This window comes from Ovis aries, chromosome 3, assembly GCF_016772045.2.
Source record: "Ovis aries strain OAR_USU_Benz2616 breed Rambouillet chromosome 3, ARS-UI_Ramb_v3.0, whole genome shotgun sequence".
NCBI lineage: Eukaryota > Metazoa > Chordata > Mammalia > Artiodactyla > Bovidae > Ovis > Ovis aries.
The window spans coordinates 57,406,986-57,545,868 of NC_056056.1; the positions used below are offsets into that span (position 1 = coordinate 57,406,986).

At 47.2% G+C, this 138,883-nt stretch overlaps 8 protein-coding genes, 1 long non-coding RNA gene and 2 other non-coding genes across 23 annotated transcripts in view; 5 read left to right on the forward strand and 6 right to left on the reverse strand.

Moving 5' to 3' along the window:
* Positions 1 to 12,291: 12,291 nt before the first annotated feature.
* Positions 12,292 to 12,363, reverse strand: TRNAC-GCA (transfer RNA cysteine (anticodon GCA)). The gene has a single exon. It is a non-coding gene; the product is annotated as a tRNA-Cys (tRNA).
* Positions 12,364 to 15,502: 3,139 nt separating this feature from the next.
* Positions 15,503 to 16,832, reverse strand: LOC121819037 (uncharacterized). The gene is made up of 2 exons (XR_006059168.2): positions 16,550 to 16,832; positions 15,503 to 15,980 (listed from the first exon to the last, which is right to left on the reverse strand). It is a non-coding gene; the product is annotated as an uncharacterized LOC121819037 (long non-coding RNA).
* VAMP8 (vesicle associated membrane protein 8) lies at positions 16,624 to 19,843 on the forward strand. Its single transcript, XM_004005872.5, has 3 exons — positions 16,624 to 16,711; positions 17,987 to 18,142; positions 19,401 to 19,843. The coding sequence occupies exons 1-3, from the start codon at positions 16,709 to 16,711 to the stop codon at positions 19,542 to 19,544; spliced, it is 303 nt and encodes a 100-aa protein (XP_004005921.1). The 5' UTR covers positions 16,624 to 16,708; the 3' UTR covers positions 19,545 to 19,843.
* A 2,518-nt stretch (positions 19,844 to 22,361) lies between these two features.
* Positions 22,362 to 30,592, forward strand: VAMP5 (vesicle associated membrane protein 5). The gene is made up of 4 exons (XM_012169297.4): positions 22,362 to 22,405; positions 28,544 to 28,620; positions 29,535 to 29,672; positions 30,146 to 30,592. Exons 3-4 carry the CDS (start codon positions 29,589 to 29,591, stop codon positions 30,314 to 30,316), a joined length of 255 nt encoding a protein of 84 aa, XP_012024687.1. The 5' UTR covers positions 22,362 to 22,405; positions 28,544 to 28,620; positions 29,535 to 29,588; the 3' UTR covers positions 30,317 to 30,592.
* A 2,983-nt stretch (positions 30,593 to 33,575) lies between these two features.
* RNF181 (ring finger protein 181) lies at positions 33,576 to 35,446 on the forward strand. 3 transcript variants are annotated; one of them, XM_027966737.3, is made up of 5 exons: positions 33,576 to 33,701; positions 34,332 to 34,462; positions 34,649 to 34,758; positions 34,956 to 35,030; positions 35,264 to 35,446. In XM_027966737.3, exons 1-5 carry the CDS (start codon positions 33,616 to 33,618, stop codon positions 35,429 to 35,431), a joined length of 570 nt encoding a protein of 189 aa, XP_027822538.2. In that variant the 5' UTR covers positions 33,576 to 33,615; the 3' UTR covers positions 35,432 to 35,446. The 3 variants fall into 3 exon arrangements, with proteins under 3 accessions (XP_027822538.2, XP_027822539.2, XP_042101988.1); XM_027966738.3 differs by having other exon boundaries at positions 35,308 to 35,446; XM_042246054.2 differs by lacking the exon at positions 33,576 to 33,701 and adding an exon at positions 34,051 to 34,180.
* An 896-nt stretch (positions 35,447 to 36,342) lies between these two features.
* On the reverse strand, positions 36,343 to 40,598 carry TMEM150A (transmembrane protein 150A). Of its 7 annotated transcripts, XM_004005874.4 has the most exons (8): positions 40,537 to 40,598; positions 39,826 to 40,010; positions 39,354 to 39,401; positions 38,950 to 39,036; positions 38,050 to 38,117; positions 37,622 to 37,749; positions 37,338 to 37,515; positions 36,343 to 37,114 (listed from the first exon to the last, which is right to left on the reverse strand). In XM_004005874.4, exons 2-8 carry the CDS (start codon positions 39,888 to 39,890, stop codon positions 36,873 to 36,875), a joined length of 816 nt encoding a protein of 271 aa, XP_004005923.3. In that variant the 5' UTR covers positions 39,891 to 40,010; positions 40,537 to 40,598; the 3' UTR covers positions 36,343 to 36,872. The 7 variants fall into 7 exon arrangements, with proteins under 7 accessions (XP_004005923.3, XP_060268081.1, XP_060268082.1 ...); XM_060412098.1 differs by having other exon boundaries at positions 37,622 to 38,117; XM_060412099.1 differs by having other exon boundaries at positions 37,622 to 38,117; positions 40,480 to 40,598.
* A 2,391-nt stretch (positions 40,599 to 42,989) lies between these two features.
* On the reverse strand, positions 42,990 to 48,876 carry C3H2orf68 (chromosome 3 C2orf68 homolog). Its single transcript, XM_004005876.6, has 4 exons — positions 48,654 to 48,876; positions 48,452 to 48,570; positions 47,137 to 47,288; positions 42,990 to 46,770 (listed from the first exon to the last, which is right to left on the reverse strand). Exons 1-4 carry the CDS (start codon positions 48,758 to 48,760, stop codon positions 46,648 to 46,650), a joined length of 501 nt encoding a protein of 166 aa, XP_004005925.1. The 5' UTR covers positions 48,761 to 48,876; the 3' UTR covers positions 42,990 to 46,647.
* A 3,204-nt stretch (positions 48,877 to 52,080) lies between these two features.
* On the forward strand, positions 52,081 to 89,028 carry USP39 (ubiquitin specific peptidase 39). The gene is made up of 13 exons (XM_015094346.4): positions 52,081 to 52,355; positions 56,408 to 56,477; positions 59,604 to 59,698; positions 61,135 to 61,271; positions 63,170 to 63,322; positions 67,750 to 67,975; positions 69,318 to 69,395; positions 70,404 to 70,471; positions 71,353 to 71,541; positions 78,714 to 78,856; positions 85,875 to 86,010; positions 87,507 to 87,593; positions 88,544 to 89,028. The coding sequence occupies exons 1-13, from the start codon at positions 52,088 to 52,090 to the stop codon at positions 88,589 to 88,591; spliced, it is 1,698 nt and encodes a 565-aa protein (XP_014949832.1). The 5' UTR covers positions 52,081 to 52,087; the 3' UTR covers positions 88,592 to 89,028.
* Positions 85,242 to 85,314, reverse strand: TRNAG-CCC (transfer RNA glycine (anticodon CCC)). The gene has a single exon. It is a non-coding gene; the product is annotated as a tRNA-Gly (tRNA).
* Positions 89,029 to 101,805: 12,777 nt separating the features above from the next.
* SFTPB (surfactant protein B) lies at positions 101,806 to 115,614 on the reverse strand. 5 transcript variants are annotated; one of them, XM_012169361.5, is made up of 11 exons: positions 115,532 to 115,614; positions 114,824 to 114,951; positions 114,326 to 114,397; positions 113,860 to 113,985; positions 112,117 to 112,269; positions 111,816 to 111,905; positions 107,611 to 107,794; positions 107,308 to 107,468; positions 106,436 to 106,516; positions 105,589 to 105,673; positions 101,806 to 105,469 (listed from the first exon to the last, which is right to left on the reverse strand). In XM_012169361.5, exons 1-10 carry the CDS (start codon positions 115,596 to 115,598, stop codon positions 105,611 to 105,613), a joined length of 1,125 nt encoding a protein of 374 aa, XP_012024751.1. In that variant the 5' UTR covers positions 115,599 to 115,614; the 3' UTR covers positions 101,806 to 105,469; positions 105,589 to 105,610. The 5 variants fall into 5 exon arrangements, with proteins under 5 accessions (XP_012024751.1, XP_027822543.1, XP_027822542.1 ...); XM_027966742.3 differs by having other exon boundaries at positions 107,611 to 107,725; positions 114,824 to 114,954; XM_027966741.2 differs by having other exon boundaries at positions 101,806 to 102,984; positions 114,824 to 114,954.
* Positions 115,615 to 136,463: 20,849 nt separating this feature from the next.
* The window catches only part of LOC101104728 (antimicrobial peptide NK-lysin), a 4,430-nt gene continuing 2,010 nt past the window's right edge, over positions 136,464 to 138,883 (forward strand). The window contains exons 1-3 of the mRNA XM_042246056.1: positions 136,464 to 136,550; positions 137,510 to 137,613; positions 138,086 to 138,187. Coding sequence (XP_042101990.1) covers positions 136,499 to 136,550; positions 137,510 to 137,613; positions 138,086 to 138,187 — 258 coding nt within the window. The 5' untranslated portion in view covers positions 136,464 to 136,498. The remainder of the gene's footprint in view (positions 136,551 to 137,509; positions 137,614 to 138,085; positions 138,188 to 138,883) is intronic.

A 138,883-nucleotide genomic window follows, 5' to 3' on the forward strand; every position in this document is an offset into this window, starting at 1 on the left:
ATAATGAACTTTACTATATAAAATCAAGCTTCCCTGGGTGTCTTAGACATTAAAAGAATCTGCCTGCAATTCAGGAGACCCGGGTTTGATCCCTGGATGGCCAAGGATCCCTGGAGGAGAAAATGGCAACCCACTTTACTATTCTCGCCTGGAAAATCCCATGGACAGAGGAGCCTGGCGGGCTACAGTCCATGGGGTCACAAAGAGTCGGACACGACTGAGCAACTAACACACACATTAAAATCATTGGTTTATCTTGCACAGGGAAAGGATGAGTGGGAGGACAGTTAGGGACTTTAGAATCAACATGTACACACTGCTATATTTAAAATGGATAACCAATAAAGACCTACTGTATAGCATAGGGAACTCTGCTCAATATTATGCAATGACCTAATTGGGGAAAGATTTGAGAGAGAGTAGATGCATGTTTGGACTTTCCTGACAGCTCAGTTGGTAAAGAATCCACCTGCAATGCAGGAGACCTGGGTTGGATCCCTGGGTTGGATCCCTGGTTTGGGAGGATCCCCTGGAGAAGAGAAAGGCTACCCACTCCAGTATTCTGGCCTGGAGAAATCCATGGACTGTAAAGAGTCAGAAACGACTGAGTGACTGTGACTATCACTTTCACTTCACAGGTGCATGTATAACTGAATCACTTTGCTATATACCTGAAACTAATACAACACTTAATCAACTATACTCAAATATAAAATAGAAGGTTTAAGAAAATTGTTGGTATATCTTACACTTGAATGGATCTTTTACTCCTGACAATTTTATAAAATCATACAGATGGTCATTTGGAAAATACTGACCATCTAAAAACTAAGCTGTGCAGCACTTCTAAATGTAAAGTTTCTTAAGTGTTGGGAAGCTGCCAGGCACACAGTGGCAGATACAAGTTTTCTCAAATTTTAGTTTTCACCTCAAAGCTCAAATTTTTCCATTGGCAACAAATACCATCTATTGTTTTCCTTGAATGGACAGGTTCCTTTCATTTTTGATAAAGTATTTGCTAAATGCACCAGTTTGAATAATCATAGTTCTTCTGTCCAATGTCCTTTCAAGTAAAATGGTAGTTCAGTTTAAAAGAAAAAAGACAAAAATAAAGATGCTTGATATCTTATTAGGATATTGCACATTTGGCAATTCCCTGGTGATCCAGTGGGCAATTTCACTTTCATGACCTGGGTTCAGTCCCTGGCCTGGGAACTAAGATCCCACAAGCCCCACAGCATGGCCAAAAAATAAAAACAACAGTGAGATTCTAGAAATCCAAGGCTCTGAAAACAATAAATGCTGGTAAGGAAATGGAGCAACAGAAACTCTGCTTACATTGCTGGTAGGAATACAAAACAGTTGGAAGACAGGCAGTTTCTTACAAAACTCAACATACTCTTACCATATGATCCAGCAATTGTGCTTCTTGGTATTTACTCAAATGAGTTGAAAATTTATGCCCACGCAAAACCTGCACAGGAATGTACCTCAGCTTTATTGATAACTGTCCAAACTTGGAATAAACCAAAATTTCCTTCAGTAAGTAAATGGATAAAGTAAACTAGCACATCCACATGATGGAATATTTAGTAATAAAATGAAATGAGCTATCAATCCACAAAGACATGGAGGAATCTTAAATGCATATTGCTAAGTGAAAGAAACCAATCTGAAATGGCTACATACCATGTGATAACCTGGAAAAGGCAAAACTTTGGAGATAGCAAAAAGATAGGTGTTTGCCAGAGGTTGTGGGGGAGGAAGGGAGAGATGAATAGATGTAGCACAGAGGATTTTTAGAGAAGTGAAACTATTCTGTATGATACTCTAATGGTGTCATGATGAATTCATGTTGCTATATATTTATCAAGACCCGTAGAATGTATAATATAAAGAATGAACCCTAGGGACTTTTCTGGTAGTCCAGTTGCCAAGACTCCCAATGCAGGGGCTCTGGGTTTGATCTCTGGTCAGGGAACTAGAATCCATACACTGCAACTGCAATCCATATACTCAATTCTGTTCAGCATCCATACAACGCATGCCCAACAGAGATCAAAGATCCAGTGTGCTGCAACTGAGACCCGGCAAAGCCAAATGAAAAATAAATTTAAAAGTTTTTTTTAATAAAATTTAAAAAATAGTGACCCCTTGACTGCAAGGAGATCCAACCAGTCCATTCTGAAGGAGATCAGCCCTGGGATTTCTTTGGAGGGAATGATGCTAAAGCTGAAACTCCAGTACTTTGGCCACCTCATGCAAAGAGTTGACTCATTGGAAAGGACTGTGATGCTGGGAGGGATTGGGGGCAGGAGGAGAAGGGGATGACAGAGGATGAGATGGCTGGATGGCATCACTGACTCAATGGATGTAAGTCTGAGTGAACTCCAGGAGTTGGTGATGGACAGGGAGGCCTGGCGTGCTGCAATTCATGGGGTCGCAAAGAGTTGGACATGACTGAGCGACTGAACTGAACTGAACTGAATGTAAACTATGAACTTTGTTATTAATATCATTATTAGTTCATCAGTTGTCACAAATATATCACACTAATACAAAATGTTAGTACAGGAGAAACAGGGAGAGCATGAAGGGTGTATGGAAACTACTGCTCAAAAAAAAATCTATTAGTTTGAAAACAAAGGTGAGTTGAGTTCAGTTTAATTGCACAAGTGTTCTTTCTTAGAACAACTATGAGACTATCATTGTATTTGGGTATACAGAAGTATTGTATTCATATTTTCCAGTTCTTCACAAAAAATAGTAAAATGATCTGTACACCAGTGACAGGAATTTATAAAATTAATAATTTTATACTGCTTCACTAACAGCATTCTTTTTGTAAAACTTTTTTTCCCCTTTTTCTTTAATTTTTTTTTTTTTTTGGCTGCATCTCCTGGCATGAGAAACTTCCCCAGGCAGGGATCAAACCTGCACCCCCTGCAGTGGAAGCACAGAGCCTTAACCACTGGACCGCCAGGGAAGCTCCAAGAGTGTTCTTACTTGACATTGGCATTTTTTAAATGTGGTGAGTGTGTGGCAGAGAGGAATGCAGTGACTACTACTGCAGTTGGGTACCATGGTCTCTCTCCTGCTAAGTTGCCAACAGTTTTGCCCATTTTTCTTTGCATTATCAGTTCAAATGTTAACACAGTTTAAAAGGGAAATAACATCTCAGTATTATTATACTAAGTTTTGCCCCTAAAGATTTCAGGGGTTCACGGACCATGTGCTGAGAACCACCATCCTAAAGCAAAAAAATTGGCAGGGGTAGATGTGGTAGAGATTATTGGGCACAGATGTGTCTGGCAGGTGGATTCACCAAGTGTTCCTGCTGTTGAAGTCTGGCCCACTTCTAGGTCATCCTGATACAACACTTTGGAAGCCATAGATCTATTAATATTTAGGGGATGCATCTCTTAATCCACTGTCAAATCCCAGTCCAGGTGAATACATTGTGGATTGGGAAGTTTAGGCCAGATTTTCTAGGATCACTCAAAATTAGATGGCTCTGGACTTCCTTGGTGGTCCAGTCATTAAGAATCCACTTGCCAATTTAGGGGATATGGGTTCAATCCCTGGCCTGGGACGGTTCCACATGCCTCAGGCAACTGGGCCTCATTGTCACAGCTACTGATCCCGTGGGCTACAGCTACTAGAAACACTACTGGAGAGTAGCCCCTCCTCTCTGCAGCTGGAGGAAGTCAGAGAGCAGCAATGAAGACCCAGAGAAGCCAAAAATAAATATATAAAAATTAAAAAAATACTAGAATGCTCCATTTTTTAAAAACTATTTATTTTTATTTTATTTATCATCTGAGCCAGCTCAGATGGTAAAGAATCCGCCTGCAATGCAGGAGACTCCGGTTCGAGCCCTGGGTTGGGAAGATCTTCTGGAGAGGGGCATGGCAACCCACTCCAGTATTCTCGCCTGGAGAATCTCATGGACAGAGGAGCTTGGTGGGCTAGATAGTACATGGGGTCACAAAGAGTCAGATGTGACCGAGCGACTGACACTTTCACATTTTTATTTTGGCTGTGCTGCGTCTTCCTTGCAATACCTGCGCTTCTCTCCAGTTGCGTGCACAGGCTCTAGAGCACAAGGGTCAGTAGTTGCGTGTGTGGGCTTATTTACCCGAGGTATGTGGGATCTTAGTTCCCTGACCAGGGATTGAACTCATATCCTCTGCATTGGGAGGCAGATTAAAAACCACTGGACCATCTGTTTTGTTTATTTTTTAATTTTTGGTTGCACTGTGTGGCATCCAGGGTCTTAGTTCCCCAACCAGGAAAGTCTCTAGATGGTTCCATTACATTCAATGTTGATTATATGTTATGTGTGAAGAACTGGCTTCAGCAATACATGAACCATGAACTCCCTGACTTTCAAGCTGGTTTTAGAAAAGGCAGACGAACCAGAGATCAAATTGCCAACATCCTCTGGATCATGGAAAAGCAAGAGAGTTCCAGAAAAACATCTATTTCTGCTTGATTGACTATGCCAAAGCCTTTGACTGTGTGGATCACAATCAACTGTGGAAAATTCTGAAAGAGATGGGAATACCAGACCACCTGACCTGCCTCTTAAGAAATCTGTATGCAGGTCAGGAAGCACAGTTAGAACTGGACATGGCACAACAGACTGGTTCCAAATAGGAAAAGGAGTACGTCAAGGCTGTATATTGTCACCCTGCTTCTTTAACTTCTGTGCAGAGTACATCATGAGAAATGCTGGGCTGGAAGAAGCACAAGCTGGAATCAAGATTGCCGGAAGAAATATCAATAACCTCAGATATGCAGATGACACCACCCTTATGGCAGAAAGTGAAGAGGGGCTAAAAAGCCTCTTGATGAAAGTGAAAGAGGAGAGTGAAAAAGTTGGCCTAAAGCTCAACATTCAGAAAACGAAGATCATGGCATCCGGTCCCATCACTTCATGGGAAATAGATGGGAAACAGTGGAAACAGTGTCAGACTTTATCTTTCTGGGCTTCAGAATCACTGCAGATGGTGACTGCAGCCATGAAATTAAAAGACCCTTACTCCTTGGAAGAAAAGTTATGACCAACCTAGATGGCATATTCAAAAGCAGAGACATTACTTTCCTGACTACGGTCTGTCTAGTCAAGGCTATGGTTTTTCCTGTGGTCATGTATGGATGTGAGAGTTGGACTGTGAAGAAGGCTGAGCACCAAAGAATTGATGCTTTTGAACTGTGGTGTTGGAGAAGACTCTTGAGAGTCCATTGGACTGCAAGGAGATCCAACCAGTCCATTCTGAAGGAGATCAACTCTGGGATTTCTTTGGAAGGAATGATGCTAAAGCTGAAACTCCAGTACTTTGGTCACCTCATGAGAAGAGTTGACTCATTGGAAAAGACTCTGATGCTGGGAGGGATTGGGGGCAGGAGGAGAAGGGACAACCGAGGATGAGATGGCTGGATGGCATCACAGACTCGATGGACGTGAGTCTGAGTGAACTCCGGGAGATGGTGATGAACAGGGAGGCCTGGCGTGCTGCGATTCATGGGGTCGCAAAGAGTCGGACACGACTGAGCGACTGAACTGAACTGTGAAGAACTGGAAAAGTTACAGAGGAGGAAACAAATGATTCAGTTGTGGCCTCTGTCATAAAGGAGTGTAATAATAAAAGCATACAGAAATAATAAAATAATAATGAATATAGGAAATAGAATATAGGAAAGTTTTAAATGAGGTTCAAATTGCTATAAGAGCACTGAGGAAGAAATGAATTATGACTGGAGAAATCAGAAAATTTTTTTTTGAAAACTTGGGCCTTAAAGAATGAGTACAATTTTGAGAGGAGAGGGAAGTCAAAAACTCTGAGTAGTCTGGGTGAACTGAAAGCATTCTCTATAGAGAAATGCAGGTAATAAACGAGATGTATTAACTCTTTACCTCTCCATCCCATGATTTTAACTTGTTTTTGTTCAAGCTGTTGATTTCTGGTTTACCCTTTCAGGACCAAACTTTGGAGACTCATGGCATTTAGCATTCACTTATCCAAAAATACTCCAAAATTTGTGGTGGCTCAGTGGTAAAGAATCTGCCTGCAAGGCAGGAGATGCAAGTTTCATCCCTGAGTCGGGAAGACCCCTGGAGGAGAGTATGGCAACCCACACAGTATTCTTGCCTGGAGAATATCAGACAGAGGAGCCTGGTGGGCTCCAATCCCTGGGGTCGCAAAAGAGCCGGACACCACTTAGCAACTAAAGGACAAACAAAAGGAATTTCTTCATGGTTCTTTCCTAATGAAAACTATTTCTGTCTGCACTGTAGAGAAAGAAGCCCCCTTTCAGATTTTTCAACTCAATACCCTACACTTTTAGTGAGTGCCTGCTAAGTACAGATATATGTTATTTTCCACTAGGAGTACCAAGGTAAAGACATAGCTCCTGCCTTCACAGAACTTAAGAGTCTTGGAAAAGTCAAATTGGGAGATTGGGATTGACACATACACACTAGTATATATAAAATAGATAACTAATAACCTACTGTATAGCACAGAAAACTCTACTCAATACTCTGTAATGACCTATATGGGGAAAGAATAAAGAATGGATATATGTATAACAGATTCACTTTGCTGTATGGCAGAAACAAACAACATTGTAAATCAACTATATTCCAATAAAAATAAAATTTTTTAAATGTGTATGCAGGGGACTTCTCTGGTGGTACAGTGGATAAGAATCTGCTTGCTAATACAGGGGACACCGGTTCAATCCCTCGTCTGGGAAAATTCCAGGGTAACTAAAGCCCCTGGGACACAACTATTGAACCCGAGTGCTGCAAACTGCTGAAGCCCTTCTGCCTAGAGCCCCTGCTCCACAACAAGAAGGGCCATCGCAATGAGAAATGTGCACCGCAACAAAGAGTAGCCCCCACTTGCCACAACTAGAAAAAGCCTGTGTGCAGCAACAAAGACCCAGCACAACCATAAATAAATACATAATTGTGTATGTATTTTTTAAAAAAATCTACCTTTCAATGCAGGGGACTTAGGTTCAACCTCTGGTTGAGGAACTAAGATCTCACATGTTGCGGGGCAACAAATCCCTTGCTGCAACTACTGAACCCACAAGCCATAATGAGAGAGAAGCCCTTGATCTTCCAGGAAGATTCCATGAGCCAAAACTAAGACCGACCACAGCCAAATAAATATATTTTTTAATGTGTATGCAGTTTGAGGCTTCCCAGGTGGCGCTAGTGGTAAAGAACTGGCTGCCAGTGCAGGATAAGATACTTGGGTTTGATCCCTGGGTGGGGAAGATCCCCTGGAGGCAAGCATGGCAACCCACTCCAGTACACTTGCCTGGAGAATCCCATGGACAGAGGAGCCTGGCAGGCTCAGTCCATAGGGTCGCAAAGAGTCAGACATGACTAAAGTGACTTAGCACACATACATGCACATGCAGTTAATGGTAAAGCTTATTGTAGATTTTATAAAAGATACGGTGTGATGGTGATCAGAAGAGGAAGAAATTGAATTTCAGTGGGGAAATCTGGAAGACTTCATGGAAGCAATGATGAATGAAGCAGGATATTCACTTGTCTCAATGATGCAAGTCCACTTGAGCAAAGATGTAAAAAGGGATGGTTTGTTTTGGGAAGGACAGGTAATTTAGTATGGCTAGGGGGCTGGAAGGTGAGTCTCTTGAGAGATAATCTTCAAAAAGCAGGTTTAGAACAAGCTTAGCATACCAGACTAAGGAGTTTAGGCTTTACCCTGGGGGTAGGGTGCTGCATTCTCAAATTGGTGTTTTAGGAAGATAAGGAGCAACCATAGAAAGAATGGATGGGAGAAGATAGTCAGTTTGGAGGTGGATCAGAGAAGAGATCATCCTGGCATTACCTAGGAAGCAGAAGCTGGTATGAAAAGGATGATATATTTGAGAGACTAAGACTTAGTGGTGTCTCAGATATGCAGATGACACCACCCTTATGGCAGAAAGTGAAAAGGACCTAAAGAGCCTCTTGATGAAAGTGAAAGAGTGAAAAAGCTGGCTTAAAGTTCAACATTCAAAAAACTAAGATTACGGCCTCTGGTCCCATCACTTCATGGCAAATAGATGGGGAAACAATGGAAACAGTGACAGACTTTATTTTCTTGGGCTCTAAAATCACTGCAGACAGTGACTGCAGCCATGAAATTAAAAGAGTCTTGCTCCTTGGAAGAAAAGTTATGACCATCCTGGACAGCATATTAAAAAGCAGAGACACATTACTTTGTCGACAAAGGTCTGTCTAGTCAAAGCTATGGTTTTTCCAGTAGTCATGTACAGATGTGAGAATTGAACCATAAAGAAAGCTGAGCACCGAAGAATAGATACTTTTGAACAGTCATGCTGAAGAAGACTCTTGAGAGTTGCTTGGACTGCAAAGAGATCACATCAGTCAATCCTAAAGGAAACCAGTCCTTAATATTCATTGGAAGGACTGATGCTGAAGTTGAAGCTCCAATAGTTTGGCCACCTGAGGTGAATAACTGACTCATTAGAAAAGACACTGATGCTGGGAAAGATTGAAGACAGGAGGAGAAGGGGACAACAGAGGATGAGATGGTTGGATGGCATCACCAGCTCTATGGACATGAGTTTGAGTAAACTCCGAGAATTGGTAATGAACAGGGAAACGGGCATGCTGCAGTCTATGGGGTTACAAAGAGTTGGACGTAACTGAGCTACTGAACTGAACTGAACTGATTGATTGTGTGTATAGGATGGCTTAGGGGTTTCTAACTTGGGACAGTGGTAGAATGGGAGTACTATTCAGGAGGAAGAACATGAGAAAAAGATAAAGGGTTTGGTTTGGCTGTCGGGTGTGTCTGTGGACTGTCCAGGACATTGGAGAGGCAGCAGTGGCAATTAGAGAGAGGTATGGCATTTGGAGGGGGATGGTCCTTCTCAAGTAGCTCAGGGCTTCCCAGGTGGGTGCTAGTGGTAAAGAACTTGCCTGCCAATGCATGAGACGAGAAGAGATGAGGGTTCGATTCCTAGGTCGGGAAAATTCCCTGTAGCAGGGCATGGCAACCCACTCCAGTATTTTTGCCTGGAGAATCCCAGGGAGAGAGGAACCTGGTGAGCTACAGTCCATAGGGTTTCAAAGAGTCAGACACAACTGAAGCGACTTAGCATGCACGCACTCACAGATTTGGGGATCGTCCTTAAATGGCTGTTGAAACTGTAAAGGCACTGAGTACACTTCCCTAGGGAGAGCAAGGTTTCTAAACCTTGGCAGTATTGACATTTGGTCTGTATATTCTTTGTCTTTGGGGTGGGGGTCGTGGGCTATCCATGACATTGTAGGAAGTTAAGCATCCTTGGCTTCTATCCACTAGATGCCAGTAGCACCATTACCCCTATCAGTTGTGTCAACCAAAAATGTGTCTAGACATTGTCACATTCGCTGGAGGGCAAGATCAACCCCAGACAGAACTATTGCTCTAGGAGAGAGGAGTCAGAGAATAGCCAAGGGCAGAACCTTCCAGTTCTAAGGGCAAGGTCAGAAAGAAAGAGAGCACCTTGGGAGAGATGGGGGTGACTCGTTGTGTAACAGTCTATAAAGAGGGAGACAAAAGAGGCCTTGGCAGTGGTGAGACGTTTATGATCTTTCAGGAGCAATTCCAGTTGAGCCTCCTGAATGTGCTTCCTCGTTCTCTAGCCTTTCCCCTGAAAGGTACAGGAGTCAACGGCCCACTAGGGCCATAGATGAGACTGGGGTATATGCCAGTGTACAGCAAAGCTTGCCTGATTGCTTTGCAGACTGTTTATATTCCTCTTCCCTTCTGTCATTCCATTTGTTCTACTAGTCTCCTTTTTCATTTGTAATACGCTTTAGCAGAAATAGAGACATATGTACCCATACTATTTAATCCTAACAATAATCCCGCAAAACAGCGTTCATTCTTGTTCCCATTTTGCAGATGAAGAAACCAAAGCTCCCAGAGGGAAGTGATTTGCCTAAGACTCCACAACAATCGGCTTCCTAGGTGGCTCTAGTGGTAAAGAACCTGCCTGCCAGTGCAATAGACATAACAGATTCTGGTTCGATCCCGGGGTCAGGAAGATTCCCTGGAGAAGGAAATGGCAACCCACTCTAGTATTCTTGCCTGGAGAATTCCATGGACAGAGGAGCCTGATGGGCTACAGTTACAAAGTTGGGGTTGCAAAATCAGACACAGCTGAATCGACTGAGCACACAAGGATGCATGCCACAGCCAGGCAGCAGGGGAACTGATGCCCAAATCCGATCACGCAGGGACTGAGAAGACTCTTCAGCATACTCCAATTGCTTCTTTGGCTGCAGCTCCTATCACATAGCGTCTTTTCCTTACAAAGTGACTGACACTCCCCTCCTCCTGGAATAGAGCCTTCCTTGACTAAAGGAATCAGTGACTTCTGTTCTCTTGTTCCCTGCCCACAGCACTATTTCTGCTCATTGAGTACCATTCAGTACCTTCTGAATATCTTACCTTGTGAGGGTGGTAGCCAGATCCTCTTCCTTTATTTTGGCCACACTAGCTTGTGGTATCTCAATTCCCCAATCAGGGATTGAACCCAGACCACAGTAATGAAAACCCAGAATCCTAACTACTAAGCCATTTGGGTCCCCATTACTGTGCAGGCTTTTCTCTAGCTGTGGCGCATGGGGGTGACTCTGTCTCAGTGGGCAGGCTTCTCATTGCTGTGGCTTCTCTTGATGCAGAGCATGGGCTCTAGGACTTAAGAACTTCCATAGTTGTGGCGCCCAGGCTCTAGAGCCCAGGCTCAGTAGTTGTGGCTCACGGGGCTTAGTCGCCCCAAGACGTGTGGAATCATCCCAGGCCAGAGACTGAACCCACATCTCTTGCATTAGCAGGTGGATTCTTTGCCACTGAGCCAGCAGGGAAGCCCCCAGATAGTTTTCTGATAAAGGATCACAATGCAGTGTTTGTACAGGTGAGGCTAAGCCTGCAGCAGTTCTGTAAGGTGAAGACGAGGACACAGTTCTGTAAAGTGAAGATGACGACGAACGGGCTACAGGCCCAACCATAGGCGCTGCTGAATCTCCCTGACAGTTGCTAGATCTAGGCTAAGGGTCAGCTCCCTCAGGGACATCAATGTATGTCCAGGGTTTGGGGTGGCATACCAGACCCGATAGCTCAACTGTTGTAACTCTCCTTACAACAAGGAACATCCAGGGAATTCCCATCCAGGGAATCCTCTTCCATTTCTTCCTGTTCCCCTCAAACATCCTACTCTGGTCTTTGTTTCTTGGCATCTCTCATGTTCCCTTACCCACCAATTCACTTAGCTTCTAGAATTCTGAGTAATCACAAAAGCCACCATTTACTGACAATTTTTTAAGTACCAGGCACAGAATGGAGCTTAGAGATGTTACATAAATCTGTCCAATGTCACAAAAATGTTAAAGTATAGATCAGTGTCTGTAGAAATATAATTTGAGCCACATTGGTAATTAAACATTTTCTATTAGCCAAATTAAAAGAGAAAAGAAACAGGTGAAATTAATTTTACCAATATGTTTTAAGTTAACTCAATATATCCTAAGTGTCTATTAACATATAAATGGATAAAGAAGATGTGGTATGGACGATAGCTCGCCAGGCTCCTCTGTCCCTGGGACTCTCCAGGCAAGAATACTGGAGTGGGTTGTCATTTCCCTCTCCAAGGGATCTTCCCAACCCAGGATCAAACCTGGGTCTCCTGCATTGCAGGCAGACACTTTATGCTCTGAGCCACCAGGGAAGCCATGTGTATATATATATATATATATATATATATATATATATACACACACACACACAATGGAATATTACTCAACCATGAAAGAGAATGTAATTTTTCCTTTTAAAACAACATGAATGGACCTCAAGGGTATTCTGCTTAGTGAAATAAGTCAGACAGAGAAAGACAAATACTGTATGATATCATTTATATGTGGAATCTAAAAAATATTAATACAACAAACTACTGAATTTAACAAAGAAGCAGACTCATAGAGAACAAACTAGTAGTTAGCGGTGGGGAGAGAGAGGGGAGAGGAGATTAAGAGGTACTATGTACAAAATAAGCTAAAAGGATATATCATACAACATAGGGCATACAGCTAACATTTTATAATAACTATGAAAGTGAAAGTGAAGTCGCTCAGTCGTGTCCGACTCTTTGCAACCCCATGGACTGTAGCCTACCAGGCTCCTCCATCTGTGGAATTCTCCAGGCAAGAGTACTGGAGTGGGTTGCCATTTCCTTCTCCAGGAGATCTTCCCAAGCCAGGGATCAAACCTGGGTCTCCTGCATTGCAGGCAGACACTTTACCATCTGAGCCACCAGGGAAGACTCTATAATAACTATAAATAGAGTATAACCTTTAAAAATTGTGAATCATTATATTGTATACCTGTAACAGTGATCAATACAAAGAAATAGAGGAAAACAACAGAATGGGAAAGACTAGAGATCTCTTCAAGAAAATCAGAGATACCAAGGGAATATTTCATGCAACGATGGGCTCGATAAAGGACAGAAATGGTATGGACCTAACAGAAGCAGAAGATATTAAGAATAGGTGGCAAGAATACACAGAAGAACTGTACAAAAAAGATCTTAACGACCCGGATAATCATGATGGTGTGATCACTCACCTAGAGCCAGACATCCTGGAATGTGAAGTCAAGTGGGCCTTAGAAAGCATCACTACGAACAAAGCTAGTGGAGGTGATGGAATTCCAGTTGAGCTGTTTCAAATCCTGAGAGATGATGCTGTGGAAGCACTGCACTCAGTATGCCAGCAAATTTGGAAAACTCAGCAGTGGCCACAGGACTGGAAAAGGTCAGTTTTCACTCCAATCCCAAAGAAAGGCAATGCCAAAGAATGCTCAGACTACCTCACAATCTCACATGCTAGTTGGAGAAGGCAATGATACCCCACTCCAGTACTCTTGCCTGGAAAATCCCATGGATGGAGGAGCCTGGAAGGCTGCAGTCCATGGGGTCGCTGAGGGTCAGACATGACTGAGAGACTTCACTTTCACTTTTCACTTTCATGCATTGGAGAAGGAAATGGCAACCCACTCCAGTGTTCTTGCCTGGAGAATCCCAGGGACGGGGGAGCCTGGTGGGCTACCGTCCATGGGGTCACACAGAGTCGGACACAACTGAAGTGACTTAGCAGCAGTAGCAAACGCTAGTAAAGTAATGCTCAAAATTCTCCAAGCCAGGCTTCAGGAATACGTGAAACGTGAACTTCCAGATGTTCAAGCTGGCTTTAGAAAAGGCAGACGAACCAGAGATTAAATTGCCAACATCTGCTGGATCATCGAAAAAGCAAGAGTTCCAGAAAAACATCTATTTCTTCTTGATTGACGATGCCAAAGCCTTTGACTGTGTGGATCACAATCAACTGTGGAAAATTCTGAAAGAAATAGGAATACCAGACCACTTGACCTGCCTCTTGAGAAACCTATATGCAGGTCAGGAAGCAACAATTAGAACTGGACATGGCACAACAGACTGGTTCCAAATAGGAAAAGGAGTACGTCAAGGCTGTATATTGTCACCCTGCTTATTTAACTTATATGCAGAGTACATCATGAGAAACGCTGGACTGGAAGAAGCACAAGCTGGAATCAAGATTGCCAGAAGAAATATCAATAACCTCAGATATGCAGATGACACCACCCTTATGGCAGAAAGTGAAGAGGAGCTAAAAAGCCTCTTGATGACAGTGAAAGAGGAGAGTGAAAAAGTTGGCTTAAAGCTCAACATTCGGAAAATGAAGATCATGGCATCTGGTCCCATCACGTCATGGGAAATAGATGGGGAAACAGTGGAAACAGTGTCAGACTTTATTTTGGGCTCCAAAATCACTGCAGATGGTGACTGCAGCATGAAATTAAAAGACACTTACTCCTTGGAAGAAAAGTTATGACCAACCTAGATGGCATATTCAAAAGCAGAGACATTACTTTGCCGACTAAGGTCTGTCTAGTCAAGGCTATGGTTTTTCCTGTGGTCCTGTATGGATGTGAGAGTTGGACTGTGAAGAAAGCTGAGCACCAAAGAATTGATGCTTTTGAACTGTGGTGTTGGAGAAGGCTCTTGAGAGTCCCTTGGACTGCAAGGAGATCCAACCAGTCCATTCTGAAGGAGATCAGTCCTGGGTATTCTTTGGAAGGAATGATGCTAAAGCTGAAACTCCAATACTTTGGCTACCTCATGCGAAGAGTTGACTCATTGGCAAAGACTCTGATGCTGGGAGGGATTGGGGGCAGGAGGAGAAGGGGACGACAGAGGATGAGATGGCTGGATGACATCACCCACTCGATGGACGCGTGAGTTTGAGTGAACTCTGGGAGTTGGTGATGGACAGGGAGGCCTGGCGTGCTGCAATTCATGGGGTCACAAAGAGTCAGACACGACTGAGCAACTGAACTGAACAGATAATACTTACATCAACTATAATTCAATAAAAAATAAAGGACTTGGCACTTCCCTGGTCATCCATTGGTTAGGAATCTGAGCTTTCACTTCAGGAGGTATGGGTTTGATCCCTGATTGAGGAACTAAGATCCGGCATGTTGTACAGCATGGCCAAAAGTATAAATAAATAAAGCAAGTTACAAATTTTAGAAAAAAGAAAAAAGGAAAAAGATCCAAAATATTTTTTCAATTTTATATATTGATGAATATATAAAATTACTAAAGTGATATTTACAGTCTCTCTCTCATAATAAGTCTTTTAAATCTGGTGTGTTTTACATCTCACCTCAGTCAGACGAGCCACATTTCACATGTTCAACAGCTACTTGTGGTTAGTGGCTACTGTACTGGACAATGATAGTATATATCAACAGGGACTTCTCTGGTGGTCCATTGGTTAGGACTTCTAGTTTCCAATTCAGGGGATGCAGTTGTGATCCCGGGTTCAAAAACTAAGATCCCACATGCCGAGGGTAACTACTGAGCCCGCACACTCTAGATCTCATGCTCCGCAACAAGAGAAGCCTGAGCACTGCAATGCAGAAGTCCCCGCATCCCACAACGAGAGAAAGCCCACTTGCCCCAAGGAAAATCCAGTGTAGCCCAAAAATTTAATAATAATTTTAAAAAGAGGATAGATCAAAGATACTGACCCGCCTCTGCTTCACTTCACTGTTGCCTTTTTAAGAATGATGAGGAGTGGGGTACCACGTTCTCTGTGAAAGCAGGCTGATACTATCCATCAAAATTCAGGTGTGTGCATGCTAAGTCACTTCAATTGTGTGTGACTCTTTGCAGATCGTGGACTGTAGCCCATCAGGCTCCTCTGACCATGGGATTCTCCAGGCAAGAATACTAGAGTTGCCATGCCCTCCTCCAGGGGATATTCTGACCCAGCGATGGAACCTGCATCTCTTTATGTCTCCTGCACTGGCAGATGGGTCCCTTACCACTAGCACCACCTGGGAAGCTATAATAAAGGGTCTTCAAATGCTACGGAGGTCCGAAATTTATTAAGGTCTTTAAAAAAAAGTTTGTCCAAAAAAAAGAGAAAGCATTTGTCAAGAGAAGCTGCCATTTCCCTCTTGGAACTGTTACTTCTGGGATGGGACAGGAATGTTTGTTTCCTTCTGAACGGGTCTGTTATTGTTTTTCTGTCTTGATAAACACGATCCGGGAAGGGTGGATTTTCTCTGGCCTGCAGCCAGGTCAGTGGAAAAATCCTTTGCCCTGGGCCCCCTCTCTGGTCCATAGGGCAGTCACCTGCTCATTTCTGTTGGGGTTCCGTATCCCTCGAGGTGGCCCCCGAAGGGACGTGCAGGACGGTTGAACTCTAGAATAGGAGAGTTGGTGACCCAGCATCATTTCCTGATTTGAGCAGTGGGCAGCCCTTTGTTCCAGGCTGTGCTAGGTACATGGTGTAAGCTTTTCTTTTACTCCATACCACCACCCTCTGAGGTCAGGATCAGCATCTGCAAAGAACAGAGATGTGAAGAGGTTCACTCAGGGTCTGCAGCTTCTCACACCAGAGCCCAGGATCACAGCATTTCAGACTTTGGGGGTTTCAATGCTTTCTGCACTAAAAAACTTGGGAACAAGGGTTGTCCAGTAAGAAATGTTCATATCTGCATTCTGTTTCCACGTGAATAAGGTCTGACAGAGTGCTTAGGGTTGATTTCATTCTTTAACAATTGGGGATCAGATACTGAGGACATTAAAAAAAGTTGTTTTTTTAAAAGTGAGAGACTTCTCTAGCCCTGCAGTGGTTGACTCTTCGCTTTCACTGCAGGGGAAGCAGTTCCAGCCCTGTTGGGAAACTAAGAGCCTGTATGCTGCGTGTGCGGCCAAAAAAATTATAATAATAATAAAAATGTTTAAAAAGGAGACGGCTGCCCTTTCTACATCCGGAAACCTAGGAAGGCTGCCTGATCTTTTCTTGTTCCTAAGTTAGAAGAAATGTGGTGCCCGGGAACCCTGTCGCTTTAAGCCTAAGCCCCGGCTCCGGAGGAGACTGGGAGGGCAGCGCAGGGTGCCTGCCTACCTGGAAAACCTGAGCGAGGTGTGGCCGGAGCCGCTGGGATGCGAGGTGGACGGGGGCGGGCTGAAAGTTGGACAAGCAGGAAGTGAACCGACGGCCGCCTGGGAGGAAACCGAGTAGTCAACGAGTTCAGCTGCCGGCAGGCCCGAGCCGCTTGGAAACATGGTGAGAAAGCTGGAAACGAAGAAGGGGTCGGGGATTACCCAAAGAAAGTTGGTTGGCAAAGTCGAAGGGCTGGGCCAGCGGCTGCCAGAGAGGTCTCTTCTTTGACAGCTTGGAGGCAAATAGGTCTGAGCTGCCTGCGTGGGTGTTCCTGCTCTTTCTCTGCTCCCTCCCTCTCCTGACCCCTGAGCTGATCTGGAGTGGGCTTCGGTGCTTCGGGTGGCTGGAACCTAATTCATCTCCTCCTCCAGCCGCTGCCGGCCTGCGGCTTTTGTGACATTCCTGGGCTGTGCCTGTGCGGTTCCGAAGGCAGAGCCCAGCCTATCGGCTGGAATCCCCCTCTGCTTCTCACTTTATCCCTGTACCGAAACCCAAAGAATTTGTCTCTCTACTGAGTCCAAGGAATCTGCCACCCCAGGGGAAGAGAGCTGAGGGTTTGTAAAAGACTCAGAAATTGATTCTCTGTGATTATCTATCAATAGTTTCGACCCCCACCCCTGATCTGTTTCTGGAATTCGAGTGGGTCAGGGAGGGAGGAGCTTAACAGTGTTTTCCCCTCCCTGTTCAAAAACCTTATCATGAAGCCTGGGGACGAGGCTATAGCCTGGGAGGACTTGCCCTCCATTTCCCCCAACACCAAGGCTGTCTGTTTTCTTTTTATACTTGCCTGAGCAGGCCATGGCCTGGTGCTTGCGCGTGGTGCTAAGTGGTGGGGAAAGCAGAAGTTTGTGGCCCAACTGTTCTCTCTCCTGGGGCCTTGTGAGGGACTTGGAGCCTGGTTGCCACAGCCAGGCTGCCTGGAAGGCCGGAGCAGCTCTCCAGCCACTGTCTGAGAGGGAGGATGGCCTTGGTGAGGGTGGTCTGCACCCAGCACAGGCATTTTTAATGAGGACCCCTGGGACCTGGGAATTTCGTACATAGTGGTGGAGCTGTGCATTGGGAAGTACTGGCTCAGCTGTCTCCTCTGACCCTCTCTGAGGAACAAGGAAGCAGTGGAGAGGGGTTTGATGTTACTTCTTGTTCTGTCAAGGGCCCTGAGAATCCACAAAGAAGTTGGGTCCTGTCTGTCTTCTACCATGGATGGCTCTCACCATCTGGGGCTTGTAAAGGCATTTGGTTTTGATTACGCGGTTCTACAGAAAAACATTTTCTTTGCAAACAGTTCAAGCATTGCAAAAAGCTAAAGTCCACCTCAGGCCTCCCCCTCCTCTGGCCTCTGAGGCTGGGTCTCAGTCCCTCCAGCTCTTGGCCTAATTAACCCGTTGTGTGGCTGTCCAGGAGGCCAGTGGCGGTGGAGGAGATGACCGTGTGCGGAACCTCAGGGATGAAGTGGAAGGGGTCAAGAATATCATGACCCAGAATGTGGAGCGGATCCTGGCCCGGGGAGAGAACTTGGACCACCTTCGCAACAAGACAGAGGATCTGGAAGCCACAGTGAGATGACAGGGAGCCCCTCACCCTACCCCCTGGGGAGCCCCCCCACCCCCAACTCACTCCCAGGGGATGAGAGGAAGAGGGGGAAGGAAGATTACTGGGGGCGTGGTGATCATGGTGGCAGAGTGAAGGAGGGAAGTCTGTCTTTTCATGTGTGCTGGGAATTGACGTGAGCTGAGTCCCACTTCTGATTCTGCTGTACTCCACTGATTGGAATTGGGTTTAAGGACAGATTTGGGAGTGTGGGAGTGGATCCATGGAGGCATTTTCTGAGACAGACGGCTCAGTCAGCCTGTGCTTTCTCAAGTTTCTCTCCTATGAAACTGACTTTCCCTTTGAAGGCTGCCCTTGACTCTCATTTGGATCTGGCCATCCCAGGGCAAAAATATTGGCCCCAGAACATCCTCTTAGGGCCGCTGGCCTTCCCCAAGGTTTTTAGGCAGGCGGTGAAAAACTGTTAGAGTCTTGCTGAGCCAGCTTTAAAAAGAAGCTGGGAAGAGCAGTAAAAGTCTTTGATCCCAGACTCTTCTGCTAGCTGAAGGCTAGAATAATATCTCCCACACATCTAGCTAGATATTCTCCTGTCTCTCCAGCTAGAGGCCAAAGCCAGCTGCTCAGGAAAGGAGTGACTCTAAAGTTCAGCAGAGGTCTGGAGCCTAAGATTCCATGTCCACAGGGAGAGACTGGCATGGCTTTTGGAGTCCTGCGTGTAATCTTGAGTGTTGCTCGTTTAACTTCTGGAGACGTAGTGTTTCTGTCCTCAGCCCGATCTGGGGAGCAGGGCCCAAGGAGACAATTTTTGCAACTCATGCTGGGAGAAGGAAGGACACTTGCCCTCAACTCCAGCCCCTGTACTGCCCTGACCCTCTCCTCTGGCTTCGGCAGTCCTCATGGGGTCAGAAGCCATAAAACCAGGAAGATATGTGCCCCCTGGAGCCTGCGCCCCCTCAGCCCGATTGTCTGCCCTCCTAAGGGCAGGTTGTGCTGCCCTTGTCACAAGCCTGGGTGGAAGCATGTTTTAAAAGCCCAATGTGGAGGACAGGGCAAGGCAGGGGTGAGAAAAGAAGGGGGAGGGCGGGGGACCAGAGGGAGCCCCACGAATTCTAAATTTGAACTTGGCCCACCAGATGGTTCTGAAGGTACATTTGTCAAGATAGGAGGACATAAGCTGTCTTACTTAGCAATCTGTTACCTCCACTTAGCACTTCAATATTTAGATGGATGGCATGTGGGTCTCTGTCTGCCTTATCCCCAACAGTCAGAGCACTTCAAGACGACGTCACAGAAGGTGGCTCGGAAGTTCTGGTGGAAGAACGTGAAGATGATTGTCCTCATCTGTGTGATTGTTTTTATCATCGTCCTCTTCATCGTGCTTTTTGCCACCGGCGCCATCCCAACTTAGGGAACCCCTCCCTCCCTGCCCTCCTCCTCGGCCACCACCTCCCGTGGTGCATGCCAAGGGGGGCCCTCTCTCCTGTCCTTCTTCATGTGGAATGCTGCTCGGTCCTGCTGCCCTGCACTCTGAAGCCCCCTGTCTACCCCAGGGAACACCTTGGTCTCCAGAAAGAGAGAGCTGGACTGTGGCTGCATTTCAGGGGTCCTCAGAGTTGGTTGGAGAGACCCAGAGGGCCTAGCACATGGCTGGAAAACTGATGGAACTGAGGGTGGCCAGTGGGCAATAAAGACCGTTTGGTATCCCTACGCGTGTGAGGTCCTTTCTCCCTTTCCACTGTGCCTTTGGCCCTTCTATTTCATTTCTTCCCAGGACACTCTCTGGCAGAACTCTCCCATTGGAGGCCCAAGCTGTTGGAGGGGTAGAGAGCATAGGATTGGAGAAGAAGGATGGAAACTGTTTGCTTGTTTTTTATCGCCTCTTGTTCCATCATGGGTCTCAAGAGCAGGAATTTTCTCTTGGAGTATGGAAAATTCAAGGCCTTCCCAGCATTTTAGGGTGGTATGTAAGACTCCTAAGTGTCCTCTCTGGGTCTTGCCATTGTCTTTCATTCTTTTTCTTTTTTTGAAAACTTTTGGCTGTGCTGGGTCTTCATTGCTGAGTGGGCTTTTCTCTAGTTGTGGCAAGCAAGGGCTATGCTATAGTTGCAGTGTGCGAGTTTCTCATTCCAGTGGCTTCTCTTGTTGCGGAGTATGGGCTCTAGGGCCTTTGGGCTTCAGTAGTTGCGGCTCCTGGGCGCTAGAGCACAGACTTGATAGTTGTGACACACAAGCTAAGTTGTTCTGTGGCATGTGGGATCTTCCTGGCTCAGGGATTGAGCCCTTGTCTCCAGCATTGTCAGGTGGATTCTTTACCACCAAGCCACCAGGCAAGCCCCTTGCCATTTTTTAAAATTACTTTTTGCAGGAAATGTTAGCTGAGACATGCAGTGTTCCTATGCAGACTATTTAGAAATCTAAATCCTCCCCTCCTCCCACCCCACCATCATTGGCATTTCTCTTCCATGGCCCTGTTGTAGTCTGGAAGGGAGGGGTGGGGGAGGGTGGAGGAACTAAATTGCTCTTCCTTCTCCTGTGGTTCTGCAAGTTCTATTTGTCTTTTGTCTGCCACTGTCCTTCTGGAACTTAGCAGAGCCTCTGGGTCTTAGCAGTCCTGAGGGGGTGAGCATTTCTCACCGTGTCGCGTGGCTGGACACAGTCAGTGTCACAGGACAGGGCCTGTGGCTTTCCTTCCCCTCCTGGACAATGGACCTCTCTGTCTTTGGGCCTCCCTCCTCCCCACCAGGTCCCACCATCACTGTTACTCTTTCCAGTGTCCAGTGCATCTTAGTTTGGGGGGAGGTTCTTGTCATCTCTCTGCCCTGTCTGGGGGAAGAAGTCTGGAAGGGGCGGGGTTGGGAGACAGGACTGGGGACTAGTACTGGCCAATCCAGTTCTAGAAGCATACTCTGAAAACTAGGAAGGGAGGAAAGCACTGAAGAGCCCTTGGGGGGGGTCACTCTTGGTCACCATCATGTCCATCCTCTCCCTGCTCGGTCCACTCCTAGACTCAAAGTCCAAGCAACTGGGGTGAGTGGGACCTAGACCTTCCAGGGTGAGGGTGGGGTCTGTGCTCACAGGGGCCTCAACCTGGGAGAGGGAAGTCAACACCCTCTTCCTCAAGAGGGGCCACATTTGAGATGTTGGGTTGGTACGAGACCAGGTAGAGAACTGGTTGGTGTTGGCTTCTGTGCAGCAGTGAAAGGAGAGGGTGAAGATGGACAGATTCAGCTCAGGAAGGCTCTGGACAGACAGACACACCAGCCTCCCTCATCTTCCAACTGAGGAAGCTGGTCCTATCAGGGCAGGGCTGCCATGGCCCATGCGGTGAAGAGGAAATAAAGAAAAAGCTAGGGCTAGCACCTTCCCCACTGGAGTCTGTCTTATTGAGGTGAAATTCACAAAACATACAATCAACCCTTTTCAAATGTACAATCTGAGCTTGCCTGGTGGTTCAGATGGTAAAGAGTTTGCCTGCAATGCAGGAAACCTGGGTTTGATCAGTGGTCAGGAAGATCCCCTGGAGAAAGGAATAGCTAACCACTCTGGTATTCTGGCCTGGAGAATCCCACAGACAAAGGAGCTTCGTGAGCTACAGTCCATGGGGTCGCAAAGAATCAGACACAGACTGTGTAACTATCACACACACAAATGTACAATCCAGTGTCAGGCAGTGCATTCATGATATTTATTGTGAATAAACTTTATTCAGTTTCAGAACTTTGGAGGGGTGGGGGTCGGTTTTTGGTTATGGGTGAGTTGCAGCAACACTGGCCAGGCTCTTCACTGCGTCTGCAGTCCCCTAGCGCAGCGCGGGACAATGGCGCTCCGTCGAGCGCCTGCCTGTTGAATGAACAAATGATGCCTGTCCAGATGAACTCCAGGTGAACTCGTCTGCCTGATTTGGATGCAGTTCCAGAGAGGATCCGCTGAGCCCGCGTTCGCGAGCCCACTCCACTGCGACTGTTTCATACACAGGACTCCTGAGGTGTAGATCTGGCACCAAGCTGATTAGGTGGAGACCCCACTTCACGAGGCTGGGGAATCCTCCCGAGCCGGGCGCCGCCAGCACCGCGAGAGGCGCTGTGTCCGGATCCCGGGAGCCATCGCCGGCAGCTTTCGATTTGGCCGGGTTTCGGTTGCTGCTCAGAGGAGACGCGCCCCCCGCCCGCTCCGGGCAGGCCCCGCCCCGCCCTCCGCTTCCTCCCGGGCCCCTGGCACTGCGGCCACTCGGGCAGAAGAGCCGGAGCGGGCGAGGCGGTTGCGGCGATGGTGAGGGCCCGGAGCGGGGCAGGGGGCAGAGGGAGAGCGTGGGGGTGCTGGGCGGCAGTCCGAAGTCCAAGGGCGGGGGCATCCTTCGCGACCCACGCCCGTTCCCCGGCGAGGTGACGACGGCCGGCCCGGAGCCTGGACCCGTCCGGACCCTTCGCTCCCCGCGCGCATCCCGGGAGGGAAAGTACGGAACTTGCCGGTCCTGGCTGCCCCTCGCCCTGTGAGTGAGCGGGACTTGCCGGAGCCGAGCAGTTACGCACCGGCTTTCTTCGGAGTGAGACTCTGTGCTGAGGTCCTGGTGGCGGCCACTTAGACGCTCTGTGACCCCGGGGCAAGTCACTTAGCCTCCCCGAACCTCCTTTTCCGCATGGTGAAGTGGGGTCAGCAGTACCTGCCTGGCTGGGTCCTTAGGAGGTTGAAGGAGATACAATGGCAGAGATCTGTCTGGCGCTCAGAACCTGCTTCTGAGAAGTGGTGGGTAATATGATGACCTCTGCAGCCCTTCCTGGGGCGGTGAGGAGCCAAGTCTGGCCCAGGAGTTGGAAACCTGAGCAGATGGGGTGGTAGAGGCCAGGCCAGCCCTGTGACAGGGTGTTGGAGGGCAAACTCCTTCTCCTGGGGAAAGAGAAAGGAAGATGTTTACAATAAAATTTCCACTGAAGTTATCAGTGGGGCATAGCTTGACTCCCGTCTAAGCCTTACCTAAGGACACATTCTTGAGTTGAGTCATCCCCTACTCCGTGCTGTAGACTCTGGCCTCTGTCCCTGCTTGTCATTTCCAAGGCAAAGGTGTTAGAAGCAGGTGGTGTCAGTCGCTTCTCCCCTTCCCTGGAACTCAGGGGAAGTTGTGTCCAGCAGGAAGCAGGCTCAGCGCTTTAAAATTCTGCCATGCAGGGACTTCCCTGGTGGTCCAGCAGTTACGACTCTGACCTCCCAATGCAGGGGGCATAGATTCGATCCCTGGTCAAGGAACTAAGATCCTTGCATGGTGCAGCCAAAAAAAAAAAAAGATCCTGCCATGGAGAAGCAGCAGAGGTGTGATGGATGTGGTCTGGCTAGGGGTTGAGATGCCAAGATGGCCTCATCTCCAGGGAACTGGAGGCAGGAAGAGGAAGCCGGGCAGGAAGGTAGCGATGAGCTCTAAGGCTGGGCCAGGAAACCGAGGGAGGCCTGGAGAATGGGGTAGAGCCTGGAGCCCATTTTCCAGCATGCAGAGCAAGAAATCAGGCAGGGTTAGGATGGGCTTGCAGCTGGCCCTTAGTACTTGGTGAGAAGAGGAAACTCCTGAAATGAAGGCTGAGGATGGGATCATTTATTGGGGAGTACTGGAAAACTCTGGGACTCTCACAGGTTCATCTCAGGCAAATAGTGGATCTGAGCCTGAGATTTGATCTCTCTCCCAACCATCTCCTGGCCCCTTCCTGTCTGTGTTTTCTCTCACTCCTGCCCCTTTGTCCACCCCTAGCATTTTCCCTTTCTTCTTCCCATCTGGTCCTTCCCTACCTGGTCCTTCTTCTTCTTCTTCTTTTTTTAAAATGTTTATTTATTTATTTTCGCTGCTCTGGGTCTTTGTTGCTGTGCTCAGGCTTTTCTTTAATTGGGGAGAGCAGGGGCTACTCTCTAGTTGTGGTGCACAGGCTTCTCATTGTGGTGGCTTCTTGTTGCGGAGCACAGGCTCTAGGGTGTGTGGGGTTCAGTAGTTGTGGTGCATGGGCTTGGTTGCTCTGAGGCATGAGGAATCCTCCCAGAGCAGGGACTGAATCCGTGTCTCAACCACTGGACCACTAGGGAAGTCCTTTTCTTTGCTGATTCATTCAGTTAACAAGGGTTTGTTGGGCATTTCCTTTGCTAGTCATGGTGATGGGTACAGGGAATAGGGTAGGAACAAAATACTGATGGGAAAGGCAGAAACTGAGTGGGGAATGACTTGATTTATTCATCTTGTAGATGGTCCTCACTTATGCACTGTGCAAACCATTTGGGTTTTTGAGCCACAGGCCTTCCTCATTTGCACATAAATTGAGTTGGCAGCATCAAAAGGTCTGGTGGGTCTTTAGCCAGTCAGCTAAAGCATTTGACCTCCCTTTAGCACCATCCAGTTTAACACAGGGGTTAAGAATGTGATCCTTGAAGACTAAGTCGGTTCAGGTCCCAGATTTTCTGTTCACTGACTCTGTGACCTTGGCTGGGTGATTTAACCCCTCTGAGCCTCGGTTTCTTATAAAACTGAGATAAAGGTACTTTTCTCAGTGTATTGTTGTGAGGCTTTAATGAGATAAATTTGAGCAGTCAGCTAGCAGCTCAGTGCTTAGCTCAGAGTATGTGCCCATTGATTGGGAGCTTTTATTACTGTCAAGATGTAAAACATTCTCAACAGCCTGCAAGGCCTGATGGAAATGCACTAGATGTAAGTTATCAAAGGCCCATGTCAAGTTCTATATATAGGTTAGAGACAATTATGTGCACAAGTTGGCCATAGGGAAGAGCTTGCTTGGCTGTGTATTTTGTAAAAATATTTGAGTTTTATTTAAAAATGTTTTTTAGATTCATTTATTTATTATTTTATTATTTATTAAAAAAACTTTTTTTGAGCATGGTGGGTCTTTGTTGCTTCACGCAGGCTACTTTCTGGTTGCGGCGCGCGGGCTTCTCATTGTGGTGGCTTCTCTAGGCGTGTGGGCTTCAGTAGTTGTGGCTAAGAGGATTTATTAACCACAAGTATTGTGTGGTTCCTGGGATCTGACAGCTTAAAAAAAATACTAGGGAAAATTGGGCTATAGCAATATATGAAGTGTTAGTCCCTCAGCTGTGTCTGACTCCTTGAGACCCTATGGACTATATCCCACCAGGCTCCTCTGTCATGGAATTCTTCAGGTAAGAATACTGGAGTGGGTTGCCATTCCCTTCTCCAGGAGATCTTATAGCAATAATAATGGCTGTTATTTATTGAGCATTCAGGAATTGTGCTAGGCATTTTATTTCTCATACATCACATGCCTTAGCTAATGTGGGAGATGTTACCACTTTATAGATGAGAAAGTGGAGGGTCAGAAAGATCATGTCCCCAGTCTTTAGTCGCTCAGCTGTTGAGCAGCAGAGGCAGGATTTGAAGGTGCTGGGGGCTATAATGCAGGGTGCATCTCTTAAGCTGTGAGCTCAGCTGTGAACTGACCCAGGAAGGAGTTGATACCCCAGGTCACTGCCTGGGTGGGTCTCTCTAAGGATGACAACGGTGACAGCTGGCTAGTGTTTCGTAAGCACTAACCAGGAAAAAAGGGCAGACAGGAGCATTTGAACGGGAGGTTTTTTGAGAGCTTTGTCTTTCCGAGGAACCAGCTGTTCTGGCCAGAAAAACCTGAGGGGAGATTTGAGAAATGAAGGAGGCATGTTCTGCACACAGGAAAACGGTCTGTTGATTTCCTGTGTAACTACCACCTTTTGTCCCTCAACCCCCACCCCTTCCCCCACTCTCGGAGGTGCCTCTCACCCTTCCTTCCTCTCTCACTCACCCTTCCTCTCTCTCCTTCCACCCTCCCCCAGCCTCCGGACATCTCCACATACCCTTGCTGATGGCACTTCTACATGCCTTCTAGTGGCTTCTGGCCTGAGTTATCTCACTTTCATCCATGCCAGTCTACCACCAACACAGAAATTCTCCTCCAGGCTCAGAAACCTACACTAGTTTTAGGTCCATCCGTCTCTCCCTTTTCGAGAGCATCCTTGTTTTATTTGGCTACCTCACACTGCATGTGAAATCCTAGTTCCCAGACCAGGGATCAAACCTGTGTCCCCTGCAGTGGAAGCGTCAAGTCTAAACCACTAAACTACCAGGGAAGTCCCACTTCTTCTTTACTTTTTGCTGCTTTCTCAGGCCCCACCCTGCCCCTCCACCCTTACTACGTCTGTCTGGAGTATGTTTCTGTCTGAGTGGCAGAAGTGTCCAAGCTCTACCTTACCTGGTCCATCTCGGTTCTCAGGAAATCACTTGTCTGTCGGCAACTCCAACACTCCCTATTTGTATCCCATGGTGTGAAGTGATCGCTCTCCTCTGATTGTACCATATACATCTCTTTCCCCCAGCCTATAGCCATCTTTACAAGAACAGCCCCAACTCATTCGGAAAATATTTTCCATGCATCCACTGTGTGCCAAGTGTTATGCTGAGTTCTGTGTGGCAGGAAGCCTGCCCTCTGGTCTCTTATCTCCTTTTAAATCCCACAGTTTTTTATTTTAATCACTGCTGGCAGAGACTCATGCATATAGTGTCCTTTCTGCTCTGCTTGAGAGAGGCCAAGGAGGCCCAGAGACTTGAACCTTGGGCCTGTGTGTTCCCTGGAGTGAATGTGTTCTTTTAGGCCTGGGCCCATCTAGGCTCCAGACAGGCCTGGCTTTGCCATTGGAGGATGGAGAGTGCAGCTTGCAGTGGGAGGCACAGCCAGCTCCCTAGAAGAATGTGACCCAACATCACCCCATGCTGGAGAATAAGATAACAACAGCTGTAGCATTTAGAGTAGGAAAAAAAAAAATGACATGCAGTGTTCCAGTTTCTAGCAGTGGTTCTCATTTTTTTTTAATAGTTTTAATTTATTCATGTCTTTTTTTTTTTTTATTCATTTATTTTTCTTTCGGCTGCACTGGGTCTTCGTTGCTGTGCGTGGGCTTTCTCTAGTTGCCAAGAGTTGGGGCTACTCTTGAGCTGTGGTGCGCGGGCTTGTCAATGCAGTGTCTTGTCTTGTTGCGGAGCACAGGCTCTAGGGCACGTGGGCTTCAGTACTTACGGCTCATGGGCTCTGGAGCGCAGGCTCAGGAGTTGCCCCAGGGCATATGGGATCTTCTTGGACCAGGGATTGAACTCATGTCTGCTGCACTGGCAATCAGATCCTTTACCAGTGAACCACAAGGGAAGCACTGGCTCTCGTTTTTTAATCCTTCCCAGGTTTTTGTCTTGGACTATTTGAATATAGGCATGCCTTGGACTATTTGAATGTGAGAGACTCCAAGTAACAGAGTGTAAGTCACTCAATTGTGTCTGACTCTTTGCGACCCCATGGACTGTACAGTCCATGGAATTCTCTAGGCCAGAATACTGGAGTGGGTAACCATTCCCTTCTCCAGGGGATCTTCCCAACCCAGGGATCGAACCCAGGTCTCCTGCATTGCAGGCAGATTCTTTACCAGCTGAGCCACAAGGGAAGCCCAAGTAACGGAGACTTGCTGATTATTCATATAGTTGTAATAATAGTGGTGATGGTGGTTGACTCAGGAAAAGGTAGAGATGAGTACAACTTCCCAGCTTTCTTCATGATATTTCCTCGTTCCCCAACTATGGCTTCCCCCAGTCCGAATGTACCCTTCTATTGTGGTTTGCTGGCCCCCCTTTTGAAACAGGCTTTTCTAGCTCATGAGTAAATATTAACCTACTTGGGTTACAGATGCCTGCCCCCTCGAAACTCCTGCTGGGTTAGAGAAATACACTGGGGTAACAAACTTGAACATCAGTTGCATTTGGATAAGTTATAATTGGCCCACTCACTGACTCCCTGTGATGGTCAGCATTGTGCGCTGGCCTCCTGGGTCCCCAGGCTGGTGGCAGACAAAGGCAGGGCACTGGCCCCTGCCCTCCCCCTGGGAGCTTGTGGTCCAGTTGGGGAGAGAGGACTCATATACTGGGAATGCTTGGAGGTTATGTGCAAGGCAGCTGCGAGGATCCTGTATGGGGATTCTTGCCTGAGTAGGAGGTGGCCCTCTGTGACCAGCAGATCCCTTTCCTTTTTCTGGTTTTAAGTGGAATTCAGTCAAATGCTGAAACGTCTGCTGCAGACAATGGGCAATATAGTCTGGCAGGAAAGTGAGCTTGGCCCATGCTCTGTGGGGAGGAGATGAGAACAGGGTTGGGCTCTGGGGGACTGGGCTGGGAGAGTTGCTGTGGTTTGTTAATCCGCTGGGATTCATCTCATCCTGGCAGTGTGTCTCTGGACTCCAGCCTCCTGCCATGGGTCTCTCCCGGTGCATGTATCTGAAGCCCAGTTTCTTCCTTGCTTGTGACGCATGCTTTCTTCCGCTTCCTGACCTCTCCTCCAGCCTGGACCCTGAATCTCCCTTCCCAGTCCTCTGAAATGAACCACGTTCTTTTGTCAGATGAGGCTGCTGCCCTGGCTGGGAAATCCAAGAGCTGAATCCCAAAGAAGACCTCGGCTATAGCTGAAAAGCTGGAGGTCAGAAGCCAGGAAGGCCAAGGCTCCCAGGCAGACAGGGAGTCAACTCTGAGCATTGATGCAGGAGCAGGGTCAGGCCAGGAGGCAGAACTGGCCTGACCAGTCAGAGGCTGGGGCAGGGAGGAAGGGAGATCTAATCTGAGTGTGTGTCTATGGGGTTAGGCAGAGGCTATATGAGATGTGGTGGTCCAAAATGACCTCTCTAGCCCTGTGGGCTGGATCTCCTCCCTGTCTGGCTGTGGCCAAGTATCTCAGTTGCTTGTTCTTCGGTGCCTCTTTAGGCCAGTGGAAAACCCCAAGGCAGGTGCACACTGAGTTGAGGCCATCCTGAACAGGTGGGGCTTCCCTGATGGCTCAGACAGTAAAGAATCTGCCAGCAGTACAGGAGACTCAGGTTCAATCCCTAGGTGGGGAAGATCCCCTGGAGAAGGGAATGGCAACCCATTCCAGTATTCTTGCCTGGAGAATTCCATGGACAGAGGAGCCTGGTGGTCTGTAGTCCACGGGGTCACAAAGAGTCAGACATGACTGAGTGACTTTCACTTCACTTCACTTCGAACACGTGAGCCGAGTGTCTGCTTTGTGGGAGGGTGGGCAGGTCCTGGGAAGGTCTCATCCTGGGGCACCTTAGACGAAGCTGAGATGCTGGAAGTCAAGGCTGACCTAGGACCTGCCTTGATGGGCGTGGGGGGGGAGCCAAAGGCGAGCCATACTCCCCAAGAGACCAGCCCTTCATTCAGCACATATCAGACCCTTATGTGAATAATGCCATTATAATGCTGTTCCCCTTACTCATACACTGCACACACACACACACACACACACATTAGGGGCAAGGAGGCCTCTGGGTCTCATGGCCAAATGAGGGCCACGTGGGGGCATCACGTAGCCCTGACCTTGGGCTTGGTGCCCAGGCAGGGAAAGAGTTGGAGCGATGCCAGCGGCAGGCGGATGAGGTGACAGAAATCATGCTCAACAACTTCGACAAGGTCCTGGAGCGTGACGGGAAGCTGGCGGAGCTGGAGCAGCGTTCAGACCAACTCCTGGATATGGTGTGAGGCCTGGGGAAGCAGAGAGGGAGAGGGAGAGGCTAGAAGGGACCCTCAGAGGGAGCACTCAGACTGTGCCCGGGGCTCTCCAAGCCATGGGTGGGGCCTGATGCTTACCCAAAGGCCGGTGTGGGTTTCTTGAGGGCCCCCTAGCCCAGCTGGCAATGGGTGGGGAGGCCTTGTGAAGGATGAAGGCCTTGGTTTGAAGCTGTGGATTGTCCTAAAAAGTTGAAGACTGGCATTGTTAACTGAGAGTGAACCCGCAGGGCTGTGAGTCGAGGGCTACACCAGTGTCTAGACCTGGAGTCAGGCTGGGAGGGTCCCAAGACAGGCTTTGTGGAGAAAGGGAGCTGACAGGTTGGGGAGGTTGAGCAAGGAGATAAGGAGACCCTTTGCGGGGACGGGGTTGGTAGAAGCTGGTCTGGGGCTCTGGGGAAACCCCTAACTCCCACCCTGTGTCTGGGGGGTGTCTGCAGAGCTCAGCCTTCAGCAAGACAACCAAGACTCTGGCCCAGAAGAAGCGCTGGGAGAATGCCCGGTGCCGGATCTACATGGGGCTGGCAGCGGGCGTTGCCCTGCTCATCCTCCTGATTGTGTTGCTGGTCATCCTTCTCCCACAAAGCAGCAAGGGTGGCAGCGCCCCATAGGTCCAGGATGCAGGCCCTGCCTTGGGGCCTGGGGAATGACCCAGCAGGGCCTGGAAAGAGGCTGAAGAGCCACACTGGCCAGTTCTGGTCTTCAGAGAACCCTGGAGTTCGCTCCCCTCTGAGTCACCCCAGTGAACATGGAGGGCAGCCTCAATGTGTGCACCTTGGTTACTTCCTGTCATACCACAGACTGGCCCTTGAGGGCAACCTGCTGCACTGGCCATGCCAAGCCAGCCCCCACCTGGAGCTTAGTAAAAACCACTGTTTGGGTAAAAACTGGTGTATGTGTATGTGTGTTTGAGGGCTTCCCAGGTGGTGCGGTAAAGAGCCCGCCACCCAATGCAGGAGACAGAAGAGATGCGGGTTTGATCCCAGGGTTGGGAAGAATCCCTGGAGGAGGGCACAGAAACCCACTCCAGTATTCTTGCCTGGAGAATCTCATGGACAGAGGAGCCTGGTGGGCTATAGTCCATGGCGTCACAGAGTCGGACATGACTGAAGCGACTTACATGTGTGTGTTTGAAGATCCTCAGATTGGTTCATCCTGCTCTGCCTCCACCCCCATGGCTGCTTATAAAATAGAAAGTTCCAAAGGACTTCAGCCCTGGGAGATGACATCTTCTTCTCCTTTCCCCATTGATCCAGTCTTACAGACAGATCCCTCTAGGGTGCAGGTGTAAAGATACAACAGCCCCCAAACCAGAACCTTCAACGGGTGCCCTTTAAGTCTGTCTTCCTGAGGATGAAATCTGTTATTCTTCTGAGTTTGGGGCTGTTCAGAGGGCCCATAGGATGACAAAGAGGAAGGCACTCCCGTGATCTTTATCTCACAAGGCTCTCACCTTCAGGGAGGCTCTTCCCCCTTGGGTACCTCCTCTAGTTTCTGCCCCCAAGTTCTTCCTCAGGCTCTACACCAGATTACAGATGCGGCATGCCTGTATTTCCAGTTGTTCAGTTGTGTCTGACTCTTTGCTACCTCATGGACTCTAGCTAGGCTCTTCGGTCCATGGGATTTTTTTTCCCCGAAAGAATACTGGAGTGTGTTGCCGTTTCCTATACTAGGGGATCTTTTCCCAACCCAGGGATTGAACCCAAGTCCCCTGCATCTCCTACATTGGCAGGCGGATTCTCTACCACTGGGAAGCCCATACAGATGTAGCAGGTGGCAGGAAAAGGGAAGGGCTTTTTTCTTTGTGATGCCGAAAGGCGCAGAGTCACAAAGGATGGCCTGGAGTTTGCCCTGTGGGAAAGAGCTTTTCAAAGCTCTAGGACTTCACAGGGCTAGGGAGGCAGTGTCTTCAGGACACCAGGAAAGAGCACTGGGTAAAGGCCAAGTAGGAAGGAAAGGTCCTACCAAGAACTGGGAAGCAAGGCAGCCACTGCTTGAGCTACTTAACTGCATCTCAAACTCAAGTGTAGGTGGGAAGAGGAACTCAGGGTCAAGTGTGTAACAGAAGCAGTTCCTTGTTAGGGGGACTGAGGGCTACTGACAAAGAAACAAGAACAGACCCTCCAGTTGTGTGGAGCTGTACCCTCATGGAGCACGTTACTTCCGCTAGGCTCACCACCATCAGCCTTTCCTGGGAAAGATGAGGGAAGCCCCGGGTATTGTGCTTAGGTCTGCAACACTGCTTAGAGGTCCTGTGGAATTGGACTTGGGTTCTTACATATGTAAAAAGCAATAATGATACTTCTTGTTGTTCAGTCACTAAGCTGTAGCCAACTCTTTGCAACCCCATGGACTGCAGCATGCCAGGCCCCACAGTCCTCCACTGTCTCCCAGTGTTTGCCCAAATACATGTTTACTGAGTTGGTGATGCTATCTAACCATCTCATCCTCTGCCACCCTCTTCTCTTCCTCCTGCCTTCAATCTTTCCTAGCATCAGTCTCTTCCAATGAGTCAGCTCTTTGAATCAGGAGGCCAAAGTATTGGAGCTTCAGCAACCAGTCCTTCCAGTGAATATTCAGGGTTGATTTCCTTTAGAACTGACTGGTTTGATCTCCTTGCAGTCCAAGGGACTCTCAAGAGTCTTCTCCAGCACCACAATTCAAAAGCATCAGTTCTTTGGCACTCAGCCTTCTTTAAGGTCCAACTCTCATAGCCATCACAGAAGGCAATGGCAGCCCATTCGTGTTCTTGCCTGGAGAATCCCAGGGACGGGGGAGCCTGGTGGGCTGCTGTCTGTGGGGTCACACAGAGTCGGACACGACTGAAGCGACTTAGCAGCAGCAGCAGCAGCTCATAGCCATACACGACTACTAGAAAAACCATAGCTTTGACTATAATGATACTAGCTCCTGGATAATTGTGAGTATTTATATTTATACCCTGTGTACAACATAAATGGAATGATTCTAGTTGCCAAATAAATGATAGCTAGCAGCCAAATCATTTAGCACACACACACACACACACACACACACACAGAGGCCTAGATCAGTTAAATTTGATCTTTGAGACTAAACAACAGTTGTGTGGAGTTTTTTGTTGTTGTTTTCCCCCTAAAGCTGCAACCTCTCCTTTCTTCCTCCAAGAGGTTCCTGGGTGCCAGAGATGCAAACTACTTATTAAATTCAAGCCACTAATTTTACAGAAGCTAGGGGAAACGCTGAGCAATGGGCTAAAAGATCACACAGACATATAGTTCCCTGAGCTGGTAAGGCCTCTATTCGGGTGGGGGAGTTTACCCCACCTTTTATTATTGTGCCTAACACAGCAGAACTGAATAGGAAAGTTTTATTTGTTTTGCGGGAGTCGAGGCGGCGTCAAGTGTCTAGTCCTGAACTGACTAGAGAGCAGCGGGTGCTGAACCGCCCGGCGAGGATGCGGCAGAGCAGCGAGAAGCCCCGACTCCAGGCTTCCCCAGGCTCGCAGAACCCTGACCCCTGAGTCAGCGCCGCCCTCTTTCTGAGAGGCCTGTAAGATCTGACCTGCCGAGATCCTCTGAGCCGCAGAGCGGATGGAGGACCCCTATAGCTCAAACACTTGGCTTCTCAAGATTATGCGATACGCTCACGTCTCCCAGAAACCTACCCTAGACCGAGGGGTCCAAGAGGACCGTTTTCTGACCCACCTCGGTCCCTGCCATTGGCTTTAGCCCTTGGTCACCTGACTTATTCGAGCCAATGAGAGGTGACAAAATGAATACTTCCTCTTCCTATGTGGCGAAAGAGCCACTGTGCCCGCCTCTTGGGGACTCTGATTGGTTGTCCTCCCTCAACTCGCTAGTTTATTGGCCAGCGCCGCGAGACTGAGGTACGGCCGGGTCTGAGGGCTGTGTCAGACAGCCCGGCTGCCATGGCGTCTTATTTCGATGAACACGACTGCGAGCCGTTGGATCGTGAACGGGATCCCCGAACAAACATGCTGCTGGAGCTTGCAAGGTGGGTGTGTGGGGCTGGGAGGTAGGGCCCACACAGCAGGTGTCTGGGCTGAGGCTGGCTGGAGAACGCGGATTATGTGGGGCAGCAGTTTCTGGGTAAAACGGATAAATAATCTGCAGAGTTAATTCCGCAGTGAGATTCGGGGGGAAGTCGATAATTTCGGTCGTCCTTGGACAGACTAGAGCAAGGGAATTCTGGAAAAAGCGATCTGGAGTGTGGAAGAGGGGGTGTGCGAACTGGAGGGCAGTGGGCTTTAGGAGGTACTGAAGTAGGCGGGTCATGGGAGCAGGGGCCATGTGACTGTGAGTAGGTATATCCGTTAGGCACTTCAAGCACGGAAGCTACACTGCCACTTGGAATTTGGCTTTTTTGGGTCATTCCTGAGTGACCCGAATAATTTCTCTCTCTCGTGTAAAACTGGAATAAATAACCTGCATGCTTGGGGTTGTCTGATGGCCTGGGGTTGTCTGATAGCAGCTGTAAGCCATTTCCCACTGTGCTTTTTTGTCTAGAGCACTACTGAGGGGTAGCTATTAGTATGACTAGTCGGGCAGAGTATTTGTCTGTTAATGTTTAGTGGATTATGGGGGCAAAGATTCTTTGGTTCTGACCTTGCATCCTTCTTCCCAGGTCCCTTTTCAATAGGATGGACTTTGAAGACTTGGGGTTAGTAGTGGATTGGGATCACCACCTGCCTCCACCCGCTGCCAAGACTGCAGTTGAGAACCTTCCCAGGACAGTCATCAGGGGCTCTCAGGCTGGTGAGAACACTAAGTCCTTCCATTGATTCTTTGGGGCAGGTCTGCCAGGCTGACCAACTCTGGAAGCCAGATTACAGTCTGGCCCTTCAGTTTTCCAGGTCAGGCTGGGGCAAGTGTGTCCTTCAGGAGTGGGAGCTAGGAGGTAGGGCCTGTGGCAGCTCTCCTGATTAGCACTCCCTCCTCAAGAGCTCAAGTGCCCCGTGTGTCTTTTGGAATTTGAGGAGGCGGAGACCGCCATTGAGATGCCTTGCCATCACCTCTTCCATTCCAACTGCATTCTGCCCTGGCTGAGCAAGGTACTGTTTCCTTTCTCCCAGCCCTCACCCTGCCTTGGGCCTAGTCCTCAAGCCTCCTCTTTCTGTTGATGGACCTTTGGGGTGGGGTGTGGGATCAGAGATGGGAGAGGGGTAAGGGTAGGGAATTGGGAGCTGGGGATGGTTGTTTTGAGCTTATGAAAACCAGACGGGCTGGTACACTGCACTGCTTTTCTCAGACCAATTCCTGCCCTCTGTGCCGCCATGAGCTGCCCACTGATGATGACACTTATGAGGAGCACAAGCGAGATAAGGTAGGGGGCTGGGCAAGTGGAGGGGGTGGTCACAGGGCTCCCTGAGTCCCTGTTCCTGATGCCATCATTCCCCACCTTAGGAGGCCTGAGTAGGCTCACAGTCCATGAGTCTGGCCACCTTCCCAGTGACTGTGGTGAGGGGCAAGGGCCTTGGCAATGTTCCTGCCCAAATGTTAGGGGCCTGAAAACAGTGAGCCAGCCCCACGATGGCTGCCCTATCCCTTCACCCACAGGCCTTTGGGGATGGCCCCCGACCAGTGTGCACTCTTTGCTTCAGGCTCGCAAGCAGCAGCAGAAGCACCGCCTCGAGAACCTCCACGGAGCCATGTACACATGAGGCGGCTAGGGCTGGACACTGGTCCTCTGCAACATGTTCCTCTTGCATCTCAAGCTCTCATTAAAGGTTTCTTCACTCATCCTGCTGCTGCATTGCTCTCAGGCCTGGGAAGGGGCTCTGTACCCTCCACTGGGTCTCTACTGGGATGGGGTCCTAAGCCGTGGAAGGTCCCAGGCTGGGTATCCCTCCCTACCAAGCCTGCTGGCCCGAGGATAATAGGGCCTAGGTCAAGAACCTGGCTACCAGACCAGCCACAGCCTGGGCCTACATGTCTGTGGTTGGAAGACAAAATGTGTCAGGCAGGGCACCTAGTAGTGACTTAAAAATGGTAACCAAAAACTAGCCAACATTTCTCCCTCCCCACTGCAATCTTTAGTCAGTGTTAGAATCCCCAGGGCTTTCTTTAGCTTCATTGCTGATTGCTTCTAACATTTTCAAGTTATTCTCTGTACCCCGTCCTTCATCATATCCCTTAAGTGTGGAATCAGTCTTCAAGCCAGACAATTGAGCAGGGTGAAAAAAAGTGAAAGTGTTAGTTGCTCAGTCATATCTGACTCTGCGACCCCATGGACTACAGCCCACCAGGTTCCTCTGTCCATGAATTCTCTAGGCAAGAATACTAGAGTGGGTAGCCATTCCCTTCTCCAGGGGATCTTTCCAGTCCGGGGATCGAACTGGGGTCTCCTGCACTGCAGGCAGATTCTTTACCATCTGAGCCACTAGGGAAGCCCCTGAGCAGGGTAGGAAGTGTGAAATAATCAGCTCAGCTCTTCAGACTGTTTAGAGGCCCAGAAAGGGCTTCAGGCCCTTCAGGGGTGCTTGGATAGCACTTGGCATCCTTTGTTCTTGGCAGCTTTGCTCTCAGTTGGGCACTCAGGACCCTCCCTGTGGGCAGGGGCTTTCTCCCATCCTTTGTCCAGGGGAAGCTGTTCTGCATTAAGGCCCTCTTCCTTTCTTCAGAACAGACTACAAACATGCAAATTAGAATTCTTTTAATAGATATATATATTAAAAAAAGTACTAAAATACCCACGTGGTTCTGCTGTGTTATTTGCCCTAAAGAAAGGGGCAGAGTGAAGAATCCCAGTGCAGTTCAGTGGGCCCATAGGGGGCCTTCCCATAGACTAAGGAGTGCTCACCCCCACCCCCGAGACTGGTAGCCCTCTCGCTGTTCCCAGCCCCCAATTCCTGCAGCAGGAAACCCCAGTGGTCCAGCCTTGGCACTGAGGGAGTAGAAGGCACCTGAAGGGGTGGCTGGGTGAATGACATGTGACCTTTAAAACAAAGATAACACTGCAGTGTGGGGAGTGGGCTGTGTGGCTTGGGCAGCCTGCCAAGAGGCCCGCTCCTCTATGGCACAGGTGTGGGACGGCCCCTCCTCCAGGAGCGAGGCAGCCTGTTTCCCAACAGAATACTTTTCGCAAAATTGGGTTTTTTTGGTACAAAAGAAATGCAAAGGAGATGCGGGGAGCTGCGGAGGCAGGGCCAGCCACCCTCCCCAGACCTCAGATCATGGCGACGCTCTCAGGGCTACAGTTGAGGTGGGTGGAGGTGCTGCTGCTCCCGGAGGACTTGCAGGCCCGGCCGGGGGTGGGCTGCAGCGCGGCCACCAGTGTGTCCGAGGAGACCGCCCCGAACTCGTAGCTGAAGGTGCCGTAGAAGATGAGAATGTCAATGACGAACACCCACTCACACAGGGCTGCCCCATGCTGCAGCTGAGAGCTCTCATGGATGAAGAAGACCCCACCTGGGAGAGGGCTAAGGAAACGTCCGGAAGGAGGTATGGGAGCCTGGTGACACCCTTCCTGGATACAGGCTGGGGCAGAGGACCAAGTCTCACCTCCCAGGAGTAGGGGGCAGAAGACCAGACTGGGCAGGGGTGTCTGTTCCCCCCTACCCCCCAGCATCCTGGGTGGTAGAGGGTCTGGGCTACAGGAGGAGTTCTTGGCCACCCCATCCTGGAAGGATACTGAGGATCAGAGTGACAAAGGCGATGGTTGCCAGCACAATCCGCAGGTAGGCCACAGCCAGGTCCTGGGGGGCCGTGGCCCCGTGGTAGGAGAGGGCACAGTGCAGGCAAACGAAGAGCAGGCCGGCAGTGAAGGCCACACCGGTTCCGACATAGTGCAGAGACTTAGCGTGGTCCACCTGGGCCCGGAGAGCAAGCACGTATCAGCCCCTCCTCCACCCCTTCATCCCCCGCCCACCTCGCTGTCCCTCTAGAGGAAGCTGAAAGGCCGGCAGGCGGGCGTACCTGGAAGTTTCCCACCACCACCAGACCCGCAGCATTGGTGCAGCCTGTGATGAGCGTCGTAGTGTTGACCCAGGAATGACGGCTCTGCTCCAGGAGCTGCCCATAGCGCAGGAGGCAGATCAGGGCCACTGGGGGAGGAGAGCACAGCAGGGGCCGGCTCTGGCGCCTTCTCTGGCCCCGATCCAGCCCAGCTAGCTTTCCCCAGATGCTCTGAGGGCCGGAAGAGAATGGACAGGCAGGGGGTGTTCTATACCAGGGTGGCGGTGTGGGAGTCAGCCTTGGGCCTTCATGGAATGCAAGTGAAGTGGCCCCGCTGGCCTTAGCCCTTGGTGCAGTGGGCTGCACAAAGTCAGGGCTTTCTGGGGAGTGGAGGTGAGGGTAGGCTGGACTGGGTGGGGTGGTGGTGGGGCACCGAGGGCACAACTCACCCATGAAAGCACCCAGGTTGCCAATGAGGCTGAAGAGGCAGCTCTCAGGGGGGTATGAGCCACACTTGCTGAGAGGAGGGGGTGGGGACAGAGTGAGAGGGGCAGAAGCCCTGGAAAGCCCCCCTCCTGGCCCACTTGCTCTCTCTAGTCTTATCTGCACCTGTTCCTTTGCAGGCCAGACCCTGATGGATAAAGGCCAGTGTCCCTTACAAACAAGTGGCCCCAGGCTGACCACACCTCCCCCCAAGGCAGAGTGCTGGGTGTTTGCTGGAGTTGGGAGAGCCCAGGATTGCCTAGTGGACCCCAAGGCTCCCTGGGATCCCTGAGACTGTTAAGGTCCACAGTGGGTCTGACTTCCCTTATGCCAGGGCTTAGGCTGGGCAGAGAAGTAAAGTAAGTAAGTAAAGTCACTCAGTCGTGTCCGACTCTTTGTGACCCCGTGGACTGCAGCCCACCAGGCTCCTCAGTCCATGGGATTCTCCAGGCAAGAATACTGGAGTGGGTTGCCATTTCCTTCTCCAGGGGAATCTTCCCGACCCAGGGATCGAACCCAGGTCTCCCACATTGGAGGCAGACGCTTTAACCTCTGAGCCACATCTAGGTGCCTCCACTCACTAGCTGAGGGAGCTGGATGGATGACATATTGCAGTCTCAGTTTCCTTGCCTATAAAGTCGTGAAAACAATAGCTGCCTCAATGCTGGGAAGGTGAAATGACCTTAGGCGGGTAAAGGATTCAGTGCAGGGCCTGGCTCATCCTAATTGGTAAGCAGTGTTGGCATATGTGCTCTTAACGGAATTATTATTTCTGGGACCCAGGGATATGCCTTGGCTTGAGACACTTGGTTGGAAGTCTAGCTGGGCCTTGGGTCTCTGTGACCTGCCAGGTTTCTAGGCCTCACCTGATGAGGGGGATGTCATCCAGGGTGCAGCAGGTCTTGGTGCCCCCTTGCTTCGTGGGGTCAGGAGAGCAGGATTCGTTGTAAGACCTGGCAGGTAGGACAGAGCATAGCCTGGGGGGAAGGGGTTCCCTCAGGTCTCTGGGAGATACCCTCCCAGACCTCCCTTGGCAGGGGCAGAAGAGCCCACTTCCCAGGACCCCCGAGACAGAAGCCAAAGGGGCAAATGAGGGTGGGAAGCAGGTAGGTGGGCACGAAGCCATGCCTGGGGAGGGGGCAGGCGCTGCCAATGTCAGAGAAGAGCAGTGAGGCCCAGTGTCTCCATCTGGCTCGAGGCAGCCCCGGCCCAAGAGGGAACAGAGATGAAGGGAGCTTTAGAGTGAGGCTGTCTGCAGAGTGCGCCATACCAGTTCTCCACGGGGCACACGTGGTGGTTCATCACGGCCATGGCATACCTGCGGGAGCACAACTGTCACCCCGCCCCAGGGCGCGCCCAGCCTTCCCCCTCCGACTCTTCCTTCATTCAGTCTCACTCTCTTTTCTGGGGACTTGAGTTGGGGTGGCCCTGTGGCCCGACGCTACTCTAGAGAACCCACAGCCTGGTCCCAATTCTGGAAGTTGCCCTGGCTAGAAGTGTGTCTGTCTGCACCACGCTGCTGGACAGCAGTGGTGCCAGCGTGTCCCAAGGGGCTGTGGGCCCAGGCGCCAGGCCAGGCTCTGGAGACAGCCAGAGTGACCCTGGGTACCACCCTGGAGCCTGCCACAGGACAAGGGGGCTTTCTGTGTGCCATCAGGCTCCTGTTGGGTCCTGGCTGGGCCCTGTCCCTCCTCACATTTTGTCCCCTTGTTGCCTTCCCCCCATCCCCCCTCCGTACTCACACAGTCCATAGGCCAGTGATGGAGAATGCTGACAGGCTGACAGGAAGGAGGATCCAGGCGGTCATGAGGGAGGGGAGCCAGGGTGGTGGTGATGGGGAGGGGCGGGGAGGACAAGAGGTAGCAGGAGAAGAGGGAGTGGGCCGGCAACCTTAAGATACTTCGTCAAAACCATCAGCTGCCCGGGCCTGGTGAAGAGAGACAGGTCAAAGTCCAGGGTCTAGTGACTGGCCAAAGCCGGTGCGGGGAGAAAGGTGGTCAGCACCAGACGCAGGGCTCTCTCTGCGGCTCTGAGCGCTCACGCTTGGGGCTGAGCCCCCACCACAACGTGGACACCCTCCGGCATTCACCGGGGGTCCTCCGCGTTCCAGCCAGATGTTCAGACGCCGCAGGGCCCTAAGCTCTGGAAAGGAAGCCACCCTCCCTGGCCTGAGGGTCCCGGGCTGGGAGAGGGTCTGGAGTCAGGACAGTCCGGAGCGGGTCACGCCAAGAAAAGCCTGCGAGGGGGTCCGGGGCTGGGCGGAGAGGCAGCGGGGCGCAGGCAGTTACCTGAGCGCCGGCGCCGCGGGGAAGGGGCGGGTTCACGCGGTAAGCCCAGCCTGGTCCCCTGCCCGCCCGCCTGGGCACCAGCAGCCCATGGTCCGCAGCCCTCAGCACCTGTGCCTTCGCAGGTGATCTCTGGAGGTCTGGGGGAGGAAGGGGCCCCGAACGCACCTCCCCGGAGCGTCCCGCCGCCGCGTCCTGCTCGGCCCCCGCGTGGCGCCGTCCCCGGCTGCGGCCCTCGGAGCGACCCTGAATGGTTTAAAGGGCCGGGCGGCCCCGCCCCCAGCGCCCGGGGCCGAGTCGCGCCGCCCGCCGGGACTTGGAGTCCGCACCACCCCCGCCCCGGCGCCGCAGATCGAGCCGGGAACTACAGTTCCCGAGTCCCCGCACCTGCGTCATGCCGGAACGGTGGGCGGTGCCCCGAAGTGGGGGGAACCTGGGATCTGTGGGCGGTGGCGTGGGACCCCAGCCGAGGAGCATCTGATGCGGAGATACCAAAAGGATAACCCCGTCTTCCCTGCTCTTGTGGTGGAAGCTTCCGGAGGCGGGAAGCTCCGGGGTCTGCACCTCCTTCCAGCTGCACCTGTGATTGTCACTGCACACGTGGCTAAAGGATGCCTTCCTTTGCTGCCGCCGGGCACATTTTGCAACCTGGACTGGCCGACGGGGACTTCGGACAGCCTCCCTCAGTGTGACGCCCCTTGCCTGCCTCTGTCCAAGGCGAGGCCGGTCTGCAGAGCAGAGAGCACAAAGACCTGGCTGTTCCTTAAGAAATTCTAGCGCCCTACATTTGGCTTCTGCTTTCCTCGGACTCAGCAAAGTCTGGAGGAGAGCTACTTTCATCAGATACATTTTATTTTCAAGGATACAAGTACACAGAGTACCGTCCAGAAGTCAGCGTCCAAAACATGTTTCCTGACTGCTGAGCACTGGCTTGAAACATCCATTCTAAGCACACCCCCATGGCCAGGGGTTAGGAGGGAAAAGAGGAGAGGACGGCTGGAGACCCAGAGCAATCTGGGAAAAAGCAAACAGGATAGTGTGAGGATAAATTACCCAACAGCTTCACCAAACTTTATGTTGACTGGAAAAAAAAAGCACAACCCAAAAGCTGAGAATTGTGTTTTATTTGGCAAACTTTCTAAGGATTCCAACCCGGGAGGCAGCCTCTCATAGCTCTGTGGGACTGCTCCAAAGAGACAAGGAAGAAGTGAGGATATAAAGATTACAAAAAGCTGGTAGTTGGAATATCAAAAGCTTTACTGTTAATTAAAGACTAGTAACCAGACATAATGAATGTAGTGTTTTTCTTTGTATGGGAAGATACAAGAGTCTGGGCACACTGAAAGCATTCCTTTGATATGCACCTCAATTATCTGGGGCCAATAGCCAGCTTTTCTCCACCTTGAATCCCCTCAGGGTGCAGCTGGGGGTGGCTACAGTGGCTACCGCCTTGATGGCCACATCCTTTGTTTACTGATAGGGCAGCTGACACTCCATACACACTTTAAGGCCAAGGGTGCCCTCTTGGACATTGTTTTCATGATTAAAAGGGCAGGAAAGTACTCAAACTGGCAGTCCAGCATCTGTTGGAGTCCCTACGAAGCAACACCGGGGCCCACAGACCTTTACTGAAGGGAGCATTGTGCCCACGCTGCCAGGAACCAGGGAGCTTAAATTCAGCAGGACTGGTGAGGAAAAGGTAATAGGCAGAAATGGCCTTGGACTGTGGGGGAAATGGAGTAGATACACTAACCAGACAATGGGGGTGTGCTTCCTCGAGGAAGGAGAAACCTTTCTGAACCTAGTGGAAGGTAAAAATGGAACCAGGAAACCTGTTGGAGGACCCTCTTCCAAACTGCTTTAGGGTAAGTAGTTAAAACCGGGTCAAGAAGTATGGCGGTACTGAACGACCCTGTACAAGAACACCTGGCTGAAGAACCAGGGAGGTATAAAACCAGTCCGCCTTCTGCTGGTCAGGCTTTGTGCCCCAGGACAAAGGAGTGCCTCTGTCTAATTTATCGAGATCACCATCTTCTTGCCCAGGGGTGTTCCCCTGGGAGCAGGCACTTTTTCTCATCTGCCCAATAGTGCTGTGAGCCCTCAGCATTTCCTACCTCTTTGGAAGCTTGGCGATTCTTAATTTACACTTACTATCTCCTGTTGAGTTGGGTTTGCATTCCTTTTTAGCCTTGATTGTGGGGAAGGCCTGGGAGGACTACTCAGGTTCTAAACTGGCTGTTCTATCCTAAAGTGGGGGTAAGGCAAGCACTCCAGAGCCTTGACAAGGAGGCAGATGTGGCTTAATTGCTGGCTTAATACAACAATCTGAGTAGTCCCTAGAACAGAGAATTAGCCCGAGACAGAAGGGCTCTTCAAGGGATGCTGAGAGGGATGAGTTGCATATCAGTAGAAAGTAGGACCAGATGTCTTTAAAAGGCCCTTCCAGCTCCAATGCCATGTGAATCTACTTGTTATGCTCCAACCAGGACAGTTCTTAAAATAGTCAGGCAGAACAAGAGATGAGATTTTCAGTGCTGATTCTGTGCTGAATGACTTTAGGGCAACACGTAGTCTTCACTTCCTATGTACACAAGTGATTTCACAACTCTTGGCAAAAACAGTGCTTATAAAAATAGTACGTTTATTGGTTAAAAAGAATACTGTATTTGCAAAGTACCTTCCTTCCAGGATTTTCAAATAAATTTGCAACATGTCATTTTATTCATCCACACAGCAGGAACATTGGAAATGAGAAAACAGAACAAAGTATGGCTTCTGATACGTTATACAACCAGTGCAACCGGTTCCTCATTCTGGTGGCTCTGGGAAGGCAGAGGGGCCATTCACTCTCTTCCCTTCTGGCATCACTCCACCTCCTGGGGAAATTTGGGGTGGGTGCCTGTTTCTTGGTCATATGATTCCTCAGGGACAGGATAGGAATTCAATGAGGGAACTTAAAAGGTTTCAGATAACTGTCAACATTCCATGATGCTCCTCCCCAAAGAAGGCTCATAGGTAGGAAAGCCACCTGTCCTTACGCTTCTGTCTGCAAAAGGCTGCATTTACATTTGTGAACCAGTTGGGGGCCCTACCTTACCACCAACAGATGGTGCCACATGCACAGTAAGCTGGATACCCACCACTCCACAGGGTTTCTTCCAGTTTCATGGGCTAATCTGCATGGCAGCACCCCTGGGAGTACAGCAGTGGAGATGGAATGTCCCTTTAAGGCTTGTCCAGAGAGAGAAGCATTTCTTATTGCCCACACTGGTCCCGCTGGCCGGTTTCCTACTCTCATTCAGGACAGAAAGCTTTACGTTCTCCTTTTCCCATCTTGTATTACATTCTTCAAAGACTTTCATCCTTGCCAGCTGGCTGGAACTCAAGTGTTAGTGTTTACTCTCGCACAGCCCCAAACCCCTGCAAACCCAGCTTCCTTCTGTTAGTAACATCACCCACTGTGGTCCGGGACACACAATGCCTTAACGTCCAAGGCTTAGCCTCAGTAAATGAAGAACGCTTCATTTTGGATGAACGTGAAATATGCTTATTAGGCTCCCAGACTTTTTTTTTCTCCTAGGCGGCTGAGACTATATCTAATCAATAAGTGCTGATCCTGAAGCAATCTGCCAGAAAGCTAGTCTAATGCTGTAGCCAATGCACGAAACAGCAGGGACAGTCCTCTTTTGAGACAGCTCTAGGGCCTCTGGGAAATGCCCTGGAAACTGCTCCTTGAGGGCAAGGCACCAACAACTGAAAATAGCTGAAAAGACACCAGGAGGCAAGTCCAGTAAATATACTGGAGAGTATGACACCATCTTGGACTGCAGTGAGGGGTGAGAAGCAATGAGCGGGGCTGTCAATGGGCTGAGAGCTGTCAGTAGAGAAGCATTTCGGACACACCTGGAGCCATGGCAGCATCAACACCACTAGGCCTGCCCTGAAGGACAACCTCTCACTTAAGTACCAGGCTTAGTGCTTCCTATAGTTATGCAGCATAAACTAGCTAAGAATTAGAATGCTTTCTTGGGTGGAAGATATTTTATATGCACTCAATTAGCAAAGCGCCTCAACAACAAGTTTACACATGAGATGTTCCCATCAGTCTCCTACCTGAGAGTGTGAGGATTACACAGTCAACACACAGAAGGACAGAATTGGTACGATTCTCACAAAACAGGGTTGGAGGCTAAACTCTAGAGGTCATGCCCCCATGGACTTGTTTCTAAATTCTATAATAAATCCAGGAAGACAGACCATCCAGCTATGAGAAGACAAACCCAAAAAGTATTTCCAGTCTAGGAAGCCTAAGAGGTTCGGTGAAATCCTATGTCCAAGTGAGAAAATCAGCTGAAGAGATGCAAGACGAAAATGTCTGGTGCTCTGAGGTACAGGAAGACGGGACAGAGTATGGCACAGTCTCCTCGACCTGGGCGGCTCTGGAGGGTAGTTAACCTTAAGAGTCAAAAGGCACTTCCAGCCGGGCCGGATGGGGGCAGACTTGCTCCCCTGAAAGAGAACTGAGCCCAGGACCGGCCAGTTTAAGGCACTGGCTTTGGGCCGGCTCTGGGAGTCAGGATCATGCTGGTCCTTGTCTGCCTTCACAACCAGGCCCTTCTAATTTATCCACCTCACTCACCTTCCCAGCGAGCTGTGACTTGCTGCATTTTAATAATGTAGTTGAAGTAGCTGCCTTGCCCCATTTCTGAGCTGGTAGATTTTCAGGGCTGTAGGGCACAAAGCAAAAATGCCCTTAGATGTCCTTTATGAGAAAAGTTGCTGAGAGGGACCAGCCAGACTTAATCTTGAGACCCTGAGGTGAAACCTCTGGGGCAGGAGGAGTGTTGGTCTGAAGTCCCAGTGCTCATGGGCTCACTTAAATCCCACATTTGCTTGGAACCGTCATGTACGGGACAGCTGGTGGATTTCTCAGACCTTAGTCCAACCCTTGTTAAGAAGAATGTTCACTTCAGTGAAAGCAGTGATTTCCCAGGATCTTTAGTATTAGGATCTCTAAAGAGTTTTATATACTCTTGGGAGGTAGCACAGGAGAAAGAGAGCAGAGGAAGGGAAGATGAAAGAGGCTTGCTTAGTTCCCTCCAGGACACTTTTCAGGCTCCCCTCCTTTTCCCAACTAGGGCTCCAAGTGAAAGAGAAACTGTTAGTTGCTAAGTTGTGTCTGACTCTTTTATGACCCCATGGACTGTAACCCGCCAGGCTCCTCTGTCCGCGGAATTCTCCAGGCAAGAATACTGGAGTGGGTTGCCATTCCCTTCTTCAGGGGATCTTCCTGACCCAGGGAATTGAATCTGGGCCTCCTGCATTGCAGGCGGATTCTTTACCGTCTAAGCCCTAGGGCTCCAAACAGGCAATAATTGCTCATGTTGAATTTGCCTTTGTACGTACATTCAAGACTGTTAAATCATATCTGGAAACACAGTTTCTGGCTTGTTTTGATAGTTCTCCTTTAGCCTGAGCACAGATGGCCTGTTCACAGCTAGGGATCAGGTGGGAAGCTGGAATTATGTAGTCCTAGCCCAGGCAGGTTTTGCGGCAAAAAAACCTCACAGTTGAGTTCTGGCATCATCTTTCGAGACTGGGCGAAGTGTGGAGCATGGGAGAAACCTGCAAAAGCCATGTAAGGGGAGGGAGACATGCTTGCAAGTAGGCATCAAAGGAGGTCTCCCTTGACTGGTATTAGAATTACAGGCAGAGCTTGCCAGAAAGGCAGAAGCCAGAACCCCCACATCCAAAATCCTTAGTAGCTAAAGGTGGGAGGTGGGGGGGAATGTGACTGATGCATTGGGAGACAAAAAGATGAATGAAAGAAGAGAACAAAGAAACGCCAGAAAAGATGTAGGAAACGCATAGAAGTGAACAGAAGGTACAGAAGTAAGGAGCCATAAATAGCAAACAGGGCTCACGGAGCTGGGTGGAGCAGCAGCGGCCAAGTGCCCTGGGGGATATGACCTTGGTGAGAAAGCAGCACTTTGGCACAGGGTTTCATAAACCTCAACTCTCCCCAGAGTCTTTGCTTCCACAAAACCAAGCTAACCAAACAAAATTCTCAAAAATTTTCAGAATATTAGGGTGGTCAAATGGGCCAACATGTAAGAAAAAATGGCTACAAGGGAGATGGCCAGGTCCAGTCCCTGTGACACCCTTTTCCTGTGGATGTGGCAGCTTTGGTGGGGGTACAGGGGTGTCTTAAGATCAGCTCAGACTGGTCCCAGCACCCCCAAACTAGGGATGGCTCCCTGGGCAGCGACTCCAGTCTGTTCAGTGTCGGCTCTGGCGCTTTGCAATCTCCTCCTGGATGCGCAACTTGAGGGCTTCTCGCATGAGTGGCTCCAGAGGCGTGTGGGCTGACACCTCCTCGCTCACCCTTCCTGGATCATCATCCTACGTGAAGGAAGAGTCAGGAAGCTCAGGGCCCAGTCTCTTCTGGAAAGGTGGCCTGCCCTGTCCCTAGACAACACTCTCACAGATCTCCGCGGGACTCACAACTTCTTGCCAGTGCCTGTCATTGCCCAGGTGTCCCCTTAATAGTGATTCTTGACTGTGGGCCACGTGCCCTTCCCATTGCCCGCTGAGAATCACTGTGTGATGGGAGTGGCTTGTGCTCAAAAGCATCGCCCAGCAGTCTGTGCTCCCATGTGAGACAGATACTTCCCACCAGTCCCTGAGGAAAACAGTGGCTCCGGGTGTCACAGTGATTTCTACCACGGCCCAGGACCCTCAGGCTGCAGCTGTTTCCACCAGGCGTACCTGATACACGATAACTGAGGTGATGTCTCCGCTGTCCGCCTCATACTCTAAGCAGAAAAGCTGATGGCCAGGAGGCTCTGGCTCAGAGCTGCCACTACTGCTGCTTTCACCGGACTCCTCACAGTCTGGGTTGCTTGGATGGGTAGAACCATCTGGAGGGATGAACCAGAATGAGAGGGAAGAAAGGAAGGCTGCTGGAACCCTTGCCCAGAGATGATACAGGAAAACAGACTGTAAAGAAAACCTGGTAATCCCAATGGTTGGGAATCTGTCTGCCAAAGCCGGGGCAACAGGTTCGATCCCTGGTCCGAGAAGATCCCACATGCCTCAGGCCAACTAAGCCTGCGCACTCTAGAACACAACTACTGGGCCTGTGTTCTCGAGTCCGAGCCCCAAAACAAGAGAAGTTACCGTAATAAAAAGCCAAAGCACTGCACGTGGAGAGGAGCCCCTGCTCACTGGAACTAGAGAAAGTCCGTGGGCAGCAACGAAGACCCAGCACAGCCAAAAATAAAAAAAGAAAAAAGCTGAATTTAGGGGAAAAGAAAGCACCAGTCTTCTCATGGACCCAGAATGTGTGTGTGAAATGTGCCGCCTATCAGGGATCTTATTCACCTTTGCACAGTCACATCACACAGGAGGTACACAACGCACATCTGTCTACAGTGTTGGAAGGTGGTAGAGAGGTGGACTGCACTCTCCCCGGGTTCAAATCCAGGCTCTGCCATTTACTTCCCTGAGATTTCAGGCAAGTTGCTGAACCTCTCTGTATCCGTTTTGCAGACTGTGAAACACAAATGATAATGGGTTCCCATCTTATGGGGTCCTCTGAAAGCTAAATGAATGAAATGTATACAACCTCTAAAGGCACTCTTAGGGAAGATCAACAAATTTAGCATCATATGTTATCTACTGTAATTGCTGGGTCGAAGGGGAAAAAAGGCCATTAAGTTGGTTTGGGCTTCATTCCACAAGTATGTCCTTGTCGCCTAGAGCAGTGCCAAATTTTTTTTCTGTTAGGTGACGAGAATACGAAAATAGTGTGGCGGAGAGGAAGCGAAAGACAACTTGCAGACTCCCAGCTTTGTCCGGTAATAGTGATGCTTAATTTGAGCCCTCTGTGTTCTACGGGGAGAACCACTAGCGGCGATTGGGGACCACCGAGGTAGATGTTCCGAGAAGGGACGAGACGAACTGAGCCTTGGGGGCTAAGAAGTAGCTTTTTCCCATATAGGAAAGAAGAGTGCACTGAGGCTGAGCCGGCGCCAAAAGAGCGCGCGCGGGCTCGAGGAAGCAGGCGGGTGGGCGGCCTCACCTCGGTGTCGCGGCAGGTACACTTGCAGGTCGGGCTTTCGGGGCCGAGTGGGCGCAGGCGTGTGCCGCCTCCTTGCCTTCTCCTTGGCCGCCTGCTTCACCTTCTTGTCGTAGTCGTCCCTGCGGGGAGCCGAGCGGGAGTCAGCGACGGCCGGGCCAGGCCAGGCCGGGGCCGGCGGCGGTGGCGCGGGGCGGGGCGGTACCGGGCGAGCTGGTTCCGTCGGATGTGGTGCACGAAGCCGTGGCTCATGTCCAGTCGCCCTCCAGGCTTGTAGCAGAGTCCCGACCCGGGACTCGGCGCCGCTTCCATCTTAACCCCTGTGCGCGGAGCCGCCGCCGTCCCTGCCTAAAGGCCCCCAACGGCCTCCCTCGCGCCCCGAGAGCTCAGCACCGCCCCTCGCTCGACTTTCGGCCTCTACCCCTGACGTCGGGAAAAGGAGGGCAGGGCCGAGCTTCTCTGCGCGCAGAGTTCCAGGCGCCGGCGGGGCGGGGCGGAGGGACGGGACGGGGCGGGGCAGGGCGGACGAAAATACTACAAGCTCAATTTCCTCTTCCTGGCCGGGGTTTTCCTTTTGTGACACTATCAAAAGGAAAAGAGGATTTAGGTTTAGTGCTGATATATCAGAAAATCCAGAAAAACACAAAGCACCCATCACACCACTCAGAATTCGCTGTGGAGCTTTCCCTTCCTTTTTCTTCTGCTGGGATGTGTGACACTATCACCAGCCGTGGCATAGGCCGACTGTTGAACCCAGCCGTGCCTGAGTTTACTCATTTGTAAGTGGGGGCACTGACAGCAGAGGCCTTCAAAGAGATCCTGAGGAGGCGAGTGCCCGGGCTGGGCACACAGCGGCGCCCTGGCCGCGCAGCCCAGCCTCCGGCTCTCCAGGGACCACCAGCGGCTGACACTCCTCCCATCCCGCCCAACGCCCGATTTCTGCGTACTTTCCCGCCCCCCGGTTCATCTCGGCGCCCACCGGATCGGTGTCTAAACTCTCCCCGTGGGTGGCCCTGGGGCTTTTCAGATATCTGAGCCTGTGTCATTTTTGGATCCTCTTTAAAAAGAGACAAAACTGGGAGTTCATGAGTAGAACAGGGACAGACTGGTACATCCACACAGTGGAATGCCGCTGAGCAACCAAAAGAAGTGAGTTGTTATATACCCAACAAGGTGGATGAATCGCAAAACAAATAGGCGGAGAAAAACAGGCCAGGGATTAAAAAGAGGACTTGCTGTGTGCTTCCGTTTGTATAAACCTCTAGAAAGTGGCACTGATCTGTAGCAACAGAAAGCAGATCAATGGTCAGCGCAGGAAAACACTTTTGGTGAATGGTGACTAAATTCTAAATATATATATTTGGCTGCACCGAATCTTAATTGCAGCATGTGTGATCTAGTTCCCTGATCAGGGGGTCAAACCCAGGCCCCCTGCTTTGAAAGCTGAATCTTAGCCACTGGATCACCAGAGAAATCCTAGGTTCATTATCTTGATCGTGGTGGTGGTTTCAGAGTGTATACATATCTCTATCAATATTCAGCAAAATGTACAACAAAGCTAGTGGAGGTGATGGAATTCCACTTGCGCTATTTCAAATCCTGAAGATGATGCTGTGAAAGTGCTACACTCAATATGCCAGCAAATTTGGAAAACTCAGCAGTGGCCACAGGACTGGAAAAGAATAGTTTTCATTCCAATCCCAAAGAAAGGCAATGCCAAAGAACGCTCAAACTACTGCACAATTGCACTCATCTCACATGCTAGTAAAGCAATGCTCAAAATTCTCCAAGCCAGGCTTCAGCAATATGTGAACTGTGAACTTCCAGATGTTCAAGCTGATTTTAGGAAAGGCAGAGGAACCAGAGATCAAATTGCCAACATCCACTGGATCATGGAAAAGCAAGAGAGTTCCAGAAAACATCTATTTCTGCTTGATTGACTATACCAAAGCCTTTGACTGTGTGGATCACAATCAACTGTGGGAAATTCTGAAAGAGATGGGAATACCAGACCACCTGACCTGCCTCTTGAGAAACCTGTGTGCAGGTCAGGAAGCAACAGTTAGAACTGGACATGGAACAACACACTGGTTCCAAATAGGAAAAGGAGTACATCAAGGCTGTATATTGTCACCTTGCTTATTTAACTTGTATGCAGAGTACATCATGAGAAATGCTGGGCTGGAAGAAGCACAAGCCGGAATCAAGATTGCCGGGAGAAATATCAATAACCTCAGATATGCAGATGACACCACCCTTATGGCAGAAAGTGAAGAGGAACTAAAAGCCTCTTGATGAAAGTGAAAGAGGGGAGTGAAAAAGTTGGCCTAAGGCTCAACATTCAGAAAACTAAGATTATGGCATCCGGTCCCATCACTTCATGGCAAATAGACAGGGAAACAGCGGAAACAGTGGCTGACTTTATTTTTCTGGGCTCCAAAATCACTGCAGATTGTGATTGCAACCATGAAATTAAAAGACGCTTACTCCTTGGAAGGAAAGTTATGACCAACTTAGGCAGCATAATAAAAAGCAGAGATATTATTTTGCCAACAAAGGTCCATCTAGTCAAGGGTATGGTTTTTCCAGTGGTCATGCATGGATGTGAGAGTTAGACTATAAAGAAAGCTGAGCGCTGAAGAACTGATGCTTTTGAACTGTGGTGTTGGAGAAGATTCTTGAGAGTCCGTTGGACTGCAAGGAGATCCAACCAGTCCATCCTAAACAAGATCAGTCCTGGGTGTTCACTGGTAGGACTGATATTGAAGCTGAAACTCCAATACTTGGGCCACCTGATGCAAAGAGCTGACTCATGGGAAAAGACCCTGATCCTGGGAAAGACTGAGGGCAGGAGGAGAAGGGGACGACAGAGGATGAGATGGCTGGATGGCATCACTGACTCGATGCACATGAATTTGAGTGAATTCGGGTAGCTGGTGATGGACAGGGAGGCCTGGTATGCTGTGGTTCATGGGGTCGCAGAGTCGGACACGACTGAGCGACTGAACTGAACTGGACACTTTAAATGCGCTTTTTATTGTATATCAATCACACCTTAGTAGAACTGTAAAGTAATTCAGGGTGTGGAAGGGGTCATGAAAGTCAGGTCCTGAAGCTTCAGCTTTATTGGCTCCACTCTCTAGTTTCTCTCTGCTCGTCATTCTCATTTTTCTGTGATTCCTCTAAATGTGGAATTAAGAGTCGCCAGGTTGCTCCAATAAGGGTATGACTTGGGAATGTCTCCTGGTTCTGTGCAGGGGTGTTGATCTTTGAGGCGCGGAGACTGTGGAGACGACTTCCCTATTCTCGTTTCGGGATACAAAGTGTCTTGAAGACACCGGGCGTCCAACGACAGCTTCTGTTATCCAGAAATCCCCAGTCAGTAAAAGGTTCTTGCCTCTTTAAACCGGAAAAGGGTAACTTGCAGAAGATCCGCCTACCGGTCTCCGGTGCGCACGCAGCAGCAAAGGAGCCACAAAAGGCACAGTACTTCCCCGAAGTTCTCTGCGGCGTGATTTGTCCCCGTCGGCGACTCGTAGAGAACCTTGGCCTCCATAACAGCGCCGCTTCTGATTGGCTGCTTGCCGCGCGCTCGGTCTTGTCTGGGGGCTGCGCCGGGCGACTCGGCCGGTAGTGGCGATGTCCAGCCGGTCCAAGCGGGAGTCTCGCGGTTCGACCCGCGGGAAGCGCGAGTCCGAGTCGCGGAGCAGCTCGGCTCGCGTCAAACGGGAACGAGATCGGGAGCGGGAGCCCGAGGCGCCGAGCTCCCGAGGCAGCCCGGTGCGCGTGAAGCGGGAGGTCGAGCCGGCGAGCGCGCGCGAGGCCCCGACGCCGGTAGTCCCGGCGGTGAGGGTGAAGCGGGAGCGCGAGGCCGACGAGGACTCGGAACCTGAGCGGGAGGTGCGAGGTGCGCGGGGCCGGGCGCGGGCTCCTCTCTCGCGTTCTTCTTTTTCTCTCTCCAACCTTCTCTCCCCGCGGGAAAGTCACACTTTACACGCGATCCGACTCGACTGCTATTTAATGAGGACCTTACTAGTCTTGGTAATCGTAGCTCTAATGTTTCTAGCAACTTTAATAATAACAGCAGCTTTCCTTTATCGGATACCTAGCTTCGGGGCCAGGCTCGTTGTTTTACAGGTGTTACCTCCTTGAGTTTTTACAAAACACCTGACGAATGAGCCCTGCTGTAATTCCTGAAATCAGACCATTCAGAGTGGAGAGCCTGAACTCTGGGCACTTGGACTACACTGCACTGTCACTTGGGGTTGTAGCTGCCAGGAGGTTTGGATTCTAGTCCGGCCTCTGAGATTGGGTCACTGGTTTGGGAATCTGGGTTTCATATGTCTGTCCCTCTTTAAGTCGATGGAAGGAGTACTGGAACCCATGAGCTTTGAGAGCCCTGTCAGTCACTTCTGTGACTGTACCCTCTGCCTTCTGCTGGACTCATTGTGCTTCTCCTGGGAATTGCTGGAGATCTTTTGGCCCAGCCTTGGTACTCTGACCTGTGTACAGTTTTCCGACTTGTTGATACCTTACCAGTCTCTAAGTAGGTTTCCATCACGTCTGAAGCTTTTCCTGTTTAAGCTCAGTTAATCTTTTCCATATCTGAACTTGGAACTTCTGATTTGAACATGTTTGGTATATACTTGTTTTCTGGTGAGTTAGCAGGTAAACATATCACTAGGCTACACTGTAGGGGCAGTGTTCTTTGTTCCGGGATTGTTCATTCTCCAAGACTATAATTCTGTCTCTGTGCCTGTTTATCTGTTTAAGATTATATTCTTGGGGAGTTCCCTGCTGGTCCAGTGGCTAAGACTCTACCCTCCCAGTGCAGGGGGCCTGGGTTTGATCCCTGGTCAGAGAACTACATGCCACTAGATCCCACATGCCACAGCTAAGAGTTTGCATGTTGCAGTGAAGATCGAAGAGCCTGCCTGCTGTAACTAAGACCTGGCACATCCGAATAAATAAAATAAATACAAGATTATACTCTTATATTAACTCTTAAATTTCTTGCTCAAGGTTTTGCATTTGACATATTTTTGTATTATGCACAGAGTCTAGGATCGCACCTTGCTCATGAAAAGTACTTGATAAATGTTCTGTGAATAATCTAGTAATTTCAGGGTATTCTTTGGTTTCTTTTCTTATATATTCTGTCAGCCTCAGGTTTCCCTTTCTCTGAAAGAGAAATTGTTTTCCAGATATTTTGCTTAGTTGTAGTCAGGAGATTGTTTTCTCTGGGACAGATTAAGATACCAGTTGTGGTTACTGTCTTCTTTTTTTCCTTTTATTTTTATTGTGAAATAGATCATAGGTACTAAGGTAGACTAAATGTCATGCACATGTATAGTTTAAAGAAGAGTGTGAGTATATAGCCTTAAATCTACCACTTGTCAAGGATTGTGAAGGGTCTGACCCTATTTGTACACTACCAGGTTAGCCTGGTAGTGGCTAACTTGGATGGATGGTAGTGGCTAACGGTTTCACGGATGCTGTTAGAAGACATTGAACTACTGGGCCTCAGACAGCATTCTGCAGCAATAACAGTAGCCAGAATATAGCATTGTCATGGTTTCCTAAGTTAGTTCCTATAGTGCGACATGATGAGAATCCATACTCACGGGAAGTGGGTGCACAAGACAACAACTCCGAACCTAGAGAACCTGAATCTTCTACAATGGGCCTTGAGCTTGCCTCGCCTTTGCTCTGTAAGGACACATGGTCTTTGACTTCCAAGGCTGTACAAACAAACTTCACTATGCCAATATCTTTGGCAAGATAGTCTGGAGGCGGTCTGTACCTCTGGTCACAGTATATGCAGAAACAGGAGAGAGCAATGCAGAATTGCCTCCTGACACTGTTCAGCTTCAGAAGTGGTGCTTAACTAGTACCTTGTTTAGTTGCTCAGTCGTGTCCGATTCCTTGCAACCCCACGGACTGCTGCACACCAGGCTTCCCTGTCCTTCACCATCTCCTGGAGCTTGCTCAGATTCATGTCCATTGAGTCGGTGATGCCATCCAACCATCTCATTCTCTGTTGCCCCTTTCTTCTCCTGCCCCCAATCTTTCCCAACATTAGGGTCTTTTCCAATGAGTTGGCTCTTTGCATTAGGTGGTCAAAGTATTGGAGCTTCAGCATCAGTCCTTCCAATGAATATTCAGGGTTGATTTTCTTTAGGATTGACTGGTTTGGTCTCCTTGCTCTCAGGGGACTCTCAAGAGCCTTCTCCAGCACCACAGTTAGAAAGCATTAATTCTTTGGCACTCAGCCTTCCTTATGGTCCAACTCTCACATCTGTACATAACTACTGGAAAAATCATAGCTTTGACTACACAGGCATTTGTCAGCAAGATGATGTCGCTCCTTTTTAATATGCTGTCTAGGTTTGTTATAGCTTTTTTCCAAGGAGCAATCATCTTTTAATTTCATGCACCTTCCACAGTGATTTTTGTAACCCAAGAATCTAAAATTTGCCACTGTTTACACTTTCCCCCCATGTATTTGCCATGAAGTGATGGGACTGGATGGCATGATCTTAGGTTTTGAATGTTGAAGTTTAAGACGGTACCTTAGAAGGTCCAACAGGCCCCTTTCCAGTTGCATCTGCCTTCCTTGCTTGCTGGGGTAATCACTGTTCTGAAGTTTTTCTGTTTTTGCTTTTATTGTTTTATAGTTTATATATATGTAAAACTATAAACTATATATATAAACTATAAACTTGTATAGTTTATATATATTTACCTCATGTATATATGAGGTAAATTATAGTTTCACCTCATATATCCCTAAGTAGAACTGTATTTAATTTGTATTTATTACAAGTGAAATCATGCTATATATATAGTCTTCTGTTTTGCCAATTTTTTTTTTTGAACTAGTCATATTGTTGAGGTTCATTCAGGTAGATGTTCATGGCAACAAAGTGTTCTATTGATATGTGTGTGTATGTCCTGTCCAACTCTTTGTGACCCCATGGACTGTAGCCCCCCAGGCTGCTCTGTTTATGAAGTTTTCCAGGCAAGAATCCTGGAGCAGGTTGCCATTTCCTCTCTTCCCAACCCAGGGATCAAGCCTGATTTCTCCCATTTTTGGTATGTGGTAAGCATTTTGCTTGTTTCCAGTTGGATCTCTGTCTTTCTTTTTTTTTTCAGTTGGATCTCTTTCAAATATTGTAGCTATAAATGTTTTTTAGTAAAATATTCAAAAGTTCTCTAGGGTAGATATAAGTATTAATGGAAGAGAGATTGCTGGGTCAAAGGGTCTGTGTATTTTCAGCTTCAGTCTAGCTGCACTATTTTCTAAGAAATTGTCAGAGTTTACACTCCCACCAGCAGTCTACGAGCCTTCTCATTGCTCCTCATATTTGCCAACACTTGGAATTGCTTGATTTTGTTTTATCCTCTCTGGTAGGTGTGAAGTGGTATATTATTGTGCAAGGGAATCTGCATTTTCTTGGTGAGATTGAGCATCTTTTCATATACTTGTGGGCCGTCTTCCTCATTTTCTGTTGGGTTGTCTTTTTATAAAACTCTTCACCAGATTTCTTTCTGTAATTGCAAGCAATTTCTTTGTTGGTTTTATGTGTTTCAAGTATACTGTCTCAGTTTGTTGCCTGGTGGCTCAGGCTGTAAAGAGTCCGCCTACAACGCAAAAGACCTGGCTTCGATCCCTGGGTTGGGAAGATCCTCTGGAGAAGGGAATGGCAATCCAGTCCAGTATTCTTGCCTGGAGAATCCCATGAACAGAGAGTTATAGCCTATGAGGTTGCAAAGAGTTGGACACAACTGAGCAACTAACACTTTCACTTTCCGTTAAAGTGGGCATTTTGGGGTGTTTTCAGGCTATTTGTAACGGAACTCGTCCTGATTTGTTTTTCCCGTTTTTGTGTTTGTACTGGTAGTTGACCCTGAGTATGGGTTTCCCATTTTCAGAGCTTTTGATGATTTTCCTTTCAGCAAAGAATGGCCGCGTGGATTCTGAGGACCGGAGGAGCCGCCACTGCCCGTACCTGGATACCATTAACAGGTGGGTAGCACACAGAGGCCTGGGACAGCCGACATACAAGGGAATCTTTGTAGAAAGTTCTTTGTATTGTATGATATGTTCAGAAACCTTATCTCTTCTAAAGCTTTCTGCCCAGAAAACTGTGCTTCTTGCCAAGTTTTTTAATCTTTCCCCTCAGTTTAAAGTGTCATCAGAGGGCATGTTGTTTTAGGGTGACACATGCAGAAAGAGCTTTCAGCTTGTTTTGAATTTATATGAGGAAATAAAAGCATATGTGGTATCAATGGCAGTCACCAACTTACATTTTTATTGAGCACTCAGTATGTGCTCAATAAGATGATGCTATGAAAGTGCTGCACTCAATATGCCAGCAAATTTGGAAAACTCAGCAGTGGCCACAGGACTGGAAAAGGTAAGTTTTCATTCCAGTCTCCAAAAAAGGCAATGCCAAAGAATGCTCAAACTACCGCACAATTGCACTCATCTCACACGCTAGTAAAGCAGTGCTCAAAATTCTCCAGGCCAGGTTTCAGCAATTTGTGAACCGTGAGCTTCCAGATGTTCAAGCTGATTTTAGGAAAGGCAGAGGAACCAGAGATCAAATTGCCAACATCCGCTGGGTCATGGAAAAAGCAAGAGAGTTCCAGAAAACATCTATTTCTGCTTGATTGACTATACCAAAGCCTTTGACTGTGTGGATCACAATCAACTGTGGAAAATTCTGAAAGAGATGGGAATACCAGACCACCTGACCTGCCTCTTGAGAAACCTGTGTGCAGGTCAGGAAGCAACAGTTAGAACTGGACATGGAACAGCAGATTGGTTCCAAATAGGAAAAGGAGTACATCAAGGCTGTATATTGTCACCTTGCTTATTTAACTTGTATGCAGAGTACATCATGAGAAATGCTGGGCTGGAAGAAGCACAAGCTGGAATCAAGATTGCCGGGAGAAATATCAATAACCTCAGATATGCAGATGACACCACCCTTATGGCAGAAAGTGAAGAGGAACTAAAAAGCCTCTTGATGAAAGTGAAAGAGGGGAGTGAAAAAGTTGAGTGAAAGCTCAGCATTCAGAAAACTAAGATCATGGCATCTGGTCCTGTCACTTCATTGGAAATAGATGGGGAAACAGTAGAAATAGTGAGAGACTTTATTTTTCTGGGCTCAAAAATCACTGCAGATGGTGATTGCAGCCATGAAATTAAAAGACGCTTACTCCTTGAAAGGAAAATTATGACCAACCTAGATAGCATATTCAAAAGCAGAGATATTACTTTGCCAACAAAGGTCCATCTAGTCAAGGCTATTGTTTTCCAGTGGTCATGTATGGATGTGAGAGTTGGACTGTGAAGAAAGCTGAGCACCGAAGAATTGATGTTTTTGAACTGTGGTGCTGGAGAAGACTCTTGTGAGTCCCTTGGACTGCAGGGAGATCCAACTAGTCCATTCTAAAGGATACCAGTCCTGGGTGTTCATGGGAAGGACTGATGCTGAAGCTGAAACTCCAATACTTTGGCCACCTTATGCGAAGAGTTGACTCATTGGAAAAGACCCTGATGCTGGGAAGGATTAGGGGCAGGAGAAGGGGACGACAGAGGATGAGATGGCTGGATGGCATTACCGACTTGATGGACGTGAGTTTGAGTGGACTCTGGGAGTTGGTGATGGACAGGGAGGCCTGGCGTGCCGTGACTCATGGGGTCGCAAAGAGTTGGACACGACTGAGCAACTGAACTGAACAGTATGTGCCTGGGCTTCCCAGGTGGCTCAGTGGGTAAAGAATCTACCTGCCAGTGCAGGAGATGCAGGAGACTTGGGTTCAGTCTCTGGATTGGGAAGATCTCCTGGTGGAGGAAATGGCAACCCAGTCCAATATTCTTGCCTGGCAAATCCCACCGACAGAGGAGCCTGGTAGGCTATGGTCTGTGGAGTCGCAGTCAGACACCACTGAGCACGCACACACATGATGTGCTAGGTACTGCTCTTGGTGCCTGGGATTCAGGAAAGGAAAAACAGACAAAGACATGTCCTAAAGCAGAGGTGGTCATCTCATCCCAGTGCATTCTTTGGTCCCCCAGATGCGTTACAGGATGGTTTTTCACTTATGCTCTAGTGTAGCCTTGACTACTGGACTGCTTTTGCAACATTGGAATTGCTCTTCGTAACAGTGGAATTGTCCATGTGGTAGGCACAGACCACTTGTGGCTGTTGAGCACTTGAAATGTGGCTTGAGGAACTGAATTTTAAAGTTTGTTTTAATTATTTTACATCAATAGTTGTGTGTGGCTAGTGGCCCCTTTAGTGGACAGTGCAGCTTTCCAGGGACCATTAACGATTAATTATAGAGTTAATGCTTGAGAAGGAAAACCCTTGGCACCTGTGGATTTAGTAGAGGTAACTTTTTTTAAATTACTTAACTTGCCTGGTACTCACCGTGACTTTGCAGTTGAACAGATAGATCTTTTTGTAGGTATTCCCCTACAATTCTTCAGGCTTCTGACTTTTTTTAATGGACAGAAATAAAATTTTCTTTTACGAAAGGGGTTATTTACTCTTTTTATGTCCTTCATTTTATGTCTTTTATTTTGGAATGTTGTTAGCACCCTGTTACTTTGGTCCTACTTGTGGCTTTTCCTCCAGAGAAAGTAATGGGAGATTCTCAACTGGTTGTGGATACTCAAAGAGGGTCATTGGTAGAGATACCTTTGCACTACTTTGGGGGTTGGTGGGTTGGGGCGCTATATTAAGTATCTAGGTGAAAGTGTTAGTTGCTCAGTTGTGTCTGACTCTTTGCGACCCCACGGACTGTAGCCCACTAGCTTCTCTGTCCATGGAATTCTCCAGGCAAGAATACTGGAGTGGGTAGCCATTCCCTTCTCCAGGGAATCTTCCCAACCCAGGGATTGAACCCGGGTCTCTTGCACTGCAGGCAGATGCTTTACCATCTGAGCCACCAGGAAAGCCCGAATGTCTAAGTAAGGAAGAGTTAACGTTCCCCATAATTTACATGTGATTGTTGACCTGTTCTTGGAAGGATGCTGCATGACGCTGGGGAGCATGGAGCCAACGGCGTTGCTTTACTCAGGTGCTCGCCTGGGCCACCATCACCATTAACTGTTTCTGTTTTGTTTTAATCTTCTTAGGAGTGTGCTGGACTTTGACTTTGAGAAATTGTGTTCCATCTCCCTCTCGCACATCAATGCATATGCTTGTCTGGTGTGTGGCAAGTACTTTCAAGGTAAATAAATATTTTGCATTGTGTTTTCAGCACTAGCCACAGGTCTGTGTGCTGACTGTGTGCTGTGTGCTGGCTAGCCGTAGGTTTTTGTTGTTGTGTTTTTTTTTAAGAGAGTAAGTTGCTGTTAAGAGTCATGTCTAATAAACTTTTATCTTTGTTCCCAGGAAATTGGAATACTCTTAGAAAATCCATAGGAGGTTCTCTATTTGTAAGAATCTGAATACATGTGAAAGGGAGAAAGAACTTGCCACATGTGAGACTGTTTGGGAAATCTCAGAAGTTCTAGTTTTATTATTATTTTTTTAAGGTGGTGGCTTTCTCTGCCTAATGCTGGTCGTCACCGGTGAAGGAGGACAGGCAAGGCCACTGAAGCCCTGCTGTCTCCAGTTCCACTGCCTCTGGCCCTGCTGCTATTTATTTAACTTTTCTGTTTGATTGTTTGGCCTGTGAACCAACCACGGGGGAGAGCTCTGGGATTGGCTGGCCCCTGGTGCTGACTGGCACTGGGTTTTTGAATCTCTGATATTTTTCTGTACTCAATGTCTTTTTCTGAGAATCCTTTTACTGTAAGGAGTTTTTTTCATTCTGTCCTTTTCTGAAAATTAACTGTATCAGTTTATTCAGACCAAGCTAGTGCAATTTGTGCAGTATAGTGGAGGATTTAGAAGAAATGTAAAGTACATTCCTTGCTCTTATAAGGATCTGATAAATAGTCAAGGGTAACACACAAAACAATCAGCAAACTCTCTTAAGACCATAAAGATTACTACTGGCCCATGTGGTACCGAGTGTAAATAAATAAGGACAATAGGAGTTGAAATATGCAAAGGTCACTGTTAGCTGGAATGTTTATGTCAAGTTCATGAAGGAGGTGAAGGAGGAACTTGTTCTCTGTATGCAGTATATACAGTTTGAATGGGTGAAGGGTGAAATATTCTAGAAAGGAGTGGTAACATGAACAAAAGTTACGTAGATATGAGATTGTCCTGAATGTGGGCAGCTGGAAAATTAAGACTAAGTAATGATGGAGATACGTACATATGTGTATGTACGTGTATTATTTATAATATATGCATGCATATCCCTAGTTTCTGATAGCACATGAAACTAGCTTGTATACATACACATATACTTACTCACACATGTATACATACACATATGCACATACTCACAGATAACCACACATTTTCCATATTTGTGTATATGAAATTAGTCCCCCTATGTTTTATGTTATCTAGAGAATAAAGTGCTATTCTTTCTTGCTGACTTGTATGATGAGAGGAATTCATGCGGAGATGAATTTTCAGGAGTGGTGTAGTGCTTTGTTTTTGCTGATATTAACATGTTCTGGTACGAAATGAAGAAGGGAAAATTACACACGGTCTGTGCGCTTGTGGAGTCTGTGCTTCGCTCACAGCCTTTCCTCCTTCCTGCAGGCCGGGGGTTGAAGTCTCACGCCTACATTCACAGTGTGCAGTTTAGTCACCATGTCTTCCTCAACCTCCACACCCTCAAGTTTTACTGCCTCCCCGACAACTATGAGATCATCGATTCCTCCCTAGAGGATATCACGGTGCGTGTCCAGGAGGGTTGGTTTGGAACTAGTTCTCTTGGGAGCTACCCCAGGGCTCCTGGGGATCTTCCCCACTCAAGGTCAGGAGAGAGTCTCAGGCCTTTGGACTTAGAGAATCTCCTTTCTCTTTGGGAGGAACCAGGGAAACTGAAGAAAGAGGTCACGTGTGCTCAGTCGCCTAGTCGTATCCGACTCTCTGGGACCCCATGGACTGTAGCCCACCAGGCTCCTCTGTCCATGGGGTTATCCAGGCAGGAATACTGGAGTGGGTTGCCATTTCCTCCTCCAGGGGATCTTCCTGACCCAGGGCTCAATCCTACTTCTTCTGCATTAGTAGGCAGATTCTTGACTACTGAGCCGCCTGGGAAGCCCCACAATTTGTAGTCATGGCCCATGGTCTGCAGCTTAGCTATTGTTTCTATTTTTAGTTAGGACTGAAGAAATAGGGCACCTTTGTAATTGGGGTGAAAGCATTTTTATGAAATAAATTACCTTTCCACACTTTGGTGTAGTGATGTGAATTGAGCCTGGTGTAGCCAGGTATAGGACAGAGATTTATACCAGCTCACAGCTCCTTTTTGGACTTCCCAGGTGGCCCTAGTGGTAAAGAACCTGCCTGCCTATGCAGAAGACTAAGAGACACGGGTTTGAATCTTCCCTGGGTGGGGAAGATCCCTGGGTGGGGTTGTTATTCCATGCATAGCAACCCATTCCAGTATTCTTGCCTGGAGAGTCCCCATGGACAGAGGAGCCTGGTGGGCTACAGTTTTGCGACTGTATACTCCATAGAGTCATAAAAAGTTGGACACAACTGAAGTGACTTGGCACGCACGCATGGCTCCTTTTGACATGATGTGGCCAAAATGGCCAGCGTGTTCCACCTGCAGGCTCTGATTTGTGCCTTATGCCAGGAGTCCCTGTACTTAAGTGGGGAGCCTGGAAAGTCCTCTTGGGCTTTGATTACTATTGGAACTGTTGATTATTGTTTTCCTTTTCAGCAAGGGGCTGCATGTTCAGTAGAGTGGAATGTTCTATTTAAGGAAAGCTTGGTGTTCAGAGTGTTTGAAACACTAACCCCACTTCCATAAGTTTCATAGTCTTGTTAAAATTGAAGTTTTAAGTGGTTATGCACAGAGGGAGAAACTGAAAGGAATTCAAGCCTTTTTTATAAAATTCAAGCTTTCAAAGTGAGTCAGTGGTGACTTCCCTGGTGGTCCAGTGGTTAAGACTATGCCTTCCGATGAGGAGGGTGCAGTTCGATCCCTGGTCTGGGAGCTGGGATCCCACATGCCTTGTAGCCAAAACAGCAAAACATAAAACAGAAACAAAGTGGGTCAGTGGTGCCCTCTGACCAGCCTGTGACCTAATGACCCTCATAGCTCTGGGACTGGGAAGGGTCTGATCCGCCCCTTTAGTCACAGGGAATCACAGCAGACCTCCACAGAGAGGGGGAACGACATTCTTGCTTATGCAGCAGCCTACATGCTGACCCTGCATAAGCTCCTACCTGGGACTCAGACTCCCACCACTTGCAGACTTGAGTATCCTACAGTTTCTCTCTGTTGTTTGTTATGGGGTTGGCCAGACATGCTCTCTGAGGGAAGGCCTGGGACTCAGTGATTTTGGGTTGTTGATAATCACCTGGCATGCTGTGATTTATGGGGTTGCAAAGAGTCGGACATGACTGAGCAACTGAACTGAACTGATAGATGAGCAGTGTGTAGTGAGCCCATTCCATGTCACCTCCGTCCTTAGACCTACTGTTGGGAACCCTTTGGGTGGCTGTTCGTGGCAAAGTATTTTTTGCTTTTGCAAAAATTGCTGTTGCAAATATGTCTTGTCAGCTCTATAGATATAGTTGTCCTAAAACAACTTGGAATTTTCTTTTGTTTTTGCAGTATGTGTTGAAGCCCACTTTCACAAAGCAGCAGATTGCTAACCTGGACAAGCAAGCCAAGTTGTCCCGGGCATATGACGGCACCACTTACCTGCCAGGTATTGTGGGCCTGAATAACATAAAGGCCAATGACTACGCCAACGCCGTCCTTCAGGTAGGGTAGAATGGGAACCGTGAGGGAGGGGGCAACCCAGGAACACTGAAGGTCAGCCAGGAAGTGACTGTTTTCTGGTGGAGTCTAGTGGTCCTCAGATCGTGATTCTTTGCTGGGAACTCTGCTGGCCTATTTGTTCTGCACCAAGCAGAACACTCCTGTGTCTGCTTGAGGGCTGCTGCCAAATGGTGGGCCTGTTTTAGCCTCTGGAGTGTACAGGGAGTGAGGGGTAGAATCTGCATGTGGCCTGGAGGACCCAAAAAGAGACACGTATGCTAGGTGATGCTTTTTTTTCCATGGTGTAGATGTTTACTATGTTGGCTCTGAGGTGTCTCTGTCCTGCCCCTGTGTGTAAACCCTGAAATGGGAAAAGCAGAAAGCCAAAGTTGTCCTGTTTGCAATTAAGTTTTGCTTTAAAAAAAAATTACATGAGTAATAGTGTACATTGTAGAAAACATTGATAAGCGTAAATAAGAAAATTTACAGTAATTCTGCTTCACTCAAAAAAAAATGATTAAACTGTAAACAAATCGCGGAGAGTGGGGAAGAAAGATACAGAAAGTGTAACAGGAGAGCTTTATTCCTTTCCCTAGTGCTCTGCCCTGGGGTAGTTAACAATACAGAGAGCTCCAGAACTATTTTAAACACACACACACAGGCATAATGTCATATGGCAATATTATGGTTTATTTTGTTATTCCTCAATTGGTAGATAAAATTTCACTTGTCTCAGGGTTTTTTCTGTTACCAGTGTTGCAGTGTGTATCCATCTTGCACTTTTTGTGACACTCTTATGTTTTGTTTTATTTCTTTTTTAGACTTTTCAAATACTTGGATTTTTAATCTAGAAAGTAACATAGTATATGTGTGTATCTTTGTATATATTTTAACTTAAAAGCCTATTGTGAGATCAATAAATATTCTTGTGCAGCATTCTTAATGATTACATGTCATTCTGTTTTGTTGAATTTGATTCATTCAACCTTCACTTCTTGTATTAATGCACTGTGAGCCTTGATTCTAGGCTATAAGGGAGTTGTAGTTTATAAACCCACCAGCCACAGAAAAGTCTGCTCTTTTTTTTTAAATTGAAGTATAGTTGACTTGCAGTGTTGTGTTAGTTTCTGATAAACAACAAAGTGAATTAGTTATAGATACTTATTTTCCTCTTCATATTCTTTTCTCTTATGATTTACTACAGGATATTGAATATAGTTCTCTGTACTATACAGTAGGACCTTATTGTTTATTTTATATATAGTAAATTTCATTTGCTAATCCAAAATTTCTAATCTATCCCTTTTGGTAACCATAATTTATTTTCTGTGTCAGTGAATCTATTTCATAGATAAATTGTGTTGTGTATTAGATTCCACATGTGAGTGGTACCGTATGGCATTTTGCTCTTTCTGGCCTTACTTAGTGTGATAGCCTCTAGGTCCGTCCATGCTGCTGCAGATGGCATTGTTTCATTCTTTTTTTTTTATGGCTGAGTAGTATTCTGTGTGTGTCACGTCTTTATTCATCTGTCGATGAACATTCGGGTTGTTCCGAATCTCGGCTATTGTATATGGTGCTTTCATATACACATATGTGGTGTATATTAGGGTGCATGTATGCCCAGGAGTGGAGTTGCTGGATCTTATGGTAACTCTATTTTTAGATTTTTAAGGAACCTTCATGCCGTTCTCCTTAGTCGCTACACCCGTTTATTGATAATTCCTACTGACAGTGTAGGAGGATTCCCAAAGGGGTGTTGCATTGTCACTGTTAGCATTCAGTAGAAGTTCTTCCATTTTGATAGGTATCTCCATTTAACTTACTTTTAAAAAATTCACTTCTAAAGTTGATTCTTATATTTTTTCATGAGTTGTGGGCCTTATGTGCTCATTTTCCTATTAGTGTTACACTATATTGAGTTTTAAAAGTATGTGTATATTTATATATATGTGTGTGTGTGTGTTGCACATATTCTGGTTCTTATTTGGTTGGCCTTTAAAATTTGTGTATGGTGTTTTTGCATAAAGAATTGGGTAAAACATTGCAAAAACATATCTCTGAGTTTTGCTGTCTGCCGTTGGTGTCATGCCTGGTCCCTTGTTGTTTGGTCGCTAAGTTGTGTCTGACTCCTTGTGACCCCATGAATTGCAGCACGCCAGGCTTCCCTGTCCTTTACCATCTCCTGGAGCTTGCTCAAACATGTCCATTGAGTCGGTGATGCCATCCAATCATCTCGTCCTCTGTTGTCCACTTCTCTTCCTACCTTCTATCTCTCCCAGCATCAGGGTCTTTTCCAGTGAGTTGGCTCTTTGCATCAGGTGGCCAGAGTACTGTAGCTTTAGCTTTAGCATCAGTCCTTCCAATGAATACTCAGGGTTGATTTCCTTTAGGATTGACTGGTTGGATCTCCTTATAGTCACTCTCAGAAGTCTTCTCCAGTACTGCAGTTTGAAAGCATCAGTTCTTTGGCGCTCAGCCTTCTTTATGGTCCAACTCTCACATCCATACATGGCTGCTGGGGAAAAAAATCATAGCTATGACTATACAGACCTTTGTCGGCAAAGTGATGTCTCTGCTTTTTAATACACTGTCTAGGTCTGTCATAGCTTTTCTTCCAAGGTGCAAGTGTCTTTTAATTTCATGGCTGTAGTCACTGTCTGCAGTGACTTTGGAGCCCAAGAAAATAAAGTCATGCACTGTTTCCAGTGTTTCCTCATCTGTATGCCATGAAGTATTTGGACTAGATTCCATGATCTTAGTATTTGAATGTTTCTGGTCCCTGGAAAGGTTGAATTCTTAGATGGAGAGAGATTTTGCTGACTTTTCCTCTTCCAGCCTCTCATGGCTTTGTGAAGACTGTTTGAGGACAGATAGGGTTTTGAATACAATCAGGGAAGTTGTGACTTTGTGATGGGTTTTAGCCCCCATAGGAAGTTCTTTTTATTTATACATGTAAGTAGATGAACAAATCCTCTGTGATGTTTCCACTAAAATGTTATTGAATGGACCAAGTACTCCACAGAGGCTGATTAATTTCTCTCTGAGGACACCTGCTATTTGTGTTGTCACTGAAGCTAGGGAGCAACCTCTGTCCACAGTGGAGCACGGATAACAGAGCTAGGATAAACTTTATCCCCACGCTTTCCCTTTTGAGAGTAACTTGCAGCAGGAAGGGCTTCCCTTGTGGCTCAGCTGGTAAAGAATCCACCTGCAATGCAGGAGACCTGGGTTCGATCCCTGGGTTGGGAAGATCCCCTGGAGAAGGGAAAGGATACCCATTCCAGTATTCTGGCCTGGAGAATTCCATAGACTACAGTTCATGGGGTTGCAAGGAGTTGGACACGACTGAGCAACTTTTACTTTCAGTTTCTCAGCAGGAAATCCTTGTTTCTTTAGCTGAGCTAAACTTGTAGGCTTTCAGGCTGTTGCTTCAGTCATGTCCAGCTCTTTGCTACCACATGGACTATAGTCCGCCAGGCTCCTCTGTCTATGGGATGCTCCGAGCAAGAATACTAGAGTGGGTTACCATTCCTCCTCCATGGTATCTTTCTGACCCAGGGATTGAACCTGCATCTCCTGCGTTGCAGGCAAATTCTTTGCTACTTGAGCCATCAGGGAAGCCCCAAACTTGTAAAGGCTTTCCTGATCACCTGTATCATTATCCTGAGTTGCCCCCTGAATTATTTTCCCCAGAGATGCCTGGGTTTATATGTTTAGCAGCATCTTTCCTTACTCCTTGCTAAAGGAATTACCTTGTCAAAGAAAGTTGTGCACATGGTAAGCACAGTGCTGATGAGGATTCATGACCCTATCAGAAAAGACCTGAGACTGTTATTTATGTAGGGTCTGTTCTGTGGTCTCCTTCCCAGTTTCATATATCACATTAATAAGCATGTGTTTCTTCCTGAACTAACATGGTGGGTCTTTATCTTTTTGCTTAATGAGATAAAATTAATTTATATTCTCTTAAAGTCTTTGACTATTTCCATCATAACAGAGTACATTCATTTTTATATACAGTTGTATGGCTTTATTCAGTTCAGTTCAGTTCAGTCGCTCAGTTGTGTCCGTCTCTTTGCGACCCCATGAATCGCAGCACGCCAGGCCTCCCTGTCTATCACCAACTTCCGGAGTTCATTCAGACTCACGTCCATCGAGTCAGTGATGCCATCCAGCCATCTCATCCTCTGTCGTCCCTTTCTCCTCCTGCCCTCAATCCCTCCCAGCATCAGAGTCTTTTCCAATGAGTCAACTCTTCACATGAGGTGGCTACCACCCTCTTAATACCACATGTGGGAAAGACACCTTTACTTCTGATTCTTTAAGGTGTAACAGTTTTAAGAAGAGCTTAAGTAGGTGAGCCTAAGTCCCAGGGGTTCCGGCAGAAGGGCTGTGGATTAATCAGAATCGGAATGTTTGATTTCCAGGCTCTGTCTAACGTTCCTCCTCTCCGGAACTACTTCCTGGAAGAAGACAATTATAAGAACATCAAACGTCCTCCTGGGGATATCATGTTCTTGTTGGTCCAGCGTTTCGGAGAGCTGATGAGAAAACTTTGGAACCCTCGCAATTTCAAAGCACATGTCTCTCCCCATGAGATGCTGCAGGCTGTTGTCCTCTGCAGCAAGAAGACTTTTCAGATCACGAAACAGGGTAGGGAAGGAGTAATTCGTGTCTTCTGACTTTTGGGCAATAGCACCAGTTTGGTGAGCACATTTACTGCTACTTTGCAGTGAACTCTGCAGTAGCTGGAGCGAGTATCCAGTGCATAGCGTGTTCAGGTTCCTCACTCTTCCTTCATCAGCCTGCCCTGCCCAGAGTCCCAGGGGTGGTCAGCTGGATAGGAAGTCTGTCTGATTTGCTGAACTAAACTACGACTTGGGAAAACCAGGAGGCTGGAAAAGGCACCAACCATTATTAAGTGCCTGCCATTTTTGCTTCTCATTTTGTCATGTCGCAGACTGTTCTATTCTGACTATTTTTATCCCTCCAAACCCAGTGATTTATTGCCTCATGAGTAGCTCATAGTAGCTCATAGGATGTGATATGATACTGTCTAATTTCCAGGTCAGTTGATTGACCATTCACTCATGGTGCTAGGTTTTAATGCTGCAGGGTTAAAAAATACAGTTTTTTCCTTCCGGGCACTCCTGTTCTAGTGGGGAGGATAGTTCTGTAGAAAGATGATTACACGTGTTAAGTGCTGTGATAGCGGAAGCACAGCATGCTGTGGGAGGGTGCGTAGAGCAAAGACGCCCATTGAACACATGGGAGGTTCAGAGAGAAGGAAGAGACACCTGGGTTTTAGGTAGTGGGGAGACACGCTGGGGGTGGGCATTCCAGGCAGAGAGGACACTGGACAGGAGCATGGAGGTGCCTGGCACAGAGACTGCTTGTAGCTGGACCTTTGGATCCAACAGTGAGTGCCGAGATGGACCAGGTGGTTGGGTTTATTTTCCACTGCTATAAGGAACTTGATTTACATCCTGATAACAGTGGGGAGTCAGTGAAGGCTCTTAAGTGAAGATATTCTGTCACATGTTTGTTTTAAAACATTCTTGTTGAGGAGTGACTTAGAAATTCAGTAATGGCTATTATTATTATTTTAATATTTTGACTGAGCTGTGTGGCTTTCAGGATTTCAGTTACCTGACCAGGGTTGGAACCCGGTCCATGCAGTTAACATGCCAGTTCCTAACTACTGACCCCCAGGGAACTCCCAGTAATGATTTTTGATGGGTGGTGAGACTCAGGGTTGGAATAGAGCTGATAAGTGAAGGTTCTGGTTGAGCCAGATTGTCTAGGGGGTGAGTAAGGTCAGAAGACTAAGATCTTGGCCTTGAGGAGTATCAGTGTGTAGTGGCCAGATAGAGGAGGTTGCCCACAGGATGGGATGGCCGGAGAGGAAGGAGGAAAACTGAGAATGTGGAGTCATGTCGAGCAGCGTGTGGTTTGAACTTTCATTCAGTCTGATGTCCCACCTCTCCTTTTCCAGGGGATGGAGTTGATTTTCTGTCCTGGTTTTTGAATGCTCTACACTCAGCTCTGGGGGGCACAAAGAAGAAAAAAAAGAGTAAGTCGTGTTATTTTGTGAAGGCGAGCACTTTTTTGTTTGCTTCCTTTTGGAAACACTTTGCAACTTTTCATCCTTTCTTCTTACCTGTGTATTTTTTGTGTTAGGGTATCTTGTTCCTGAATAGTTTCCTTTCCATTTTTCTTTATTAGAGCATGCTTGTATATAATGGCATTTTTAATAAGTAGAAATGGATATGATTGTGCTCTAGAAATCCTGACCTAGTTTCAAACTGAGGGGCTGGGCAATGTGTTGTAGACATGCTGGTGGGCTCATGGTGCCAGAGTGAAGACTTAGTGGATAGTCCTCAGGCCTGGCTGCTGCTTTGGAATAACAGACTAAAAGCTAGTTTCTTGCCTTGAGCCTATATTTGGAGAGATAGGCTTGCCTTCCTATAGAGGCTCAGACCTTGAGTCCCTATGTTCTTAGCATCCAGGTTGGCTTAGCAGTAGTTGGACATTTTTCATGAATGCCTTAAATAACTTAGAGACTGCTGAACCAGGTAAGTTGTTTTGGAGACCTAACGCAGTTTTCTTCTCTCTGCGTTCTGATGGTGTTGGTTTCTTGATGTGGGATTGTAGCCTGGTGTTCTTTTTACCAGGTGGCCCTGCCCCCTCTTTAGGTGTCTTCAGCCAGTCTGTCCCATCCATCTTGGGGAGAAGAAAGACATAGAATAATTGTTAAAAAAAATATTTGTTTATTTGGCTGCACTAGGTCTCAGTTGTGTGTGGCATACAAACTCTTAGTTTTGGTATGTGAGATCTAGTCTCCTGACCCAGGATCAAACCAAGGCCCCTACATTGGGAGCACAGAGTCTTAGAGATCCCCTAGAGTAATTATTTACACAAATAAGTGAAAAGGTATAATTTGGTGGTATATGTCTGTTTTTAAGTGAGAGCTTTGGGTCTTATGCTGGAGGATGCTGATTTATTTCAAAAATGTAGGAGTTAGGACTGAATTTTGGAAATGCTTTCAACACAGAAGTTGCATTTTGATTTGTTTGTACAGCGATTGTAACTGACGTTTTCCAGGGATCCATGAGGATCTTCACTAAAAAACTGCCTCATCCTGATCTGGTGAGTGGCTTGGACTGGTTTATATTGCCCGAGAGGGTTCATAGTTTACAAAAAGATGCTTAGATAACTGGTACAGCCTTTTGCTCCAGGAAGAGGTTCTGCAAGGCGCCTGCCAAGTGGCATGTCCCTTAGGTTCCTGTGTACCAGTGTGCTAAGTTTGGGAGGTGGTGGTTGATTGTACAGTTGACCTTTGAACAACACAGTTTTGAGCTGCGCTGGTTCACTTATACACAGATTTTTTTCAGTATATAAAAGCACTCTATTTACATTTAGCAGTTGGTTGAGGCTTGATCATCCATGGAATTTGGTATCCAAGGCAGGTCCTGGAGGCAGCCACAGATAAGGAGGGATGACCGATTTCAGTGTTCTTGCCACTAGGTGGTGCTAGTGTGTTTCTTCCTAAAGCTCAGATAAACTTTCTAGATTTCAAATAGTCTGGTATTTAAATAATATCTCTATGAAGATGAAAGACCAGTGTTTGCATTAATCTATAGGGATTCCCAGGTGGCTCAGTGGTAAAGAATCTGCCTGCCAATGCAGGAGACGCAGGAGCTATGGGTTCAGTTCCTGGGTTGGGACGATCCCTAGGAGAAAGAAATGGCAACCCACTCCTGTACACTTGCCTGGAATAATCCCATGGACACAGGAGCCTGATGGGCTGCAGTCCACAGGGTCGCAAAGAGTCGGACACGACTGAGCACCCACGCATGCATACAGGTTGTGCAGGTGCCTGTGGAATTGCACAGTCTCTTGGGTACCCCTCCTGCCTGCAATATTAAATGAAGTAAATGTAAGCGTCCCAGAACTCTCGTTTCTTTCCAGCTGTGGTGTTCTATTTTGCTCACACTGTTTCCCTCCTTTTCCTTCTCCCTCACTTCTAGCCAGCGGAAGAGAAAGAGCAGCTGCTGCATAATGACGAGTACCAGGAGACGATGGTGGAGTCCACGTTTATGTACCTGACCCTGGACCTGCCTACCGCCCCCCTGTACAAGGACGAGAAGGAGCAGCTCATTATCCCCCAGGTGCCTCTCTTCAACATCCTGGCCAAGTTCAACGGCATCACTGAGAAGGTAACCCATCTGTACACCTGCCCTGCTCATAGCCCTTTCTCTCTCTTCCTCTCTCTTTTTTTGCTATATCATTTTATGAGGGGGGGAGGTTGTGCTGGGTCTTTGTTGCTGCCTGTGAGCTTTCTCTAGCTGTGGGGAGTGGGGGCTACTGTCCTGTTGCGTTGCACGGGCTTCTCATTGTGGTGGCTTCTCTTGTGGAGCACAGGCTCTAGGCGTATGGACTTCAGTAGCTGTGGCTTGTGGGCTTAGTTGCCCTGTGGCATGTGGAATCTTTCCAGATCAGGGATCGAACCCGTGTCCCTTGCATTGGCAGGTGGATTCTTGACCGCCATGAAAGTCCAACCTTTTCACTTTGATGTTTTTCTTTTTAAACTTGAAAATTGCCACTTGTGGGTAATGCGTGTATTTTAAAGTGTATGGTGTTTATTGAGCCTCCCAGACTTTCTGCTGTTTTACCCTCAACTCAACTTGAATTGAAAGTGTAGTGAAAGTGTTAGTTGTTCAGTCATTTCTGACTCTTTGTGCCCCCATAGACTGAGGTCCACCAGGCTCCTCAGTCCATGGGATTTCCCAGGCGAAAGTGCTGGACTGGGTTGCCATTTCCCTCTCCAATGGATCTTCCTAACCCAGGGATCAGTCCCAGGCCTCCTGCACTGCAGGTTGATTCTTGACCTGGGGGCTTCCCTGGTGGCTCAGCTGGTAAAGAATCCACTTGCCAAAACAAGAGATGCAAGAGATGTGAGTTTGATCCTTGGGTTGCGAAGATCCCCTGGAGAGGGAAATAGCAACTCACTCTGGTATTCTTTCCTGGAAAATTCCATGGATAGAGAAGCTTGACAGACTACAGTCCATGGGGTCATGAAGAGTCAGACATGATTGAGCTGCTAACACTTTCACACTTCAACTTGAATTAAAGTGCCTCTGGGTAGTATGGAGAAAGGAGAGGGTATTTAGGAGAGGAGAAACTCACAAAGGTATGAAAAACTCCCATCTTTAAAAAAATATAATGTAGATATTAAAGCAGAAGAAAATCACTAAAATATAAATAAAATGAAAAAATTATTCTTACTATAACATTACCTTTCATCAAGTTGAAAGTTTCTTTTTATCTGCAGAGTTAACTGTGTCTTGGTTTAATTCCTTTCTTCATCCTAGATAAATTTAATCCTTTTTCATTCTTTTAAACTTAAAAAAATTTTTTTTTTTTTTACTTCGATGCCTCATTCTGAACCCTTTTCCCTCTCTTTTTTAGACTCATTTCATTTGGGGGAGGTGAAAGACCTTAGGGCTTATCTAGATTTGTTTATTTATTTGGCTTTATTTTATACTGATTTTATGTGACAGAGCTGGGGATCAAAAGTCAGATTTTTCTCTGACTTTTTCAACTATACCACATGGTCCCTATTATTACTGTTTGTTCAAATATAAGTAATATTGAGATTCCTGTGGACCCTCAGTATTGGTTTATGTTTATTGTTATGATAGTATTACTTAAATCAGTGTAAACATCAATGTTAGTATACACTTTTCATACCTATAGCTTTTAAGGAAAGTACTAAATTATGACTAACTTTTATGTAAACAAAACTTTGAAATCAGTAAAACTGGTTAATAGCACTGTTGTAATGTGAGTTTAGCTAAAACCTTGCTGTACTGATGTCCAGTGTGAAATTCCTTCCCTCCCTCTACCCCATGCTCCCAGTGTTCCCTTGTAAATTTCAGAGAAACCTTTTCATGTTAGGTTGTGATGGTATTTAAGTGTTAAATCTGTCCTTCACTACTCTGAGATAATTAAAAATAGTGCCTCATGATGCCAGCTTGTTCATAGACACAGATGTGGGCAGTGAAATCTCTTGGCGTTTACTTGATTAAGAACATTTCTTTTCTTTTCTTTTTTTTTTTTTGCGTTTAGCACAATATTTTATTTCAACCACGCAGAAATGAGTTACTTCCTATCACCAAAAAGACATTTATTTCCTTAGGTTAATACCCGTAGATGATGAGAAATTTACCAGAAGGAAGGTGTGGCTCTGGTGTGTGTACTAGAGATGGAAAGGTTTTATTTCTCTAGTGCTCTCAGATGATTCATCATGTGGCAGGGAACTTAGTTGTTTAAAAAGGAACAGTTTTATTGAGATATAATACACAGTAGCATACAGTTAACCTATTCAAAGTTTACAGTGCCAGGTTTTTTTGTTTGTTTTTTTGCTTTACTATATTCACAGATATGGGCTACCACAGATCTGGTCAACTTTAGAATACTTTCATCATTGATTTTTTTTTTAATCACCCTTTAGTTATCATTTTAACCCCTTTGTGTCCCCCTGCCCTAGACAGCAACTAGTCAGTTTTGAATGACACTTGATGCTTGCAAATTTTGAAACAAACTTTGAGATCACGGTCAGTCTACAAGTTTTTGTTATGGACATGTTTTCATTTCTCTTGGCTGGATATCGGGGAGTGGAATTGCTGGGTGGTAACTCTTACATTTAGCCATTTGAAGAACTGTTTTCCAAAGTGACCGCACTGTTATATTCCCACCGCTAGTGTACGAGTGTTCCAGTTTCTCTGCATCTTCACCAGCGTTTGTTATTGTTTATTTTGGGTTTTAGGCATCCTAGTAGGTGTGAAATGGTATCTCATTATGGTTTTAATTTGTATCTCCCTGGTGACTAATTTCATGTGCTTATTTGTATATCATTTTTGGAGAAATGTTTGTTTAGATCCTTTGTGCATTTAAAAAATTAGTTTATCTTTTTATTATTGAGTTGTAAGATTTCTGTATATAGTCTCGATACCAGTCACTCATCAAATTGTATGATTTGCGAATATTTTTTTCCCATTCTGTAGGTTGCATTTTTACCCTCTTGATAGTATCATTTGTGGCATAAAGGTTTTAACTTTGATGAAATTGCTTAGTTTTTCTTTTATAGTGTGGGCTTTTGCTGTCATATGTAAGAATCCATTCTTAAATCCCAGGTCATGAAAGTTTACTTCTGTGTTTTCTTCTAAGACTTTCATAGTTTTAGCTCTTACATTTCAGGCCTTTGCTGTTGTTGTTTAGTCCCTAAGTCACGTCCAGCTCTTCTGTGACTCCATGGACTGTAGCCCATCAGGCTCCTCTGTCCATGGGATTTTTCTAGGCAAGAATACTGGAGTGGGTTGCCATTTCCTTCTCCAGGAGATCTTCCCAACCCAGGGATCAAACTGGAGTCTTCTGCATTGGCAGGTGGATTCTTCACCATCTGAGCCACCAAGGAAGTTCCATTGATCGGGGGATTTTTGCAGAAACTAACTAATGTGGTCAGTAAGTTTATTTTGATTAACTGAAATTAATTCTGTTATTTCACTAACACTTTGTGAATTATTACATTCAATAGTTACACCTGACACACCTGTAGAATCTTCTAATTGAATTGAAATGTTGTCTTCAGTTCACTTTGCTGTAGGAGCAAAGGAACCCTCTCCAGCACCATGAGTTTCACTTACACTTTCTGTATCAGAATCATTGACTAAGTTTTTTTGTCTTTTTTTTTAATCTAATATTCGCATCATCTGAATCAGAACAATATTCCGAAGAACTGTCATCTTCTAAGACACTAGTATATATATCCCTCAGGCAGTCAGAGAAAATATCATCATAAAATTCACTGAAAAATTCTTCTTCACTCAAAATTTCATGATGCATCATTTTTGAAAATTTTTCATTGGAATGAATATCTAACAGAGCAAAATTTTATAAATAATAATGACAATCATAAGTTGTATAATGAACCCTTCATCAATTTTAAGCTCTAACAACTTCACATGGTGGTATTTATTGTATCACTCTCTAGAAAAATACTGATATGGCTCGTGGGCTCAATAGTGTATTAAGTTAAATTTTAGTATATGGTGTAAAGTACAAAGTCTAGTTTTATTCTTTTGCATAGGACTGTCTAGTTGTCTTAACACTGTTTGTTGACAAGACAGTTCTTTTCCCATTGAATAGTCTTGGCATCCTTGTTGAAAAATCATTTGACCATAGACACATGGGTTTATTTTTGGACTCTCAATTCTGTTCCATTGATGTATATGTCTAGAACACAGTCTTGATTATTACTACTTTGTAGTTAGTTCTGAAATTATAAACTGAGTTTTCCAACTTTATTCTTTTACAAGATTGTTCTGGTTATTTTGGGTTCTTTGCAATTTCTCAGATTTGAGGATCAGCTTGTGGATTTTTACAAAGAAGCCAGCTGATATTCTGACAGGGATTGTGTTGAATCTGTAGATTAGTTTGGGAGTTATTGCCAACTTAATAATAGCAGTCTTCTGATTCATAAACATGGGTTATTTTTCGATTTATTTATCTTCTTTAATTTCCTTCAGTAGTGTTGTATAGTTTTTGGAGTATAAGTTTGAACTATTTTAATATAAATTTTTATTATTTTAATTTTTGGCCGCACTGGGTCTTTGTTGTGGTGCGCAGGCTTCTCAATGCAGTGGCTTCTCTAATTGCAGAGTGCAGGCTCTAGGGCTCGTGGGCTCAGTAGTTTTGGCTCATGGGCTTAGTTGTGATCTTGTGGAATCTCCTGGACCAGAGATTGAACCCATGACCCCTGCATTGGCAGGTGGATTCTCAATCACTAGACCACCAGGGAAGCCCCCGCAGTTGATTTTTATATATTGATTTTTGTAGCCTGCAGCCTTGCCAAACTTTTAAAGTGGATTTCTTAAGATTTTCCATATGCAAGATCATATCATCTGCAGACAGAGATAGTTTTACTTCTTCCTTTCTAATCTGGATGCTTCATATTTATTTAAGTGTTACTGTCTGGTTGCACTGGCTGGAATCTCTAGTACAGGGTTAAATAGAAGTGGAAAATGCAGATATCCTATCTTGTACCTGATCTTGAGGGATAGCATCCAGGCTTTTACCAGTAAGTTTGATGTTAGCTGTGGATAACATCACATATCTGTTTTTCATAGATACCCTTTATCAGGTTGAAGAAGTTCCCTTCTGTCTCTGTTAGTGTTTTTCTCATGATAAGGTGTTGGATTTTGTCAAATGCTTTTTTGTATCTCCAGAGATGATTGTGTTTCAGTTATTGCTATTTGTTGTCTTATTTAGCTATTTATTGCCTTATCTTATTATTATTATTATATGATACAGTACATTATATTAATTTATTTTTGGATATTAAGCCACCTTTGTATTCCTGGATAAATCATACTTAGTCATGTATAATTGGTATATAATTCTTTCTTGTTGTTTATGTTGGAATTGGTTTACTAGTATTTTGTTGAGGAATTTTGCATCCATAGTCATAGAAATACTGATCTGTAGTTGTGCCTAGTTTTGGTATCAGGGTAATGCTGGCCTCATGAAAGGAGTTGAAAAGTATTCCCTCCTTATATTTTGGAAAAGGGTTTGAAAAATTGGTGTAATTTCTTTAAATGTTTGGTAGAAAATACCAGTGAAAAAATTTGGGCCTGGACTTTTCTTCGTGGGTAGGTTTTAATGACTAATTCAATTTCTTTACTTGTTGTAGATTTATTCAGATTGTTTCTTTTTAAGTTTTGGTAGTTTGAGTCTTTCTAGAAATTTATCCATTTCATCTAACTTATCTCCTGTTTTGGCATACAGTTGTTTATAGTGTTCCTTTATAATCATTTTTACTTCTGTAAATTTCCTAGTAATGTTCCCTTTTTCATTTTTGATGCTAGTAATTTGAATTTTTTTTTTCTTGTTGAAACTAACTAAAGGTTTGTCTTTGCAAAGAAACAGGTTTTGTTGATTTTTCTGAAATGTTGTTTTTCTATTCTGTGTTTTCTTAACTTGTGGTCTGATATATTCTTTTTCTTTTTTCTGCTTGCTTTAGGTTTAGTTTGCTTTTTCCCCAATGTTTTAAGATGGAAGGTTATTGATTTGAGATCTTACTTTTTAATTTAGGTATTTATAACTAAATTTACCTCTTGACCACTGCTTTAGCTACATCCCATAAGTTTTTATGTTGTGTCTTCATTTTTATTCATCTTGAATTCTTTCCTAATTTCCCTTTTTATTTCTTTTTTATTTAACCGATAACTCATTAAGGAATGTATTGTTTAATTTCCATATATTTGTGAGTTTTGCAAGTTTCTTTCTGTTGCTGATTTCTGTTAATAATTTCATCCCATTGTGGGCAGAGAACATACTTTGTATTGTTTCTATATTTTATGTTTGTTGGTTTGTTTTACGGGCTGGCATATGGTCTTTGCTGGAGACCATTCCCATGTGCCCTTGAGAAGAGTGTCCATTAAGCTGATGGCGGTGCAACTTTAGGCCTAATTATAATGCTGCTCAGGTCTTCTGTTTCTTCTGCCTGGTTGTCTGTCCACTGTTGAAAGTGAGATATTCAAGTCCTGAGTGAGGCCTCAGTTAAGTGTTGCTCAACAGACTATGCTTGACCTACGAGTCTTGGGGCCTTGGAGGAGGAAGGAACGTGGAATGTCAGTTGACAGCTCTTCTGGAAAACCCTCACTGTTAAAGTGCTCCTTGTTGGTCACAGGTGCCTGTTCCATGGTGCATGTGTCTGATGGCCAAATGGTCAGGACATTCTTCTTTATTTTGAATTAAGTAAAACTCTTATATATATTTTTTAGGGGCTTCCTAGGTGGCGCAGTGGTAAAGAATCTGTCTGGCAATGCAGGAAACATGGGTTCGATCCTTGGATCAGAAAGATCCCGTGGAGAAGGATGTGGCAGCCCACTCCAGTATTCTTGCCTGGAAAATCCCATGTACAGAGGATCCTGGTGGGCTGTAGTCCCTGAGGTCACAAAAAATCGGATACGATTGAGGGACTAAACAAAAAACAACTCATGGTTTTTAAATTCTGAACTTTTAACAAATCCTCTTTTTTACTTGACATTTTTGTTTTCCTTATAGAAACAAATACCTACATTACTACAGTTAGAGTTGAACAGTTTGGTCACATGCTGGCTGAAACACAGCCCACAGATGAGGTATTTCAGCTTTGGCCAAACAGCTGTTCCTTACCCCTTGCAGGTGGTTGCTGGGGTCAGGTGTCTTCTGGATTCTAAGTGGAAGACAAAATTCTATTAAAAAACTCAGACCAAGCCAAAACAAAACTTGTGTTCCTGCTCTAATGCTCCAACACTAACTTGATCATTTTCTTTTCTCTGTCTAGGAATATAAGACCTACAAGGAGAACTTTCTGAAGCGCTTCCAGCTCACCAAGCTGCCTCCATATCTAATCTTTTGTATTAAGAGATTCACTAAGAACAATTTCTTTGTGGAGAAGAATCCGACTATTGTCAACTTCCCGATTACGTGAGTGTTCCCCTCCTTCACTTCCATTAGGGGCATGAGCTTGAGTTCCTTTTTTATCTCTTTGTGCCACTCTTTATATTGGACCGTCTTAGTTGGAGATTGTAAGGAACCTACCTACACTATATAAGTTAAGGTTTCTATGGGAAGGATACAAACATTTTAGGGACCTCAAAGATGAATGTTTCAGTTCAGTTGAGTTCAGTCACTCAGTTGTGTCCAACTCTTTGCGACCCCATGAATCGCAGCATGCCAGGCCTCCCTGTCCATCACCATCTCCCAGAGTTCACTCAGACTCATGTCCATCGAGTCAGTGATGCCATCCAGCCATCTTATCCTCGGTCATCCCCTTCTCCTCCTGCCCCCAATCCCTCCCAGCATCAGAGTCTTTTCCAGTGAGTCAACTCTTCACATGAGGTGGCCAAAGTACTGGAGCTTCAGCTTTAGCATCATTCCTTCCAAAGAAATCCCAGGGTTGATCTCCTTCAGAATGGACTGGTTGGATCTCCTTGAGGTCCAGCAGACTCTCAAGAGTCTTCTCCAACACTGCAATTCAAAAGCATCAATTCTTCGGCACTCAGCCTTCTTCACAGTCCAACTCTCACATCCATACATGACCACTGGAAACACCATAGCCTTGTCTAGACAGACCTTAGTCGGCAAAGTAATGTCTCTGCTTTTGAATATACTATCTAGGTGGGTCATAACTTTTCTTCCAAGGAGTAAGTGTCTTAATTTCAGAGCTGCAGTCACCATCTGCAGTGATTTTGGAGCCCCCCAAAATAAAGTCTGACACTGTTTCCACTGTTTCCCCATCTATTTCCCATGAAGTGATGGGACCAGATGCCATGATCTTCGTTTTCTGAATGTTGAGCTTTAAGCCAACTTTTTCACTCTCCTCTTTCACTTTCATCAAGAGGCTTTTAGTTCCTCTTCACTTTCTGCCATAAGGGTGGTGTCATCTGCATATCTGAGGTTATTGATAGTTTTCCCAGCAATCTTGATTCCAGCTTGTGCTTCTTCCAGTCCAGAGTTTCTCATGATGTACTCTGCATATAAGTTAAAGAAGCAGGGTGACAATATACAGCCTTGGCGTACTCCTTTTCCTATTTGGAACCAGTTTGTTGTTCCATGTCCAGTTCTAACTGTTGCTTCCTGACCTGCATACAGATTTCTCAAGAGGCAGGTTAGGTAGTCTGGTATTCCCATCTCTTTCAGAATTTTCCACAGTTGATTGTGATCCACACAGTCAAAGGCTTTGGCATAGTCAATCAAGCAGAAATAGATGTTTTTCTGGAACTCTCTTGCTTTTTTCATGATCCAGCAGATGTTGGTAATTTGATCTCTGGTTCCTCTGCCTTTTCTAAAACCAGCTTGAACATCAGGGAGTTCACAGTTCACGTATTGCTGAAGCCTGGCTTGGAGAATTTTGAGCATTACTTTACTAGCATGTGAGATGAGTGCAATTGTGCGGTAGTTTGAGCATTGTTTGGCATTGCCTTTCTTTGGAATTGGAATGAAAACTGACCTTTTCCAGTCCTGTGGCCACTGCTGAGTTTTCCAAATTTGCTGGCATATTGAGTGCAGCACTTTTACAGCATCATCTTTCAGGATTTGAAACAGCTCCACTGGAATTCCATCACCTCCACTAGCTTTGTTACTTGGAGGCAATTCCGCTTTTGTCTTCTCTCCTGTTGCCTGCTGGGAATTGTAGTCTTTCAGTATAAGGATGAACAGTTGGTAAAAGTAGGACAGGTAGGATTCTCCTGGCTTTGAAGGTAATCTTGAATAGTTAGTCTGTATGTCTGTCTGCCTATCGCTGTATCTTGTGTGCTATAGTTAGTTAAGTGTAGACAGTGGGATGACTCTAGATTTGCCTTACTCTCTTGGAACCCTACTATCTTATTTTTTCCCTAGAGGATAAAGTCTGGAATGTGTTCAGTGTCTGCCTATTGATGAGAAAGTTATAAAATTTGATGTATAGTATTATTTTTAATTGACCGTGCAGTTGCCTTTCTGCAGATATTTATATAATTTTTTTTTTCAATAGGTGTCCTCTATTTTTTTTATTGGAGTATATTTGCTTTACAATGTTGCGTTAGTTTCTGCTGTACAATGAAGTGAATCCACCATGTGCATACATATAGCCCCTCCCTCTTGGACCTTGCTGTCACATCCCACTCCATCCCCTGCTCTAGGTCATCACAGAGCATGGAGCTGAGCGCCCTGTGCTGTAGAGCAGCTGCTTACTAGCTGTTTTACACATGGTAGTGTATTTATATCATCAGTCCTAATCTCCCAGTTCATCCCACCCTCTCCTTCCCCTTCTCCCCCAACGCCCGTGTCCACATGTCTGCTCTCTGCGTCTGTGTCTCTGTTCATGAGTATTTTAATGGGGAATTTGGAGGAGCTGTAGAAGGCTCCTGCAAGACCCTTTTGGGGGTAGACAGTTGGTTTTTAGTTCCCAAGAGATGAGACCACAGAGAAGCTTGGTGGTGGGGCTGGCAGGAAGAAAGGTGCATCTGTGTGTGGGCATTTAGATAAGATAGGAGCCCTAACATGATTTCTTACTGGAAGGATTTGAATGGTTAGAAGATAGGATTACCATGCTGTTTAGCTCAGAAATGTGGTTATTTTTAAACCTCAGAAAGGTTTAAAAGGTAGTCTGGGGGCTGTAATAGGCAAATGGTCATCTCCTTCTCTTGTCTTTCTCCCTCTATCCCCTCCAGTTGCCCAGACTGAACTGCCAGTGTTTTCCTTTGAAAATAGTACCATTTCTTAATTCTGTGTAGTGTTTAAGAGGGTAGCAACTTAACTTAAAGAAGTCTTGACTTCTGTGTTGTCCTAGCCAGGTGGCCTTGTGCAGGTCATTTGTATACCCTCTCCTGGATTAAATGAGAGGCCTGGACTAGACGAGCCCTAGGGATCCTTCCAAGTTTAACATTTTGTTATTTCTGGTTCCAGCATCACCAAGACTCTGAGAACAGCGGTGGATGAGGAGAGAAAACCTTTGTAGTAGTTAGGGTTACAGGAGAATTTCTTTCTCTCTTTTCATGCACTTTTCTTCCTGTTCTTCTCTAATATCTTATTTGTGTCACAAGTAGAATGAAATCTGGGGATATGAAGGCCAGCTGTCTGCTAACTTGAGTAGGACAACAGAGGGGCTTTCTCTGAAAGACTAGGGGTTTTCATTCAGAGCTGGACTTCTGTGAATTGCTGCAGTCACCAGTCTGTGCCTGGAAGGAAGGAGCCCTCTTGACTCTAGGGCAGCCCCCGAGGCAGGACTGTGTGTTGATGGTAGTTCCTGCTCAGTCAGCACAGAAATTTCCTTTCACTGGTAGGAAGTTTCTTTTATATTATGGACCTGGAGTATGTGTATTTTGCCACCAGTTACATTTGGATTTTTGGTCACTGTGACTTTAGTAGCTTGTCTATCAGAAAGCTTTGGAGAAGTTGAGGAAAAGATTACTTTTCCACTAGTCCGATGGAGACCATCACACTGTGTGACTATCCTGGAAACCTAGACTTTGATTATTAATGCAGTGTCGTCACTTTTAGACTAATAGAGTTCTCATTATGCTCAAGTCCCCATTTGAAAAACCCTTTGTCAGATCTAATTCTTCTCCTGTGTTTTATTCATAGTAGAGATCCATCAGACGTGCAGTGATTAGCGGCCCCCTGCTTGTTTGGAGATAGGGTTTCTGGGGCACAGGTATAAAGTTTCACTTCAGCTAGTTAGGTGGTCTCAACATTGGACTGTTTCATGGGGGGACAAATAGGGTTTTCCCCATTGACTGTTTTCTAAAGCAAAATGATTTAACATCAATTTATTCCCTTTTGCCACTGAGACAGTTTGGGTTCAGTCATGAAATTTTAGAGTATAAATACTTCTGAAGACTTTTCTAGGACTTGTTCAAAGAAGTCCAAACAGCTGTTGTTAAAGCTGAGAAGACAGTATGAGAAGCCAGTTCTCAGCAGCTGGCAGGCATTTTGGCTCTCTTGAGCCCTCATCAGTTTCCTCAGACTCCTATCTAAAATGTATTTTAACAGTGGCTGTTGAGGGACTTCCCTGGCATCCAGTGGTTAGGACTCAGCACTTTCACTGTGTTCCACAGCTGGGGAACCGAGATCCTGCAAGCTGCGTGGCAGGGCCAAAAAAAATCCCCAAAGCCCCCAAACAACAATGACTATTTATTGCAATCTATATGGTCGCTGTCAGTTTTTGGAAATAAGTAGCTATCCTTAACACATGGAAAGCTGCATAATATAGTTAGAACAAAGTTGCCTGCTTATTAATACATGGTTTACATTGAGATTTTTTGTATTTTTGGACAGATGATATATTCATAAATTCATAGTGTAAAATTCAAAAGGAGATAACATATCTAGAAATGATCCCTGGATGTGATCACTGTTACCATTTGTAAATCTTTCCAGAGATGATAGTGCTGTGTTTCATGTTATGAGTGGTAGCACAGCAGACGGATCTAGAGATGAGAAAAAGGATATGATCTCTCTTGGGCTTCCCACGTGACACAGTAGTAAAGAATCTCCCTGCCAGTGCAAGAGATGTGGGTTTGATCCTTGGGTTGGAAAGATCCTCTGGAGAAGAGAATGGCAATCCACTCCAGTATTCTTACCTGGAGAATCTCATGGACAGAGGAGCCTGTGGGCTACAGTCCATGGGATCACAGAGTTGGACACAACTGAGTGACTGAGCATACACATACTCTCTCTTATTCTACCATGTATTTACATTTTTATAAATATTTGTAGGTGTCAGAAGGTTATATTTTTCCTGAAAATAGTATAGTTAGCTTTCTCTTAATAGTCATGTTAACTGTCCATCTACTTCCCCATTTGAAAGTTCTTGGTAGTTGTGATTGCCGTCTTCACAGTAAGCCTGTATTATAGTTCTTGACTTCATAAAAACTGGTATACATTTATACCACATTTGTACATCAACAGATGAAACAGAAAAGGAGGTTTTATTCTAAGTACATCAAGAATGCTTCCCTGTGTTTAAAATAATGAGTGTTCAAGTCTTAAAAATAAACTTGATGTTTTTAAGTCCCAATTGAAGGAACCTAGTCAGTAGTCCCTATTGACAACCAGAACTGAGAAATTTGGAAGCTGTGGGGGAGTCAAGGTGGGTTCCATAAAGGAGAGAAAGCTGGATGGGAAAAGGATAAAGCTTTTCAAAGCAGAAAAGAGGGCAGGTAACTCTTGGATCTTGCTGCTTCCCTAGTGCCTGGTTTCTGATGCATTTCCTAGTCTGAAACTTTGAATCAGTTAATCCCCCTTTTGTACTTGGGCTGCCCAAGGTGGATTTCTGTTACTTGTAATCATTTTGCCTACTTGACTAAAGGCAAAATAATCAAATAAACACAGTCTCATAAAATCAAAGAAAAAAACACATCTGAATGATCTGCCTGGTTTGCCGTATGTTAAAAAGCTAATTGATATATTTATTTTGGCTGTGCTAGGTCTTTGTTGCTGTGCATGGGCTTTCCCTAGTTGTGGCAAGCAGGGGCTACTCTGGTTGTGGTGCAGGAGCTTCTCACTGTGGTAACTTCTCTTGTTGTGGAGCATGGGCTCAAGAGCTTCAGTTGCAGCTCGTGGGCTTAGTAGTTGCAGATCACAACTTAGGGGTGGTTTAGTTGCCTGGCAACACGTGGAATCTTCCTGGACCAGGGATTGAACCTGTGTCCCCTGCATTGGCAGGCAGATTCTTAACCACTGGACCACCAGGGAAGTCCTGTTTTGCCACACTGAAATTGTCACAGTGATTGTATACAGTGATAGCTGACATGATCAGGTGAGCAGGCTGCTATAGCCTGAGTCCAGAGACCAGGTACCCCCTGAACACTGCCACTGCAGCCGATTCCCTGACAGAGCAGAGGGTGAGGCGGTTACCCTTGTTCTCATCTCAGAGGAGATGATGACTCTCATTCTCTTATAGAAGAGCCTTAGCTTATGTCACCTGCTTAAACTTACACACAGCTCCGAGGTGACAGAGCCTCGATTCCAGCTCAGGTCTGAATGACTCCAAGCTGTGTGCTTCAGACTGCTAGGTATGCATTAATTTTTATTTTTGAATATTTTTTTGTCCATGCCTCGTGGCTTGAAGGATTGTAGTTCCCCAATCAGGGATTGAACTAGGGCCCTTGGCAGTGAAATCATGGAGTCCAACCACAAGACCACGAGGCATGACTCCCCTAGGCATGCTTTTATTTATTTATTTTTAAATTTTTAATTAAAAATATTATTTATTTGGCTGTGCAGGGTTTTAGTTGCAGCATGCAGGATCTTTCAGTTGTAGGATCTTTCAGTTGCAGGATCTTTAGCTGCAGCATGCAATCTCTTAGTTGTGGCATGTGGGATCTAGTTCCCTGACCAGGGTTGGAACCCGGGCCCCCTGCATTGGGAGTGCAGAGTCTTAGCCACTGGACCACCAGGAATGTCTCTGAGCATGCTTTTTAAAAATTAATTAATTTATGGTTGCACTGGTCTTTATTGCTGCATGTGGGCTTTCTCTAGTTGCAGTGAGAGGGGGTCTACTCTTTAGTTGCGGTGGGCCGACTACTCACTTTCGTAGTTCTCTTGCATAGTACAGGCTCTAGGGCACCTGGGCTTCAGTAGTTGAGGCCTGTGGGCTCAATAGTTGTGGCACACAGGCTTAGTTGCTCCGCGGCTTGTGGGATTTTCCCAAACCAGGGATTGAACCTGTGTCTCCTACATTGACAGGCGGATTCTTTCCCACTGAGCCACCTGGGAAGCCCTAGGCATGCTTTTAAAATATGCTTTTCCCATAGAGCCAGTCCTCCTAGTTAGACCCATTTTTGTGGCAAACTATAAATATCCACAAACCTGGGCTCCCTAGCTATTCAAGCCCACCTAGACCCAAGTTCCCGAAATAGGGTTCCACAGCTTCGTGGTCCATTTAGGGAGGACAGTTAACCTCTACAGGGCAAACTTCATAGGATTTGTCTGATCTTCACTTTATTTTCCTCATTCTCAGAAATGTGGACCTGAGAGAGTATTTGTCTGAAGAAGTGCAGGCAGTGCACAAGAATACCACCTATGACCTCATCGCCAACATTGTACACGACGGCAAACCCTCCGAGGGCTCCTACCGGATCCACGTGCTCCATCATGTGAGTAGGGCTGACTTCTCACTGTGCAGAGTGGCAGAAGCCGGTGGTATTCCCTTGGCCTTTTGGAAGGCAGCTCCTTTCAGTTTGCTCTTTCTTGTCCTTGATTTTGGGATTCTGTGAGAAACAGTTGTCAGTGACCGGTTTAGGGCAACTGTTCTCAATTTTGGCTGCACGTGGGACTTCCCGGGGTGCAGGTTTTAGACTGCTGAAGCCTGGGCCATCCCAGACCAGTTACGTGAAAACTGTAATTTGTGCCTGTTGATTTTCCATTGGGGCAGAGGCCAGAGATGCTGCTGAATATCTTCCAATGCACAGGCAGCCCCCACAGGCAGCAAAGAGTTTTCTGGTCCAAAATGTTGGAGTTAAGACTTGATTAGATTATCTGGAGGTGAGACCCAGGCATCTTGATAGTTTTAAAATTCTCAGATTTCCAGTATGTAGCCAGATTGAGAAGCACTGTCCTAGACTAGCACCTGCCACCAAAAGTGCCTTGGATTCACAGCATTGACATCATATGAGAACTTGTTAGAAATCGTAGAATCTCAGACCCCTCACATACCTCCTGAATCACAGTCTACTGATTAACAAGACCCTCTGAAGGGTATGAAATTAAAGTTTACAAAGCACTGGTAGAGAGGTTCCCTTTCAGCTAAAAAAAATTTTGTGAATTTGCTGAAAATGGGGGAAACGTGCTTAGGATGTATTTGGTATCATACAGATTACTGGCACAAATTGTTCTAACTTGATGAGTCTTCTGAGAATCTGGGTTTAATGATAACCAGCTTCTATCTGTCAAGCACTTGGCCATGTGCTAGATAGTACGCCACATACTTCATGTATGTTCATCTTGTTTATATCCCTAAACACACTTCCAAGACAGGTGTTAATACCATCTTTTTACAAGTGAGGAACCTAGCTTAGAGTTGGAATAACTGATCTGAAGTTAGAAGAGTTGACATTGGAACCTGGATACTAGGTTTCACTGTATTCTTATTAACCAGTCCTCGCACCAGGAATAGGGATTTTCATTATGGGATCCTGAGCTTTTGTTGTGTATCCTATTTGAGCTACTGGAATATCCAGAATAACCGGAATATATTTGTCTTTGGCATTTCTTGAAAGTTTGGATGGATGAGGCAGATGAGCTTCCAGAAGTATCTCTGCCATAATCCAGGCATCTCAGGTGAGGAGTAGGGGCTTCCTCTTCTTTCTCTGTGTTATCCTCCTAGTCTCTTCCTAAAAGACGAACAGTGTTTGAGACTCCACTGTGCTTTAAGGAGTCCTCAGCAGGACTTGTTTGTCAAGATCAACACCCTAAAAGCTCTTGACATTGAATGATGCCCAGCAGAGGCCTTATACTTTCTTTCTTAGAACTCTTGCTGGGTGATGGTCTAGTGACTGTTCTGACTTTTCTAGCTTTTGGCTGCATCTCTTTACCTCTAAAACTCTATTGGTTTCCGGGAGCAAACTGACCTAGCCCTTCATACTCCTTGCAGGGGACAGGCAAATGGTATGAATTACAGGACCTCCAGGTGACCGACATCCTTCCCCAGATGATCACACTGTCGGAGGCTTACATTCAGGTGGGTTGGCTTCACTCGATGAGCGTGGAGGTGATGGGGTGTGGGGGCTGGTGAGAGAAGTGTTGAGGGTGAAGGCAGGGCGTGGGACTGAGTTAGCTTGGGTGCCTTTTGACATGTAGTGGGGAGTGAGGCGGGGCCAGGAGTGATCTTCAGTGAAGAGGAGGACAGGAAAGCATGGACGAGTTATGAGTGAGCAAGGTGGTTCTCTCTGTGTGTGGTCAGCCAGGTCAGTTTTTCAAATATGTGGTCTGATTTCAAGGAGGAAGAGCTCAGAATCATCTGGAGTCATCTCTGAAGCTCTCCCCAGTTCCCTAGGCAAAGTCAGCACTCTTTGTGACCCCACAGCACTGTCCCATGTCTGTGGAACAGCAGCTACATGTTTTAACTGTCCTCTCCACTGTGTTGGGAGTTCATGGAACTGAGGGCCTCTATCTTCTCTTTCTTCTTTTTTAAAAAATTTTTACTTTATGGCCACACCGTGCAGCATATGGGATCTTATTTCCCTAACTAGGCATCGAACCCATGCCCTCTGCAGTGGAAGTACAGAGTCTTAACCACTGGACCTGCAAGGAAGTCCCCCTGTCTTCTCTTTCTAACGGTCCTAGTCCCTGCAGAGAAGGAAGACTGAGGCTAAGAGAAGGCCACAGCTTTATAAAAAAAGGAGAGAGATACTGCTTGTTCCAAGGAGAACTCTTTGTCTGAAGTTGCAGGCCTGACTGTTGGTCCTTTTTCAGAAAAGGAGTTTGGAATGGGAAGAGAAGGATGGATAGAAGAGTGAAAATTAAATGAAAGGGAATTTTTTGAAAGACTATGAGTTAGTTTTAGGGGACTTAGCAAATACACAGTTGGGATGATAGTTTGCTCATTTCCTAGCACAGATTTAGGTGCATGATAAATATTTGTGGATGGAACACAGGCTCCTAAGTATCCATTGTATTCATTTCTTACAGATTTGGAAGAGGCGAGATAATGATGAAACCAACCAGCAGGGGGCATGAAGGAGGTGTTTAGAACTTTGCTCCCAGGGGCTTTGGCTGACGTCGTTCTGAGCACAGGTGGATGGCACAAGCCCCTGAGCCAGCCCTGTGTTCTGGTTCTCACCAGAGCATCAGTGGTCCATCTGCCTCGGATGGCTCCGTGCTGTCACTCAGCTGGTCTTTGATCATTTGCAGTAGATTGGTGCCCCTTTCTTCTCCCTGGCTAGCTCCCTTCTAGCAGGCCAGAACTCTTTTACAGATGTATGTAATTTATTTCCGAATAGCCAGGAATACTAAAGGACTAGATGGGTTTCTTTGAAGCATCAAAGCCTCAGGATTATGGGAATTAGAGCTTGAAGCCAGTAACACCCTTCTTCCATCATAGGTAATTTTCCTGTGGCTCTCTTCATTTCTTGATATGTGTTTTGGGATGGATTAAATATTTTCCTGTTTTTAAACCAGCCTCTTGTTTCATATCATTCCCTTGGGCTTCTGCCTATGGGGGGATTAAAAAGAGTCCTCACAAACTGTCTCCCCTATGATCTTTCTTTTTTTTTTTTTTTATTCCTGCCTTTTATTTTATTTTTTTTTTTTATTTTTATTTTTTTTAAATTTTAAAATCTTTAATTCTTACATGCATTCCCAAACATGGACCCCCCTCCCACCTCCCCTCCCCATAACATCTTTCTGGGTCATCCCCATGCACCAGCCCCAAGCATGCTGCATCCTGCGTCAGACATAGACTGGCGATTCAATTCACATGATAGTATACATGTTAGAATGTCATTCTCCCAAATCATCCCACCCTCTCCCTCTCCCTCTGAGTCCAAAAGTCCGTTATACACATCTGTGTCTCTTTCCCTGTCTTGCATACAGGGTCGTCATTGCCATCTTCCTAAATTCCATATATATGTGTTAGTATACTGTATTGGTGTTTTTCTTTCTGGCTTACTTCACTCTGTATAATCGGCTCCAGTTTCATCCATCTCATCAGAACTGATTCAAATGAATTCTTTTTAACTGCTGAGTAATACTCCATTGTGTATATGTACCACAGCTTTCTTATCCATTCATTTGCTGATGGACATCTAGGTTGTTTCCATGTCCTGGCTACTATAAACAGTGCTGCGATGAACATTGGGGTACATGTGTCTCTTTCAATTCTGGTTTCCTCGGTGTGTATGCCCAGAAGTGGGATTGCTGGGTCATAAGGTAGTTCTATTTGCAATTTTTTAAGGAATCTCCACACTGTTCTCCATAGTGGCTGTACTAGTTTGCATTCCCACCAACAGTGTAGGAGGGTTCCCTTTTCTCCACACCCTCTCCAGCATTTATTGCTTGCAGATTTTTGGATCGCAGCCATTCTGACTGGTGTGAAGTGGTACCTCATTGTGGTTTTGATTTGCATTTCTCTAATAATGAGTGATGTTGAGCATCTTTTGATGTGTTTGTTAGCCATCCGTATGTCTTCTTTGGAGAAATGTCTATTTAGTTCTTTGGCCCATGTTCCCCCTATGATCTTTCATCCGGTGGACATCATGCTCCTGTCAGCCTGTGCGTGGTGTGTCAGGATGCATCCATCCTCTAAGACAGTATCTGACTGAAAGAGATAAATCATCATCAGTCTTAGCTGGATCTCTGGAAGTGGGCAGTTTCAGCCTGCAGCGCAGGGCTCCGTGAGGAATGGCAGAGGGAAGGAGGGAGGAAGAGTGTCTGACCACAGTACAGTTCTGAGAACGTCTCAGCCAGGTCATTGGGGAGCTCGGAGCACAGAAACATCAAGCAGAAGTGGTTTTCGGCCCAGCTTACTCATTGATGATGAGTTGCCTGGAGGAAGTGTGGCCTGGGGCTGGGCACTGTGGCAGACCTGAAGATATAGCGATCTGGAGATACAAGTGTGGGGGGCAGGCAGTCAGCTGCAGCAAGTTCTCTATGTGGCAGGTCAGAGCCCTGCACCTCAGGCTGCCATTCTTTGCTTCCAGGACACAGCAGAGTCATCCCTCAGTATCCTCGTGACCTTGGCTCCAGGGCAGCCCTAGACACCAAATTCTGAGGAAGCTCAAGTCCCTTATATAAAATGGTATAGTGTTTACACATAACCTGCACACATCCTCCAGTCTACTTCATGTCACCTCTAGATTACTTATGATGCCTAATACAATGTAAATGCAAGGTAAATAGTTAGGCAGATGGCAAGTTCAAGTTTTACTTTTTGGAAACTTCTGGAATTTTTTCGCCTTGAATCTTTTCAATCAAGGTTGGTTGAATCCACAGGTGCAGAACCTGCAGATGTGGGGGGCCAACTGCACCATCTTTGTTTTCCTCCACCTCTTATAGCTCCAGAAACCCTTTGCAGGTTCACCAGGCCGTCTCTTCTCACTGTTTACTTTTTCCCCGGGCCATTTCAGCTATGTCTGCAGCTTTATTTACCAATTTAAGGCAGATGATCCCAGTCTTGTCTTTTTTTCTTTTTGGCTGCACCTCACAGCATGTGGAACTTCTCTGACCAGGGATCTAACCCATGCCTTCTGTAGTGGAAGCATGGAGTCTTAACCGCTGGAGTACCAGGAAACTCCAGATGACTGTACTCTTAATCCGAAAGTAAGTGTAAAGTGAAAGTTGCTCAGTCGTGTCCGACTCTTTGCAACCCCATGGACTGTAGCCCACCAGGCTTCTCTGTCCCTGCAATTCTCCAGGCCAGAATATTGGAGTGGGTAGCCATTTCTTTCTCCAGGAGATCTTCCTGACTCAGGGATTGAACCCAGGGCTCCCACATTGCAGTCGGATTCTTCACTGTCTGAGCCAGCATTGAAACCCACTCTTAATCTTAGACTCCACTAAATTCTTGAACTTTGGAGCCAACTGCCTACTTGGTATGTTTTGGGTGTCTTAAAGTCTACTCAAGCTCAGGATTGTTCAAAACTGAGCTTGTAAGTTTTCTCCTCGATCGTGACCCCTTCTAAAAGTCTGTAGGTGAAGCGTTCCCCTGTTCATCTAGTCTATAAACCTGTTCATCTAGTCTATAAACCTGTTCATCTATAAACTGGATTTTTTCCCAGGAGTCATCCTCCGTCTACCCCTACTTCTCTTGTCTAATCCATTACAAAGTCTTGTTTTTTACTTTGTATCTCTTGAATCTCCCTACTTGGATCTCTTGAATCTCCCCACTTGTTTCCGTTTTTCCCACTGTTTAGTCACAACTATGGAGAAGGAAATGGCAACCCACTCCAGTCCCTTGCCTAGAGAATCCTGTGGACAGAGGAGCCTGGTGTGCTGCTGTCCATAGGGTCGCAGAGTCGGATATGACTGAAGCGACTTAGCATGCATGCATGCATTGGAGAGGGAAATGGCAACCCACTCCAGTATTCTTGCCTGCAGAATCCCAGGGACAGAGGAGCCTGGTGGGCTGCCGTCTGTGGGGTCGCACAGACTCGGACACAACTGAAGTGATAGCAGCAGCAGTCACATCAAGCCCCAGCTTAATCTAGGTCCAATCAGGAGAGAGAAACAGCGTAAAAATTTGATCGGGGGAAGTTTGATTTCAGGAATTATTAACTGTAATGGGACTGGAGTAATGAAGAACTGGCTAGAAATAAGCGAATAGGAGGGCTTTACAGGTGGGGCTAGTGGTAAAGAACCCTCCTGCCAGTGAAGAGACATAAGAGATGTAGGTTCTATCCCTGGGTCAGGAAGATCCCCTGGAGGAGGGCATGGAAACCCACTCCAGTATTCTTGCCTGGAGAAGTCCATGGACAGAGGAGCCTGGTGGGCTCTAGTCCATAGGGTCGCAAAGAGTTGGACATGACTGAAGTGACTTAGTACGCACCACGAAAGAATAGGAATAGCAGACAGAAGGAACAGCTACTGCCCCTGGGGGTGACATGAAGTGTCCAAGGCTGAAATCCAGACTTTGCTGAAAATGTGTCCACTGGAACCTGTCAGGAATGCTCTCTTTAGTGCACTAAGGGAAACTGTTTACAGCGAGGCCTCTTGCTGTGCTACCAAACTGCCTGGGGAGAAGGGACGTGCCCGGTGAAGCTGCTGGCTGCCGTGCACCACTGGATCCAGGCACTGGAGACTCTGAGCACAGCAAGAGCCTGCTGCTGAGAAAGCTGCGCACGATGCCTGCAAGGGAACCCACGGGAACCAGAAAGCCACGCCCTTTCTTCCTGTGCTGTGTCTCCACCACCCTCTCCTGACAGAGCCTCAGTGGCAGCTGGGGGTGGAAATCTAAAGGCTCCAGTCCATTCACAGAGCAGGCAGAAGGGGTGAATTTGGAGCTGGGGTTCACTACATTGATAAGTGGCCCAGCCCATCCCTTTGATGACTCAGCCACCGTATGTGTTTTGGCATACCCTTGAACTTGCATGCTACTGCCACTGCAACGAAGACAACTGTCTTTATGCCTTACAAAAACAGCTGCCCTTCCTACAAGAGAACAGTTACCAACCTTTCTCAAACTGAGGTGCAGCTCCAAGAGTCGTATCCGTTGATAGTTATATATTTGTTGTTCAGTCACCAAGTCACCTCCGGCTCTGCGACCCTGTGAACTGCAGCACACCAGGCTCCTCTGGCCTCCGCTATCTCCCGAGTTTGCTTGAATTCATGTCCGTGGAGTCAGTGATGCTATCTAACCATCTCATTCTCTGCTGCTCCCTTCTCCTTTTGCCTTCAATCTTTCCATTCCCTCCTCCGGTGGACCACATTTTGTCAGAACTCTTTTCTATGACCCGTCTGTCTTGGGTGTCCCTGTGTCTCATGGCTCATAGCTTCAATGAGTTACGCAAGTCTCTTCGCCCCACCAAGGCTGTGATCCATGAAGGGGCTAGTTATATATATTACTCCACGCATCAGTCACAGCCACACTGAATATTTGTTCCCTAAAGACTTGTAGAGTTAACAAGGTAACTTAAAGATGGGAAGAAGAGAAAAAATGGTTAGTACAGATTATCATGTACATGTAACAAGCAATTAGAAAATGAATAAAGCTACTTAGAGTCCTCATTTCTGTAAATGATTGATACCCATGCTTGCTTCTTCCAGCACACCTCTGTGTTTACGCTGCTCTTGGTTCACACCGCAGCTATTCAGGTTATTTACCTGGTGCAGTGGCTGGAATCATCAGTCTCTAAGGGCCTGGCTCCTTAATCATGTGGCCCGCTCCACCCTCCCCCATTTTGCTTGCTGTAGTTTTTCATTAACCTTTGCTATTGTACATGGGCTTCTCTGGTGTTTTAGTGGTAAAGAATTCGTCTGCCGATGCAGGAGACTCCGTTCAATCCCTGGGTTGGGAAGATCCCCTGGAGAAGGAAATGGCAACACCTGTATTCTTGCCTGGGAAATCCCATGGGGAGAGGAGCCTGGTGGGTTACAGTCCATGGTGTCGCAAAGAGTTGGACATGACCTAGCAATTGAGCATGCAGGCACAGTAAACATAGTCCATCTTGCCTCTGTTGTGTAGAAGCAACTCAGTTTCCCTTTGGTAATCAGGATCAGTCATTCAAATACAGGTTACACTCTCCCACTGTACTCCCCCCCCCCCCCCCACCCCTGGCCATCTGTTGGTTCACTAGCATAAAGAGCTCAAAATGTCCATAAAGAGCTCAAATGGTCGTCTCATCTTCCAATTCAGTGGAACCATCGCATGTTCTAGTAGAATTCCTTCTTTGGGAACTAAGATCCCCAAACCAGTGGGGCTTTCAATTGTTGCGACTAGAAGCAAAAATTCAATGAGAAGTCTGTTAGGAGCAGTAGAGGAGTCACTCTGACATCCACCTATTTTCTAGGCCCATATATTAATATTTTGGCTATGGGGGAAAGAACACCATACAGTGGTCTCTGATTCAAAGCACATATTACATCCCATAAAACAAGCACTGCTGCTGCTGCTACTAAGTCACTTCAGTTGTGTCCGACTCTGTGAGACCCCATAGACAGCAGCCCACCAGGCTCCCCTGTCCCTGGGATTCTCCAGGCAAGAACACTGGAGTGGGTTGCCATTTCCTTCTCAAATGCATGAAAGTGAAAATTAAAGTGAAGTCGCTTAGTCTTGTCCGACTCTTAGCGACCTCATGGACTGCAGCCTACCACGCCCCTCCGTCCATGGGATTTTCCAGGCAAGAGTACTGGAGTGGGGTGTCATTGCCTTCTCCAAAACAAGCACTACGATACTATAATTTTTTTGTTTGTTTGTTTTAGGACCTATTTGCTCATTTATTTATTTATTTATTTATTTATTTATTTTTTGCTCATTTATTTTTAATTGGCTGTGCTGTGTGGCTTGTGGGATCTTAGTTCCACAACCGGGGATTGAACCCAGGCTTTTGGCAGTAAAAGCACCAAGTCCTAAACCACTGGACCGCCAGGCAATTCTCTGGTGATTCTTTCAATTAGGCTACCCACTTTCAGATGATGACATGTATGTGGTAAGTCCAGTTAATCCTATGCGTATGAGACCATTGCTGCGCTTGCTTTGTTATAAAGAATTCTTTGATCACATACAATGCTGTGTGGAATGTCATGTTGATAAGGCATTCTGAGAGTCCATAGATGGTGATGCTGGTAGAAATATGGGCAGGGAAGATAAATCTGTATCCAAAACAACATTTCCATTCCTCTGAGGTTGGACCTCTGCTCCTTCAATAATGGAAGATGGTAATCAGCCTGGCACCAGGTGGCTGGCCAATCCCGATAAGAAATAGTGGTCATACTGGGCACTCAGTGTTAATCGCTGGACTTGCAAATTAGATCCAGATCTGCGGACCTAGACAGCATATTAAAAAGCTGAGATATCACTTCACCAACAAAGGTCGGTATATTCAAAGCTATGGTTTTTCCAGTAGTCATGTACTCACAGTAGTTATGTGAAAGATGGACCATAAAGAAGGCTGAGGGCTGAAGAATTGATGCTTTAGAAATGTGGTGCTGGAGAAGACTTGAGAGTCCCTTGGACTGCAAGGAGATCAAACCAATCAATCCTAAAGGAAATCAACCCTGAATATTCATTGGAAGGGCTGTTGCTGAAGCTGAAGCTCCAATAATTTGGCCACCTGATGTGAAGAACTGACTCATTGGAAAAGACCCTGATGCTGGGAAAGAAAGATTGAGGGCAGGAGGAGAAGGGGACAACAGAGGATGAGATGGTTGGATGGCATCATCGACTCAATGGACGTGGGTTTGAGCAAACTCCAGGAGATGAAGGACAGGGAAGCCTGGCATGCTACAGTCCTTGGGGTCGCAAAGAGTCGGACACAACTGAGTGACTGAACAACAATACAACTCAGATCACGGTAGCCTGTATTGTTGAGCCCATGAATAGTCTCTGTCCCTGCCACCATAGCTCATGAGGTCACTGAGCAGGTGCTAGGGGCGGCTGGAGGAAGAAGCTACTGGTGACATCCACAAAGCATCTCACTTGTGTACCCCTGACTATTAAGGATCTCTAATGCAGCAGATGCCTTTTGGTGGGCATTCATATGGAACACAGCTATTATTGCGAATAGTCTTACTCAAGTTGTCCATCCATATACCTCTTCCCTAGCCTTCTTTTTCACTAATGTTACAATCCTGTGCCTTCTGAATTCCTGATCATCCAGCCAAATCACTGGCAAATGCCTCTGAATTAGTCTAGATCTGTTCTTCTGGCCATCTCACACTCCAAACAGTGAACAACCAAATATACTGCTTGAGGTGTGGCCACTAGAGGATTTTCCTTTATTTCTGTCTTTCAGTGTGGGGATGAAGTGCTGCAACTGACTGCTTACTGGTTGTGCCAGCGTAATGTGCAGATCCATCCATAAACCTGGCTTGAGTTTTGTCTTTTCTTGTCCAACTGACCTAAAAGGACACCCCAGGAGGCAATGGAACAGGAGTTGTGTCAGGAATCTGCTCAAAGACTTCTCTGGTGGCTCAGTGGATAAGAATCCACTAGCCAATGCAGGGGACATGGGTTTGATCCCTGGTCTGGGAAGATTCCATGTGCTGCAGGGCAACTAAACCAGTGTACCACAGCTGCTGAGCCTGGGCACCCTAGAGCTTGTGCTCTGCAACAAGAGAAGCTGCCACAGTGAGAAGCCTGTGCAACAGCAATGGAGACCAGCGCAGAAATTTTTTTTTTTTTTAAAGGGATCTTCTCATGTTAACTTGGGCCTTTGGCCCTGTCTGAGCTTGGTCTTGTGTGCTAGGTCCACTTAATGGTAGGTTGCAGCTGTACATGCCCAGTGTGGCAAGGTGTCAGACGGCAGCCAGTTCATGACAGGAGGGCCAGGCTGCATGGCCCCCTGATGTCCTATTGTTAGATGCTCCATCTCTACCACTTGTATAAACTATTTCTTAAAGGAGAATAAGTATTTGCAGAAAAGGGCATAGCCTTGCTCCAAAATCCTGGAGTTCTGCACTGTGATTCTCACATTGGTCCTTGCTGGAGGCTCCATACAGCATTCCTGCTTGCCATGAACACTTCAAGATAGCGTAGATTTCCTGGGTAATAAGGCCCAAGTAGTAGAGTATCTGTGCCACTTAAATTTACTGCAGAATCTTCTCTTTCTGGTCTCCATGAAGCTACAGTTATACAGCTGCAAGTGACTCCTAGATCGATCAAAATAGCACACTCAAATGTGATATATGTTGTCTCCAAAACTTAAAAATCCTACTAAATTGCCTGTGTGTGTGTCTGTGTGTTAGGTCATATGAGTTACAGCACCTTTGTGGAGCTACTTTGCATACTTTCAACCACTGACGCCAAGAAACTTCACTGAGGTGACCGTCCCTGAATTGTATTGGGGTTAAATCCCATTCTCTTGTTTGTGTGTGTCTTTTTTTAAATTTTATTTTTAATTGGAGGATAATTGCTTTACAATATTGTATTGGTTTTGCCATTGTGTATGTCTCACTAAGACATTTAAAAATACTTGATACAGGATGGTTGAGAATCCACCTGCCAATGCAGGGGACGTAGATTTGTTCCCTAGTCTGGTAATATTCCATATGGGACACCTAATCCCTTGAGCTGCAACTACTGAGCCCACCTGCCACAACTACTGGTCCTGCATTCTAGAGGCCATGCTGTTCATTGCAGTAGAGAGTAGCCTCTGCTCGCCACAACTAGAGAAAGCCTGTGTGCAGCCATGAAGACCCAGCACAGCCAAAAATGAATAAAATTGAAATAAATAATAAGATACTTGATACTTCCTGCTTATTGGACATTATGACATCCAGTGTCATCAATGTAGTGGACTACTGTTTTGTGGGATATCAAGATGATCAAGATGTCTGTACACTTTAAATGATAGAGAGTGGGAAAATTGGCATCATTCTTATGAAAAAATGTGAAGGTATACTGTTGGCCCTACCAGGGAGAAGCACACGACTTCTGAGGACCTTTATAAACTAGCATGGAGAATGAGGCATACAAAGTGGCAGAGGCTGTGCTGTATCAGTAAAGATGCTAGATCAGTAGATATGCAGTATCAGTAAAGATGACGCTGTGTCAGCAAAGATGCTGATACGTCTGGGACAACATCTTCCACTGGAGTCAGCATCTGATTAAGTTTATGATTGTCTGAAATTGCTCCCTAAGATCCCTGTGACTTCCGCACAGGCCCTCTGCCACTGTCATTCTTGTCTAAGCTACTGCCAAATTTCTCCCCACATGCACTTTAGTCAGGGTAATCTTTTAAAGCACCAGTCTAACCGAATCATTTCTTCCCCACACCCTGATCTTCCTCTTAAGACACTTCTTGGCTTTTACAATACAGACTGAAATCCTCAGCCTCTCTAGTCTCACCTCTCGGGACTTTTATCCTGATCTTGATTCCCAGACTCACTGGCTTCCATTCTGTTGCTCAAATGTACCACCAGATACCAGGCCTTTGTGCCATCTGCTTCCTCTGCGTGGGGTGCTCTCTTTGCCACTCTTCTTTCACCTCTCTGGCCCTTGTGTCTGCTCAACACCATGCATAGCTCTAATTGAGGGCACCTGAAGCTTCCCATTTTGTTTTCTGTGATTCTGCGACTAATGTCTGTGTCCTCAACTAGACTCTAACTTCCAAAAAAAGCAGACAGAAACTGTTTCTTTTGTGCCTAGTCATAAGTGGCTCAGACTGTAAAGAATCTGCCTTTGATGCAGAAAGACCTGGATTTGATTCCTGGGTCAGGAAGATCCCCTGGAGAAGCGAAATGGCTACCCGCTCCAGTTTTCTTGCTGGAGAATTCTGTGGACAGAGGAGCCTGGTGGACTACAATCCATGGGGTCGCAAAGAGTCAGATGTGACTGAGAACAATTTCACTTTCTAGGGAAATGCTTGACACCTTGGAGTCAATGATTAATAGTGTCCACTAAGCAAATGGCGTAGTACTGAGTCTGTGTTCTCTGTAGCCTTCTTTTGCACAGATGATTTTTTGTTTTTTTTTGGTCTCTTTACACCCTTCCCAAGGTGTTGATGAGATGGTTGAATGGCGTCACCAATGGACATGAGTTTGAGCAAGCTCTAGGAGATAATAAACGACAAGGAAGACTGGGGTGCTGCAGTCCGTGGGGTCACAAAGAGTTGGACACAACTTAGCAACTGAACAACAATAGCAACAAAGGAGTTGATAGATGCAGTTGTCTGAAATGTTAGGGACCACTGTTGAGGCTGACTGTCATGTCCTGTGTACAGTAGCTTGCGGTCCTTTGTGAGGGATATGTGGCCGGCTTCCGCCACTACTGTCTGAACAGGGCTCTGGGCTCATGTGTCTTTACATCTGTGATTTCAGCAGATGCTTCTTGTTTGGAGACCTCAAACTCTGGCCCGTCGGAATCGCAAATGGGAAAGAAGTGAAATCCATGCTTTCTTAGCTGGATGTCACAACACATGGAAAACACATCCCAAATTTGAAAGATCTCTACTAGGGAAAAATTTGCAGTGTATGGAACAGTAAATAAATAAATATACATGATATATTTTTACTGGCAAGACGATAAAAAGAACATCCCAGTGTAAAATCAGGCAAGGGACTTCCCTGGTGGCGCAGTGGATAAGAGTCCACTTGCCATATAGGGGACATGGATTTGATCCCTGGTCTGGGAAGATCCCACATGTCACAGAGCTACTAAACCCGTGTACCACAACCACTGAGCCTGCGCTTGAGAGCCCGTGAGCCACAACTGCTGAAGCCCTGTGCTCTAGAACAACAGGAGCTGCCACACTGAGCAGGCTGTGCGCTGCAACAAAGAGTAGCCCCTGCTCACAGCAACGGGAGAAAGCAAGTGGAATCACCAAAGACCCAGCACAGCCAAAAATTAACCAATTAATTAAAAAAAAAGAAAATCAGGCCAAAAACCCAAATAGGCATTTCATGAAAGATGAAACATAAATGGCCAAAAAAATTCTAAAAATAGTTTACTTAGTAACCAAAGAAACGCAAATTAGAATAACTAGAGATCTTTTAAACTTTAGCGAAGATTTGAAAGATTGCTAATATCCAGGGTTGATGAGAGTGGAAAAAAGGCACTTATTTACTGTTGAGGCAGAAATTGGTATGGCTGGCATAGAGCCAGATTGACTATCTTAGAAGTAAAGATGTACATGGTTTTTGTCCCCAGAATTTCATGTCTTGGCATTGATTCTAAGGAAGTAATTGGACTGGTAAACAAAGATATTACTGCCAGGATTTTTATTCTTCACAACATTGTTGATAATAGTTGTTTTACAAAACAAGGAGTTTTTGTCAAAAAAAGCATGGAGCAGCGGTGATAGGTATCTATATTTATTAACATGAAAAGATTTTTTTTAATTTAAAAAATTGTTTACTTTCCTTGATTGATGTATAGTTGGTTTACAATGTTGTGTGCCAATTTCAGGTGAGCAGCAAAGTAATTCACACACACACACACACACACACACACACGTATATATACTCTTTCAGTTTTCCATTCTAGGTTATTATAAGATAGTGAATATAGTTCCCTGTACTATATAGTAGATCTTTGTTGTTAATTTTAGAGGAAAGATTATTTTAAATGAACAAAGCAGTTTACAAAACAGTGTGTATCGGGTATTTCCATATTTGTAAATCTGTTATATCTATCTTTGCACGTGTGGAGAAAGGTTTGGAATAATATGTTATATATGTTATAAATGTTATAACGATTGTGTTATAGATTTAAAACTTCAGTTATTAAGCAGGGGACATATCCATAATTGTCTTTATTTCTCTATAACTGAACTTGTTTTGGCTTGTAAGTTCTTCCTACTTAATATTTCCATTTGAAAACAGCCCAGTCCCTTCTTGTTTAAAATGCAGGCAGCTTATCTTGGGTGACCACCCACTGAGCCCTCCTTTTGTTTCCCCTGAGATTGATTGACAGATTACACTGTCTTGAGGAGAAATGTTGACAACTGTGCTCTCCTGGGCCCCCCAGGCCCCCTCCCCCAAGTGTCACTCATTTTGCCTATCTTTGCTATCTCACGTTGGCTGCACAGGTATGATTTCTAATCCTCTCCAGGTCCTTGAAATTTTCATTGCTTCGTCACCAACTGTGGGCTCTTGTGGGCCCATCCATCTTGTTGGGAAAAAAACATAAAGCCCATCCTGATGGCCTCTGGGCTGTGGGGTGTGCTTGCTCTTCTGTATCAAGTCAAAGATGATGGCATCTGCCCCATCACTTCATGTCAAATAGGTGGGGAAACAATGGAAACAATGACAGACTTTATTTTGGGGGCTCCAAAATCACTGCAGATGGTGACTGCAGCCATGGAATTAAAAGACACTTGCTCCTTGGAAGAAAAGTTATGACCAACCTAGACAGCATATTAAAAAGCAGAGACATTACTTTGCTGATGACGGTCCGTCTAGTCAAAGCTATAGTTTTTCCAATAATCATGTATGGATGTGAGTATAGGACCATAAAGAAATCTGAGCACTGAAGAACTGATGCTTTTGAATGGTGGTGTTGGATAAGACTCTAGAGTCCCTTGGACTGCAAAGAGATCAAGCCAGTCAATCCTTAAGGAAACCAGTCCTGAATATTCATTGGAAGGACTGATGCTGAAGCTGAAACTCCAATACTCTGGCCACCTGATGTGAAGAGCCAACTCATTGGAAAAGACCTTGATGCTGGGAAAGATTGAAGTCAGGAGGAGAAGGGGGCAACAGAGGATGAGATGGTTGGATGGCATCACCTCATAAGTTTGAGCAGGTTCCTGGAATTGGAATTGATTCTAAGGAAATAATTGGACTGGTAAACAAAGATGTTACTGCCAGGATTTTTATTCTTCACAACATTGTTGATAATAGTTGCTTTAAAAAACAAAAAGGTTTTATAAAAAAAGCAATTAGCAGTGGTATGTTGGAGTTGAAGCCTGGCATGCTACAGTCCATGGGGCTGCAAAGAGTCAGATGTGACTGAGCGACTAAACTGAAGTGACTGACTGAGGGGCTCCCTCTGAGGTGGCCCCCAAGCCCTCCTACCTGGGTCCCTCTCAGAGTCCACTCTGATGTGTCCTCCTCAGGCCATACCCTGGCAACTGAAGAACAAGCCCCCCATGCACTGGGGCCCTAACCCCTCCTGGGGCTTCTCCTTCCCACCTTCTTTGGGAGTGCAGGGTGCTGAACACATCTCAGGGACTCCTGCGTCTCAGCTGGAGACAGAGATTGGCTCTTCCTGCCAGTTCTCTCCTCCCACAGGGGATCAGCTCCTGATCTTTTATTTTTTTTAACTTTTATTTATGTATTTATTTGGCTGCCCTGGGTCTTAGCTGTGGCGCATGGAATCTTCATTGCATCATGTGGGCTCTTTTGTCGTGGCACACGGGCTCCAGAGCGTGTGGGCTCAGTGGCTGCAGTGTACAGGCTTAGTTGCTCCACGGCATGCGGGATCTTAGTTCCCTGACCAGGGATCGAACCTGCATCCCCTGAATTGCAAGGCAGATTATTAACCACTGGGCCACCAGGGAAGTCCCAGTTCCTGGCCTTTTGAATGAGGCCTCCTCTTCGGCTATCAGGAGCTCACTCTTATGCTTGCTTTCAGGGTTAACAGTTAATGCCTCCTCTCCTCCAGGCTGTATATCTTCATCTTCCCAACCAAGCTTTTTTCAAAATGTAAAACACTCTTTGTCTCAGAGAGCTTGAACTTGTAATTGAAGTGATGGCATTCAAGACAAAGGTCTGCTATAGATTTACAAGAAGACTTCTTTAAAACTTCAAATTCCGAGGCCAAGGGTTTGTGTCCATCCCTGCCCCAACAGCAGGTTGTATAATAAGCTTTCCCTGCTTGAACAGTGGAGCCGTTCAGGGTAGAACCAAAGTGTAGCCAGGTGGATTGAAAAAGTCTGTAGTTCAGGGGCAAAGTCTCCATCTGCTATGGCTCTCTCCTGGGACTGGTAGGATTGTGGGTGATTCTACTCTCTTCTCATCTGCAGTTTCTGAATTTTCTACAATAAACATGTGGTTATTGTTGTTCAGTTGCTAAGTCGTGTCCGACTCTGTGCGTCCCCGTGAACTGCAGCACACCAGGCTTCCCTGTCCTTCACTATATCCCTGAGTTTGCTCAGACTCATGTCTGTTGAGTCGGTGATGCCATCCAACCTTCTCATTCTCTCTTGTCCCCTTCTCTGCTCTTGCCCTCAGTCTTTCCCATCATCAGGATCCTTTCTAAAAACGTGTATTTCTTTCATGCTAGGAGACATAATGACAAAAGCTCTTTTATAAGTGAAAGGACACTTCCAGGCAGTTAGGTCTGTAATGCTGAAGATTAATTCTGCAGGGCATATTTGGAGTTTGGGGCACCCTAGCTCATCTCAGTGGAAGGACTCTTTGGTGGGGGCAGGGTCACAGGTAGGGATCAGGCTGGAGGCAGTGGCAGGAGAAAGAGGCTACACGGGCATCTCTTTCGCCAACACGGAGCAGAGTGAGGCAGCCCCCAGCCTGGCTTACCTTCAGGGAGGGGCTGCGGCTTCCGCAGCGTCTTAAAGGGCAGTGTGTTTCCTTTCAGGACAAGGAGATGGCACTTTGTTGGCATCGTTACAGGCGCTGTATTACCTGGGAACCAATCCTCAGTGTGCCCAGCCCCATGCGAGCTTTGAGGAGATAAATCACAGCAGGAAATCGAGCCACCCTCACATTTCTAACAAAAGTTGGAAGTTCAACAGTGCTGCAGTCCATGGGGTTGCAAAGAGTCGCACACAACTGAACAACAACCGTACAAAAAGATAAAAAGAAAACCCCCTTTTACGTCTTAACAAAAAGCAACAGGAAAACATTCACATACAACGTGCCTAATTACCTTCCACCAGCATTGAGCCCCGCTGTGCCCATTTTCGACCACACCAGGGATTTCTTGATGTTTAAAAAAAGTTTAAGGATTTCATGTGTCTGTCTTTTCTGGGACTTTCTGTTCCCACTTTTATTCTTCTGAATTCTTAATTTTGTGAAAGTGTAGGCAGAGTGATTGTAAAAGCTAGTATCTCATGCACATGGAGATGGGAGTGATGCCAGGACAGGATTCTCCCCCCACTGTCCTCTTGATGCCAGGACTTGGAGAAGGACTGAGAGCCCACGACAAAGTCGCCTCAGCCCAGTGCTGGGGGTGTTGTGAGCATTGGGCTGGCTCTGGTGGGATGTGCAGGTGGCCCTGGGCCGGAAGCCCCATCTGCATTCCTTGTCCAGAAGATGAGGCCTTTGCCACCCCTCACTCCCAAAGTGGATGGAAGTGCCTCTGGTTCCAGGCTGTGGTTAGAGATAAGACATACCAGGCTGACCCAGGACTGAAGACACAATCTGCAGGCCTGTGGCCTACCAGCCTCAGAGCCTTTGGAGGAAAGGAGATGGGGAAGGGGGGCATGGGAATGAAGCCCACGCTTCTTCTCAGTGTGGGCAGGGCAGGAAGCCAGAGGTGGGGTCTTGTCATATGGAGAGTCCTGAAGACCACCTCACCCAGCTCTGCCTTTGTCACTGAGAAGAGTGAGGGCCAGAGAGGGGTGGTGTGTCTTGGCTGGGGACCCACGGCCAGGGGCTGGCAGAGTTCAGACCAGAGCCCAGGCCTTCTGTGCCAACCACTCCTCTTCCTGTTTCAACAGGGCTGGAAGGCCCAGCTCTTTCTGGCAGCTCCCTGACCCCCACCCCCACCCCCTGGCCCCAGAAGCTGCCATCAATGGGGAGGGATGACATTAAACTTGTCCCTGCAGGGAGGGTCTGAATTGTCACAGACACTTCCTCCCTACCACCTCCTCCAGGGGCTCATGATTCTAGAGGGTCTCTGGAGCAGGCTGGACTCCCCCCCACCCGCAGATGGGCCCTGGGGCATGAGCTCCAGGACGGTGAGGGGGGAGCTCACTGTTTTATTCACACCTCTAGCTCTTGCTCCAAGAATGTGGCCTGGTCACAGGTACTCATTGCATTGTAAAAAAACGAGTGAGAAGAGATGAATACATGACCTTCATGTTGGGGGCTTGCTCTGGACAGAACTGTGAAGTTGCCAGGTCTCTTCTCAGGGGCGCTTCCCTCTCCGGAGGCACCTGGCATGGAGTCTGCCTCTGACCCCCACTCTGTCCTAAGGGGTCACCTCTGACCCAGTGACATTGAGGGAGACAGGGAGGAGTCTCAGGTAGGAGGAGTCAGGCGATGGAGGAGTTCCTGGCATCTTTGGGGAGCAATGTCTGGTGTCCCCTGAGTTTCAGGAAAGGCAGGGCTTGGTGCAAGCACATTTGGTACTGAGGATCAGTGCATGCAGAGGGTGGTCTGTGAGGGGAAAGCCATGGTCAGGCACGGAAGCTTCCCTCTGGGCTGGGGGAGGGCCAGCAAGCTGGGAGCCGGGCCTGGCACTGAACGCCATGGGGATTCTGGGCAGAGGGGTGAGCGGGTTTGAGAGAGGACAGTCGAGATGGTGCTGCCGGGGCCCTCAGGAGCCTTGAGTTCAGCCTGTGTGGAGGAGGATGGAAGATTGGAGGCTGCCTCTTCCTGCTTGGGGACAGAAGAGCCCCCGCCTCCCGATGGGGGCAGGGCCGTCCCCGCTTCCATCAGTGGGAGTCTGGACTCACCTGCCATGGCTGTGCGTTCTCATCAGAAGTGGGGGCTGTGGATACACTGGAGAGGACTGAACGGAGTCGCACATGTCCCCAGGGCCTGCCATGGGACAGTATTAGGGCCCTGAGGCCTTGCACCCCTGATTCCCAGCTCTAAGAGGTTGGGGAGGCTCCCCCCACCCCCATAGGGGCAGCGCTCACTCCACCTGCAACCTCGCGAGAGTTCTTGGTGTGACCTTGTGGATCCCTCAGGCCACCCTCCAAGACACAGGCCTTCAGGGTGTGGAGCCAGAGGAGGGGCATACTTGCCCCAGGACACACAATTTGTACCCGCCCCCACCCCCACTAAGCACACACTGTTCAGTGAACAACCCCCATCCCTGAAAACACATCAAACCACACTCGTTAAGGCTGTCCCCCCTTCCCACACGCTCAGTCCCTTCAGTCCTGTTTGACTCTTTGCGACCCTCTGGACTGGAGCCCGCCAAGCTCCTCTGTCCATGGGATTCTTCAGGCAAGAGTACTGGAGTGGGTTGTCATTTCCTTCTCCAGGGCGTCTTCCCGACCCAGGGATTGAACCCAGGTCTCCTGCATTGGCAGGCAGGTTCTTTACCACTAGCTCCATCTGGGAAGCTCCTTCCTTCCCATACTCCCTACTTTTCATCCTTTTGTGGCGTTTTCTTGACTTCTCTGAGACTGCCTTGCCTATAGTAAAACATAGGAGGACACCTCCCAGTTGTGGGCCAGCACTCCTGGGGCTGCCCTGCACTGAGAACTATGGACTAGAGCCGGGGGCTGGGGGTGGGGAAGGACTCTGGGAGCTGAGGCAAGTCCTGGAACCAGCTGGAAGGGGTGAGGATACCTGGCAGGCCATGTGGGCATCCCAGCCGCTGGACACCAGAGTCTGTAGCCGGGGCGCATGCTCCTCCACAAACTGCTCACACTGAGGGAGGAGACAGACACAGGGCTAGGTGGACCCAGGCCCGGGGCAGGGCCCTCCTGCCTTACCGTCTGGCCTCCCCACTTATGTGGATCCCCTCAGAGCTCCCTGGGCCTGGTGTAGGTCCAGCCCTCGGCCCCCAGTGAGCAGCTCTGGCTGTAAGACTGAACAAGCCACTGGGTGGAAATGGGGGTTTCTGTCAGGAAAACCAGGGATCTCAGAGAGGGAGACTGAGGGGCAGGACCTTGACCCCATCCTTCCCTCCCCTCTCCATTTCAGTTCTGGAAGCCACCCTGAAGTTCATCTGGTCCTAGAGACCTGATGAGGGGAGCACTGTGCGGAAAGCGGTCTTCTCCAGGAGTCAGCAGGCGCGTCACCCACTCTCAGAGAACACCAGGGCTCCGGGACCCCAGGCCCAGGCCTCTCCTGCCGGTGGCTTGGTCCCCACTGAGTCACACCGGGAGGAGCCCTGGGGCAGGGACAGGACTGGGACCTGGAGAGGAGGCCAGGCCTTCTCTTGCTCAGCTGGCCCGGCATTACTCATCTCCTGGCGGATGACGGAGGCCTGCTCATCCTCCTGAGCCCATGCCCCTGGGTCAGAGACATCTCCTGACCTTTTGCCCTAAGTTACAACGATGTCATTGTTTGTCCTGCGTCCTGTCTGTGTCTGAGCACCTTAAGGGCAGAAGCCCAGCCCACTCTGTGTATCTCTGTCTGGGAAACCTGTCTTGGACCCAACCCTCCCCCTTGGGCAGCTCCTGGGTCCCGAGCCCCCCTGCACGCCTGCCCCTCACCTTTTGCCTGTCCAGCCAGGTGCCCAGGCAGGCCTGGCGCATTGCCTGTGGCATGGCCTGCTCACTGCTGTTCCCTGCCTGAGTGGTCACAAACATGCAGAGCTGGCACTCAGAGTCTTGTGGCAGCCATTCTCCAGGCAGGGACCCCAGGGCAGGGAGGGCTAGAGAGAAAAGACAGCCGCGTTCCTGTCCTCACTGGCACAGTGCAGGTGGACCCAAGAAGGGGAGGGTCGTGCAGGGCTGTGGTTGGCAGGGGAGGGGGTGGGAGCAGGTGATGGGCAGGGGCTGGGGCAGCAGGCTCACCTGGGCCAGCGCTGTCCTCGCTGGAGCACCGGAGGACGAGGCCGCAGACCAGCTGGGGCAGCATGCGGCCTAGCAGCGTGTCCAGGAGGATGACAGAGTAGCGCTCAACCAGGCACTGGCAGATGCCGCCCACCAGCAGGGGGACCACGTGGCACACCTGGGCCACAGTCATGGCCAGTACACCCTGGGGTGGGGGCCAAGAAAGGACAGAGTGGGACCTTCCCCCGAAAGACCTGCTCAGGGGGCTTTGCAGACCTTCCCTGGACGCCTTGGAGAATTATCATGCTATTTGCAGACAGACACTGAACATCAGGGGGTCCAGGGGACTTGTCCAGAGTCACTGAGCTGGTGCGAGAACCAGGCCATAGACCCCAACGCTGACTTCAAAGACTCTGGAGTTGTTGAAATTGTTGAAATTCCAGAGTTTCTCAGAGAAGTGGACATTGCTCAGGTCACATGGCAGCCTGGGGCGGAGGCAGAACTAACCCGAGTCTTTTCCCTCCAAACCTGGCGGTGCCACGCTTCCCCCACAGGTGGACAAGCTCCTGTCTGTGGCTCCCAGAGTCAAGCAGTCCCTGGTTTCAGGAGCCCCATGGAGAAGTAAGGAGTATCCCCACCCTACCCCACCCTTGATTCCAAACACAACCTCCCTGCTGAAGAGCAAGGAGAGAGGATGCAGGCACGCTTATTCCTCCACTCCTTTATTCATTCAGCCAATTCATGTAAAGAACTTTCATATGTGAAATAAGCTACAGGGATCTACTGCACGTCTCAGGAAATATAGCCAATATTTTATAATAACTATAAATGGAGTATAACCTTTGAAAGTTGTGAATCACTATATTGTACACTTGTGAGTTATATAATATTGTACATCAACTATGTTTGTGTGTGTGTCCCCGGTTGCTTCAGCTGTGTTCGATTCTTTGCGACCCTATGGACCGTAGCCTGCCAGGTTCCTCTATCCATGGGATTTCCCAGGCAAGAATACTGGAGTGGGTTGTCATTTCCTCCTCTAGGGGATCTTCTCGACCCAGGGATCCTACCTGCACCTCCTGAGTCAGATTTTTACCTGCTGAGCCATCAGGAAGCCTTGTACATCAACTATACTTCAATTTTCAGAGAAGGCAATGGCAACCCACTCCAGTACTTGTGCCTGGAGAACCCCAGGGACAGAGGAGCCTGGTAGGCTATAGCCCATGAGGTCGCTAAGATTCAGACACGACTGAGCAAATTCACTTTCAATTTTCACTTTCCACTTTCATGCATTGGAGAAGGCAATGGTAACCCACTCCAGTGTTCTTGCCTGGAGAATCCCAGGGATGGGGGAGCCTGGTGGGCTGCTGTCTATGGGGTCACAGAGTCGGACACGACTGACACGACTTAGCAGCAGCAGCAGCATACTTCAATTTTAAAAAAAGGACCAGTATGTGGCAGGCTGGCCTGGGCCCTGTTCCTGCCTGAAGCCCCTGCTGTCCCTCAGCATCAGGACACCCAAGGAAGGAGAACAGGGGGACGTGTATATTTTGGGGATGTGACACCTTCCAAATGACACATCTCACCACAGGACCCGTTTTGCTTGCATCAGATCCCAACTTGTCCTCTCCTCCCGCTATGATGAGGGGCCCCAGCTCTGTCAAAGGCTGGCCATCTCCTTGTGCACAGGGTCCACCCTGCATCCCCCTCTGTTCTGCTCCATTGCTTCTCCCTCTTGCCCTTCCCTTTCATCAGCATGTGAACATGCTAAAATAGCTTCTGTCATTAAAAACCCTCACCCATCTTGGGGGTTCCCTGGGGGTTCTCTGGCTAAGACTGTTCTTCTACTGCAGGGGCTGCAGGTTCAATCCCTGGTCAGGGAACTAAGATCCCACAGGCCAAAAAGTGAAAAAAAAAGAAACAAACAAACCCAAAGTCTCACCCATCTTCTCTTCCCTTCCCAGAAAAACTTCAAGAAAGAGTTATCAATACTGAATGCTGTAGTTCTGTCTCTGGAACTCCTCCAAAAGAGCTTTCAAGGTCACCAGCAACCCCCCGGTCATGTCTCGTCGACCCGTCAGCAGATTTCACCCCAGTGACCACTCCCTCCATGCTGAAATGCTTTCTTCTCTCAGGCTCCACATCCTCACGCTGTGGTGTCCCCACCTCCCTGGCTGTCCCTTCTCAGGCTCATTGCTGGCTTTTTCTTCTTCCTCCACCTGGTCCACCCCACATCCCTGGATTTAAATCTTGTCTGTAGCCACGACTCTCAGACTGACGTCTCTGGACCTGGCCAGAGATCTGTCAGGCTGCCTGCTTGTTGCCTCCTCCTGTGCATTATACAGGCAACTCGAACTTATCACGGCCAGGAGAGAAGTCCTAATTTTTCTGCCCAGACATGTTTCTTCTCAAATCCACCCATTTTAGTGGGGGGGGGGGGGGGGGGGGGCATTCCAAAGAGCCTGTTGCTCAAGCCAAAGTCCACAGAATCATGGCTGACTTCCCACTTGTCTTCATGCCCCTGCGGAGCCCACCTCCCAGACAGACCCCAGTTCCCCTGCTAGTTCCAGGCCCACCGTGCTTCCTGCCGTGGTCTCCTTAGGACTCACCTTGCTCTCATTGTTCCCTCCCTTCTGCCTGATACCATCTTCAAACACCAGGAGAGCGATCTTGCTAAAGTGTAAATCCAGTCATGGCTCCTCCTGCCTGAAACCCTTCCACAGCTGTGTACTGCCTTCAGAAGAAAGCCCAGGGCTTTTCTGGTGGCTGAGTGGTAAAGATTCCATATGCAATGCAGGAGCCACGGGTTCGCTCCCTTCCCCAAGAAGATCCCACACGCAGCTAAGCCGGTGCACCACAACGACTGAGCCCGTGCATCGCAACGACTGAGCCCGTGCTCCGCAACAAGAGAAGCCACCGAAGTGAGAAGCCTGAGCTCTGCAGCTAGAGAAAAGCCTGTGCAGCAACAAAGACCCAGCGTAGCCAGAAATGAATAAATAAATAAAACCGTAAGAAAGAAGAAGCAGAACAAAGCCCAGTGTCCCTTCACTTGGCCTACCCTCTGCTCTCTTCTCAACCTCTCCCGGCAGGCTGCGCGCTGCAGCCCAAGCTCATTCTGCTTAAGACTCTGCCCATTGGTCCTAGTTGTTCCTCAGGTCTCAACTTAACCTCAGGGATGCTTCCTGACCAACCATCCCACCCCCATTCTCCTGTCACTCTTCCTTCCCTCATCTGTCTTAATTCTCTGCTCTAACTCATCACTACCTGAAAAAAATCTCTCCCACTGCAATGCAGACTCAGGAGGGTGGACACGCCCTCAGTGAGCAGGCGGCCATACTGGCCCCATCTGGAAGGGCCAACAGGGCAGGTCTGTCCTCACTTGGGCCCCATGTCAAGGCAGGGCTGTCGGGCGATGGTCACTATAAAGTTTGGAAGACTCCATGTTCAGGGTGGGCAAGGATGGGGTGTCTATCTAATTCTTCTTTTGTAAAATGAAAGCACCTTTTCTTGGTTTCTTCCTTCCCTCCTTTTCCTCTCTCTTCCTTTCTTCCTTTCTCTCTTTCCCTTTCTTTCTCTGTCTCTTTTCCCCTTCCTTCCTTTCTTCATTTCTCTCTCCCTCTTTCTTTCTTTCTCTCTTTTTCTTTCTTTCCCAGCAATTTGGTATAGATTTTACTGGAACAATGTTTCACTTTGTTTCTGATACATACATATCCCAACCTTCAGGATATGAGGATATGACTCTGAATAGAAAACTTAAAAGCAGCATTTCCACAAAGACAACTGAGATTCTTTTCTGTATTTTGACACCTGGCATAGTGCCTGGAGGGCTTCCCTGGTGGCACAGAGGTAAAGAATCTGCCTGTCAGTGCAGGAGACCTAAGAGACGCAGATTCAATCCCTAGGTCAGGAAGATCCCCTGGAGAAGGGAATGGCAACCCACTCCCGTATTCTTGCCCAGAGAATTCCATAGACAGAAGAGCCTGGTGGGCTACAGTCCATGGAGTCGCAAAGAGTCGGACACGACTGAGTGACTGAGAACACACACATAGTGCCTGGCACCCAGTGAGGGCTTCACAATTGTTGAAGAAGCTCTAGTCCTGGCACTTAGAGGCCCAGCCCGAGGGCAGGGTGCCTCGGGTGGGAACAACGCACAAATGGCCCCCTCCTAACCTCTGAGGAGGGATGGGGGAGGTGGAACAGTGGGGAGCCCTGTGCCCTGGACGACTCACCTTGGGAATCACAGCCTGGATTCGTTTGATCAGAGTCCGGCAGAGCCAGCAGAAGGGGAGAGGGATGGGGAACCGCTGCTGGGAGAGGTCCTGGTGGAAGAATCATGCTGGAGGCAGGCTGGACAGCAGGCTCGCCCAGGCTCTGCTCACCAGCCTCACCTCCTTCTCCTCTCCTCCTGCTCCCATGTTAGGCCCTGTCTGTAGTTGCTAGTGCCCTTCCCGGCTCTGCCCCTCCCAGGTCAAGTGCTCCCAGCCTCCAGGGCCTCGGCTATGGCCCTGTTGCTCTGGATCCCCACCTCACCTGTGTCTGAGGCCCAGGCTTGGCCTGGAGGGCCCCTGGCAGCAGGGGGAGGGCCATCTTGTCCAGCAGAGGACCCCATGGCTCTGGCCCCTTCCCTGGCTCTGGGTGCCTGGGCTTGCATAGGCCCACATGCTGACAGATGAACTTCGGGTTCTAGGGCACAACACAGGGTAAGGGGGTGGTTAGGGTGGGGGAGGGAGCCCCACTCCTGCTCAGTCTGGCTCAAGGATTCAGATACCAGGCCACTGTCTTTGGCTTGGAATGAGGGGAGCAGGCTGGTTTGGGGTTGTGGTTTAAGATTCTGTAGAGGGGATGGGGGAGACCAAAGGCAGAGAGGGAGGTCATGTGGGGGCTTTGGGGCACTTGTCTGTGGATGTGTGTGAATGAGTGTGAGCATGGATGTTTGTGGGAATGAAGGAGTATAAGTACATGAGATTGTGTCTTTTGTGTGAGTGTGCAGATGATGTGGTTTTTATTTTTTTTCTGGAGAAGAAACTCAAATTTTATTAGACAAACTGTTATTCTTTTTGCATTTTCTGTAATAAACCTTTAAACTACATGGACGCTGCCTTTCCTTAATCAAGAATGTGAGTTGTGAATTCAAAGGACAGAGGTCAAAATCAAAGCTTGACCAATTATTATCTGTGTATCTTTGGGTATTTATGTGTTCAGTCATATCCATGGGACTGTCTGTATCCCTCCAGGCTCCTCTGTCCATGGAATTTTTCCAGGCAAGAATACTGGAGTTTGTTGCCATTAACTACTCCAGGGGATCTTCCTGACCCAGGGATCGAACCTGTGTCTCTTGCATCTCCCGCGCTGGCAGATGATTCTTTACCACCAAGGCTTCCCTGGTGGCTCAGTGGTAAAGAATTCACCTGCAGTGCAGGAGACTGGGGTTTGATCCCTGGGTCGAGAAGTTCCCCTGGAGAAGGGAATGGCAACTCACTCTAGTATTCTTGCCTGGAAAATTCCGTGGACAGAGGAGCCTGGTGAGCTACAGCCCACGGGGTCGCAAAGAGTCGGACACAACTGGGTGACTAAGGACACACATTCTTGGGTGTTAACTCCTCTGAAGCAGTTGTTGGAAGATTCCTTTAATTACAGTATTTTAAGGACTTAAAGCTTAGAGCCTACTCAGAGTTAGCACAAAGTAGAATTTGTTATTCTTGTGGGATGCTGTGAGTTTTACCTGAGACTGCGGAGAAGGCGAGACTGGAAAGGAGACTGGAAAGGAGACTGGAAAATCCCATGGACGCAGGAGCCTGGTAGGCTGCAGTCCATGGGGTCGCTGGGAGTCGGACATGACTGAGTGACTTCACTTTCACTTTTCACTTTCATGCATTGGAGAAGGAAATGGCAACCCACTCCAGTGTTCTTGCCTGGAGAATCCCAGGGACAGGGGAGCCTGGTGGGCTGCCGTCTATGGGGTCGCACAGAGTTGGACATGACTGAAGTGACTTAGCAGCAGCAGCAGCAGCAGTGTGTCTGTAGTATGGATTTGTGACCCAGTGTATGTTTGTATGAAGAGTGTGAGGGTGTGTGTAGGTGTTTGCAAGTGTGCAGGCCCACTGTGTATAGCTTAGTGGGCGGGGCTGTAATCTGGGCACCAGCTGAGGGGCACTGAGCTTCCTGGACTGGGTGTGGGTAGGATGTGTGCGTGTCTGTGTGTGTGTGTGTGCTGGGGGTGACTCTGGGAAAGGGCAGGCATGGAGGCTGCGAGGCGAGGTGGGCAGGCCTCACCATCTGGCTCTGGAAGTGGTCAATGATCAGAGGGAAGTAGGTGTCCAGCAGGTGGCGACACTGGGGCACCAAGAGTTTCAGCGGAAGAACATCGCACTCCTGCTCCAGGAATTTGCGCACTGTGTCCTGGGAGGCAGGCCAGAGAGAGGACTGTTAGCCTGGCCTCTCTGAGGTCTGCCCCATCTGAGCCCCTGGACATGGGGCCACTGCCCAGCTGACTGGTCACCTTCGCCCAGGGCTCTGGAGTTGGGAGGGTGCTAAAGGAGCTGGGTGGTTGGGCACAGAAAGGGTAGCTCCCCTTGGGAAAGACTGTGATGCTGAGATCACTCCCAGAACCCTCTCCTGACCAGGAGACCCCTGGTAAACCCAGGCATCACCCCCAGCTTGGAGATGCTCCTTTAAGAGGCTCACCTCTTCTTCCATCTCTTAACCTCCAAACTTCAATTCAGGGTACGGGCCTCATTACCTGGAAAATGGCCTCCTTGGCCATCTTGGTGAGGATGCGGGAGATGTTCTCACATTCCTGGCACAGGTCATCCTGAGGAGAGGGCCCCAAGGTGGAGCACGTGATGGGGGGCATGCTCCCAGCTCAGGTGGCTAAGGCTGACAGGGCACTCCAAGACACAGGCAAGTGTCCATGATCCCATCCCACCCTGTCCATCCCATCCCATCCCATTCATTCCATCCCACTCATCCTACCCCATCCATCCCATCCGATCCCATCTCACCCCATCCCATCCAATCTCATTTATCCCATCCATCTCATCCCATCCCATCCCTTCTCACCCTATCCACCCCATCCCATTCATCCCACACCACCCTATCCAAATCATATTCTATCCCATTCCACTCCATCCCATCCTATCCCCTACAGGGGCTCCAATCCATCAGGCACATCCCGAGTCTACCCAGGACCCTTTACCCTGAGCCCTTTTGTCTCCCTACATCCTTGGATAGTACTCACGGCTTCCGCATGTCCCCAGACTTCCTGCAGGCAGTGCCCTAGGGCTCTGCACTGCAAAGCTTGCTCCAGACTTTGGCACCAGAATGTGGGGCCCTGGGCACAGGTCAGGGAGTAGGTGGTCCCCACAGCTGCTGTTTGAAGCCAGAGAAACCCTGGATCCATGCCACACCTGGTGCACTGGCCTCCCCCAAACTCCACACCTAATTTTACTGGGATGCACGGCTCTTAAACTTGCTAGAATCAGACAGCTCTGGCTTCTCTTGCTCTGTGTGTTTATGCTAAGTTGCTTCAGTCGTGTCCAACTGTTTGAGATCCTTTGAACTGTAACCCCCCCAGGCTTCTCTGTCTCTGGGATTATCCAGGCATGAATACTGGAGTGGGTTGCCATGCCCTTCCCCAGGGGATCTTCCTGACCCAGGGATCGAACCCATGTCTCTTGCATGTCCTACATTGGCAGGCGGGTTCTTTACTATAGCATCGCCTGGGAAGCCCTCTACTCACTCTACTGCCTACCAGCTGTGTGACCTTGGACAAGCCCTGGAGTCTCTGAGTCAAGGCTCCCTCTTCTTTAGAATGAGGATAATGTCCAAACTAAGGATAATGCTTGGGACAGAGCCAGGGCTCAGCAAATGGTGGAGAAGTTTGCAATGCCCCCTGCACACCTAGCCCTGGAGGGTGGGGAGGCAAGGGGAGGCTGGGGGGACTCACCAGAGCCCAGACCACAGAGCATGGGCAGCAGCAGCAGCAGCCACGGCAGCAGGCGTGACTTGGCCATGGCACCTCCACAGCCTGGACACCCTGCTTGGGGCGGGGGCCCTTATAGCTGGGGGCTGGGGTGTGGGGGCAGGGCTCTGTGGGAGCAGCGATGACCTCATGTTTGCCTTTGCCCTAGAGAGCCCTCCAGATGCTTTGATCCCCACCTCTTCCCAGCAGTGACACTCCTGCCTGCCCCCTGGCCACCCCCACCCTGCCGTATCCTGCCCGATGACCTTCCCTGCTCCCTTTGCCGCCTTCCCACCCCCAAACACACATTCTTCCTCTCAGGGCCCTGGACTCCCTCCAACCTGGGGGCTCTTAATCCTTCACATCCAATCCCATCTCCCTGGGTTACGGAAGGGGAACTGAGACAGGACCAGAGTAGCAGGGGTGACTCCCCTCCCTTCTCCATCCGGGGCCTCTCTGGCCTCCTCTGCTCTTGAGCAATGACTCTAAAGAGCTTCCTGCCTGGCTCTTGACCAGGGGCAAGCCCTGGAGGGGCGAGCCTGGAGATGGCCACCTACTGCGACCTTCTCCTTATTCTTTCCTCTAGAAAACTCCTCTGCTTCTCTGAGAACATGGCTGGCATCGGTCAGAAGAGCGTTTACATGAAGCAAAGAGAAAAAAAAAAACAACAAGTATCCCAAGTATCTGAGACAAGGGGCACAGCTTGGCAGCTCAGGGGGAAGAAACTGTCCTTCACAGTTGCCTGGTCAGGACCCCCTGGGCAGCGCACATCCAGGAATAAGCTGACCACCCATGAGGGGCAGACACAAGGGGTGAGGGCAGGGAGTCAGGTGCGGGCTCGTGGCCACCAGTGTGGCTGAGTCCTCTCCAGCAGAGGATCACGGGAGCTACTTCTGGCTCAGGCAGGTGGGAATCAGTACCACTGGACTCATGATAGCTGAATGACTCTCAAGGTTGCACAGGGGTTTGGGCAGTTTCTGTTGGCCTCAAGCCCTCATCAGTATGACAAATTGTTGCTGCCACAGGAGTCAGCCAAGAGTGTGTGTAAACATGTGACAAAGATGGGTCCCTGTGGTTTGAATTCCTCCTAAGAAGGTGGGACTGGTGAGCGTTTAACAGAGGAGATGTCCTGGCACACTCGGGACTGCCCTAGCCGCAGAGGGTGGGGGCTGCCTGCGGGGCGATGGTCAGGGTGTCTAACCGTCTTGCTCACAGCACACCGCACGGCAGGCTGGTTCAGCAGGGAGTCTCAGGTTCATGCAGTCACTCTGGGGCCCAGGCCCATCCTTCCGCTTGTTCTGTTGTTCCCCAGGCCTTGGGGTCCTCCCCTGGTTCCTCTGTATCTGGACAGCAGAAAGACGGGGAGTGGGGAGTTGAGGATCAGGCCCAAGAGTAGCCTTCATTTCTGCTCCCAGTTCGTGGGGCAGGACTCCATCACACTGTCCCACTTAATGGCGGGAAGGCTGGGAGACCCCAGGCTCCCGGGCGCCCAGGGGAATGGGACCTGGGGTTGGACACATGGCATTGTCTCAGATCCATCATGCTAAACACAACACTGTGTGTTCTAGGGGGGTTTTCTGAATAGTGTGTCCACGGTTCCCATCAAATCCTCAAAGAGCCGCTCTCGCCTTCTGAGATAGCCCATGCTCTATCTTTGGAGTATGTCTCTGTCTAAATAAATCCATTTCTTACCTTTCACTTTGTCTCTCAAAGAATTCTGTCTTCAATGAGACATCAAGAATCTGAGCTTCATTAAGTCCTGAAACTAGTCACTATGGATGCTTGCTGCTCTGGACTCACATCCTCGTGACACAGTAACTCCAGACGAAGGGAAGCCTACATTTGGCTCTAATTAGGTCACAGGTTTCCAAACCAATTGCTATGGCAGGAGGATAAAGTTGGCCTAGGCAGCTTCTGGGAGTGGATCAGGGGTCGGGGGCAGAGAGAATTTCCATTTGACAAGGTGACCAAATGTCTCAGACAACCACCTTGAAGTAAAGATACTGAAACTCCTTCAAGTGGGAGAAGTTAACTCGTATGCTGCCCCTAAGCACATAGACCCCAGATAAGTTGGACCTGAAGATTAATGATGCTGACTCCCAATTGCTTCACCACAAACTCATCAGAAGAAAGTCCGTGAGCTGATCACACCCTTTACTGTAAACCATTGTATGAACTGTATGTAGAGTATGAACCATTACTATAAAACTCCTCCAAGTTAAGACACATACTTTTTTGAGGCTGGAGCCCACTGTGTCCCCTCTTGCCTGGCAAAGTAATAAAGCTATTTTCTTCTGCTTCAGCCCCCCTTCACCCCCAAATCCTCAAAGAGAGATCCAGGTCACCCCACTCTTTAGAGCTGCAATCCAAGAGGATAAAATAAACACACAAAACCAGTCATTGGCTGAGCTGCCTTGGCCCAGGGCAGGGGTGAGATTGTTGACCTCCTGGTCCCTGGGTGGGTCTCTGGTTTTTCTTGCTTTGATGTTACCTGCATCTCAATCTCTGATTAAAATTTTACTTCTCAGGGGTGGGAGGAGGGAGGAGAGGGTGGGCAGTTTGGGGTTAGTAGATGCAAACTATTATATATAGAATGGATAAAAAAGTAAACTCCTACTGTACAGAACAGGGAACTATCTTCAACATCCTGTGATAAACCATAATGGAAAACAATATAAAAAAGAATGGATACAGTTATATACATGTGTATAACTGGGTCACTTTGTTGTATAGCAGAAATTAACACACATTGTAAATAAACTCTCCTTAAATGAAAAATAGATTAAAAAAGAGAAAAACAAAAAAATAAAAGGAAAAGAAAGAAAATAATATTGGGCTTCTACAGGGAGAGGCTGCATAGATGTGCTGTACAGCTAGTTGTCCTGACCCACCTTTTTTTTTTTTTAACCTATTTATTTTGTATTGATGAATAGCCAGTTAACAAACAAGGTTGTGATAGTTTCAGGTAAACAGCAAAGGGACTCAGCCATACAAATACATGAATCCATTCCCCCCTAAACTCCCCTCCCATCTAGGCTACAAAATGACATTGAGCAGAATTCCTTGCTGGTTATCCATTTTAAACAGTGGTGTGTACATGACCATCCCCAAATCCCTAACTATTCCTTCCCCCTATCCTCCCCACCCACTCAAACCCTGAAACCACAAGTTTGTTCTGTAAGTCTGTGAGTCTCTATTTTATAAGTAAGTTCATTTCCATCATTTCTTTTTAGATTTCACATATAAAGGATGTCATACAATGTTTCTCCTTCTCTGTCTGACTTATTTCACTCATCATGACATTCTCTAGGTCCAGCCATGTTGCTGCAAATGGCATTATTCCATCTTTCCAATGGCTTAGTGATATTCCATTGTAGATATGCACCACATCTTCTTTATCCAGTCCTCTGTCGATGGACATTTAGGTTGATTCTATGTCCTGGCTATTGTAAACAGTGCTGCAATGAACACTAGGGTGTATGCATCCTTTTGGATCATTTTTTTCACTAGATATATGCCCAGGAGTGGGATTGAAGCATCATACAGAAGCTCTATGTTTAGTTTTTTAAGGAACTTCCATACTGTTCTTCACAGTGGCTGTACGAATTTACATTCCCACTAAGATGGGCTCAATAAAGGACAGAAATGGTAGGGACCTAACAGAAGCAAAAGGTATTAAGAACAGGTGGCAAGAATACACAGAAGAACTATACAAAAAAGATCTTCACGACCCAGATAATCACGATGGTGTGATCACTCACCTAGAGCCAGACATCTTAGAATGTGAAGTCAAATGGGCCTTAGGAAGCATCACTATGAACAAAGCTAGTGGAGGTGATGGAATTCCAGTTGAGCTATTTCAAATCCTGAAAGATGATGCTGTGAAAGTGCTGCACTCAATATGCCAGCAAATTTGGAAAACTCAGCAGTGGTCACAGGACTGGAAAGGTCAGTTTTCATTCCAATCCCAAAGAAAGGCAATGCCAAAGAATGCTCAAACTACTGCACAATTGCACTCATCTCACACGCTAGTAAAGTGATGCTTAAAATTCTCCAAGCCAGACTTCAGCAATATGTAAACAGTGAATTTCCAGATGTTCAAGCTGGTTTTAGAAAAGGCAGATGAACCAGAGATCAAATTGCCAACATCTGCTGGATCATGGAAAAAGCAAGAGAGTTCCAGAAAAACATCTATTTCTGCTTTATTGACTATGCCAAAGCCTTTGACTGTGTGGATCACAATAAACTGTGGAAAATTATGAAAGAGATGGGAATACCAGACTACCTGACCTGCCTCTTGAGAAACCTGTATGTAGGTCAGGAAGCAACAGTTAGAACTGGACGTAGAACAACAGACTGGTTCCAAATAGGAAAATGAGTACGTCAAGGCTGTATATTGTCACCCTGCTTATTTAACTTCTATGCAGAGTACATCATGAGAAACGCTGGGCTGGATGAAGCACAAGCTGGAATCAAGATTGCCAGAAGAAATATCAATAACCTCAGATATGCAGATGACACCACCCTTATGGCAGAAAGTGAAGTGGAACTAAAGAGCCTATTGATGAAAGTGAAAGAGGGGAGTGAAAAATTTGGCTTAAAGCTCAACATTCAGAAAACGAAGATCATGGCATCCGGTCCCATCACTTCATGGGAAATAGATGGGGAAACAGTGGAAACAGTGGCTGAATTTCTTTTTCTGGGCTCCAAAATGACTGCAGATGGTGATTGCAGCCATGAAATTAAAAGACGCTTACTTCTTGGAAGGAAAGTTATGACCAACTTAGACAGCATATTAACAAGCAGAGACATTACTTTGTCAACAAAGGTCTGTTTAGTCAAGGCTATTGTTTTTCCAGTGGTCATGTATGGATGTGAGAGTTGGACTGTGAAGAAAGCTGAGCGCCAAAGAATTGATGCTTTTGAACTGTGGAGTTGGAGGAGACTCTTGAGAGCCCTTTGGATTGCAAGGAGATCTAACCAGTCCATCTTAAAGGAGACCAGTCCTGGGTGTTCACTGGAAGGAGTGATGTTGAAGCTGAAACTCCAATACTTTGGCTACATGATGTGAAGAGCTGACTCATTTGAAAAGACCCTGATGCTGGGAAAGATTGAGGGCAGGAGGAGAAGGGGACAACAGAGGATGAGATGGTTGGATGGCATCACCAACTCAGTGGACATGGGTGTGGGTGGACTCTGGGAGTTGGTGATGGACACGGAGGCCTAGCATGCTGCAGTTCATGGGGTCACTAAGAGTTGGACACGACTGAGTGACTGAACTGAACTGAACTGACTGTGTATGAGGGTTCCTTCTCTCTACATCCTCTCTGGCATTTATTGTTTGTGGATTTTTTTGGTGATAGCCATTCTAGCTGATGTGAGGTGATAGCTCATAGTTTTTATTTGCATCTCTTTAATAATTAGTGATGTTGAACATTTTTTCACGTGCCTCTTGGCCATCTGTATGTCTTTTTTTTTAGTAACAATTTTTTTTTTGATATCATGACTTTTTTCATTTAGTTAATTAATTAATTTTTGGCTGTGCTGGGTCTTTGTTGCCCTGTTGGCTTTCTCTAGTTGTGGCCAGCAGGGGCTCTTCTCTATCAATAGCTGCAGTGTGAGGGCTTCCCATTGTGGTGGCTTCTCTTCTTGCAAAGCTTGGGCTCTAGGGTGCTCGGGCTCAGTAGTTGTGGTGCATCGGCTTAGTTTCTCTGTTGCAGGCATCTGGGATCTTTCCAGATCAGGGATCAAATCAGTGTCTCCTGCATTGGCAGGTTCTTTACCACCAAGCCACCAGGGAAACGAGCAATGAAATAGTATGTGGCCATATGAAGGAATAAAATTCTGATGTACGCTACAACATAGATGAACTTTAAAAACAAGATGCTCAGTGAAATGTCAGATGCAAAAGGACAAATAATGTATAGTTCTATTTATATGAGATTTCTAGAGCAGTCAAACTCATAGACAGAAAGTAGAGTGGTGGTTGCCAGGGGCTGAGGGGAGAAAAACTGAGGACTTAATAATGTTTAATGGGGACATAATTTCAGCATTGCAAGATGAGAAAATGCTGGAGGTGGACGGTGGTGATGGTTACACAATATTGTGAATGTGCTTAATGCCGCTGAACTATATGCTCAAGATTGTTACAATGGAACTTCCCCGGTGGTCCAGTGGTTAAGACTCCTTGTTTCCAATTTGGAAGGTGCAGGGTCAATCCCTGGCTAGGGAATAAAGATTGCTAAAATTGTAAATTCAATGTTTTACCCCAGTTAAAAAGAAATGGGGTGGGGTGGAGAGAAGAGAAGGCAAGAAATAAGTCAAGCTGGAGGAGAGAAAAACTGTTTGCCTTTTCTTTTTTTCTGTGGCTCCGATGCATGTGGGATCTTAGTTCTCTGGCCATGGATCAGACCTGTACCCTGCAATGGAAGCACAGAGTCTTGACTACTGGACTTCCCTGTTTCTCTTTCATTTTGTCTTTTGTTTTCGTCTTTTTTCCCTCTGTTTTTCTTTTGATTGTGAGAAACACGAGGCTCCAAAGTGGGGACTTGAGAGCCTTCAAAGCTGAGACTCAAGAGGATCAGCCAAGTGTTATTACAGGTTGCATATTGAAATCTCTTTTATATCCTCTGAGAGATGAAAGGGAAGAGGAGAATTCCTATCAATTCCTTTTGTGGTTTCAGGCTGCACTTCCCCAACATTGCTCTTGGAGTGACTCATTAGGGTCTGTGACTTTCTTCCCCTCTCCCACCTCTGTTCTTTTATGGGGTGTGCTTTTTTAATTAATTAATTAATTAATTACTTTCTTTTTCACTGGGCTGGGTCTTTGTTAGGGCTTCCCTGTGGCTCAGAGGTTAAAGCGTCTGCCTCCAATGCGGGAGACCAAGGTTCGATCCCTGGGTCAGGAAGATCCCCTGCAGAAGGCAATGGCTACCCACTCCAGTATTCTTGCCTGGAGAATCCCATGGACAGAAGAGCCTGGTGGGCTACAGTCCATGGGGTCACAAAGAGTGGGACATAACTGAGCAACCAAGCGTGGGATGACTTGAAGAAATAATGACTCTATTTATTTATTTCACTGAATTAAGGGGACTTCCAAAGTGGCATAGCAGTAAAAGAATCCACCTGCCAACGCAGGAGATGTAAGAGACACATCTTCAATCCCTGGGTCGAGAAGATCCCCTGCTGTAGGAACTGGCAACCCATTCCGGTATTCTTGCCTGGAAAATTCCATGAACAGAGGAACCTGGCAGGCCACAGTCTATAGGATCACAAAGAGTCGGAAACAACTGAGTGATTGAGCACACACACACACTGAATTAAGAAAGGTACAGTGATACATAACTGGCAATGTGCCAGGTACTGTTCTAGGCACTGGAGATACATCTGTGAATAAACTCAGTATTGTTCTTACCTTCAAAGAGCTTCCCACCCAGTGGGTGCTGTTTAGGGAGCCGGATCAGAAGAAGCCTTTCTTCTCTAAAACCACAGCAAATATCTCATATTGTGTGTGCATGCTCAGTTAGTTGCTAAGTTATGCCTGACTCTTTGTGACTCCGTGGACTGTAGGCAGCCAGGGTCCTCTGTCCATGGAATTTCCCAGGCAAGAATACTGATGTGGGTTGCCATTCCCTTCTCCAGGGGATCTTCCCACCCAAGGATCGAACGCATGTCTCCTGCATTGCAGGTAGATTCTTTACCACTGAGCCACTTGGGAAGCAAGGTTGAAATTGGGATACATCCCACCCCTCAGCCCATCACTGTGCCATGAAAATGGGACACAGTGATTGGTTGGGAAGAGTCAGGCTCTGTCCTGGCAGATGACTGAAGTGATGGGGGACAGGGCCCTCAAATTCACAATAGTGACACAAAAGGAAGACAGCAGATACTGGGAGGAAACCCTGATAACTATTTCTTCACACATCAGGAGCCTCAAGCTCAGGAAATTATGACCATGAGACTCCAAAGCTTAGTGGTTTAAGACCACAGAGGTCTGTTTCATGTTCAAGTTCTTGTGCATAGTGGGTGGCCAGGGGCTAGCTCATCACAGCCCCACCCTGGGGTACAGGCTGACACAGAGCACCATCTTGAACATTTTCACTCACCATGCCAGGAACATTCTACAGCTCAGAAAGGAACACACTTGACCTCTTGTTGTTGCTGAGTCACTAAATTGTATCCAACTCTTGGTATCTCCATGGATTGCAGCATGCCAGGCTCCCCTTCCTTCATTATCTCCCAGAGTTTGCTCAAACTCATGTTCACTGAGTTTGTGATGCCATTCAATCATCTCATCCTCTGTAGCTACCTTCTTCTCCTGTTGTCAATCTTTCCCAGCATCAGGGTCTTTTCCAGCGAGGGTCTCTTCACATCAGTTGGCCAAAGTATTGGAGCTTCAGCTTCAGCAACAGTCCTTCCAATGAATACTAAGGGTTGGTTTCCTTAAGAATTAATTGCTTTGATCTCCTTGCAGTCCAAGGCACTCTCAAGAGTCTTTCCCAGCACCACGATTTGAAAGCAACAGTTCTTTGGCACTAAGCCTTCTTTATGGTCTGATTCTCACATCCATACATGACTACTGGAAAAACCATAGATTTGACTATATGGACATTTGTGGCAAAGTGATGTCTCTGCTTTTTAATATGCTGTCTAGGTTTGTCTTAGCTTTTCTTCCAAGGAGCAAGCGTCTATTAATTTCATGGCTGCAGTCACCATCTGCAGTGATCTGGGAGCCCAAGAAAATAGATGTGAGAGTAGGACCATAAGGAAGTCTGAGCACCAACAAATTGATACTTTCAAATTGTGTGCTGGAGAAGACTCTTGAGAGTCCCTTGGACAGCAAGGAGATCAAACCAGTCAATTCTAAAGGAAATCAACCCTGACTATTCATTAGAATGCCTGTTGTGAAGCTGAAGCTCTAATACTTTGGCCACCTGATGAGAAGAGCCGACTCATTGGAAAAGACCCTGATGCTGCGAAAGATTGAGGGCAGGAGGAGAAGGGGGTGACAGAGGATGAGATGGTTGGATGGCATCACAAGCTTGATGAACACGAGTTTAAGCAAACTCTGGGAGACAGTGAAGGACAAGGAAGCCTGATGTGCTGTAATCCATGGGTAACAAAGAGTCAGAAACGACTTAGCAACTGAACAACAACTAATAAGGGGGTCCTGAAGACAATGTTCCATGGGTCAAGGGCTTCAGGGAGCAAAATGGAGACAGATTAATGAAGGACATTGGCTGAGAGGCTGCACTGTCAACCCCATTGGTTCAGATGGACAGGGGAAGTGGTGCAAAGGATGAGCATTCGTCCTTCTAAGATGATTTATCACCTCTAACACTGATCTACTCTTCAAAACTTCAGCCACATGCTTGTTAAGCATGTGGTCAAGAGTTGGCAGTTTAAACCGCAGGGTTATGAGGACAAAACTCTGTGTGTGTGTGTGTGTGTGTGTGTGTGTATACCACACCTTCAGGGTCCACTGAAGACATGGAGGACACAGTGCAAGTCCAGAGAAGCCTGTCTTTGGCAGAGCTCATTAGACCCTACCCACTTCTCTCTTCTCTGGAAGGCTTACTGGGATTATGAAAGTTACGTCAGTCAGTGTTCAATGCCAGAAAGAGAAACATCCCAGGTAGTTTGAGAGTAGGGGACTTAACACAGGGATTTGGGTCATTAAAAATGGTTGTGGGACTGAAGAAGCAGGCTCTGAAATGGGCTTCAAGGAATATTCCTGGAACTTTAAGAACTTGCCCTCAACAATTGTTTCTGAAGACAATTTCAAGCTGGTTCTACAGCTTAGAGTTCAAGAAGACACATCAAAAACTGCCATCCAGGGATTGGAAGGCCAATTTAAGAAGACTTCTGGTAATGGAAATGCTCCTGCCCCCAAATGTCACACTTCTATGACCTTGCTCCAGCAGGCAAAATCGTCAAAAGAGAACAGAGAGATGGTCTTGGGGTCAGTGTCCCAAATGCACGTCAGTGCATCTAATTGTAGACATGGTTTCACACCTAGACGCAAGTTGCAATGAATTCTGGTAAGTGTTGGTGTAACTTTCCAACCTTGTTAGGTTAAAAGAAGGAAAAAGAGGAGGTGAGAGAGTCTAACCATAATAGCCACCCAAAGCTGTCTTTGTCTGGTTTTCCTCTCTCGCATTTATATTTTGAGTGGTAAGCTGCTGCTGAGAGGTTTAAAAGTTTTTGTTTTTTAAATTGAAATAGAGTTGATATGGGTTTCCCTGGTGGCTCAGATGGTGAAAAAAATCTACCTGCAATGCACAAAACCCAGGTTTGATCCCTATGTTGGGAGGATCCTCTGGAGAAGGAAATGGCTACCCACTCCAGTATTCTTGCCTGGAGAATCCCACGGACAGAGGAGCCTGGTGGGCTACAGTCCATGGGTCACAAAGAGTTGGACACGACTGAGTGGCTAACCTTGCACTTTGTCAGAACTGATATACAGTGTTTCAGGTGTACAGCAGTGATTGTTATACATATACATGCTGCTGCTGCTGCTAAGTCGCTTCAGTCGTGTCCGACTCTGTGTGACCCCATAGACGGCAGCCCACCAGGCTCCTCCGTCCCTGGGATTCTCCAGGTAAGAGTACTGGAGTGGGGTGCCATTGCCTTCTCCATACATATACATAGATATCTATTTTTTCAGATTCTTTTTGGTAATAGGTTATTACAAGATATTTAATATAAATCCTTGTGCTCTACTGTAGGTTGGAGAAGGAAATGAACCCACTCCAGCAGTCTTGCTTGGAAAATTCCATGGATTGGGGTGCCTGGTAGGCTACAGTCCATGGGGTCACAAAGAGATGGACACGACTGAGTGACTTCACTTTCTTTCTTTCTATAGTTCCTTTTGAGAGGGAAATGGCAACCCACTCCAGTGTTCTTGCCTGGAGAATCCCATGGACAGAGGGGCCTGGTGGGCTGCAGTAAGTCTGCAGTGAATCTCATATTTACATAACAGTTTGCATTCAGTAGTTTTCTGGGTAACACAAATATCAGTATATCCAAAAGTTAACTCATTTAACTTTAAAAAAGTTAAAAGTTAACAAAATTAACTCATTTAACTCATTACAAATTATCATTTGTAATATACAATGTTCCTGGACAGGTATAGACTGTTTCTTGGAATTATCATGTTTTGAAAAGAAAGCATTTTTTAATGAATAGTATCAAAGTCTTAAAATATACATTATAAAGAGGTATAAGAGTTAGAGGGGAAAGCAACAGTTCAGTTCATTTTTGTACGTCCTGTGTCTTCTAACTCACTTAAAAATTATGATTTTGTTGTAGTTGTAAGTTTTGATTAGCTTTAATATTAAAACTAAGTTGTTAAAATATAAAAGAATTATTACTGACTTTTCAATTTGCTCAAGATTATGAATTAAAAGTGGGCAGAGCGGAGTTTCCAGTTGACAAATGGAACTGCAAATAATGTTTTCTTTCTCTCTCTCTCCCTCTATTTTTTTTTTTTTGAATGTTCTGGGTCACCACTGAAGTGTGTGGTTTTTTCTTTTTTTTGTCTAGTTGTGAAGCTCAGGCTTCTCTTATTGTGGAGCACGGGCTCTAGAGGGCTCAGGCTCAGTAGCTGTGGCCCAAGGGCTTAGTTGCCTTGTAGACCATGGGATCTTAGTCCCCTGACCAGGGATTGAACCCACATCCTCTGCATTGGAAGACAAATTATTAACCACTGGACCACCAGGAAAGTCCAGTATGATGTCTCTTAAATTAATCTTGTGACAATTAAACCAATCGACTGTAATAGTAAGAAAACTGTTGACAAAGTAGAACCAAGAAATGTTCCTCTTCAAATATGCTGGAGTCTGTACTTTCAGTAAAAAGATGACTACCTGAAGTAGCACAGATGGTTACCGGGTACCAAGAAAACAGATAATAAGCTTGGACAAGAGTATTTTTTAGAGCTCACATTATAATTGGAGAGGGATAAAAAGGGAAAAGAGAGAATAGTCATCATTCATACAGGAAGTTATCCTCAATAGCCTGTCCAAGGATCATAACTTCTGATCAGAGGTTATAAGTCATAGATAAAGTCATCACCATGGAAAATGACAGGCAGTAGCCTTGAATGCTGACAAAGACTAAAAAACCTGTGTCTTCAGATTTTAATACATAATTGGAGCTCCCAAAACAAGCAAGAACTAATAAAATAAAATTTTATTTAGACCTCTCTTCAACCAGACCTGCCTCTTGAGAAACATATAGGCAGGTCAGGAAGCAACAGTTAGGACTGGACATGGAACAACGGACTGGTTCCAAATAGGAAAAGGAGTACATCAAGGCTGTATATTGTCACCCTGCTTCTTTAACTTCTATGCAGAGTACATCATGAGACACGCTGGGCTGGAAGAAACACAAGCTGGAATCAAGATTGCCGGGAGAAATAACCTCAGATATGCAGATGACACCACCCTTATGGCAGAAAGTGAAGAGGAACTAAAAGCCTCTTGAAAGTGAAAGAGGAGAGTGAAAAAGTTGGCTTAAAGCTCAACATTCAGAAAACGAAGATCATGGCATGTGGTCCCATCACTTCATGGGAAATAGATGGGAAACAGTGGAAACAGTGTCAGACTTTATTTTTCTGGGCTCCAAAATCACTGCAGATGGTGACTGCAGCCATGAAATTAAAAGACTCTTGCTCCTTGGAAGAAAAGTGATGACCAACCTAGATGGCATATTCAAAAGCAGAGACATTACTTTGCCAACAAAGGTCCATCTAGCCAAGGCTATGGTTTTTCCAGTGGTCATGTATGGATGTGAGAGTTGGACTGTGAAGAAAGGTGAGTGCCGAAGAATTGATGCTTTTGAACTGTGGTGTTGGAGAAGACTCTTGAGAGTCCCTTGGACTGCAAGGAGATTCAACCAGTCCATTCTAAAGGAGATCAGCCCTGGGTGTTTTTTGGAAGGAATGATGCTAAAGCTGAAACTCCAATACTTTGGCCACCTCATGAGAAGAGCTGACTCATTGGAAAAGACTGATGCTGGGAGGGATTGGGGGTAGGAGGGAAAGGGGATGACAGAAGATGAGATGGCTGGATGGCATCAGTGACTTGATGGATGTGAGTTTGAGTGAACTCCGGGAGCTGGTGATAGACAGGGAGGCCTGGAGTGCTGCGATTCATGGGGTCGCAAAGAGTTGGACACGGCTGAGCGACTAAACTGAACTGAACAACCAAATAGAAAAATCAAGGTTATGATTTTTCCAATAGTCATGTATGGATGTGAGAGTTGGACTATAAAGAAAGCTGAGCACCGAAGAACTGATGCTTTTGAACTGTGGTGTCAGAAAAGACTCTTGAGAGTCACTTGGACTGCAAGGAGATCCAACCTGTCCATCCTAAAGGAGATCACTCCTGGGTGTTCATTGGAAGGACTGATGTTGAAGTTGAAACTCCAATAGTTTTGCCACCTGATGTGAAGAGCTGACTCATTTGAATAAACCCTGATGCTAGGAAAGATTGAGGGTAGGAGGAGAAGGGGACGACAGAGGATAAGATGGTTGGATGGCATCACCGACTCAATGGACATGGGTTTGGGTGGACTCCGGGAGATGGTGATAACAGGGAGGCCTGGCGTGCCGCAGTTCACGGTGTCGCAAAGAGTTGGACACGACTGAGCAACTAAACTGAACTGAACTGACTGAATGCTTAAAAGTACAAAATCCCTATTTTGACCTTTCCCCACATCGTGCTTCTGGCAGCCACTGATCTATTCTCTGTTTCTATGAGTTCTGGGTGTTTTTTTTTTTGTTTGTTTGTTTCCTTTCTAGATTCCGCATGTAAGAGAGATCTTGTTGTTTTAATTGTAGCCATTTTGATGCCATCATTTCATGGTAGTTTTAATATAGAATCCCCTCATGAGTTATGGTATTTAACACTTTTTCAAATATTTATTGGCTATTCTTCCTTTATGAAGTTCAAATATTGTGCCCATTTAAAAGAATCAGAGTGTTTTGCTATTATTATTGATACAGTACTTGCTGTGATAAAGAACCTATGAACAGACCCACATTTATACAGTCATCTGATTTCTGACCCAGATGACAAAGCAATTTAACGGGAAAATGAAAATCTTTTCAATAAATTGATCTGAAGCAACAGAATTTCAACCCAGCTCATTTGAGATGAATCACAGACCTAAATGTAGAAAACTATAAAACTGCTAGAAGAAACAAGAGGATATCTTCATGACACTGGGGAAAGCAAAGATTTCTTGAAGAAGATTGACTTGCAATGGGCCGGTCCATGGGACCCCATGACCGCAAACGGATAGGGCTTGTGGACTTGTGGACTTGTGCTAGGTTCTTGTCATGTGGGACCACAGGGCCCCTTGTCCATACCCCTTAGCACCCCAGAAAAGGGCTTGCTGGAGTATCTGATCTTACTGAATTCCCCAAAGTAAGCATATGTGTGTATTTACTGATATGTGTGTTTACTGAATATGGCAAAGAAAGACATGAGTCACCTTCCTGGGCTTTTCCCCCTTCACTAATGTGGTCTCCACACATACGCCATGGTCTCTTCATGTGGTGAGAAAAGAGGAGGCTTGTGGGTGGGGCTTGGGGGTAGTACCTGACCCGTTGGCCGTAGGGGAAGCAGCTCTAGCCTGGAAACCTAGCTGCTGCTGCTGCTAAGTCACTTCAGTCGCGTCCAACTCTGTGCGACCCCATAGACGGCAGCCCACCAGGCTCCCCCATCCCTGGGATTCTCTAGGCAAGAATACTGGAGTGGGTTGCCATTTCCTTCTCCAATGCATGAAAGTGAAAAGTGAAAGTGAAGTTGCTCAGTCGTGTCCGACTCTTCGCGACCCCATGGACTGCAGCCTACCAGGCTCCTCCATTCATGGGATTTTCCAGGCAAGAGTACTGGAGTGGGGTGCCATTGCCTTCTCCAGGAAACCTAGAGGTAGGGCCAATATGGACTGGGGAGGAACTTAGACTTTGGAGTCTGAGTTCAAATCCCCAGACCTATTGGATCTGAGCTGTGTGTCCTTGGAAAATTCACTGGACCTCTCTGAGTCCTGATTTCCTTATATGAGGTGAACCAGTTTGATATCAGATGACTATATGGACTTAGGAATTAAGGACGGATCAGACAGCAGAAGCCAGGTGGTGCTCGTGGTAAAGAACCCGCCTGCCAATGCAAGAGATGTAAGAGTTTCAGGTTCAGTCCCTGGTCTGGAAAGATTCCACATGCAGGGAGCAACTAAGCCTATGTGCCGCACCTACAGAACCTGTGCCCTAGAGCCTGTGCTCCTCAACAAGAGAAGCCACTGCAATGAGAAACCCATGCACCAGGCTTTGCTTACCGCAACTAGAGAAAGCCCACACGCAGCAATGGACACCCAGTGCTGTCAAAAAATTTAAAAGAAAATTTAAAGAAAGCTACTTAAAAACCATTTTATAGTATAAAATTATATATAAACATATATTTATCTATAAATATATGCATTTAAAAGTGTAAATGGGTATTTCTACAAATCTTTTATAATTAGTTAATTTCCAGTTTTATTGAGATCTCAGTTGACATATAGCATTATATAAGTTTAAGATATACAACATAATGATTTGACTTACATTCATCATAAAATTATTATTACAACAGGTTAGTGCATATCCATCATCTCATATAAATATAACAATAAAAAATGGAAAAAAATTTTTATTTGTAATAAGAGCTCTTAGGATTTACTATCTTTACAATTTTCATTTATAATGCACAGCAGCATTCATTATCTTTATCATATTGTACCTTACATCCTTAATATTTACTTATCTTATAACTGGACATTTGTACCTTCTGACCATCTTCACCCAATCCCACCCCTTACCCTACCACCCCAGCTTCTGGTAACCACAAATCTAATCTCTTTTTTCTAAGAGTTTGTTTTTGAAGTATAATTGACCTACAACATTATGTTAGCAGAGTTCCAAAGAATAGCAAGGAGAGATAAGAAAGCCTTCCTCGGTGATCAGTGCAAAGAAATAGAGGAAAACAACAGAAAGGGAAAGACTAGAGATCTCTTCAAGAAAATTAGAGATACCAAGGGAACGTCTCATGCGAACATGGGCTCAATAAAGGACAGAAATGGTATGGAGCTAACAGAAGCAGAAGATATTAAGAAGAGGCGGCAAGAATACACAGAAGAACTGTACAAAAAAGATCTTCACCGCTCAGATAATCACGATGGTGTGATCACTCATCTAGAGCCAGACATCCTGGAATGTGAAGTCAACTGGGTCTTAGGAAGCATCACTACGAACAAAGCTAGTGGAGGTGATGGAATTCCAGTTGAGCTATTTCAAATTCTAAAAGATGATGCTGTGAAAGTGCTGCACTCAATATGCCAGCAAATTTGGAAAACTCAGCAGTGGTCACAGGACTGGAAAAGGTAAGTTTTCATTCCAATCCCAAAGAAAGGCAATGCCAAAGAATGCTCAAACTACCACACAATTGCATTCATCTCACATGTTAGTAAAGTAATGCTCAAAATTCTCCACGCCAGGCTTCAGCAATACGTGAACCGCGAACTTCCCAATGTTCAAGCTGGTTTTAGAAAAGGCAGAGGAACCAGAGATCAAATTGCCAACATCCACTGGATCATCGAGAAAGCAAGAGAGTTCCAGAAAAACGTCTATTTCTGCTTGATTGACTATGCCAAAGTCTTTGACTGTGTGGATCACAATAAACTGTGGAAAATTCTGAAAGAGATGGGACTACCAGACCACCTGACCTGCCTCTTGAAAAATCTGTTTGCAGGTCAGGAAGCAACAGTTAGAACTGGACATGGTACAATAGACTGGTTCCAAATAGGAAAATGAGTACGTCAAGGCTGTATATTGTCACCCTGCTTCTTTATCTTATATGCAGAGTACATCATGAGAAATGCTGGGCTGGATGAAGCATAAGCTGGAATCAAGATTGCCAGGAGAAATATCAATAACCTCAGATATGCAGATGACACCACCCTTATGGCAGAAAGTGAAGAGAACTAAAGAACCTCTTGATGAGAGTGAAAGAGGAGAGTGAAAAAGTTGGCTTAAAGCTCAACATTCAGAAAACGAAGATCATGGCATGTGGTCCCATCACTTCATGGGAAATAGATGGGGAAACAGTGGAAACAGTGTCAGACTTTATTTTTGGGGGCTCAAAATCACTGCAGATGGTGACTGCAGCATGAAATTAAAAGATGTTTACTCCTTAGAAGGAAAGTTATGACCAACCTAGACAGTATATTAAAAAGCAGAGACATTACTTTGCTAACAAAGGTCCATCTAGTCAAGACTATGGTTTTTCCAGTGGCCATGTATGGATGTCAGAGTTGGACTGTAAAGAAAGCTGAGCGTTGAAGAATTGACGCTTTTGCACTGTGATGTTGGAGAAAACTCTTGAGAGTCCCTTGGACTGCAAGGAGATCCAACCCGTCCATCCTTAAGCAAATCAGTCCTGAATATTCATTAGAAGGACTGAAGCTGAGACGCCAATACTTTGACCACCTGATGTGAAGAGCTGACTCATTTGAAAGACCCTGATGCTGGGAGAGATTGACGGTAGGAGGAAAAGGGGACAACAGAGGATGAGATGGTTGGATGACATCACTGACTCAATGGGCATGAGTTTGGGTGAACTCCAGGAGCTGGTGATGGACAGGGAGGCCTGGTGTGTTGCAGTCCATGGGGTCACAAAGAGTCGGACATGAGTGAGCACTGGACTGAACTGAACATAGAGATTCAATATTTCTATAAATTTCAGAATGATCCCCACTATGAGTCTAGTGTCATCTGTCATCTGTCAATATTCCTATAAATCTGCTTGGTGAACTTATAAGTAGTCTCATTTATTGTTTATTTCTTATCTGAGTAAAGTGTTTTCAATAAAAAATAAAAATAAGAGATCAAAAGTGCTGAAAATGCTTAAATTCCTTGCTCTTTAGTCTGACATTCAGTGGCTTCCATACAGGTAGGAATAAAGATGGTGTGTTTCTATGTGTGTGTGTGAATTAAGAGTATCTGAAAGTGTGTGGCTGTGAATTAGTGTGAAGATACATGAATATGTGGGTGTCCAGGAGGGTGTGTGTGAGTGTGTCAATTTGTGAGTGCTTTGGAGAGTGTGTGACTGTCAGTTCGTGTAACTCTGTGTAAGTGTGTGACATGAGTTAGTGTGAGTGTGTCTGCTTCTCCGGGGTTGGGGTGAACAACCTGAAAGGACTCAGGGGATCCCCACCCTTCTCAGTTCAGCGCAGTTCATTGTAGGCTGCAGCACTGTGAGTGCTTGCCCCATTCTCGACTCTTCAAGAGGAAAAGAAGCGGCAGTGAGGAGGACCCCAGCTCTTCTCCTCACAGAGAGGACAGTCAGGGTTCTGCCCCCGACAGTCAATCACAGTTGCAGAGAGTCAGTTACCATCTGCGGTGGCGCACGTCTGTCTGTCTCTTTCTTGTTTTCATGAAGATTGCTGCTTGGGCTCCAGAAGCTGCTAGGCCAGTGGCCTTCCTGGTCACACAGGCCTGAGAAGGTGGCTGGATCAGCTACCATCACTCAGTCCCTCAAATCCTTCTTGATCAAAAGATTTTGTGGCCAAAGTTGTTGGGAAAGACTGAGAACTCAGCTCAGGATCCACAGCCCACCCTATCATGGTAAAGGTGCTGAGAAGTCCCATGGCAAGCACCTAAACCTGTGGAATCTTCTAGCCCTGCATTTTCACATGAGGACTGGAGCCCCACCTCCCACTCCCCTTGACAGCACCTATTAATGTCCCACAGAACCAGCATTAACAGAACCCCTGTTGGGGTTATCCTCTAGTTCACATTAACAGCCTATATGTGCCAGCACATCTCAGGCTACCAAGCTTCCTCAGACACACAAACACGCCGCCTTGGGGCCCTCCGAGGAGACAACACTAAATACATTTTTACAGATAAGGGGCCAAGGCAGCTAAGAGATGGAGTATCTTGCTTAAGGCACCCCCAGTTCATAAGAGGCTAGCCTGCCTTGGGACTCCATCCTTTTTCTTCTCAGTAGAAGCTCAGTGGAGAGCTTGGCTTTGCATGGGCTCAGGAAACATGCAGCATTTTAATATTTTATTTATATTTATATTTATTTATTTGCCTGTGCTGAGTCTTAGTTGCAGCATGCGGGATCTAGTTCCCAGACCAGGGCTCAAACCTGCCCCCTCCTGCACTGGGACCATGGAGTCTTAGCCACTGGACCATGAGGGAGGTCCCAACATACAACATTTTAGAGGAAGAGGCTCAGCTGATGCCTGGGACTCAGACATTGATGGGATTCCTAGGGAGGTGGGAGGAGGTGGCTTATTAGAGATAACACTAAAGGGGGGTTGGGATTCCCCCCTAATTCCGTGGTAAAGAATCCACCTGCAGTGCAGGAGATGCAGGAGACACAGGCTTGATCCCTGGGTCGGGAAGATCCCCTGGAGGAGGCCATGGCAACCCACTCCAGTGTTCTTGCCCAGAGAATCCCAAGGACATAGGAGCCTGGTGGGCTGCAGTCCATGGGGCCACAGAGAGTCAGACACCCCTGAAGCGACGGAGCACGCACGCACAGGGGGATTGAGGGTGGGAGGTGCTGAAGGGGGTGCTGATTTGTTCTGGCTGGACACCTCTGCCACTCCAGCAGCTGGAGGTGAAAGGCCTGAAGGAGACAGAAGGGGGCTTCTCGTCCCTACAATGCCTCCTGTCAGCCCTGTGGCTCCTGTCAGTCCCTCCTGTTCACTCAATTTCCTCATCTGAACCATGGAGAAGTTGACAAACTATGGCATGCCCAGTTTAATTTTAATTTCAGGTAAACAGCAAATGCTTTTCAGTGTAAGTATATTCCATGCAATATTTGGGACATACGGATACTAAGAAATTAATTTTATCTAATGTTCAAATTTACCTGGATGAAAGTGAAAGTGAAGTCTCTCAGTCATGTCCGACTCTTTGTGACCCCATGGACTGTAGCCTACTAGGCTCCTCTGTCCATGGGATTTTCCAGGCAAGAATACTGGAGGGGGTTGCCATTTCCTTCTCCAGGGGATCTTCCCAACCCAGGGATCGAACCCTGGGTCTCCTGTATTGCGGGCAGATGCTTTACCATCTGAGCCACGAGGGAAGCTCAAATTTAACTGGGTAGCCTGTATTTTTCTTACAGATGAGGGCCAATGACCTTTATGACACAGATGACTATTCAGAGGCCTGGAAGTTGGGACCAGACCCTGGCTGGGGCTCCTGTCCTTCCCACCAGCTCTCTCTGCCCATGGGCCAGGTCACAGTCAGGCTGGGCTGAACCCAGCTCTGAGGGAAAGGCCTGGCCTCCTTGATGATGGTGAGAAGGCTGATGTGGGTCTAGGGGACCCAGGGTGCCCATGCAGCTCATGATCAGGGTCCATGAAGATGGAGAATGCAGGGCTGGGAGGAGGAGCTGTCAGGATCTGCTCTGAGGGCACCTTTTTCTACATCTGAATCAGGTAGTGCTACACTGGCTTAAATGGCTGGAAGGAGACCCGGGATATGAGAAGGATGATGTAGCAACACCAGCCCGGACCTCTGGGGTGGGAGGAAGAGATGAGGCAGGGGGCACGATGCTCACCTGGCTGAGGGCCCTACCCGACCCCTCGGTAGTGGGGACTTCTCCCGTTACCACATCAGGGCAGGGTGGGCATCACAGTGGCCAATGCTCTCCATCAACACCCGGCTCTGCTCAGAAAGTTCTAGTACTGGGCAGGGCGGGTGGAGAGGGGTGTGTGGAAGCTCTGAGGTACACTCCTCCTCCCATTTCTCCACAGACTGGCACTTTTTTTGTGGTAAACCCAGTGACATGGGAGATGGCTGATAAGAGGAAAGGACCCTGCCTGGTCAGATTGCAAAGTTCCCAGACTCTATAAAGCAGGCTGCGGAGGGAGGCTGGGCAGCTGCCCACCATGACCTCTTGGGCCGTTCTGCTCATCGCCTCGGTGCTCCTGGTTGCCCCAGGTGAGGATGTTCCCTCGGGGTGGATCCCGACAGCTGCTTCTCCTCCCAGCCCTGCTTTCTCAGGCTTTGTGGACCCAAGGTCAACTCTGGTCCCACAGCCTTCTCACCATCACCACAGAGGCTGGGCCTTACCCTCAGAGCCAGGTTTAGCCCGGCCTGGCAGTGACCTGGCCAATGGGGAGAGAGAGCCAGTGGGAAAGAAGGGAGCCCCAGCCAGGGGTCTGGTCCCAACTCTCCTGCTCAGGCTATGGGGCCCAGGGGGCTCCCTTTCTCTTCCTGGGCCGCTGGCTCTTCGTCTGCGTCATGAAGATCTCTGACCCACCAGTGCGTCTGAGGTTTCTTCTGGCCCACGATGGCCAGGGGATGACAGGGTATCTGAGTGAATGGGGACCTCTCACTGTTCCAGACTCCCTCCCTTGTCCCCACACCTCCTCTCTCCCAGTGCCCGGGCTCACTGTAAGTTCTAATGGCTTAGCTGAGCGTAAGGACCCTTCTGGAGGGGAGAGCTGGCTGGGCTGGGCCATCTGACATGAGGTATTTTTTGTTTTTTTGTTTTTTGAGAAAAGAGAAAAAGAAAAACAATCCCTTGAAAGAAGATGAGGGAAGTTTCCTTTTAGATGGGCCCCAAATCTCTGTGTGTGTGTGAGAGAGAGACATACACATAAAGAGACAGACAGACAAGACGGAGAAACAGAGAGACAGAGGGAGTGGTGCAATGGTGATGGCTGGGGGGACTTATCCTCTTTGCTCTCCGAGGAACTTGAGAGTGTATGTTTCTCCTGACAGTGGGTCAGAGCAGCCCCAGGACAGAGCAGGGCAGGAGGCCCCCAGGTCCCCTCACAAGGCCGCCCCCCCCCCGTCCTGGGCACCAGCTGCCTCCTGGGCTCTCCCCAGCCAGAAGCAGTGACTTCTCCTCTCCCTCTGTCTGTGGAGGGCTGCTGATGCTGTTTCTTCCCCAGGGCTGGCCTTTTCCGGTCTGACTCCTGAGTGTCACGACCAGGCGACGGCCCATCTGAGCGATGGAGACGAGTTGTGCCAGGGCCTGGCCCCGGAGGATCCCCAGGTACGCGGATGGCTTCCTGCTGCCCCCCTACCGTCCCTCTCCTTCCTCTCCTCCCTGGGCAGTGCCAGGGGCGAGGGTCTGGAGACCGAACTGGTCAGGGGCTGGGGAGGCAGGGCGGGAGCTGAAGAGGCTGGTTTTGTTCACACTGGTGCCTGACTGTGGGGTAGGGGCTACACTGGTGGCTGGGCCCTCCCCAAGAGCCTCCTCCTTGTCTGACGGTAGAACAGCAGAGGGGCAGATGCTGGGCTGGGGAGGGTGCTGTGGGTGTGGGGGCAGGTCGTGGGGTCTCTCAGCCCCTCTAAGACAGGCAGAGAGATGGGCAGGGGCCAGCCAGTCTGGCTCAGGTCCTCATATGGACAGATAGGTCATGGGTCATCCTACTGGCTTGAAAGCTCCCAGGGGACCCTTCCTGGTGCCCTTCCAAGGTTGGGGTGTCTGAGAGACCACTCTGAGGGACTTCCTTTTCTAATAGGGTGACCTGGTGCTCCAAGGAGAGGAGGTGAACCCTTTCTGTGATCTTTGTCAGGAGATAATGCAGATGTTGGAGTACATGGTGGGAAATAAGCCCAGCAAGGTGAGACAGGAGGCTTGTGGAGCCTGGTGGGTGGAGAGGTGCCCCTGAGGGGGTGGGGAGGGTGGGGGATTGTGAGGAGGGCTGCCAGAATGGCTGACAGTCTGTGGGCTCCTCAAATGTGTGCCAATGGACTTTGGAGAATTCCCTCGACTTGTGGCACTCTGGGAGTATGAAAGTGGGAGGAAGGGTGTGTGGTTTCCATCAAGTTCTCGAAGGGAGCCTGTCCCCAGAGCAGGTAGGGACCTCCCATTCATGTCCAGGATATGGCTCTAGGAGGTTGGTTCCAGATCAAGCCTGAGTCAGGAAAGGTAAGTCCCAGGTTCTCCACATCTGAGCTGTATGGTTTGGCCATGTCATAAACACTTTGTGAGCATCAGTTTTCTTACCTAGGCAATCCAAGTTGCCTAGGACTTTTTTTAAACAGACGATTTTATTAATGTATTTATTTGACTGTGCTGGGTCTTGGTTGCCTCTCAGACTTTCTCTCTAGCTGCTCTGAGTGGGGGCTACTCTGTCACTGGGGTGCTCAGGCTTCTCACTGTGGTGGCTCCTCCTGTCGCGGAGCGCTGGCTCTCGGCATGCGGCCTCAGTAGCTGAGACGCGTGGGCTCAGCAGTTGTGGTTCCCGGGCTCTAGAGCACAGGCTCAGTGGTTGTGGCGCACCAGCTTCCTTGCTCCCCAGCATGTGGGGTCTTCC

Coding starts and splice junctions, on each gene's coding strand:
- VAMP8 (XM_004005872.5), top strand. Junction 18,143..19,400: donor CAGAGGATCTGGAAGCCACA/GTGAGATGACAG, acceptor TATCCCCAACAG/TCAGAGCACTTCAAGACGAC.
- VAMP5 (XM_012169297.4), top strand. CDS start 29,589: ATGCTCAACAACTTCGACAAGGTCCTGGAGCGTGACGGGAAGCTGGCG. Junction 29,673..30,145: donor CAGACCAACTCCTGGATATG/GTGTGAGGCCTG, acceptor GGGTGTCTGCAG/AGCTCAGCCTTCAGCAAGAC.
- RNF181 (XM_027966737.3), top strand. CDS start 33,616: ATGGCGTCTTATTTCGATGAACACGACTGCGAGCCGTTGGATCGTGAA. Junction 33,702..34,331: donor ATGCTGCTGGAGCTTGCAAG/GTGGGTGTGTGG, acceptor CCTTCTTCCCAG/GTCCCTTTTCAATAGGATGG. Junction 34,759..34,955: donor TTCTGCCCTGGCTGAGCAAG/GTACTGTTTCCT, acceptor TGCTTTTCTCAG/ACCAATTCCTGCCCTCTGTG.
- TMEM150A (XM_060412097.1), bottom strand. CDS start 39,351: ATGGCGCACTCTGCAGACAGCCTCACTCTAAAGCTCCCTTCATCTCTG. Junction 39,037..39,211: donor AGCGCCTGCCCCCTCCCCAG/GCATGGCTTCGT, acceptor CCTACCTGCCAG/GTCTTACAACGAATCCTGCT. Junction 38,118..38,949: donor GATGACATCCCCCTCATCAG/GTGAGGCCTAGA, acceptor CCCTCCTCTCAG/CAAGTGTGGCTCATACCCCC.
- C3H2orf68 (XM_004005876.6), bottom strand. CDS start 48,760: ATGGAAGCGGCGCCGAGTCCCGGGTCGGGACTCTGCTACAAGCCTGGA. Junction 48,571..48,653: donor CGACGGAACCAGCTCGCCCG/GTACCGCCCCGC, acceptor GGCTCCCCGCAG/GGACGACTACGACAAGAAGG. Junction 46,771..47,136: donor CCTCAGTTATCGTGTATCAG/GTACGCCTGGTG, acceptor TCCTTCACGTAG/GATGATGATCCAGGAAGGGT.
- USP39 (XM_015094346.4), top strand. CDS start 52,088: ATGTCCAGCCGGTCCAAGCGGGAGTCTCGCGGTTCGACCCGCGGGAAG. Junction 71,542..78,713: donor TCAACGGCATCACTGAGAAG/GTAACCCATCTG, acceptor TTCTCTGTCTAG/GAATATAAGACCTACAAGGA. Junction 86,011..87,506: donor GGATCCACGTGCTCCATCAT/GTGAGTAGGGCT, acceptor TACTCCTTGCAG/GGGACAGGCAAATGGTATGA.
- SFTPB (XM_027966741.2), bottom strand. CDS start 115,598: ATGGCCAAGTCACGCCTGCTGCCGTGGCTGCTGCTGCTGCTGCCCATG. Junction 114,955..115,531: donor GCTCTGTGGTCTGGGCTCTG/GTGAGTCCCCCC, acceptor GGCTTCAAACAG/CAGCTGTGGGGACCACCTAC. Junction 112,270..113,859: donor ACCACTTCCAGAGCCAGATG/GTGAGGCCTGCC, acceptor GTTGTGCCCTAG/AACCCGAAGTTCATCTGTCA.